Source organism: Eretmochelys imbricata, chromosome 14 (genome assembly GCF_965152235.1).
Source record: "Eretmochelys imbricata isolate rEreImb1 chromosome 14, rEreImb1.hap1, whole genome shotgun sequence".
Lineage (NCBI taxonomy): Eukaryota > Metazoa > Chordata > Testudines > Cheloniidae > Eretmochelys > Eretmochelys imbricata.
Window position 1 is genome coordinate 39101606 of NC_135585.1, and position 137112 is coordinate 39238717.

Consider the following 137112-nt stretch of genomic DNA (forward strand, 5'->3'; position numbering starts at 1 on the left):
CCCAAGAAGTCACGGAATCCGTGACTGCCGTGACCCCCATGACTAAATCGTAGCCTTAGCCATGAATACATGATAGTGGCCTTCAAATATGTGAAAGGCTGACATAAAAGAGATGGAGAAAAGTTGTTTGTCCACAAAGGGCAGAACAAGAAGCAATGGGATCAAACTCCAGCATAACAGATTTAGAGTAAAACTCAGGAAAAACTTCCTATCCATAAGAACAGGAAGCCAATGGGACAGACACCTCTGGAAGTTGTGGAAGCTCCTTCACTGGACATTTTCAAAAGGAAACTGGACAGCCATCTGTCTAACATCTCACAGCAAAATGATTGACCAAATATTATTATTTTATCAGTTACAATTGGCTAATAACATAGTAAAAGCATCCTGGTTGATTAATAACTTAGATTGGTTAATAATTCAATCACACAGTGTTTTAATATCATGCTGCAAAGAGCAGGAGGGGACACATTAAACAGTCACTTGTGGCTCACGAGCCTCAGTTTGAGTATCACTGGTTCAGACACAACAAACTGCATCTTGGCAGCGGGTTAGACTCGATGACCCTTGCTGTCCCTTCTAACCCTGTGGTTTTATGATTCTATGAGGACCATAGCAGCAGCTCCTGCGGCTCCCGTCCCATGGGGCTGGCCGGTCTTGGCTTCCCACTCAAGGCATTGTGATATCCGGGGTTGGAACATGGCTCAGAGGTGGGTAGGCCCAACCTGAGCAGCGCAGCAACCCCCCTGTACCATTTTGCAAGGCCTGGATTGGGGAACTGAGACCAGTCAGCACAGCGGGATGGGAGCTGCAGGAGCTGCTGCTGTGGGGTCAGTGCAGATTGGGCTCACCCTGCAGCTCCCCATGTTACCCTTTGACATGTTCTGGCAAGCCAGTTTTGGGTGATGAGCCACATGGTTGAGAAACTCTGCAGAATCTGTCCTTGGACACTGCAACCTTCTCCTACTGTCCAGTCACTTTGCTGCCCTCATGCGGTCCCTTCACCTAAATCCTTCAAAATCAGGTTTCTCCAAACCTGCGATAACACAGACGTCTCCAGAGAAGCGCTGTCCCGTGGACTTGTTAGTCTTCCATTTGTGATGCTGTCCGCGGTGGGGGAGTGTGGAGAGGTGATATGTCAAACATAGTGAAAGATCTCCAAAGTTTCACGATGGATCTGTGCCCTGCCATGCAGCAATGCCAATGGACCATTCTATTCCCCCCCTTCCCCATCGTCAGATGTTCAGCTGCATGTGTGTGTGTGTTCTCTCTGTGTGCCGTCCCAGCTCTGCACAGGCAGCTGGCACAGCAGACCTCGAGTGAACCACTCAATGACCACAAGAGCCGTTAAGGTATGAAGGCACCCTGCCAAGTTTATTGTTGACGAAGCATGGTATAAATATCCTGCAGACTCTACGAGGATACTAAGACATGTATGCCTGTGACTATGGATGCAGCTCAGTGAATGACAGGACTTTCCATTGCCTCCTTGGCTGGCCAAAGACACTCTCTCTGAGACCCCTCTTTTTACACTGATACAAACAAGTTACATATTGCTCCTCTGACGTGGCTAGGTGCCACCCTCGGACATATTTAGGTGACCCCCATTACTTTGTACATGTTCATTCGATCATATCATTTCTATCAATCACACTATCATCCTGACCTTATCTTTAGGATGGGTCAGCATGCTCCTTTTCTCTTTGGGGAATGTGTTGGTTTTGAGGGCTTCTAGCATCACCCTTCTGGAAGGTGTTTGCATCTGTGTTTTGTGCCTAGCACCTCTTAGGAGTGTGTGTTTCTGCAATATCAGCCCTGTTCTTGACAGATTCTGTGAGTAGGGCCTGCCTCTTGCTCACAACCTGGCTTTGCTTTATATCTGCAAAGCTTGGACCACTACTTTAGCCCGGGCCTCAGGCCTCATACCATGCCTCTGATACAAGGGCTTATGTTTGAGGCCCTCTTCCTACTACACCCACTCCTCTTAGATCTCTGGATACAGCCGAGAGACACTTGGTGCAGGACCTGAGAAGGTGCATTGGTGGGGGGTTCGCATTACTCATAGATGCATAGCTTCCAAAGCCAGAAGGGACCACTTTGATTGCCTGGTCCAGTGATTCTCAAACTTTTAAATAGGCAACTCCCCAGCTGCATTTTCTCTTTTTGGGGGATCCACCCTTACCCCTGCTCCACCCTCTACAGCCCCTTATTTTCCCCTCCCCTCCCCAGCCTCCTGCTTCCCCCGGCTCAGCCCCCAAGCGCTTTGCTTTCACTCTCCCATATCTGCCCCTTCTTCCAGCACTGGCCTGTTCCTCTCCCCTATGGCCAGGCTGCGATCTTTACCAGTCTGCCAACCATCCACGGGGCTGGCTCCAGCCATTTCCTCTGCACTGCTCCAGCTGCCCAAATTCCTCTCCCCACTCCAGTGCCTGATGCCCAGGGGAGGTGTGAATGGGATCCAAGGAAGCCAGAGCCAGTGAGCGGACAATTAGCAGATTGTCCCCTGGTGGTGCTTCCCAGGGAAACTGAGAGAGCTGGGGAACAGGGACTGCCCCAGGGGCATGCGTGACCCACCTAGCCCCTTCCCATGGAACATTGATCTAGTCGGTGTAGAACACAGGCCAGAGAACTTCCCCCAAATAATTCCCAGAGCAGATCTTTCAGAAAAACAAGCCATCTTGATTTTAAAAAGCCCACCTTGATTATCATGCACATTGTAGGGAGAGTGATCACTTTGGATGAGCTATTACCAGCAGGAGAGTGAGTTTGTGTGTGTATGGAGGTTGGGGGGTGAGAAAACCTGGATTTGTGCTGGAAATGGCCCACCTTGATTATCATGCACATTGTAGGGAGAGTGGTCACTTTGGATGAGCTATTACCAGCAGGAGAGTGAGTTTGTGTGTGGGGGGGTGGAGGGTGAGAAAACCTGCATTTGTGCTGGAAATGGCCCAACTTGATGATCACTTTAGATAAGCTATTACCAGCAGGACAGTGGGGTGGGAGGAGGTATTGTTTCATGATCTCTGTGTGTATATAATGTCTGCTGCAGTTTCCATGGTATGCATCCGATGAAGTGAGCTGTAGCTCACGAAAGCTCATGCTCAAATAAATTGGTTAGTCTCTAAGACTAGTACTCCTTTTCTTTTTGCCACAACAAGTACTCCTTTTCTTTTTGCGAATACAGACTAACACGGCTGTTACTCTGAAACTTGATTTTAAAATTGCCTCTTTTAACCCTTGCCTTTTGTTATTAGTTCAGCATCTTCCTGACAACTCTGGCTAGGCTGTCCCTGAGTAGATTAACTCCCCTTCTACTATTTATCCTGCCTTTGTGCTTCACCATCCCAGAGGCATAAATTAAAATAAGAACATAAGAATGGCCATATTGGGTCAGACCAAAGGTCCTTCCAGCCCCATAGCCTGTCTTCCGACAGTGGCCAATGCCAGGTGCTTCAGAGGGAATGAACAGAACAGGCAATCCTTCAGTGATCCATCCCCTGTCACCCAATCCCAGCTTCTGGCAAACAGAGGCTAGCACCACCATCCCTTCCCATCCTGGCTAATAGCTATTGATGGACCTATCCTCCATGACATCCATCTGTTCTTTATCTCTCTGTGTATGAGAAGGGCCCAGCCCAGTGTGCCTTTAGGTGTTACAATAATCCATATAATAAATGGTAATCAGACAATACTCTTGAGTGGGTGTCTTAATTTAATTTCATCTTTCAACTCTTTCTCCTCTCCCACCTTTTGTCTGATCTGCTTATTAAACTGTAGTTTCCCAACACAGGGAATCTGTTCAGCATCAGCATCATCTGGGTTTGTACAGTGCCTTTTACAATGGGGACTTGCTGTAGATTAAGAATCCTGTTCCACCATCTCTTTGTGCCTCAGTTTCCCCCATCTGTAAAATGTGGATAATAATCCTTACCCAGCAGGGAATGGTGAGGATAAACACATTAATATGTTTTGAGAAGTGGGTTGCAGATAAGTAACTTTTTACACTTCATATATTTTCAACTAATAAGTTTGTTTTAATTGAATGGCTGGAGTACAAAACCCCTGAGACACCTGAAAAATAACACCTTGTTTTTGCCTTTGCTGAGTTTATTAAAAAACAAACACAAGAAAGCCCTGGGATTTAAAGCCACCTTTGAAATATCTCAAACCTTTTTGCAGTCAACCCTTGTGTCCTTTAGGTTTATTCAAAGAGCAGTGGACTTGAGAAGTGAATGAATCACTCTTAACGCTTTGTCTTTTAGTTGATTGATCTTCTCCCCACAATGTTATATGGACATTTTTATTATTTTAGCCTTTGCTTATGTCCAGTGTATTGTTGTTAGGATATAGATATTCAGGCCTGTCGGTAAAGGCCTATACTCTAAGAATTTAGGTGTATTCTTATCGCTTGGCTAGTTCTAGAGGCACTGTCTGCCGGTGTCAGGGCCTTCTCTTACTGTGACAGATTGAGGCCCTGTTCTTAGGCTAAGGCCTTTGGCTAAGCAGCAGAGGCAGCCATAAGCTGGTTAGCGAACAGTCACATCCTCACATTCCAAACTAGTCACACTGAAATAAGGTGCTATTCGGCTGTTAGGAATACAATCCTGTCCTGATAGTTCCTATCACCTCCAGAGAAAGGGAAGTGCCTAGAAAATGTAAAAGGAAACTTAGTTTGATAGCATCCTGTCTGGCAAGAACTCACTTATCAATAGCTGGGATGTGAAATCCTCGCTTCTGTGTTGTCTTGTCATTGTAGTTCCCACTTTGCTATTGTTTGTCTGTATAATCTCTGTCTGGTTCTGTGATTGTTCCTGTCTGCTGTATAATTAATTTTGCTGGGTGTAAACTAAATAAGGTGGTGGGATATAATTGGTTACATAATCATGTTACAATATGTTAGGATTGGTTAGTTAAATTTCAGGAAAATGATTGGTTAAGGTATAGCTAAGCGGAACTCAGGTTTTACTATATAATCTGGAGTCAATGAGGAAGTGAGGGGGTGTGGGTGCGGGGGGGAGTGGGGGTGGGTGTGGGAGATGGGAACAGGGAATGGGGGTAAGGAAATTGCAATCATGTTTTGCTAAAGGGGGAAATAGGAACAGGGAATGGGGGTAAGGAAGTTGGAATCATGTTTTGCTAAAGGGGGAAATGGGAACAGGGAATGGGGGTAAGAAAATTGGAATCATGTTTTGCTAAAGGGGGAAATGGGAACAGGGAATGGGAGTAAGGAAGTTGGAATCATGTTTGGCTAAGGGTAGGAATGGGAACAGGGACACAGGTGTAAGGCTCTGTGGTGTCAGAGCTGGGAAGGAGGATACTAAGGAAGGAAACTGGAATCATGCTTGCTGGAAGTTCACCCCAATAAACATCGAATTGTTTGCACCTTTGGACTTCGGGTATTGTTGCTCTCTGTTCATGCGAGAAGGACCAGGGAAGTAAGTGGATATGAAGGAATAAGCCCCCTAACAATTGTGTTTGCCTTTTTGAATCCAGGACAGTGAATCAGATTCACAGCACGGGACAAACAGCAAATAGTCTGTAATCTGCTGAAGAAAAATAAATTAATGGCAGTGATAATTACTACGCACGCACACACGACCAAAACTGTGGTTCACAAAAACTCCAGCTCATTTATAGTCTAACCTAATGAAAATCTGTAACAAAGCAGCATTGTAAATTCATGCCTCCTGTATCATATCAGTTTCAGTTCTGTTAGAAACACATTTTCATTAAATTTATCATACACTGGCAAACTATTTAATTTATCTTTGTTTTATTAGTTTTTCTTTCCACACCTGGAGCCAGTGAGAGGTACACAAAAGTCTTCCACAATGCATGGCACTGTTCTGCAGCTTTGCCTGAGGAATTAGCTTAAGTGATCCTTTTGATTAATAAATCCAGATTCTGTACTTTTACAACTGAAGACACTATGCTGTTCTCTCACAAACGAAGTAAGTGAATTTTATAATGAAATGTTGTGGTAATGAAAACACCAGACTGAGGAATTTGTATATATATTGGTGAGAAGTAATAACCAAATAATTGGAAAGGATATAAACTCTCAAACTTTGGAGCCTAAACTAACTTCTAAGTATTGGGGTTTAGGAGGGAAACTTTCCTTGTGGGCTGGTAATTGCATAATTAACCACTAGGGGGCTTCTTACACTTTCCTTTAATTCAGCTGATACTGGCCACAGCTGTAGATAGGTAATTGAAGGAGATGTACAAGTAGTCTGATATAGTCTGGAAATGCCTATGTTCCTAGAAATAAGAATTAAGAGACTGGAATAAATGGACTACTGGTTAAATCCAGAATGAGAGGAGGACTAGAGAAGGTTTTGTGGCTAAGACACTGGACAGAGATTCAGGTGCGGTGGAAAAAAACATGCATAGATGCAGCCCCTACCCCAAGAGCTGAAATGGGCATATCGGTGCCCCACAAACCCACACTTTTGGATTGTTTGGGAATCTATATAAAATCCTACAGAATATCAGGGGGAAACTGATGTTCTTCTTTCGCAATCACTGTTTAAATTGGCAATTGTGTCAGATTTAGACTGAGATTTAATTCTGAGCTGTGCCATTCTTCTCTGCTCCATCGTGTGCCGTATTAATAACTTCCTCTCCCCAGTATGTCCCTAGTCAAATAAAAGAGCAGCGTGCACCAGAATCACTGGTACGCTAGGGGTGTTTTACAGCACTCTGCAGCAAAACAGGGAAAGCGGCCAAGAAAGCCATACAGCTCGTTCACCTGTCTGTTTATGCCAGGTTGATGGCTGCTTTGCACGACTGGAGCAATGCAGCTCTGAATCCCAGAGCGTAACAGTGATCTGGGGAGGTGATTGTTCCACTCCCCTCAGAGCTAGTGGGGCCTTGCCTGGAGTATCGCAGCCAGTTTGGGCACCACAGTTAAAGAATTTGTGGGCAAATTGGAGACAGTCCAGAGGAGAGAGATGAAAATAATGGGATGTTTAGCAAACATGAGCTGTGAGAAAAGGTTGAAAGAGCTGGGCATGTGTAGTCTAGAGAATAGAAGTCTGAGGCGGGGGCGGGGGGGGCATACATAATAATGGCCTTCAAATATGTAAAAGGCTGTTACAAAAAGGACAGTGATCAGTTGTTCTCCGCATCCACCCAGGACAGGGGAGATTTAGGTTGGGTATTAGGAAAAGCTTTCTGAGACTATGGCTACACTAGAGAGCCTACAGGGGGTAACAGCAGGCAGCCAATGACAGCAGAGATAGCAGTGGTGCCGAGTGCCGCCAGACTACAGGATCAGCAGCATTGGTCAATGTCCTCCCCCTCTCGTTTTCAGGGATGAGAGGTGAACACACCTCCGGATCTTTGCTGACTAAGGACAGCCAACCATGAGCGGGCTGCAGCGGAGGGAAAGGGAGTGGTGTGTTAAAGGGACTTTTGTTCATCAGATTTTCACTCCAGACAGCGGGAAACTGAGGCAGAGGACGCTACCCAATGTACTGTGAGGTGGGTGTTTGCTTAGGGTTACATGCTTTGGAATCGTGGTTGTGGGTGTTTCCCAAAATTAATGCCGGGTTCCCTTTCCCTTGTAATAAAAGTTATCTTTTGTTACGCAGAGACTTATTGCTTGCTAGTGGGGCAGTTATTGCCTTTTAGAAGTGCCCAGGGTGGTGTTTAGTTTTCTCAGATTACTGGGTGGGGGCTGGAGCCAGCTCTGTTTTGTATTTTTAAGAGGCATCCCTAGATATTGCTGCCAACTCCACCTGGTAGAAGGGTTACATGTATGAACAGAACCTAGCATGATGCTGCCCTGATGTTGGCTGGTTAAAGAAAGGATGTCCTCGAGTAAATGACTTAATCTATCTTTTGCCTCAGTTTCCCCAACTGTAAAATGGAGATAGTGTCTGCTTCCTTCATGCACAGGGGTGTCATGAGGCTAAAATCTATTGCTGACTGTGAGGTGCTCAGATACTACTGTGATGAAGACCGCATATGTGTGGAGATAGATGGAACCTATGAACCTTCTGTGCTTTATCTCCCTTGAAGGTGGCTTTTATCATTTGTTTCTCCCCAACCCTGTTTTTTCCCCCTGTCATGTAAGACACAATGAGAAATCTTACATGGCAGAACAGAAGCTCCGTGTCAGAGTTCATCCTGCTGGGATTTTTCAGCCAGCCCGGGATGCAGCTGCTGCTCTTTGCGGTCTTCCTGGCCATCTACTTAGCCATCCTTTTCGGGAACAGCCTCATCTTCGCCCTTATCAGGATTGACTCCCATCTCCACATGCCCATGTACTATTTCCTGGCCAACCTCTCTTTCCTGGACATCAGCTACACCACCACCACTGTGCCGCAGATGCTGCTCCACCTCCTCTCCAGAAAGAAGAGCATCTCTTATACTGGCTGCATCATCCAGATGTACATCTTCCTCTCCCTGGGGATAACTGAGTGCATCCTCTATACTGTAATGGCCTACGACCGGTACATGGCCATTTGCCACCCGCTGCACTACACACTCATCATGAGCAGGTCGGTCTGTGTCAAGATGGCCGCCAGCTCTTGGGTGGGTGGTTTCTTCTTTGCCATGGTGCACACCAGTGTCACCATGAGGCTGCCCTACCGTGGCCCAAATGAGATCAACCACTTCTTCTGTGAGGTGCCGGCCATTTTGAAGCTGGCTTGTGCGGACACCCGGGTCACCGAGGTGGTGGTCTTCGTGATGGGGTTGATACTGCTCACGATTCCGGTCTTCTTGATCCTGGTTTCTTACGTGTTCATCCTAATGGCCATCTTGAGGATCTCCTCAGCGGCGGGGAGGTTCAAGGCCTTCTCCACTTGCACTGCGCACATCACCATGGTGACACTCTCTTATGGTGCTGCCATGTTCATGTACATGCGTCCTGCCTACAGCTACGCACCCGAGAGGGACAAATACTTCTCTTTCTTTTACAGTGTGGTGTCTTCCCTCCTGAATCTACAGCCTGAGAAACAAGGATGTGAAAGGAGCGCTGGTCAAATTGATGGGTAAAAAATAACCTTTGCATCAAGGGGGAAGAAGAATTGTCATGTGGTTCAGGACTCCTGGGTTCTGGTCCCAGTTCTAGGACAGGAGTGGAGGATAATGGTTACAGCCAGTAGGAGTAGAAGTCAGGACTCCTGGGTTCTTTCCCCAGCTTTAGGAGGGGAGAAGTGTCCAATGGCTGGAGCAGGGAGGGGCTGGAACTCAGGACTCCTGGGTTCTATTCACCATTCTGGGAGGGAAGTGGGATCTAGTGAGTTAGAGCAGTGGGCACTAGGTATCACAACTCCTGATTTCTACGCCTCGCTGTGGCCCAGAATAACCATGTGACACTGGGAAAGTAAGGCACAGAGAAAGGGAATGAGCTGTATTCAAAACCCAGGACACCTTCTGACTGCCTGCCATACTGCCTCTCAATTCTGAGTTGTTTAAGTTAATAGAGCTGCCCTGTTATATGTCAGAGAGATAATGACAAGACATTTTAAGTGAAGGCTCCTTAACTATAGAAATCACTGCTCTATCCATTGCCTTTGGACTGACATCCTTAGATGGTTTAAGGCAATACAAGGTGTATCTATTCCCTAAGGTGAAATTCACTCCTGTGTAAAGATCCAGCAGAAGACCTATGTACCACGAAAGGATAGAATTTGTATTGTTTTAAAACTGGTGCAAACGCCTATGTGGACACATTTATGTTGGTTTATAAGGCAGGTGTATACTAGTAGAATGGTGTCAATACACAAAGTTGCAGAAGTAAATGCTTCATTAAATTGTGTGCCAATCAGAGCTTAATTGAACTTAAACTCTCAAAATAGGACGTAAATGGTGCATAGGTATTTTCCTGGTCCTTTGCTTGGCTGTGAGTTTCAGCCCAAATCTTTGGGAAGAGGTTGATATTTGGGGGGATAAGTGGGCCAGTTATTAGTAGCGCTGGATTGCATGGGCAGGGACACATTCATTAATGATGGACCAATCCAGTTTATGTTTGTTGGTTTGTACATTTTTGTTAAATATGCATATAGAGACAGAGACACTTTATATTAATAAAATTAATTAATATCAATGCCTAGCTCCAATAAGGATTTTTTCACCCCTACATGTCAAAGCAGGTAATTATTATTAGCCGCCTTTTACAGATGGGGAAACTGAAGCACAGGGCCCTGCAGTGTCTAGCTCTAGGTAAATTCATCAACCAGGAATAGAACCCATGGCTGTTAAGACTCAGTTCAGTGCTCAATCCATTAGGTGACTCTGCAAGTATTTATCAGTGATTGAATAGTTTTGATTTTATCTCCACGCTTACCAAATAATTCCATTTAACTTTTCTTCAAAATTGCTGATCTCCCTTCAAATCTCTCCCCAGGCATATCTGTGCTGCAAAGTTAACTTAAGTGATTGGCACCTGGGTCTGAGCACAATTTGAAAAGTAAAATACAATTAAAAAAAATTAAATCTGACCCATTTTTTTTCTTTTTCACAATTTACCACTTGGAACAAAGAAAAGACGTGTGAAAGAGTCTGTTTGACCTACTTTCTTATATACTTTATTCATTCTACTTTTTGAAGAAGTAAAAAAGGCAAGGTAGGAGCTTGGGGTAAATGGAAATTCAAAATCTGAAAACAGAGAACAAAAATTTGGCAGATTCCAAAAGCCAAAATGAAATGATATTTTTAATTCCAAATTTGGAATGTAGGACATTATTCAAAATTCACAATTCATGGCTGAGCACATATTCTCTTTCAGGAATATGAGAGCTAACAATAAAATAAAAAACGTCAAATGTTTAGAAACTCAGGAAATGCAGTTTTAAAGTTGTGTTTCTCAAACCAGGCACCCAAACTGCCTAAATTCTGACCCACTAGAAATGCCAGCTGATTACATTCTCTTCTTTGTAGAATGTAAAATGTATGTATAACAGAAAATTGGCTTCGCTACTTAATATAAACTTGTCTCATGCTGAATGTTCACTGCACTAATGTTTGTTATTTACATGCATTTGCTCCACTTTCATGATCTGAATTATAGGCAGTATATGGAGCCAGTCTAGCTTTTCCTCATATGACATTTAGACAATCGGAGGCGTAGCCCCAGAAGGTGTGATGCAATGAGGTACTTTGTGACAGGAGCACCTTGCAGGACAGATACTTTAATAAGGACTGGGTAGTGTGTGCCTTTGTTATGCCGCTCGCCTAAGCAATCACTTGTATGCTGTGTACTGTCAATGTCTGTGGGTTTGTCTACACTTACAGCACTGCACCAGTTCAGCTGCATTTCTGTAACGCTTAGTGAAGATGCTAACTATGTTGACAGGAGAGCTTCTCCCATACGCCACCTCCCTAGATTGACCAATTTAGATTGGACTTGTTCCTGGAGGTTTCATCACATGACAGAATCTTTAATTAAAGATTTACCTTTAAATCCTGGAGACTCCAGGACAGACCTGGAGGTTTGGCAGCCCTACACATCCCCGAGAGGCAGTGTTGAGGGGAGAAGCCCTCCCATAGACCTAGTGCAGTCTGCAACAGGAGTTTGGTAGGTATAACTGCATCCACACCCCTGAGCAATGTGGTTATACCGAGATAAATCCGTAGTGTAGACTAGGGCTAAGAAAAAGTCTGTAAAGCACCATGACCATTATTCAATTCAGCAGAAATGGTGTAAAAGATAGAGGGCATGAGGAAATGGTAGGGCAAGTGAATGCTTTTCAAGGAAGAATAGGGGGTGGCCAGATTCGGAGGTGTCTGGTGGCAGATGAAGGGGGAAGGGCCTCCCAACATCCTGTCACAGCTGCACCAGGTCTCCCTCTGTGTCTCTTTACGGCAAGTCCAGTCAAGTCAGAAAGAGGTTTCTGATTATTCTGGTCTCCAATCGGCTGTCCAAATTTGTCCCCTCCCTTTGCACTCAGTGCATAGCTGTACAAAGCACTGAAGGAAACTGAGGCACATGACTCACAAAAATATTGCTAAAATTTCCACATTCATCACACACCCATACTTCCTTTGTTCCCGAGTCCCTAGTGTCTGGAAGTTGTTGACTCCACCCAGAGCGAGCCCGGGACTGTGCTCAGCACATCTTAAGATAATGCCAATGATTCAACGTGTCAGCCAATTCCCCATATTTCGTCAGACACAAAACTAGGACTTCCTTGTCAGAACACCCACATTATGTTTTCTCCCAAATCGCATGAATGCTGCACCTGGCCTCTGTTATATTAATGACGATGGACTAAATGGGTCCGAAGAACCAAAGGTGTCAACATGACCCTAAAACTGTCCAACATTAAATGGCTTTAAACAAGGTCTGGGGTTTGCTATATACAGACCTCCGTTTGCTTAGCACCATGACAAAAACACACCATTAAACATCCTTTTAACTCTTTATTAAAGATACAAAAAGGGGGGGGGGGCAGGGAACAGTTAAAACATTTGAAATGTAAAGTATTAAATAAATCTTTTATTTTAATCATAACCTTAGTACCCTTTTCCTTTCGTCGTAGGGAGATTTTGTAAAGAACCCCTCTTTGTTTGATAGTCTTTCGGGTGGTATTAAAGATGCTGATGTCTGTGCTTTTGGGGAGAAAGAGGAAAAGTTAATTGAGATGGGCTGGAGCAGTTGTTAAAGTCTGATCCCATTTCCTAGAAGACAAACCAGGACAAATGCATGCAAAAGGGGAAAGAAAAAACCATCAAAGATAAAACATACAACTACTGACTCTGGTGTTGACTTTCACTTGCAATCTGACTGCTGGAAAAAAACCACAGGCCTGGCACATGGTTCTATCAGTCACTCCAAGGTCTGGCAACCTTTGACCAATGTTGGGTTGTGTTGCCAACCCTCCAGGATTGTCTGGCAGTCTCCAGGAATTAAAGATTAATATTTCATTAAAGATAATGTCATGTGATGAAACCTCCAGGAATTCAAAGTTGGAAACCCTATCATTGGGCTCCTTAGGTAATAAGCTTACCGCAGTATTGCAAAATATATTGTCTCAGCCAGCTAAGCCAGACTTTTTATAAACAAAAAGAAAAGGAAGACAAAAGATGGGTAGGAAAAAGAAGAAATGAGGTGGAGAAGGAAAAGGGCACACGGGAGTGAGGGTGGTCATGGATCCACAGGACTGGTGCTACACCCCCAGCTTTGGAATAGTCTCTAGGAGGAACCCCTTCAATATGCCAAACCCCAAAAGCGTCTCACTCCTCCCGCACAGGGTAGGACATGCAGCCTCACTGCCTCCTTGATGGAACCTCTGATCTTCAGCCCTCCTGCTTCCCACTGTGAGCTCTGTAGAGTGAGTCCAACTGAGACAGACTCCTCATCAAGACCTGTCCACTCTTTGGGAGTTAATGCACCTCACCCAACGTTTGCAGTGACACTCACACAGTGGTGTCAAAATAGTTTGGTTTATTAATGAACTGGAACACAGCCTAGGAAGTCCTTAGGTTAATTAAGCCAGCACTTAATTTGTGCCAGGGCTGAACGTAAGAAGAACATAAGAACGGCCAGACTGGGTCAGATCAAAGGTCCATCTAGCCCAGTATCCTGTCTTCCAACAGTGGCCAATGCCAGGTGCTTCAGGGGGAATGAACAGAACAGAGCAGTTATCAAGTGATCCATCCCCTGTCGCCCCTTCCCACCTTCCGGCAAACAGAGGCTAGAGACATCATTCCTGCTCATCCTGGCTAATAGCCCTTGATGGACCCACCCTGCTGAGCCCCGGCACCTCTAGGCTTGGCAGTTCATATTCCCAGCTCCTCTGGCATTGCTGCATCAGTTATGAATGTAAAAAAATTGCTTGAGTCCTGCACCTCTTTTCTTACAAATGAAGCACTGGTTAAAGCCTAGTCCATTCTGGTTACCCCAGAGCCCAGCCAAGCTGTAGAGAACCCCATTGTTCAAACTCTGTCTGTCTCTTCGTCTGACCTTCTTGGTCAGATCCCAGGTGAGAGCCCCGACTCGTTCCAGCAGCCAACTCATCCTCTCAGCTCACATTTTCCTAGCTCTTGAGCTGAGGGATGTTGCTCAATTTCCCTTTTGAGAGGTGGAAAAATCCATCTCCTTCTGGATCCTTGGTTGGAAAGTGTCAATGTCCTGGTGATTGGATTTGCCACTGTCTTCTCAGATTCTCCATTGACAAGGGGTTGGCCTTGGCCAGTCCTTTGCAATGATTCTTGCAGTCTCAGACAAATAGGCCTCATTTGCTCCAACCCCTCAGACAGAGACAAACACCTACAAGATCTCTGTCAAGCTTTCTTACAACTACAATACCCACCTGCAGAAGTAAAGAAACAGATTGATAGAGCCAGAAGAGTTCCCAGAAGTTACCTACTACAGGACAGGCCTAACAAAGAAAATAACAGAACGCCACTAGCCGTCACCTTCAGCCCCCAACTAAAACCCCTCCAACGCATTATTAAGGATCTACAACCTATCCTAAAGGATGACCCAACGCTCTCACAAATCTTGGGAGACAGGCCAGTCCTTGCCTACAGACAGCCCTGCAACCTGAAGCAAATACTCACCAACAACCACATACCACACAACAGAACCACTAACCCAGGAACTTATCCTTGCAACAAAGCCCGTTGCCAATTGTGCCCACATATCTATTCAGGGGACACCATCACAGGGCCTAATAACATCAGCCACACTATCAGAGGCTCGTTCACCTGCACATCCACCAATGTGATATATGCCATCATGTGCCAGCAATGCCCCTCTGCCATGTACATTGGTCAAACTGGACAGTCTCTACGTAAAAGAATAAATGGACACAAATCAGATGTCAAGAATTATAACATTCATAAACCAGTCGGAGAACACTTCAATCTCTCTGGTCACGCAATCACAGACATGAAGGTTGCTATCTTAAAACAAAAAAACTTCAAATCCAGACTCCAGCGAGAAACTGCTGAATTGGAATTCATTTGCAAATTGGATACTATTAATTTAGGCTTAAATAGAGACTGGGAGTGGCTAAGTCATTATGCAAGGTAGCCTATTTCCTCTTGTTTTTTCCTACCCCCCCCCCCAGATGTTCTGGTTTAACTTGGATTTAAACTTGGAGAGTGGTCAGTTTGGATGAGCTATTACCAGCAGGAGAGTGAGTTTGTGTGTGTATGGGGGTGGGTTTTTGGAGGGGGGTGAGGGAGTGAGAGAACCTGGATTTGTGCAGGAAATGGCCCAACTTGATTATCATGCACATTGTGTAAAGAGTTGTCACTTTGGATGGGCTATCACCAGCAGGAGAGTGAATTTGTGTGGGGGGGTGGAGGGTGAGAAAACCTGGATTTGTGCTGGAAATGGTCTAACCTGATGATCACTTTAGATAAGCTATTACCAGCAGGACAGTGGGGTGGGAGGAGGTATTGTTTCATATTCTCTGTGTATATATAAAGTCTGCTGCAGTTTCCACGGTATGCATCCGATGAAGTGAGCTGTAGCTCACGAAAGCTCATGCTCAAATAAATTGGTTAGTCTCTAAGGTGCCACAAGTACTCCTTTTCTTTTTGCGAATACAGACTAACACGGCTGTTACTCTGAAACCATTCATACCTATGTCTTTTAGTCTGCCCTGAGAGCAAACCATCACTCCCCTACCCCACAGGGTAACAATGCAAAACACAGGGGAAACTGAGGCATGTCTAGGATTCATAAAAAATATTAAAGAAAATTCCCACTTCATCGCTGGGGGAAACATAGGCTCATCTCACAGATGGTTTTCAGGATTTAGCCAGAGCCAGTGGAGGTGATGGTGTCTTCTGGGTCCCTCTCCTTAATCTGGTCTGGTCTGGTCAGGACATCTCACAGAATCAGAATGACAATGGCCCAGTGGTGTTACATCTTTCAATTAGCCAGTATCCCTGACCCCATCTTCTAAATTTCCTCCCAATGTCTCTTTTTCTAAGGACCCCAAAAGCGAGGGATGGATGGAATAGCTCATCCCTGTCCTTATTTTGTCTGTCAATTGGGCTTCATTTCCGACACACCAATTTTGGTTCATTGATTTCCTGTCCCAAATTTGTTGTTTACCAGAAATGATATTAAGACAGGCCTTGAGCTGTATCAGTATACCTTTTCACTTGGACTAGTTCAGTCATTCCATCTCCCTTTTTGAACTGTTTCCCATCTACATATATGTGATTGGAACATTTTGTGAACTTATATCGACTTTTCCACGGTTGAGCTCACAATCACGGTAAATGTGAAGGCACATTTATTACAACCCATCCCCATGTCAGTCTTGGTATATTACGTACAAAGGTTTGCAAGATGATTTAGATAATTAGAGAGTAAGTAGAAGGCAGTAATTGTCAAGAGCATCAAAGCCTTTAGTTCAATTGCTTGGGGTTCTCACAGTGTCACTGAATATACATAACATATGTTCATCATTGTGTCCAGTTGCCTGCAGTAGCTGCAGCATGGACAGAAATACTGGTATGGGACTCAAGCTGAGATGGAGCAGCAAATTAAAACCGGGATGGTCAAAATGTGTTAACCCTCTGGGAAAAGAAGGGCTTGGTGAAAATGAACTTTATCATTTTTTACTAAATATTTCAACTTTTTATTGGAAAAATTAAAAATGGAATAAAACAAAAATATCTTTTCATTTCCAATTGGCATTTTAAACATTTCAACATTTTTAATATTTAAAGGATTCAGATTAAATTCTCAGTTTGTTTTGGCTTTTGTAAACTAAAATTTTCCATTTTCCATCTTTGTTTTGATTTGATTTTAAATTTCTTGCTTGCTTGCTTGCTTCCCCCTCCCTCCAGGGAAAAGTGGTGGGAAAAATACAAACATGAGAGAAGGGTAAAACCTAAATGTATGGAAAATATTTTTAAAAAATATATAAGAAAGTGGTGGAAATACATTTAGCATTTTCTTTTTTATTAATTGGAAAAATGAAAAAGTTTTTTTTAAATAATAAGTTAAAAAAGGTTTAAAAGACGACAAATTAAAAAAATACTGTTTTCACATCTTTTCACTTGGAAAATAGTAAAGATGTAGATGTATTTTGACCTTTTTTTAAAAAAAAACAAAACATTTCCTTCCTTTTGAAAAAGTGGAAAAAAAGAGAGAAGGGGGATTTTTCTTTGGTCAGTTTCCAAAATCCAAAACAAAATGATATTTAATCAAAAATGTGGTACATTATTCAAAATTCACCATTCATGGTTCTTGCATATTACCTTTCAAGAACATTAGAGTGCAACATCAAAAAACCCCCAAAAAACCCTTACCCTGTGCCTTTGTTATGCTGTTTGTCTGAGCAGGAATTTGTATGGTGTGTACCGTGAATGTCTACAAAGAAGGCTGTAAAACACCACAACCACTATTCAGTTAAGTGGGTATGACTTGCAGGACATAGAGGCTATGAGTGTAGGAAGAGAAGGCAGGAAATGTGAGTGATTTCCAGGGAAGAATCATAGAATTATAGCATTTAAGGCCAGACGGGCCCACAAGATCAGCTAGTCTGACCTCCTGTATATCTCAGGCCACCAACACTACCCCGCTGCTGCACATTAAACCCCAACAACCAAAATGACACCAAAGTATTACAGCCCTCAGGAGCAGGGGTGGCAGGTTTGTAGAAATTTTGGTGGTGCCCAGAATGCCCAGAGCCACCCCCACAAACTCCGCCCACCCCCAAACTCCACCCCCAACCTGCCTAAGGCTCTGGGAGGGAGTTTGCATGGGTGGAGGAGCCTGGAGGTCTGAGGTGCAGGCCCTGGGCTGGGGCAGGGGATTGGAGTGCAGGAGAGATGTAGGGTGCAGCTTCTGGGAGGGAGTTTGGGTGCAGAAGGGGTGAGAGTTTGAGCTCTGGGAGGGAGTTTGGGTAGGGGAGGGGGGTCTAGTGTGCAGGCTCTGGGATGGAGTTTGGGTGCTGGGTGCAGGCTCCTGGCTGGGGCAGGGGTGCAGGAGGGGGTGAGGGGTGCAGGCTCTGAGATGGAGTTTGGGTGTAGTGTCACAGTATGAACTACACCCCCCACCCCGACCCTTGGGGTCCCCTGGGTAAGCACCAGCACCATACATTGCTAACACTTTTATATATGTAGTGGATTGGCAGTAGGGAAAGGTTAAAGGTGTAAGTAAGTGGGGAATGGAAGGTTCCTTTGCAGGTTGCAAAAGGCCGAGGGGGAGGGGAATGGGTTAATTTAAAAATTCAGTCCAAAAATTAAAAAAAAGCTGTTCAGTGCTCAAGGTAAAAAAACTAACAGAGACACACTCTCTGCATGCCAAGCAGCAAAAAACTGCTTCTCAGCCCCCAAAATGGCTGTAAAAAATGAAAACAAAACCAAATAGAGCTGAAAAAGTTGCAGGACTGCCAGATTACACATTTGTGAAGGTTGGCCCGGTGAGACTCAACAGTCTGCCTCACGACCCTGGAGCCGGTGTGTTATGGAAAGTTAGGGGAGCTGCAAAAAGCCAGTTCAAACTGTTGCAAAGAGCAAAAAGCATGGGGAATGGGGTGGGGTGGGGGTGCTCCCCTGGTCAAGACTCCCCACAAAACACCCAGGGCTTAAAATCTTCCCAAGAGTGGAAGCAAGTTGGAGATGTGGTGGAAAAATTAACTACACATTTTGTTTGGATCAGAACAAAGCCTGAGGTCCTCTTTATTTAAGCATGCACATACAGAGAGAGTCAGCCGGAGCTGCTCTGCAGTTAACAGAAAATACAGGAGCTTGTATAGCTGAAAACCACAATCTGTTAAGCACACTTCCTTCAACAGCATTTTCGTTATTTGGCATATAGTGCAAGCTTCAACGGTAGCTTTGCCTTATTTGGAATATAGCAAACAAAGCTTTACCTGTTATTGACAGGTGCTTCCTTTGTGGTTAACGGTCTTTTCTAACTTTTAGCGTTTGGGGTTACATTTTTAAGCTGAGCTGTTGCTATCTGCCTCTGAATGGAATTTTCCTCACCCTCTTCTTATGCTTTATACACACAGCTAGCTTGACCAAAGTTTTAGGCCTATTAGTTTAGGCCTACTAGATTTTTTCTTCCACAGAGATCTACAGCGGACCCCGGATGACCTGTGCACAGGGCAGAACTCTCGTCCATCCTTCCCCCTCTTCTTGTGTTACACCCAGGCTTGGCCAGCCTTGGGTTGTGCATGTGTGAGTATTTAAGTGGGTTAGGGCTCGGGCACTAACTCTTTCTTCCTTACTCTGAGTGACGTGGGGTGTACCCAGGCACTCACTGCTGTTGTTTGGTTAATAAAGCTTTAAAATTTAGTCACTTGGTGTGCTCCTTCATCTCCGACCCTAACGATCCTGTAGCCTCAGACTAATCACCTGAGGTTCTAGGCAGATTGACAAAAAAATCTGTCACAGTAGGCTCTGGTCTGGGGCAAGGGGTGGGGGTGCAAGAGGGGGTGAGGGGTGCAGGCTCTGGGAGGGAGTTTGGCAGTGGGAGGGGTGTGTGGGAAAGGGGTGGGGGTGCAGGCTCTGGGAGCTGGTGGGGGGGTGCTGCGCTTACCTGGGGCTCCTAGGCAAGGCGGGCCGGGGGGCCTCCATGTGCTGCTACCCCCAGGCACTGCCCCGCAGCTTCCTATTGGCCTCAGAGGCACTTGGAGTGGGACACAGACCCACTCCACCCAGGGGCCACAGGGAGGGGCCGGCAGCCATGTGGAGCAAGCAGGCAGGAAGCCGCTCAGCTCCTCTGTGCTGCTGGTGGTGAGTCGGGGCCCCGGGACATTTTAAATCACCCGGGGGATGAGCGGGATGGGGTGGTAGTGGGAGCGTCAGGGGGCGGAAAGCGGGGCCAAGGGAGAGACTCGGCTTCACACATTGTTGGAGCTGGGCCCCAGGGGCCAGGAATATTCCTGGTGCCCAGGCACCACGGGCCCATAGAACTCGCTGCCCCTGCTCAGGAGACTAGACTATTATGTGCCACAGGCAAAGAATAAAGGGACTAAGGCACACCAATGCAAAGGCAGAGAAATGGTTAAGTGAGATACACTCAGGTAATTCTGGTTTATGACCCACACCCACAAGCTATTGAGGAAGGTGAAAAAAACCCCAAGATCACTGCCAATCTGACCTGGGGGAAAATTCCTTCCCAACCCCACATATGGTGATCGGTTAGACCTTGAGCCTGTTCACAAGAACCAACAAGCCAAGCATTTGAGAGAGAGACAATGCTCAGTGCCAACTCAGATCCCTGGCCCAATCCACTCAAGGCCCCATCTCCAGCCATGGCCATCTCTGATTCTTCAGAGGAAGGAGATTTTTAAAAGTCCTTTCCTGACCCCTGCCAGTGGCCATCTGAAACCCTGAACCATGAGCTTTGGGAACAGAAGACATAAACCAGAAGTGAGTCCCGGGTTTGCTGAGCCCTGCCTCCCACCATTACACGCAACCCCATCATACAACTGCACTCTTAAATTTGGTCAGATCTGACTTAAAACCAATTACATTGTTTGCCCTCACAACTCCTATTGGTAGGCTGTTCCAGAACCTCACCCCTTTGATGGTTAGAAACCTTCTTATATTACAAGTCTGCATTTCTTCATGATGAATTGATACACATTTGTTATTCATCCTTTAGCTTAAATAACTCTTCACCCTCCCTGATATTTACCCTCCCCGCCCATATATATATAGAGAGAGCAATCATGCCCTCTCAGCCCTCTTTTTGCTAGACTAAACAAGCCAAACTCTTCCAGTGCCATCTCATAAGATAGGCCCGCCATTCCCCTGATCATCCTAGTAAATCTTCTCTGCACCTGTTCTAGTTTAAGTTGAACACGGATGAGCAGACCTGTACACTGTATTCCAAATGAGGTCTTGCCAATGTTTTGTACAATGGCATTAATACTTCTCTCTATCTACTTGAAATGCCTCCCCTAATGCATCCTAGGACCGCATTTGCCTTTTCACAGCCACCTCATTGGTGACTCACAGTCATCCTGTGATCAGCCCATGCACCCAGTCTCTCTCCTCCACTGTCAATTCCAACGGATGATGATCTTATTATTAGGCCTAAGTGATTGAGCTCACACTTTGTCCTCTTGAATTTCAGCCCACTTCTGTCACTTCAGTCTTCAGGGTCATCCAAATCTTCCTGTATAATAGTCCGTTTCTCCTCTGTATTGACGATGCCTCCCAATATGTATCATCAGCAAATTTCATTAGCACACTCCTACTTTTTGTGGCAAGGTCAATAACAAAAATTTGGGATAAGATTGGTCCCAAGACAGATCCTTGAAGAACTCCACTAGTAACCTCCCTCCAGTCCAATAATTCACGTTTCAGCACAAGCCGTTGATTTCTCCCCTTTAATCAATTCCTTATCCGACCGACAATTCTTATACTAATCCCCATTTCCCCCAACTAATAATTTCCCATGTAGTACAGTGTCAAATGCTTTACTGATGTCCATGTATGTTAGATCTACTGCACTTCCCTGTCTAAAAAATCAGTTATTTTCTCAAAGAAAGAAATTAGGTTAGTCTACCTTTCATTAAACTATGTTGAGTTACATCCTTTACCTCTATGAATGTAATTATTCTTTCCTTCACAGTTGGTCCTTCAAATTGCATACTACTGAGCTCAGACTAACAGGTTTGCAATTGTCTAGATCTTTTTTCCCCCTTTTCTTAAATATAGGCACAGTGTTAGCTATTGTCCAGTCATAAGATACGACCCCCAAATAGATAGATTTTTTAAAAATCCCTGCTACCAGACTCATGTGCCAGTTCTCTCAGTATTCCAACATGGAAATTATCCATTGCCCTCAATTTGAGCACATTAAGCTCTTTGAGTTTTTCTTGCATCTCAGATGTGGTTATTACCACCAATACTGCCTTCATGCACATTTTCCATATTATTGAAAACCAAGGCAAAGTATTCATTTGGTTTTTGGGCCCTTCCTAGATTATCTTTAATCTCCTTCCCATCCATACTGCATAGCACCCCATCCTTCATCCTTCCTTATTCTTTTTTTATTTACATAACTAAATAACTTCTTATTATTCAGTTTAATTTCCTTGGCAAGAGCAAATTCAGCATGACTTTTAGCAATTCTCACTTTATACCTACATTTTATAACATCCATGATGCAGCTTTCTTTGCTGGTCATTCCTTTTTCCAGTCCCTTGAGGCTCTCTACTTACTCCTAATAATTTTTTTGAGATGGTTATTCATCCGTATGGGTCTGGGGCCTTTCCCTACAAGTTTTTTCCCCTTGTTTGGGATGCAAATTTTAGTTGGTTTTTGCACAGTAGCTAATTTAAAGAAATTCCAAGCCTCCTCCACAGTTAAGTCCTTGAGCTCTTCTGGCTAGCTGGCTTTCTTGACTAATTCCTTCAATTTCCCAAAATCTGCCCTTTTAAAATAAAAAACCATAGTTGATGACCTGGGTTTGATTATCCTTCCATTTAATTTAAACTGAATCAACCTGTGAGCACTCTATCCAAGGTTATTTCCAATGGCCAGCTCTTCTGTGATGTACTCACTACTTACCAAAATGACGTCTAAAATTGCATCATGTCTTGTTGGTTCAGTGACTATTTGATGAAGAGAGCTGTCCTCTGTCACAACCAGGAATAATTGAGCCTTACCTTTATTAGTTGGATGAATTTTCCAGTCTATATCCAGGAAGTTAAAGTTTCCCATTATGACACAATTCCCAGAAGTGTTTATTGTTCTAATTATATTAAAGAGATTGGAATCTGACCCATGAGTTCTATAAGGGAGACAAGAGACTGAAGGCGAGCGAGGTAATATCTTGTATTGGACCAACTTCTGTTGGTGAAAGATACACGCTTGAGGGCTACACAGTATTTTTCTTCAGGCCTGGGCTTCTATAGCAGACCCATAATGCTATCCCAACAGAACCTCTTTTACAGTTCTTCAGCAAAAAGGTTTTGATCCAAACAGTTTCTGTTTTGTCCACACTATCACTTCGTATTTCTTTACAGTTTACCATTTCATGGATGTACGTCATCCCATCAACTTTGCATTTATTGCTATTTTTCCAAAGCAGCACACACCCTTCAATGCCTGTATTCCAGTCCTGATTGCTATTACACTATGTTCCTATGATCCCTGTAATATCTACTCTGATCTCCTGCACCAGTAATTCCAGTTCTTCCAATGTGGGGGAAGCTACCAGATTCAGAGGGCAGTAGCAAAAAATTGTGGAGGCAGAACCTTCCAATAACAATGTATCTTTTTTTCCTGAGGTCAATGTGCTGATGCAATCCAGAGTAACCCACCCATGCTGAGCAACTCATAGGAACAGGCCCTATGAGTCCATATGACAGCAATCTCAGTGTCATTAGGTTCACAGCCAACAGTTCCTGCCAGGGACTAGCGGGAGTGTATAAAGTGACAGGGCTCATTGATAACTTGAGCTGCCAGCTGAAACATGGACAGGTTCTGTGAGTGAAATTTCTCGTCTTAGAACTTTTGCAGCGGGATGGGATGGGTTGCAATTCTGGGCACAGAAGGATGGGACAGTTTGCCCTTTTGGGCCCATCTTACTTTATCAGTTAGCTGATGATATTCAATTAGCTTTATTATTTCACATCTTTCTCTCTCTCTTGTTACCATCTTTATCTTTTTTTTCTTCTCCTTCTTTTCAAGTTGATTTTCTCCCAGAATCCTTTACTCCTTTTCAAGCGTGGAATTTGGGGAAAACAACACCAATGGTGTGTTTTTGTTTGTACTTGGCTTCAGCTACACATTAAGATCAATTTTATTGTCCAATGCTCCAGTACAGAGAATGTGTTGGGGACAAATTAGGATTTCAGGAGATGGAGGAAGTTACTTGTGGGGCAGCTGTTTTAGATTTGATTCAGACTAATAGAGAGGAACTGGTTAAGAATCTGAAGATGGAAATCTAAGTTAATTTAATTTTACAGCTGCTGGAAATGTATCATATGAAAAATGATTCATGGAAAAATTGATTTTAATGGAATATTTTTATTTCTATAAAAATCACTTTTAATGAAAATCTGAGTACTGATTTTTTCCCCCAAAACTGAAATATTTTGGAAATAGCAGAAAAATGATTAGTTGTGGGGCTTCTTTTTTGTTTTTGTTAGTTTTTGCTTGCCTTTTAGTCAATACAATGGAAAGTTTCAATGAGAATTTTTGGAAAAAATGAAATCTGTGCATTTTAAAAAAATCAAAGAAAAATGCCATTTTGTATCCAGTATTAGTTCATTTTATTTCTGCACTGCAGAATTTTTATCTTGCAAAGCCTTCACTTATGTTAGATGGAAGATTCTAGCAGTCAAATGACTTTTTCTGTTACTCTTCCATAGTCCAAAATACTTGACTTGGTGGCATGGAATTTGGATGGGACTGATGCCAAACCCACACTGCATGGATTTAGTGGGAGGGGCTGGTTAATGAGAGACTCACGGTGTATGGTTATGAAGAAGACTGGAGAGGGAGAATATAGGGAGACTGCGAGAGCTGCAATGTATTTAGTGTGCTGGTATCTTGTTCTTTGTCAAAATTTTGATTTGTCCCTCGCAATGTCGTAGAACTGAACATCCGATGCTTGCTGGAGATCAGGGCATTTATGAGGATTAGCTGCTTGAGGTTCACTTCAGATGAGCAAAATAATGTTGGTAGTTTGGAGAAAGCAATTTTAAGAATTACTGAGCTGTACATCAGCCCCCACAACTGGGTGGAGCTGAGCATGATTTGAAACAAATGTTAGGGGTTTTGATTGATCAAAGATTACTGCTGGGTGCGCAGGGGGAAGCCATCACCATGATACAAATTTCTTTCCATCTTTGGTGAGCATTCCCACTTGCCTGCAAATTAATTTCAAATCCATCAGTAAAGCCCAAATGAATGTATAACATACGTCCCAAGTACATTAAAGGTTGTTATAACGGAGAGGGAGAAAAATTGTTCTCTTTAACCGCTGAGGATAGAACAAATAGCAATGGTCTTAAATTGCAGCAAGGGCCGTTTAGGTGGGATGTTAGGAAAAACTTCCTAACCGTCAAGGTGGTTAAGCACTGGAATAAATGGCCTAGGGAGGTTGCAAAATCTCCATCACTGGAGATTTTTAAGAGCAGGTTAGACAAACATCTGTCAGGGATGGTCTAGATAATACTTAGGCTATGTCTACACTACAAAATTAGGTCGAATTTATAGAAGTCGAGTTTTTAGAAATCGATTTTATACAGACGATTGTGTGTGTCCCCACTTAAGACCATTAAGTCGGTGGAGTGCGTCCACAGTACCGAGGCTAGAGTTGACTTCCGGAGCGTTGCACTGTGGGTAGCTATCCCAAAACATTGTCACGGGTGGTTCTGGGTACATGTCGACAGGCCCCCACTCCCTCCCTCCCTCCATGAAAGCAACAGCCGACAATCGTTTTGCGCCTTTTTCCGTGTGGGCACCATATTGCTGTCAGCATCGTCATCCACCCGCTGCTTCTGCTGCCACTCTGCTCTCCTGCTCACGCCGTACCACGGCAAGCATGGAGCCCGCTCAGATCACCATGGCAGTTATGACCGTAATGCTGCTCATTATCCAGCAGTATATGCAGAACCAGAGCCAGAACCTGCAAAAGCAGGCAAGTAGGCAACGGCAGCGCGGTGAGGAGAGTGATGAGGACATGGACACAGACTTCTCTCACAGTACGGGCCCCAGCAATGTGGACATCATGGTGCTAATGGGGCAGGTTCATGCTGTGGAACGCCGATTCTGGGCCCAGGAAACAAGCACAGACTGGTGGGACGGCATAGTGTTGCGGGTCTGGGACAATTCCCAATGGCTGTGAAACTTTTGCATGCATAAGGGCACTTTCATGGAACTTTGTGACTTGCTTTCCCCTGCCCTGAAGAGCCAGAATAACAAGATGAGAGCAGCCTTCAAGTTCACAAGCCAGTGGTGATAGCCCTGTGGAAGCTTGCAACGCCAGAGAGCTACTGGTCAGTCAGGAATCAATTTGGAGTGGGCAAATCTACTGTGGGGGCTGCTGTGGTGCAAGTAGCCAACACGATCACTGAGCTCCTGCTATCAAGGGTAGTGACTCTGGGAAATGTGCAGGTCATAGTGGATGGCTTTGCTGCAATGGGATTCCCTAACTGTGGTGGGGCAATAGACGGAACCCATATCTCTATCTTGGCACCGGAGCACCAAGGCAGTGAGTACATAAACCGAAAGGGGTACTTTTCAGTGGGTCTTCAGGAACTCTGGTCTGTTTCAACAGCTGCAGCAAGGGACTTTCTTCCCAGACCAGAAAATAACGGTTGGGGATATTGAAATGCCTATAGTTAGCTGTGGGGACCCAGCCTACCCCTTAATGTCATGGCTCATGAAGCCATACACAGGCAGCCTGGACAGTAGTCAGGAGCTGTTCAACTACAGGCTGAGCAAGTGCAGAATGGTGGTAGAATGTGCATTTGGGCGTTTAAAAGCACGCTGGTGCAGTTTACTGACTCGGTTAGACCTCAACAAAACCAATATTCCCACTGTTATTACTGCTTGCTGTGCGCTCCACTATATCTGTGAGAGTAAGGGGGAGACGTTTGTGGTGGGGTGGGAGATTGAGGCAAATTGCCTGGCTGCTGGTTACGTGCAGCCAGACACCAGGGCAGTTAGAAGAGCACAGGAGGGCGCGGTGCGCATCAGAGAAGCTTTGACAACCAGTTTCATGACTGGCCAGGCTACGGTGTGAAAGTTCTGTTTGTTTCTCCTTGATGAAAACCTCTGCTCCTTGGTTCACTCTACTTCCGTGTAAGCTAACCACCCTTCCCTCCTCCCTTCAATCACCGCTTGCAGAGGCAATGAAGTCATTGTTGCTTCAAATTCATGCATTCTTTATTAATTCATCACACAAATAGGGGGATAACTGCCAAGGTAACCTGGGAGGGGTGGGGGAGGAGGAAAGGACAAGGCCACACTGCACTTTAAAACTTATTGAATGCCAGCTTTCTGTTGCTTGGGCAGTCCTCTGGGATGGAGTGGTTGGGTGCCTGGAGGGCCCCCCCCCGGCATTCTTGGGCATCTGGGTGAGGAGGCTATGGAACTTGGGGAGGAGGGCGGTTGGTTACACAGGGGCTGTAGCGGCGGTCTGTGCTCATGCTGCCTCAACCATATGCCGGAGCGTATCAGTTTGATCCTTCAGTAGCCTCAGCATTGACTCCTGCCTTCTGTCAGCAAGCTGACACCACCTATCATCTTCAACCCATCACTTATTATCTTCATCCCGCCACCTGTCCTCGTGTTCATACTGTGCTTTCCTGGACTCTAACATTGTCTGCCTCCAAGCATTCTGCTGGGCTCTTTCAGTGTGGGAGGACTGCATGAGTTTAGAGAGCATTTCATCGCAAGTGCGTTTTTTTCGCCTTCTAATCTTCACTAGACTCTGGGAAGGAGATGATAACGTAAGCGTTGAAACATTTGCAGCTGCAGGAGGAAAAAAGAGGGAGAGTAGTAGTTAAAAAGACACATTTTAAAGAACAATGGGTCTACTCTTTCAGGGTGAACCTTGCTATTAACATTACATAGCACATGTGCATTCAGTACAAGGTCGCATTTTGCCTCTTGTATTGAGGGTCTGACAGTTTGGTGTGAGAGATCACACATGCAGGGCTGGCGGGCAACAGAATTCGGCTTGCAGGCAGCCATGGTAAGCCATAGTCTTTTGTCTTCTTTAAACTTCATAACATGTGGGAATGGTTTCAAACAGCAGCACCCTCATTTTCCATACCAAACAGCTGTTGGGTTGGCCATTTAAAATGGGCTGGCAATTTAAAAGGAGGGGCTGTGGTTTTTGGGTTAATGTGCAGCACAATCCCAACTAACTACCCCCCCCCCCCCAAAAAAAATTCTCTGGGATGATCGCTTCACCCCTCCCCCCACCACGTGGCTAACAGTGGGGAAGATTTCTGTTCAGCCACAGGCAAACAGCCCAGCGGGAACGGCCACCTCTGAATGTCCCCTTAATAAAATTACCCTATTTCAACCAGATGACCATGAATGATATCTCTCTCCAGAGGATAACACAAAGAGATAAAGAACGGATGTTGCTTGAATGCCAGCAAAGACCGGGACCATACACTCCCATGCTTTGTTATGCAATAACTCCAGACTACGTGCTACTGGCCTGGCATGGTAAAGTGTCCTACCATGGAGGACGGAATAAGGCTGCCCTCCCCAGAAACCTTGTGCAAAGGCTTTGGGAGTACATCCAGGAGAGCTTTATGGAGATGTCCCTGGAGGATTTCCGCTCCATTCCCAGACATGTTAACAGACTTTTCCAGTAGCTGTACTGGCTGCAAATTAATCATTAAACATGCTTGCTTTTAACATGTATTATATTTACAAAGGTACACTAACCAGAGGTCCCTTCTCCACCTGGTGGGTCTGGGAGCCCGCCTTGGGTGGGTTCGGGGGATACTGGCTCCAGGTCCAGGGTGAGAAACAGTTCCTGGCTCTCGGGGAAAATGGTTTCTCCACTTGCTTGCTTCAACCTCCTCCTCCTCATCATCATCTTCCTCTTCCCCAAAATGAGCATCCCTGTTGTGTGATAATCCATTGACAGAGTCAAAGCACAGGGATGGGGTAGTGGTGGCTGCACCCCTAGAACGGCATGCAGCTCATCATAGAAGCGGCATGTCTGGGGCTCTGACCCCGAGCAGCCATTTGCCTCTCTGTTTTCTTGGTAGGCTTGCCTGAGCTCCTTAAGTTTCACGTGGCACGGCTGTGGGTTCCTGTTATAGCCTCTGTGCTTCACAGTGGAGCACTCTGGGATAGCTCCTGGAGGCCAATACCATAGAATTGCGACTACACTACCCCAAATTCGACCCGGAAAGGTCAATTTCAGCGCTAATCCCCTCATCAGGGGAGGAGTACAGAAATCGATTTTAAGAGCCCTTTAAGTCAAAGTAAATGGCTTCATTGTATGGATGGGTGCAGGATTAAATCGATCTAATGCTGCTAAATTCGACCTAAACTTGTAGTGTAGACCAGGGCTCCGTCCTGCCTTGAGTGCAGGGGACTGGACTAAAAGACCTCTCACGGTCCCTTCCAATCCTACACGTCTATGATTCCTCCAGGAGCTCTGTGCAGTGTAGAGAGTTCCACACCCTTCTCAACACAGCTGTAGTTTTCAGGAACTGACCCTGGAGCATGGAACTCATGTGTTGCGTAGGACCTTTTCTGACCCAGGATGAATTCCACCCTAAATTGTTCTCATGCCCCCAGATGAGCTTTGGAAGTGATTATCCTTCCTAACCTGTTGCTAGATCTACCCTTTGCAAATTAATCTCTGTTTGGCATGTAGCGCCATGGAAATTAACCTACAGAGAGTATTTCCCGTTCTGTAGTTTAATTGCAAAAACAGCGGGTGTGGCACTCCTATCTCCAACCCACGCATCCCTTTGGAAATCTTAGCGTATCATCTACAGAACATGCAAAAGATGTAGATAATTACAGAGGAAGAAGAACATAGTAATTATTGAGAGCATCAATGCCTTCAATTTACACCTTCCTGGTTTCTCCTATGAAAATGCATTACATAAACATGTTTCTGGTTGTGGTGATCAAAAGCAATTTCTGATTTCAAAAGATGGGATGGGTGTTGTACTCAGGTTACTTTCAGAGATTCTGAAATATATGGCTTTGGCCTCAGATAGAGTTGGGAATTTAAAGGGCAGACAATACTGGATTTTAGGGGAAAAATAGTGTCTTATTCTTCCATACCAGGAAAAATTACACTTTGTACTTTAAAATTATTTTTCATTTCTCCAGAAAGGTTCTTGGAATTTGGATTTCTCCCCCCAACCTACAAGGCTTTGTTTACAGTACAGTTACTACCATGTTGGGAACAAAGTTAGAATACGTTTGTTCCCAGATCTGTTTGTACACAGGTTCATTTTGTACTAGAAATGGGACCCAAACTATGTCCCCAAACTTGAAACATAGGCCTCCATATCATTAGAGGCTTAGTTTTTGGGCTGAGTCAAAGCTTGGATTGAGTGTAGCTTGGTCAGGTGTGTGAGAAAAAGTAGCTTTTTGCCTCCATGATCTGGGGGCTCTCTGTCTGCCAGACCGGTCACTGGTGAAAATTAAAGGAGGCTCAGAGATGCTCTACTTTGTCAAAGAAAACATAGAACAGTAGGGCTGAAGGGGATCTCAAGAGGTTATCTAGTCCATCCTCCTGTGCTGAGGCAAGAACAAATAAACCTAGACCATCCCTGACAGGTGTTTGTCTAACTTGTTCTTAAAAACCTCCAATGATGGAGATTCCACATAGATAACCTGTTCCAGTGCTTAACTATCCCTACAGTTACACATTTTCCCCAAATATCTAAGCTAAATCTCAGTTGCTGCAAATTAAGCTAATTACTTCTTGTCCTTCCCTTGGTGGAGGTGGAGAACAATGGCCATCATCCCCTTGATAACAATCTTTTACATATTTGAAGATGGTTATCATGTCCCCCTTCAGCCTTCTGTTCTCCAGACTAAAGATGCCCAATTCCTTCAACCTTTCCTCTTAGCTAGTCAACCAGTGGAATTCCTTGCCAGAGGATGTTGTGAAGGCCAAGACTATAACAGGGTTCAAAAAAGAACTAGATAAGTTCATGGAGGATAGGTCCATCAATGGCTATTAGCCAGGATGGACAGGGATGATGTCCCTAGCCTCTATTTGCCAGGATCTGGGAATGGGCGACAAGGGATGGATCACTTGATGATTGCCCTGTTCTGTTCATTCCCTCTGGGGCACCTGGCATTGGCCACTGTCGGAAGACAGGATACTGGGCTAGATGTACCTTTGGTCTGACCCAGTCTGACCATTCTTATGTTCTTAGCTCATGTTTCCTAAACCTCTTATCATTGTTATTGCTCTCCTTTGGACTGTAGTACCTCAGATTGGACACAGTATTCCAGATGAGGCCACAGAGCCAAGTAGAGCAGAGGAGTTGCCTCCCTTGTCACACATATAACACTCCAGTTAATGACATTTTCCTTTTTATAACAGCATCACATTCTTAAAGTTAACCCCCTTTTTACCAAGCAATGCTACCTACATTAGCATGGGAAGGAAGTGTGGTGTGGGTGCTGCTAAGGTTGCTCTGAACCATACAATAGAATTTAGATGATTAAACTGATCTTTTAAAACTCTAAATGGATTGCGAATTGATTATGTGATGAACCATGTGGTTCTCCTTCTGACACTTCCAGAGTTGTGCTCAACAGAAGAGGCAGCACTTTCACATTCAATGAGGGGAGAATCATGGAAAAAACAAAAATTTATCTTGACTAATGGAAAGAAACAACATAACTGAGTTTTTGAATGACATAAAGCAGACTCTGGTTAGGTCTGTCAATTCAGCTCATGAGTCCAAATCTTGAAGACCTCATTCAGAGTCACATTTTCCACAATAAGAAAAGGAGTACTTGTGGCACCTTAGAGACTAACCAATTTATTTGAGCATAAGCTTTCGTGAGCTACAGCTCACCTCATCAGATGCATACTGTGGAAAGTGTAGAAGATCTTTTTATACATACGAAGCATGAAAAAATACCTCCCCGCACCCCACTCTCCTGCTGGTAATAGCTTATTTAAAGTGATCACTCTCCTTACAATGTGTATGATAATCAAGTTGGGACATTTCCAGCACAAATCCAGGTTTTCTCACACCCCCACCCCCACCCCCACCCACAAACCCACTCTCCTGTTGGTAATGCTTATCTAAAGTGACCACTCTCCTTACAATGTGTATGATAATCAAGGTGGGCCATTTCCAGCACAAATCCAGGGTTTAACAAGAACGTCGGGGGGGGGGGTAGGAAAAAACAAGGGGAAATAGGTTACCTTGCATAATGACTTAGCCACTCCCAGCCTCTATTCAAGCCTAAGTTAATTGTATCCAATTTGCAAATGAATTCCAATTCAGCAGTCTCTCGCTGGAGTCTGGATTTGAAGTTTTTCTGTTGTAACATCACAACTTTCATGTCTGTAATTGCGTGACCAGAGAGATTGAAGTGTTCTCCGACTGGTTTATGAATGTTATAATTTTTGACATCTGATTTGTATCCATTTATTCTTTTACGTAGAGACTGTTAGTCTCTAAGGTGCCACAAGTACTCCTTTTCTTTTTGCAAATACAGACTAACATGGCTGTTACTCTGAAAATTGTCCACAATACAAGATTTTCTCCTGCACCATTCCCTTGGAGAATGGCCAGCCCCCAGATTGTTATATCCCTGTGGTACACACAGATCTAAGTGTATCTGAGAGGGTGGGGCCAGGACCCTTAATGGTAGATTGTGGTTTGAATAGTCCATGTGATATTTTACAGTTTACAAGACAACTGTGAGGATCTGAGTATTCTCTTCGCTGCTTTCAGTTTATTTGCGCACTACATTTGATCATAATAAAATTCCTTGTTTGTTAATATAGCTGAGCTCCACAGCTGAGACTCTTAGCCTCTCCCTAGAGCTCAGATGGATCATATCAGTGACATTACTGAGCTCTGTGGTCTAAGAGAATGAGTTTGCTTCACCATTTGTATCATCTGTTTTCTTTCCATCTCTTTCTCTCTAGTACTCCTCCAGACCTTCCTCCTGGTGCTAGTCCCAAGTTTACAGATTCTCCCTGGCATAGAGACGAAGTGGGAAGAATGCTTCATTGACCCAGACTATGAAGAACTGGTGGCTATTGCCAGAAATGGACTGGAAAACGGGTGTCGTTCAAAGAAGGTGGTGATTGTTGGGGCAGGAATCAGTGGACTCACAGCTGCCAAACTGTTGAAAGATGCTGGTTGTAAGGTAATTCCACGGGCGGCATGTAATGGAGGCTGTGGGAGGCTAAGACTCCCCAAACCTCGCATCACTGGGCAGGGGGGACGGGACGGGATGGGCAGTTGTAGATTCCCACACGGGTCCACAGGGCCCATGCCCAGGGGCCCCCAAACAATTTAGGGCCCCTGGAAAAATTTCCCCCACCACGACCCCAGGGCTGGAGAGGCTCTTGCTCCCCGCTGCGGCACAAGTTTTTTTGGTCTCAGGGTCACAGTGGGGGTGGGGGGGAAAGGAACGAGTGACTGTGGGCCCTTGGGGGGAAGATGCAGAGTGGGGGTGGGGCTGCAGGGGAAGGCGCAGTCCTGTCTGGGGCTGAGAGCTTGACCCTGGCTGGGGCCGAGCTCTCAGCTGCCCCCTGGCTGTTGGTGGGAGAGGCTGAGCTTTCAGCCCCCTGCCCTGGCCAGGGCCACAGGGGCAAGGGGGTTGGGGCTGAAAGCAGTGACTGGGGGAGTGGCCTCAACCAGAAAAGGTGGGGCAGGGGGCCAGCCTCCCCAAGGGGAAGCTTCACCCACTGCTCACAGGTAATTCTATTAACTGAGAGGAGCCAGAGACAGGCCAGGGAGTCAGTGCTCCCTTGAAATGGTCTTATTACTTCTTTTTCATAGAATAGACAATGCTGAAGAATAAAACAAGGTGAACTTAAGTAAACTAACTGTGAAAGGAAGGAAGCAAGAAAGCATAGTGCAGTATATTATTATTGCCATTTCCAGGAAAACAAAGTTAATTAACTTAAAGTTAAGGCTGCCACAGTATTAATAATATTACCATAAGAAAACTTAAATACCAAAAATGTTGCAGTTAAAAAAATCCCAATCGCTACATTTAATGGAAGTGGTGATTAGTTAAGGGAATATTCTCAAAGGTTCATGTCTTTCTAACAAAATTCTATACATGTGAAAATTCATATTAACTATCTCACAACAACCTTAACTTTGACCTTTGCTCTTTTTCTTTGTTTTGTTTTATATTGTTTTTCCATTGAAGGTGCTACTCTCTTGGCTTGCCTGTGGGCCTTGAGAAAGACTGGAATCCATTATCCCTACCCATAGCCCATATATCCGCTACTCCCCCCTCTCAGTATCACCCAAGAAATACAGCCCCCAGAGCTGCAAAGTCAACAGAGATCGCTTGGGCACTTATATTAGAAGGGCTTAGTTGTTGCATTAAAGACTCTCTCACTGAAAACCGGTTTTCTGTTATACATGGGAAAGGATAACATCTTCCATATTAGAATCTGTTTCTTGAGATTCCCAATTCAGGAATATATCTCTATTCAGGAAGAATGCTTGAGTACATTCTTAACCTTAAGCACATCCTTCAGTCCCATGGAGTTCAGATTCATCTTAAGGACATGTTTACATGGGTTCCCGAATCAAGGACAGAGCGCGTCCATAAATTGACCAAAATTACTTTTATAAAATAAGCGTGTTCCTTGTGTGGTGACCGTTTGCAATAGAAATGACAAACAAACAAATAAATCTATCATTATCGTTCAAGAGAGAAATATACAGTAGAGGTTTTCAAACTTTTCGTATTTGTGACCCCTTTCACACATCAAGACTCTGAGTGTGAGCTCCCCCTTATAAATAAAAAATGGGGGGTTAATTTAATTTAATGGGACTTGGGGCTGTCGGCCCCACAGCTTGCAACCTCCATGTAACCATCTTGCGACCCCCTGAGGCAGCTAGTGACCTGGCCATTGGGGGAGGCTACCCCCAGCCCCTCCCCTTCTGTCCAAGGCCCTGCCCCTCTCCTTTTGTGCTGCTCCCCAGCAGGAGCCCAGAGCACCCCCACCGCAGCCCCGGGGCGGCCAGGTGATGCAGCAGCACCCTCAGCCCCAAAGCATTGGACAGCGCAGTCTGAGCAACGGGCAGCCAGGTCAGCCCCAGCACCAGCTGCTCCAAGCCCCCGTGGCAGGCCAGAGAACCTCAGTCCCAGTCAGCGTGGGCTGGGGCAGAGCACTGGGAACTGCAAGAGGGGGACTGGAGGTGGATGGTGGGTGGGACCACACCAAGCTGTTTGGGGAGGCACAGCCTTCCCCAGCCTATGATACCCGCTGCCAGTATGTATGACCCCCAGTTTGAGAACCACTGATACAGTCACCAGGTACCGGCAAGGGATTGAAAATCATAATTTGTGTTTTGTTCCCAGGTTCTCATTCTGGAAGCCAGTCACCGCTTGGGAGGACGCATCGTGACTCACAGAGAACAAGATTGGTATGTGGAGTTGGGAGCCATGCGGTTGCCAGCACATCACAGGTAGTATTCTGTTATCCCTCCTCAGCCACCAATCTTGTTCAGAATAGGGGAAGCCCTATTTTTAAAACTTTTTATGATAATTCCTGAGGGTGGCGGGACTCATTAAAGGCTCAAATTTGAATAGGTTAAAATGCCCCTTTACTCTATGACATCAAGTTGTCAGTCCGTGTGCAGAGGGGAAAGAAATCTCCATGGAGTTGTCACTTTTCCTGCATAGGTGGGCTGAGAGTAGGTGGTCAGAAGTCGCTCAACCAGCCTAAAAGACACAGGGTTTAGGGCTGGCCCAGATTAATTCCCCACCCCATCCCCGCAGCAAATGGGGAACTGGATATTAGAGTCATAATTAGGTCCCAGGTACGTTCTTGGACTATGCAACTACACCACAATGGAGAGGTAAAGTGAAGTTACGACTGGGAGCATGTATCAGTAAATGAAGGGCAAAACTCCACCTAGAACACTTCAGTCAGCAAAACAACACCAGTTTATAATCCAGGAAATCAACAGTTAAGGTTGAGCTTACAAACCCCCCCACATATTGAAAGGTTTGGACCTTATCATATAAAATAGCAAGCTGCCACTGCTCTGGCCCCATGGAAAGCCCAGAATTGCCACCTTCCAGCCATGATTCCTTTCATACCTTCTTTGTAAAATGTGCTATTTTTGTATTATGGATTTTTTCAAAGGGCTTTCTGAATATTTATTAGTTGGAGCTAGTCAGGGTTTCAGACTGTCGGGGACTCAAGACCGACCAGCTGGTAACCACGTAGGTCCAATTTTCTGGGCCCATATTGCTTATTGAAAGAAATGGGACTCAGGATAAGTTTTATAATTAAACAGCAAAAAACTTGTGAACACAGCATTGACGTTGCCCTGTGATTGCTCTGGCCCTCCCAAAACATTGCGTTCTGCCAAACTCAAACCATCTGGAAACCAGAAAAAATTCAAAGTAAATGCCCATGGAAATGTAACTCAGCCCTGATAGAGCTGGCAATACTTACTGGGCAGTACCTACACACACGCCAGCTGCATTCACTGTGTTAGGTGGAGCTGTATTGTAATGGTGGAGGAATATGTTGGAGCAGGTTGGAAAAGCAGTGATTGCAACCTGAGGAGCAGGGCCATCCTTAGGTAGATGCAGAATAAGCAGCTGCGTAGGGCACCACAAAATTTGGGGCACCAAATTGCCTCAAATTTTATGGACCCCTTCCTCCAAACCCCCTCCCCCAAGTGACATGGCTGAGGCAGGGGGAGGGGAGCAGGCTGGGCCCAGGTTGTTCCGCTTCCTGCTCCCAGTGCCAGGCCCCCCGCTAATCCCCTGGGCCGCTCTCGGCTTGTGAGGCCCCACAAAGCGGCCCCCCACAGCTCCTGCCTCTGCGGCCCCACTGGCCTTGAGTGCAGCCCAGACCCTCTGCCGGGGTGGCGGTGGGGGGCAGGGTGGGGAAACAGGTGCTCGGGCTTCTTTGGGCACCATAATTGGTAGGGACGGCCCTGCTGAGGAGGCCTGGGGATTCGTTTCAGGAGCATCATAGAGCTGTGGTTGTGATACGAGGAGATCTGGTTCTGCATCCGCCCATGTGTATTATCAGAGGAAAGAGGTGTATATGCACCTTGAAGTTCCAGACCACCTTTGAATGTTTCAAAAGGTCACGTAGCAGCTCCTGTCCCATGGGGCTGGCTGGGCTCACCTCCCTGCTCCAGACACTGCAACCTCTGGGATCCCAGTGCCACTCAGGTTTGGCCCATCTGTCATGATGACGGGAGTCTGGTTAGGCCAAATCTGAGTGAATGGCCCTGAAGCCCCATGAGACAGGTCACAACTCCACTTACACAAACATGTTTTGACATTTCCGAAGAGACATGGTTCGGCATTTTTCATCCCAGTTTGGGATGGAAATAATGTCAAAATCTGTTATTTTGACATTTCCCACAGAATAAAATGTCCATTTGTCCAATCAGCTCTCTATATGAGTCTACTACTACCTTTAGACAGCTCCATCTGGTTCTTTAGCTCAAGTACTAGTGGGGTTTTGTTTTAAATCCACAGGACCCTAAATTCAATCTGTGCATCTATACTAACCAGGAGCATTATTATAGGTGCATCTGTATCACCAGCCTGTTTGTTTGTTTGTTTCCTGTTACGAATGTTAGGAATGGGCAGCTTTTGCTATCATGTCTCTCGTAATAATCAAGGAAAAGTCTGATTTTACAATTAGTAGAAGTAATGCTTGCTCATCGGTTTTCCTGGAAGTCGATGGTACTGTTCAGGGAGCAGACAATGCTGGGAGAGATGGTCTAAATTTCTCAAGCAAAATGTAGTTTTCATTGGAAAAAAATGGCATTTTTCCAAATGTAAACTGTCTTGCAAATTTTCAACATTTTTTTAGTTTTGAGCAAAATTTTTCATTTCACTAAAATTTGTATTGTAAACTTATTTACAATCGTTACTGAAATGGTTACCAACGTGTTTCATTTTCTGCAAAACAGGGTTTGCAGTAAATACACTTTTTGATATTTTATATTAAAAAACTTATGAAAATGAGCCTGATGCGAATGATGCCAAATTGAAATAACTTCCGTATTTCAAAAGTTTTCACAATTAAAAAAAGCGACCAGCACTAGCTGCATGATTGACTTTTGGTAAAGTGTGGGTCTGGAGTCATTACACACAAATTATTTCAGTTACATAGGTAGGATCATGGCATTTATGTTAGAGGATCATACGCAATCATATAACTTTCTTTCACATTTTTGAAATTTTCTCTTTTTTCCCCCCTCTTTCCCTTTTCTTTAGGCTTGTGCGTGAATTTATTAAAAAACTGAAACTGAAACTGAACCCATTCTATAATAGTAATGACAAGGGCTGGTATTTCGTTAACAACATCAGGGCAAGAGCTGGAGAGGTAGACCAAAACCCTGATATATTGCAATACCCCGTGCTTCCCACAGAAAGAGGAAAATCTGCCAGAGAACTTTATAATCAGACACTGGATAAGGTATGTGTGTTGTGGAAAGGATTCGTGAACTGTGGGTATGTTCTCACTAAAGAGTTAACCTGGATTCTCACTTGGGTGTTGGCCCTCAAACTTAGTGGTCTTTTCAGCCCAGACTCATTGCACATTGGACCCTGGACTTTGCTTTCACTTGCACTAGTAACCCCCCTCTGTGCAGTGAAGATGGAGGATAAAACCCATGAGTGCTGATAGGCCTCCAGTGCCTTCCCACAGTTCCCCCTGGGTGGCGATGCTCAGGAGGACAAACAAGTTCCAGGGATGAAATATAAAGTGGCTTTGCCTACTGCACCACAAAGAACCATGGAACGTGCCTTTGGAAGTCCTAGCAATACACATGGGTGAATGTAGCACCATTAAGGGGACAGCCTCTTGTCTTCGCAATGTGGCAGCTCATGCCCGTGGTAGGCTAACTAGGTGCCGATTTGTTTGGTTGTTGAAAATTTGAAGTTAACTACTGTTAGAGATTTGTTCATTTGAATAGGTGGCAGCTTCTCGCTTCTGAGAGTTTCCCTAGTTTTCTTTGTCGATTTACACACACACACAAAATTGCTAAATTACAGTTGAATGCATGAGACTTAGGGTGTGTCTACACTGCAATAAAACACCAGTGTCTGCTCACTTGGGCTCATGGGTATATAAAATTGCAGTGTAAACATTTGGGCTTGGGCTGCCCAAAATCTACACTGCAATTTTATAGCCCTGCAGCCTGAACTCCATGAGCCCAAGTCAACTGAGACGGGCCAGTTGCCGGTGTTTTATAGCAGTGTAGAAATACTCTTAAATGACAGATTTTCAAAGGTATTTACTGTCTAAAGAATGCAGAGAGGCACCTGGGGCTAGATTCACAAAGGGACATAGATGCCACCAGAGTGATACAGTGAGAATGACTCTGTAGTCTAGTGCAGTGGTCCTCAACCAGAGGTATGTGGAGGGTGACCAGATGTCTCTATTTTATAGAAACAGCCCTGATATTTGGGGCTTCGTCTTATACAGGTGCCTGTTACCCCCACCCCCGTCCCAATTTTTCACACTTGCTATCTGGTCACCCTAGGTACATGTACCCATGGGGGTAAGCAGAGGTGTTCCAGAGGGTACATCAACTCATCTAGATATTTGCCTAGTTTTACAACAGGCTACATAAAAAGCACTAGTGAAGACAGAACAAACTAAAAGAGGGGGGGGCTTAAGACACATCACTCTCCTTGGTGTCTCCCATTGGCTGGCTTAGGTGGCTCCGCGTGCTGGCTTTTGTGGATTCCATTCTTCAGCGTTTAGACCGCGGTATTCGGTGTAGAGAGCTTGAGCGCATGACTCAGGCATTGTGATCCCAGCAGTTTTCCAGACAGCAGAAAGTTAGGCATTGTGATGCTGAGTATTGCAATACATAAGTCCCATTGTGAATCTAGCCCATAATATTCAATGAGATTTAGGCACTTAGGTGCTTTGGAAATCCATGTAGCTGCCTACCTGCATCTTTAGATGTCTAAATACCTTTGAAAATCTGGCCCTTAAGTACCTAAGTCACTTCTGGAAAGGAGAGTTAGGCCCTGTCATAAATATAAAGGGAAGGGTAAACCCCTTTGAAATCCCTCCTGGCCAGGGGAAAGCTCCTCTCACCTGTAAAGGGTTAAGAAGCTAAAGGTAACCTCGCTGGCACCTGAACAAAATGACCAATGAGGAGACAAGATACTTTCAAAAGCTGGGAGGAGGGAGAGAAATAAAGGGTCTCTGTCTGTCTATATGCTGTTTCTGCCAGGGATAGACCAGGAATGGAGTCTTAGAACTTTTAGTAAGTAATCTAGCTAGGTATGTGTTAGATTATGATTTCTTTAAATGGCTGAGAAAAGAATTGTGCTGAATAGAATAACTATTTCTGTCTGTGTATCTTTTCTGTAACTTAAGTTTTTGCCTAGAGGAATTCTCTGTGTTTTGAATCTAATTACCCTATAAGGTATCTACCATCCTGATTTTACAGAGGTGATTTCTTTACTTCTATTTACTTCTATTTCTATTAAAAGTCTTCTTGTAAGAAAACTGAATGCTTTTTCATTGTTCTCAGATCCAAGGGTTTGGGTCTGTGGTCACCTATGCAAATTGGTGAGGCTTTTTATCCAACATTTTCCAGGAAAGGGGGGGTGCAAGTGTTGGGAGGATTGTTCATTGTTCTTAAGATCCAAGGATCTGGGTCTGTAGTCACCTAGGCAAATTGGTGAGGCTTTTTACCAAACCTTGTCCAGGAAGTGGGGTGCAAGGTTTTGGGAAGTATTTTGGGGGGAAAGACGTTTCCAAACAGCTCTTCCCCAGTAACCAGCTCTCCCCAGTAACCAGTATTTGTTTGGTGGTGGTAGCGGCCAATCCAAGCACAAAGGGTGGAATATTTTGTACCTTGGGGAAGTTTTGACCTAAACTGGTAAATATAAGCTTAGGAGGTTTTTCATGCAGGTCCCCACATCTGTACCCTAGCGTTCAGAGTGGGGAAGGAACCTTGACAGGCCCTATAGTCACTTTTGAAAATTTTACATTTAGTCTATATATTTTTGTTGTTTAGACTGTCTCAGTGAAAGCAGTTCAGTCAGCTGGGGAACTGTAGGAGCCGAAAACAAGAGCACTATTAAAAAGATTTTGTTAACAGCTCTTTCACCTGGACAGTCATGTCATGTCCTGCCCCCTTTGTGCCTATGCCCTAGGATACGGCCTATAAGTACATTGTCACATACAGGGAAAATAATAAACTTTAAAGGTAAAGCCATCAGCATGAAACAAATGACTGTTTTCTTGTTTGCTCCCCAGGTGACCACAGACTGCAGTGCTCTGAAAGAGAAATATGACTCCTTTTCCACCAAGGTAATTGAAGCTGGCATTCCAGTATCTTTAAATCTAAAGGTGCCAATTTTCTAAATCTTTAATCACGTTAGCCAATGTAACTCCTCGTGGGATAGATCTTGCCAGGTGCACACAGTCCATGGTAGGAGATAATGCATCAGAACCCTCCTAAAGATCCTGGCCCGGCAGAGTTGACACGCTCACTTCATGGGCCTTCCTGGGACACCTCCTATTTCCCCCTTGGGTCTTCCTGGCTCTGCTTTCTGGCAGGAGGAGGGCAGAGATGTGGACCCATGTTATCTCTGCTTCTCCCTAACCAAAACTCCAACCCATAGAAAGTGAGCAGTCTCGGTGCTCCCATACTCCCAGTGTGTGTGTCATGAAGACACGACCCTATTCCAGTCCTGTGCAACCAACTTGGCATCTCTTCTTCCCACCCCAACTCACTGTGTGATGTCCAGCTATGAGGACTTGGCTATCCTTGCAAGTTACAGCACAATAAAGGAGCCCTGGGCACACTAGCTCACTACCCGTCCACACTGGCAAGGCATGTAGAGCACTCTGACTCTGTGGCTACAGCGCTGCTGGTACTCCAAGATATTTGCTGCACCCTCGCTGGAGTACCGCAGCACCAGTGTGAATGAGGTGTTGCTTTACTGCGCTCTGATCAGGCTCTGGAAACATCCCATAATCCCCTTAAGTCAAGTGGCCACTCTTGTCATTGTTTGGAATCAGCAGTAGGAATGCGGAAATGCCCTTTGAAAGCTCCATTTCTGGCAGCCGGCTGCTCCAAGACAAAGCAACCATTACTGTGAAATGCTGTGTGTGAGAGAGAGAGGTGTGGGGGGAGGGGGGTCTACTGCTGTCTGAACTTACAAGACAGCATGCTGACATGCTCTCCGACTGCCCCAAACCCACTCTCTCTCCCCCCACATACACACAACACACTCCCTGTCACACTCTCCCCTCCCACCCCCCCATTTGAAAAGCACGTTGGAGCCACTTGCATGCAGGGATAGCTGCCCACAATGCACTGCTCCCAATGCCGCTGCAAGTGCCACAAATGTGGCCATACCAGTGAGCTTGAAGCTGTCAGTGTGGACAGACTGCAGCGCTTTCCCTACTGCGCTTTCTGAAGGCTGATTTAACTCAAAGTGCTCTACATCTGCAAGTGTAGCTATGGCTTGAATCTTCGTCCACAGTTATTTCAATGATATAACCTTCCTCTGTGGCCCTGCCCATCATTATTTTCACCCCACAGGAGATTTGGTCTGGACCATGGTTCTTTAATCAAATACAATCATATCTTGGTAGGGACACTTTGGGTGAAATCCTGGCCCCATTGAAATCAATGGCAAAGCTCTGATTGACTTCACTCGGGTCAGGCTTTAGCCCAGTGACTCAAAAGGGATGAGGGATCGGGTCTTGAATGTGAGCATCAGCCTTACTTCCAATGATTGGTAATGAGGAAGAAGACAAATCACACTGGAGGGTAGTGAATGGGTCTGACACCTCCCCTGCCTCATGGATGTTGAATAATTCCTGTGTTCATTTGAAATGAAATATCCCTTTGACTGTCATTTCTCAATGGGGATATAATATGCATGTGCCTTCCACCATCTCTGCTCTTCCCCACCCAGGAGTATTTGATTAAAGAAGGAAATTTAAGTAGAGGAGCCATTGATATGATTGGTGACGTGATGAATGAAGATGGTCTATTCCACTTGTCATTTCTTTACTCTGTTATGGTCTTTTCCACCTTCTCTGAGAAGAGGTGAGTAGAAAAGTATCTTTATTTACTTGCTTTGTAAGAGGAAGCACAATATGTCTATGGTAGGACCTGTCTAGGTATCCATCCATTATTCAATACATCCATTTGTCTGTCAACCTCCTACTATCTCATCCATTTGTCATCCTGTCTAGCAGTACAGCTGGCTGCCTTCTCTGAAGTAGGCACTAATGGTCTGAATTGTCATAGAGGGTAGGTGTTCATTACTATAGAGCTATAGCCATGAAAGGCTGGGGACACTTTCACAGGAGATGAGCTGGGGGTTACTGAAAGTGTCCACAGCTACTAACTGTGTGAGTTCTGATGGAATTCAATAATTAACTCCATAGTGCGAGTATGGTTTATAGGCATATTGGACCGTAGCTGTGTCGTATTTCAGGAAGCCCTTGGTCAAATGATCCCAAATCATGGTTCACTAATTCCACCCAGCACCCCCATGAGGCACACCTAATTCCAAGGCAGTCTGAGAACCATGAGGATTTTAGAGTGTTTAGAAGAGTCAAGCTTTAAACTGAGAGTTGGCCTTAAGCTTAATTACTGCAGACCTACCATTCCGCTCTAATAAAACACTTGTACAGTCACTGGGGACTTGATTCTCTCTCCCATTATGCAAGCTCTGCTTATTACTCCTGTGACATTCTCTCAGATAACTGTGGTCAGAGGGTGTAACTGTTTGACTATCATCTTTTCCCCACCTTTCTTTCAGTTTCGATGAGATCACAGGGGGATTCGATCAGCTTCCGCAGGCTTTCTACCAGGATATTCACGGGGGCGTTATATTTAACTCCCCGGTAGTGAAGATACTACAAGATGATGACCAAGTGAAAGTGTTTTACCGCAGGCCACACACCTCATTCCCCTTATCTGTGACGGCCGACTATGTCCTTGTCACGGCCACAGCAAAAGCCACGCGGCTCATTAAATTTTCTCCACCTCTTTCTGCTGAAAAGACCCATGCCCTGCGCGCTATTCACTACGCAAGAGCCACTAAGATTTTTTTGATCTGTTCTGAAAAATTTTGGGAGAAGGATGGAATCTATAACGGGAGGTCAATCACTGATCGCCCCTCCAGAGTCATCTACTACCCCGGCCACAATTTCCCCAGTGGGGCGGGGGCGATCCTGGCTTCCTACACCTGGGTGGATGATGCTGAATTCTTCGTTCCCCTCGATGACGAAAAGTGTGTTGATGTGGTGATGGAGGACCTGGCAGAAATCCACCAGGTGCCCAAGAATTATATCCGGAAGGTTTGCAATAAACACGTGATCAAGAAATGGGGCCTGGACAAATATTCAATGGGAGGATATGTTTCATTCACCCCGTACCAGTTTGTCGACTACTCCAAGGTTTTGTTTCAGAATGAAGGGAGGGTCCATTTTTCAGGAGAACACACAGCCCAGCCTCACGCCTGGATCGAAACTTCTATGAAATCTGCTGTGAGAGCAGCCAGGAACATCCATGGTGCTATCAATGCATTGCCTGGGCGACAGCAGAAGAAGCTGAAAGACAATGAATTGTAATTAATAGTAATAATAATTATAATAAGGGTGATTGGGGACGCATCAGTACTGACTGAGGAATTAGAAATTGCACCGCAAATCACCAGGCATCACTGGATTGTGACTTTATGTGCAGCCCTGAAGTGGGGGTGCATAAGATTCCTGCACCAGGAATAGACTGCTACACTCACACTGCTGTACTGCTTCAGTCATTGTGCTCGGCCACCAGAGGGTGAAACCCAGGTTGTGCCCAGTCCCCTAACTCCCCCATGCTCCAGAAAGGCAGTTTGTGAGCAAGTAGCCTCAGTTACTCCTAGGTGTTCTACTCCAAGGTCTGGGTAGCCCATGTAGGAGTGTAAAGGGGGTTTCTACTCCCTCCGATTTCCCTGATCAGGCACATAATCTGAATCACATTCTAACCTCCTGTCTAGGTTGCATGGAAACTGTGGTTGTTCTGCCTCCCGCTTCTGGAGCCAGCCGCAATTCCAGCACCCTTGCAGATCCTATCAACCACTCTGGCACTCCCCAAGGTGCAGAAGTGAATGGCTGCACAGAACAGTCTTCATCTCCAAATGGGTGGAGGGCGTTGAAGATCTCTGAGAAAAAAATTGTCTTGTAAGGCTCCTCCTGAGGTGGGATAGATAGGTCTGCCTCAAAGACACAGGTCTTCAGGTCTGTGCCTCAAAGACACAATCTGTCCATCGGTGATATGAGGTGCATAGCAGGAAGCCATTTAGCTCATCCTGAGCCTTGATTACAGTTGTGGTCATTCCATGGTCTACTTGGATGGAAGCTGGTGTGATGTATATAGATGTTGACTATTCCTTGGATAGATTGTTAATAACTACATGCCATTGTAGTTTGCAAGGGTAAAATCCAAATCCATTTTCCTCTCAATGCCACAGGAAATTTTGCACATACCTCTGTTTACCCCAAAATCATGCCTCGCCACTTCTAACTCTAGCTAGAAAATTAAAACTATAGGAGAATATCAATCCACATCCCAAGGTATGAATCGCATTGTCTAAGGAATCCCCCAAATTTGAAATTGCTAGCTGAAGCATCCTCCTGGAAGATTGAAAAATAAGGGTAAAACCCTTATTTCCTAAACAGATTGGCCCGTTGCATCCACTGATTGAATCAAGTCCCAGAGTGGAAACTGCATGACTGAACTAACTAGAGAAAACAAAACAAAAAACAAAAACCCTTGCTGTTTATCCCCAAGAAACCGAAGGATGAAGGTCTTGATACCCCCAGAATATGAACCACCTGCCTTTCACCACAAATTAAACCCAAAAAACTTGTACTCATGTCTGCCTTATGAATCTGATATACCATCTCTCTACATGTGCCTAACCTGTTTTATTCCTCCAATAGTATGTCTCTTATTTTGTTGTAAACCCCAAGAGAAGGTGAAATGAAACGTATCAAATATAATCAAAGAATGTAAAAAACTTGTCTATGAATTGTATGGAAGAAAAAAAGCAAACAGTGAAAGCTGTAAATACTTAATATGTATAGCTTTCGACTATTAAGAGGAATTACTTAAAAGGGGAAATTCTAATTAATAATGGGGGCTAATAGAGAAATACAATCTCTGAAATGAGTAAAACCTAAAAAAATTATCTGACAAGAAAAAAATCCAATAAGTGCCATGAATGCTTTCTTCTGGCTATGGAAGGAAGTAGCAGAGAAACTGGAGGAGCAGGAATGTGAGAGAACAATGGTAAGTTTAATATAAAAATAAGACGATAACCATTCTCCAAAGACTGCAGGAAAGGGTATGAAACATGAGACCATTGAGTGGAACGTCTGAGTTCCTGAATACACCAAAGAGCTGCTCATCCCCAAAAATGTGACTGGATAATTCAGACAAGCAAGTGTGAACAACCTCTCTCCTCGTCTCACAGTTACCAGGACTAAGAGGAAGTGGCAAGAGACTGTATTTCTCTTTGCTTTATTAAATATAAGTACCTGTAAAGTTAGCTGCACTGAGTCTGTGCTCGCGAACTACCCCAAGAAGAACTGAATTTTAGGATTTTGACTGAATAATGCTAGATGCTGGTTTATTCTTTACATGTCCAAACTGGTGGGCTGAATGGAAATCTCAAAGAATAACTTTTAGGTAGGGTAGGTCAGCACAGAGTTCTATCAGAAAATGCTGGTTCAAAGGAACCAAGATGTTCTGTAGCATAAGCGCTGGCTTCCTCATTTGCCTGGGGGTGCTTGACCTCCATTCTCCAGACTCCACCCTTGCCCCACCTCTTTCCACCCCATTCTACCCCCTCCCCTGAGCGTGCCATGCCCTTGCTCCTCCACCTCCCCCCAGTGCTTTCTGCATGCTGCTGAACACCTGATCACAGCAGAAGGGAGGTGGTGGGAGGGAGGGGGAGGAGCTGATTGGTTGGGTTGTCTGTGGGCAGGAGGCACTAGGGGGAGGGGGAGGAGCTGATCGGCAGGGCTGACGTTGGGTGCTGAGCCCCAGAGCACCCACAGAGTCAGTGCCAATGTTCTGCAGGAATGTATTAATTCCATTACCATTTTCTATGACAGCAGACACATAGGTTAAAAGCTAGCTCACCAGGCAGCTAAATGGTAGGTGAGCTGTCAGGGTCTCAGGGACTCCTGGTTCTGAAGCAGCCTGTATGGCTGGCTGCGTGGGAGCCCCCTGGGCAGCCAGGAAGACCACCTATCTTTTCTGAACTCTTACAAGATTTATTATGAAATGGAAAATTCCATTCCCATGTAGGTCTACTTTTATATGATTTCTTCTGATGTTTTAAACTAGTCCCTCTCAAACTAATTAGCAGCAATTAAGCACATTCATCAAAAGCAGGAGATAAAGTGCAACTTTAATTCCCTTAGGAGTTATATTATATACATTAACTGTATTCGAAGTCCTAAAGAATTGATAACTGATCATTATAAAGTAACTGTTGTGAGAAAGAACTGTAGACAATTTGATTGTTCTGTGCTTGGCCCCAGCATTAGCCTATGTCAATTGCTTTCGCAACTGTATGTTTTATTCATTACGTGCCTGGAACTGCTAGCATCCAAACTTAATCTACAAGGCTTCTTTAAACTGTTGACTGTATACACATAGACTTGATGGTGAATTAATAAAACTGTTTGCTTGCTTAAGGATAGCAAAATGTCCTGATTTGAGAAAAACTGTCCAAGGTTAAAGTTGACCTGAGGTGATCCTATCATTACAATTAGTAAGGTAACCATCCCTGGAGTTGGGGTGGCTTTATTAAATTTCATACACATACGAACTATAATATTTACCAAAAATAGGCAAATGTTATTTGTTAATTTTGGGCTTTAAAATCGAACTGGTACCTGGCAAATTTATAAAAGTTGACCCCTATTTATGCTTACACCAGTAGAGACTCTTGCAAAAGGCCCCTTGGCAAATAGATAGAGGGACCTTGTCATGGGCAGCACATAATGGGGGCCAGGGGAGGCTAAGCTTTTCCAAACCCCATGCCACCAGAGGGCAGGGAGGGGCAATGGCGAATTTGGAGCCTCCTGAAAAATTTCCCCCACCATAGCCCTGGGGCTGGAGGAGATCTCACTCGCTGCCATGGCTTCAGAGCCACGGCGGGGGCACAGAGCTTTTTTGCTCTGGGGGCCACAGCAGACGGGTAGCGGGGAAGGAGCATGCAGGGGAGGGGCCTTGAGTGGGAGAGGCAGAGTGGGGGCAGAACCATGGCGGGGCTGCAGGGGAAGGGGCAGAATGAGGTAGGGCCATGGACAGGGCCGTGGGCAAAATGGGGGAGCCCCAGCCAGGGCAGAGAGCTCTGCCATGGTCCTAGCTGAGGCTGAGAGCTTGACCCCAGCTGAAGCCCAGCTCTCATGCCCCCTGCTCCGAGCGCTAGGGGAAAGGGGGGGCTAAGAGTAGTGAGATGGGGCAGGGCCTCAGCCAGAAGAGATGAGTCAGGGGGGCTAGCCTCCCCAAAGGGAAGCATCACCCACCACCCATGGACCTCGTCAATAGGTTCTTGCAAATGCCCACCCCACCTATTCTGGGGAGTACAAAAAAAAGGAGTTCAGCCAGAGACATTCATCCCCTGTCCTGGAGTTCCCAGACAAGCGAAACTTAGCTGCAGGGACAATATGGATTTATCTGATTATCCCGTTGAAGGCTAAGTATGGCTTTCCATGTCCTTCTGCATGGCCATATAGACCCTGCCCGGAGGCCAGCTCCAAGTGCAGAAGCTCCATGTCAGATTTTAGCCTTCTGGGATTCTCTCCATCTATAGGAGGATGGAGCTGCTGCTGTTTGTGGACTTCCAGGCCATCAACCTGGAGAACTTCAGGAAAGAATTTTCTGTAGTATGTGGCTGGAGAATCTTGCCCATATGCTCAGGGTTTAGCTGATCGCCATATTTGGGGTCAGGAAAGAATTTTCCTCCAGGGCAGATTGGAAGAGGCCCTGGAGGTTTTTCGCCTTCCTCTGTAGCATGGGGCACAGGTCACTTGCTGGAGGATTCTCTGCTCTTGAAGTCTTTAAACCACGATTTGAGAACTTCAATAGCTCAGACATAGGTGACGTTTTTCAGGAGTGGGTGGGTGAGATTCTGTGGCCTGCACTGTGCAGGAGGTCAGACTAGATGATCATAATGGTCCCTTCTGACCTTAGTATCTATGAACTTCCTTGGGACTCGCCTCAGTATGTGACTCCCATCTCCACATACTTCTTCCTAGCTAACCAGTCATTCCTGAACATCAGCTACATCATTACCACTGTGCTCCAGATACTACGCTACCTCCTCTCCAGGAGGAAGAGTATCTCCTATGCTGGCTGCATCAGCCAGATGTACATCTTCCTCTTCCTGGGGATAACCGAGTCTGCCCTCCATGCCATGATGGCCTACAGCTGGTACTCAGCTAATTGCCACTCTCTGTGCTGCACCCTTATTAAGAGCAGGCTGATCTAAGCCAGGATGGCAACTGGCTCATGGACATGAGGCTTCTTCTTTGCCACAAGGTACATCAGTTTCACACCATGGGTCTAGTCTATTGCAGCCTGAACAAGATCAACTACTTCTTCTTTGAGGAGCTGGCCATTTTGATGCTGGCCTGCATAGACACATGGGTTAGTGAGGTGGCAAATTTCACTGAGGGGTTGATACTGCTCCTGACTCAGTTCTCCTTGATCTTGGTCTCTTAAGCATTCATCCTAATGGCCATCTTGTGGATCTGTCCAGCTGAGGGGAGCTCCTAGGCCTTCTCCAGATGCACCTCACACATCACCATGGTGATGGTCTTCTATGGTTCTGACATGTCCGTGCCCTTGGACTCCAGCTATTCTCATGGAGGTATTAAAATCCATCCATAAACTTCTGTTAAGTTCACCCTAAATCGTTTTCCTGTTCCCAGCTGGGAGATGAAGTTAAGTATTCCTGCCTGTGTGTTGCTGGACATAATTTCTGCAATGAATCCATGCTCGGTGTTCAGATCCATGGAAGTTAATCTACAGAGAATGTTTTCAGATTTGCAGTGTAATTACAAAAATAGCTGTGGTGGCAATTCCTCTCTTCAGCCAAATCATCCTTGTGTCTCTCTTAGCATATCACTTACAAACATTTGCAAGTAGATGAAAATAATTGCAGAGTAATTATCAAGAATGTCAATGTTTTTAACCCAGCCCTTCCTGTAATGCTAGGAGTTCCCACACTACCACTAAAATTCATTACATTACATACATACATACATGAACAGCCACCTTGTAGAGCTAGAATATCAGAATATAGCTCCAGCCTGGCCAAAAATATTAGCTCAGACTGAGTCGGGGAAGGAAACTATACTTAGAGCTGGTCAAAATGTGTCAACCAAACTCTTTTCCCACTGAAAACAGTGCTTATGTTGACTATGCAATGTTTAATGGGAAAATCTCTTTGTTTTTTACTAAATAATTTCCATTGTCTCATGGAAAATTTACAAAATGGAATGATGAAAAAGTTTAATGTGAAATGGAGATTTTCAATATTTTTTATATTTCAAGGATTTGACTTCAAATGTCAGGGTTTATTTCTGGTTTTGGAAATTGAATTATGTCAGTATCCTCTCTTTGTTTTATTGCACTATTGGTACTTTCCCAACTTTTCTCTGCCTTTTTTTTTCTTTTCTCTCTCCTTTCCAATGGAAAAATTGTAGGAAAGGTACAAAAGTGAAAGAAAGTAGAGAAAAACCCAAATTTGTTGGGGTTGGAGGAGGAGTTTTAGAAAGTAATGGAAAATAGGGGGAATAACATTTCTTACATATTTATTACCAACTGGAAAAGGGTGAAAAACCAAAATATGTCAAATATTTTTTTTCACAAACAAATCTTGAAGAAATGTTTTCACAGTTTTTAACTTGGAATACAGTAAAGGCATAATACAAGGAGTAATTGTCACCCTACTTTCTCATACATTTTATCTTTCCTCCCTTTTGAAAGGGTATAAAAGGGAGAGATCAGGAAAATAGTGAAAACGAAAGAGGAAACTTTTTTTTTCTCAGTTTCCAAAATCCAAGCCAAAATGATGCTTTAATTCAAAATGTGAGACATGAGGCAAAATTCACTATTCATTGTTGAGTGCATATTACCTTTCAAGACCATTAGAGCTAAAAATGAAATAAAATTTCAAATATTTTGAAAAGGATGGCCAAGCATCTCAAACAGGTGATTAAGAGAAAGCAGAAAGCCTACAAGGAATGGAAGAAGCAATGGATCAACAAGGAAAGCTACCTGGTGGAGATCAGAAATTGGATGGATAAAGTGAGAACTGCCAAAAGCCAAGCAGAGGTGGACCTTGCAAAGGAAATTAAAACAAATAAGAAAGGTTATTTAGCTAGCTAAGTAAAAAGAAAGCAGGAAGGAAGAAGTGGGACTGCTAAACATTGAAGACATGGTGGAGATTAAAGATAATTTAGGTATGGCCCACACCTAAATGCTTTGCCTAAGTTTTTAATAAGGGTAATGAGAAGCTTGGGGGCAGTGCCGGAGTGACACCTGAGAACAAGAATATGGAAATAGAAATGACCGCATATGAGGTGGAACCCAGACTCAAACAGCCTGTTTGGACCAAACTAGGGGCCCCAGATAATTTCTGGTTTCAGAGTAGCAGCTATGTTAGTCTGTATCTGTAAAAAGAAAAGGAGTACTTGTGGCACCTTAGAGACTAACCAATTTATTAGCGCATAAGCTGTCATGAGCTACAGCTCACTTCATCGGATGCATACAGTGGAAAATATAGTGGGGAGATTTTATATACACAGAGAACATGAAACAATGGTGTTACCATACAGACTGTAACAAGAGTGACCAGGAAAGGTGAACTATTACCGGCAGGAGAGCAGGGTTGGGGGGGCAGGGGGGAACCTTTTGTAGTGATAATCAAGGTGGGCCTTTTCCAGCACTTTACAAGAACAGTAGGAGGGGAAATAAACAAGGGGAAATAGTTTTACTTTGTGTAATGACACATCCACTCCCAGTCTTTATTCAAGCCTAAGTTAATTGTATCCAGTTTGTATCCGGCAACTAACGGAAGTTACTAGATCACAGGCCCTGGTTCTCATGGGAGACTTCAATCACCCTGATATCTGCTGGGAGAGCAATACAGTGGTGCACAGACAATCCAGGAAGTTTTTGGAAAGCATAGGGGACAATTTCCTGGTGCAAGTGCTGGAGAAACCAACTAGGGGCACAGCTCTTCTTGACCTGCTGCTCACAAACGGGGAAGAATTAGTAGGGGAAGCAAAAGTGGATGGGAACCTGGGAGGCAGTGACCATGAGATGGTCGAATTCAGGATCCTGACACAAGGAAGAAAGGAGAGCAGCAGAATACAGACCCTGGACTTCAGAAAAGCAGACTTTGACTCCCTCAGGGAACTGATGGGCAGGATCCCCTGGGAGAATAACATGAGGGGAAAGGAGTCCAGGAGAGCTGGCTGTATTGTAAAGAATCCTTATTCTGGTCACAGGGACAAACCATCCCAATGTGTAGAAAGAATAGTAAATATGGCAGGTGACCAGCTTGACTTAACAGTGAAATCCTTGCTGATCCTAAACATAAAAAAGAAGTTTACAAGAAGTGGAAGATTGGAGAAATGACCAGGGAAGAGTATAAAAATATTGCTCAGGCATGCAAGAGTGAAATCAGGAAGGCCAAATCACACTTGAAGTTGTAGCTAGCAAGAGATGTTAAGAGTAACAAGAAGGGTTTCTTCAGGTATGTTAGCAACAAGAAGAAAGTCAAGGAAAATGTGGGCCCCTTACTGAATGAGGGAGGCAACCTAGTGACAGAGAATGTGGAAAAAGCTAATGTACTCAATGCTTTTTTTGCCTCTGTCTTCACGAACAAGGTCAGACCACTGCACTGGGCAGCACAGCATGGGGAGGAGGTGACCAGCCCTCTGTGGAGAAAGAAGTGGTTCAGGACTATTTAGAAAAGCTGGACGTGCACAAGTCCATGGGGCCGGATGCGCTGCATCCAAAAGTGCTAAAGGAATTGGCGGATGTGATTGCAGAGCCATTGGCCATTATCTTTGAAAACTCATGGTGATCGAGGGAGGTCCCAGACAACTGGAAAAAGGCTAATGTAGTGCCCATCTTTAAAAAAGGGAAGAAGGAGGATCTGGGGAACTACAGGCCAGTCAGCCTCACCTCAGTCCCTGGAAAAATCATGGAGCAGGTCTTTAAGGAATCAATTCTGAAGCACTTAGAGGAGAGGAAAGTGTTCAGGAACAGTCAGCATGGATTCACCAAGGGCAAGTCATGCCTGACTAATCTAATTGCCTTCTGTGATGAGATAACTGGCTCTGTGGATGAGGGGAAAGCAGTGGACGTGTTATTCCTTGACTTTAGCAAAGCTTTTGACACGGTTTCCCACAGTATTCTTGTCAGCAAGTTAAAGAAGTATGGGCTGGATGAATGGACTATACGGTGGATAGAAAGCTGGCTAGATTGTCGGGCTCAATGGGTAGTGATCAATGGCTCCATGTCTAGTTGGCAGCAGGTATCAAGTGGAGTGCCCCAAGGGTTGGTCCTGGGGCTGGTTTTGTTCAATATCTTCATTAATGATCTGGAGGATGGCATGGATTGCACCCTCAGCAAGTTTGCAGATGACACTAAACTGGGAGGAGAGGTAGATACGCTGGAGGGAAGGGATAGGATGCAGAGGAACGTAGACAAATTAGAGGATTGGGCCAAAAGAAATTTGATGAGGTTCAACAAGGACAAATGCAGAGTCCTGAACTTAGGACAGAAGAATCCCATGCACCGCTACAGACTAGGGACCGAATGGCTCGACAGCAGTTCTGCAGAAAAGGACCTAGGGGTTACAGTGGATGAGAAGCTGGATATGAGTCAGCAGTGTGCACTTGTTGCCAAGAAGATCCAATGGCATTTTGGGATGTATAAGTAAGAGAATTGCCAGCAGATCGAGGGACGTGATCGTTACCCTCTATTTGACATTGGTGAGGCCTCATCTGGAGTACTGTGTCCAGTTTTGGGTTTCACACTACAAGAAGGACGTGGAAAAATTGGAAAACGTCCAGCGGAGGGCAACAAAAATGATTAGGGGGCTGGAACACATGACTTATAAGGAGAGGCTGAGGGAACTGGGATTGTTTAGTCTGCAGAAGAGAAGAATGAGGAGGATTTGATAGCTGCTTTCAACTACCTGAAAGGGGGTTCCAAAGAGGATTGATCTAGACTGTTCTCAGTGGTAGTGGATGACAGAACGAGGAATAATGGTCTCAAGTTGCAGTGGGGGAGGTTTAGGTTGGATATTAGGAAAAAAATTTCACTAGGAGGGTGATGAAGCACTGGAATGTGTTACCTAGGGAGGTGATGGAATCTCCTTCCTTAGAAGTTTTTAAGGTCAGGCTTGACAAAGCCCTGGCTGGGATGCTTTAGTTGGGGATTGGTCCTGCTTTGAGCAGGGAGTTGGACTAGATGACCTCCTGAGGTCCCTTCCAACTCTGATATTCTATGATTCTATGATTCTATGAAGCAATATATCCGAAAATGGGGTCATGCAGGGAAAATGTTTGGGAACAACCATCCTAGAATAAATTTTGAAAGAGAGAGTAATTAAAGGCTTAAAAGATAAATGGCAATAGGGATAAAATACAACATGGTTTTACATGGTTTTACAAAAGGCAGATCATGCTAGACCAAACCTGAATTCTTCCTTTGAGAAGATAGTTATTTTCTAGACAAAGGAAATGCAGTAGATATAATGTAACTTGATTTCAATAAAGCATTTGATACAGTTACACTTGGGGAAATTTTCATTAATTTGAAGAAGCTGGTGATTAATACAAGAATTGAAAGGTGAGTAACGGTCTGGATAAAGGGAAGACTACAACGGGGCATACTGAAAGGTGAACTGTCAGGCTGAAGCAAGGTTACAAATGGAGTTCCTCAAGGATCGGTCTTGGAACCAATCTTATTTAACCTTACCTCAATGACGTTGGCATAAAAAGTGGGAATGTGTTAATAAAATTTGCAAATTACACCAAGTTGGGAGGTATTGCCATTGTGGATGAAGACAGGAATATTGTACAAGAAGATCTGGATTACCTTGAAAACTTGAGTAATAGAAATGGGATGAAATGTAGTAGTTCAAAGTGTAAGGTCATGCACTTTGGGACCAACAATAAGAATTTTTTCTGTAAACTGGAGACTTACCAGTTGGAAGTGACAGAGGAGGAGAAAGACCTGGGTCTGCTGGTTGATCATAAAATGACTATGAGCTACCCATGTGATGCGGTTGTGTAAAAAGGCTAATGCAGTCCTAGGATGCATCAGCAAGGTATTTCCAGTAGAGACAGGAGAGTGTTATTTCCATTGTACAACATGCTGGTGAGACCTCATCTGGAATACTGTGGGCCATTCTGGTCTCCCATGTTTAAGAAAGATGAATTCACATTAGAACAGGTGCAGAGATAGGCTACTAGGATGATCAGAGGAATGGAGAACCTGCCTTATGAGAGAAGACTTAAGAAGCTTGGCTTGTTTAACTTAACAAAATGAAAGTTGAGGGGAGATATGATTGCTCTCTATAAATACATCAGAGGGACAAACACCAGGGATGGAGAGGAGTTCTTTAAGTTAAGGGCCAATGTCGGCACAAGAACAAATGGATATAAACTGCCTATCAGCAAGTTAAGGCCTGAAATTAGATAATCATATGAATGAAGTTCAGGAACAGCCTTCTAAGGGAAGTAGTCAGGTGCGGGGGGGGAGGGAGGGGAAAATGACTTGTTTCAAGACTGAACTTGATATGTTTATCGAGGGGATGGTATGATAAGGTGTCCTACAGTGGCATATGGCCCATCTGCGACTGCTATTAGTGAATATCTCCAATAGCTGAAGATGGGATGCTGAAGAGGGAGGGCTCTTTGTTAGTATAAAGAATTCTTTCCCAGCTTAGCCCACATACTTAGGGTCTAACTGAACACCATACTTGGGGTCAGGAAGAAATTTTGCTCCAGGTCAGAGTGGCAGAGATCCTGGGGGGGTTTTGCCTTACTGTTCAACATGAGGCATGGCTCACTTGCTGGTTTGAATTAGAATCAATGGTGGATTCTCTGTAATTTCAAGTCTTAAAATCAAAATTTGAGGACTTCAGTAACTCAGCCAGAGGTTAGGGGTCTATTACAGAAGTGGGTGGGCGAGGTTCTGTGTCCTGTGATGTGCAGGAGGTCAAACTAGATGATCACGACAGGCCCTTCTGGCATTAACATCTATGAGTCTATGACACTGAGGAAATAAAGATTTAAAGTTGTGCTTTTGAAACAAGGCACCAAAATGTCTTTAGCTCTGCCTGAATAGAAATGCCATCCAAACATCTTCCTTTCTCTGTAGGATATAACAACTATGTGTCACAGACAATTGGCTTTGCTCCTTGTGTCATGTATAACTGTCTCTGATACCAAGTGCACTGTATATTCCTTGTACTAATCTTAGTTATTTACATGGATTTTCTCCAATTCCATGATCTGGGTGTATGGTAAAATTGGAATATGGAAACACCCGAGCCGTTTGAAATTCAGAGAACTGGGTGCTACACAGAACCATAAGGTCTGATCCAGTGAGGTTCTGAGTGCCCTGAGCAACTTGCAGGACTGGACCCTAAATAAAGACTGGGGAGTTTTTGCCTTTTTTATGTGTCTAGTCAAAGCCATAATTTGCACGGTGATTAAAGTATATGACTATGAAAAAGGGTATAAAGTATCACAACCACTATTGGGTTCAGTAGAGCACAGAGGATCAAGGGGGGAAGAAAGAGATGAAGGGAAAAGCAGGTGCTTTCCAGGTAAGAATGGAGGGCTATCAGATTCAGAGGGGCTTGAGGAAAGGGCAGAGCCTCTCAACACCCACACGTTCTTTGATCCTAGTCCCATGTACCTGGAACGTGCTGACTCAACCCACAAGCTGTGCTGAATACATCATAGGAGGAAGCCCTTTGATCTCCAAGCTTTATTATACATGGAGCTAGCAGTTCCCTAGAGGCTATTTATCAGCCAGGCTAGTTGTATGTATAAAGCGAGAGGGCTTCCCTGATGACTTGAGCTTCCACTTGAGACATGGACAAGTTCTGTGAGTGAAACTTCTCTTAAAACTTTTGCAGAGGGATGGGGATAGGTCGTTTTGGGAACATCTTACTCTACCGATGATATTCAATTAACTTTCCTGTTTCACACCTTTCTCCTTCTCTTGTTATGGTGTCTCTCATTTTGTCTTTTTCTTTCTCTCTCTCTCTTTTAGTCACTTTTCTCCCATTATCCTTTACTTCTCTTTAAGTGTGGCAGACAACAGCACTAATGGCATATTTTTGGTCACACTTGGCCTCAATTACACAGGAAAATCATTTGTGGTTTTTGCATTTTTAATACAATGAAAATCATTACTACTTATTGTGGTACACTGGAGTAATAACTCTGCTCTGTCCAAACTGGGAACCATTTTTTGTTTCAGAAGGTGGAGGAATTATCTGAGGTGGGGGAAGTTATTCTAGGCCTTGTCTACACTTCAGGGGAAATTTGATCTAAGCTACGCAATTTGAGTTATGTGAATAGCGTAATTCAAATCGATGTACCTTAGACCTACTTACCATAGGGTTCACACTATGTGATGTTGACAGGAGACACTCTCCCGTCGACTCCCCCTACTCGTCTCAATCTGGTGGAGTACAGGAGTCGACGGGAGAGTGATCTGTGGTCGATGCATCAATTGCCACTTGTCGATCAACTGGTAAGTGTAGACAAGCCCTTAGATTTGATTTTGACCAAGGAAGGGGAATGAGTTGTGAATGCAAATGTGGAAATGTAAATTAATTTTACAGCTGATGAAAATGTATCATATGAAGAATTACTCAGCGGAAAATTGATTTGCTTTTCAAATAAAAAATGTTCATGGATTTTTAAAATTTGTTTAGAAAGTCATTTTTAATAAAGTGAATAGTGAATTGTTGTGGGGGTTTTTCTGTTTGTTTTCAAAAATGAAAATATTTTGGAAAAACTGAAAAATGATTATTTTCCAGGGTTTTTGGCTTGCTTTTTGGTCAGTAAAACAGAACATTTCCATGAGTATTTCTGAGAAAAAAATGAAACCAGTCTATTACAAACAAATAATAAAAAACAAGGAAAATACAATTGTCTGTCTAGCCCTAATTCACTTTATTTCTGCATTGGGGAATTTTTATTTGCAAAGCCTTCACATTGTATCAGCGGGAAGGTTCTATCAGTCAACTGACTTTTTCTGTTACTCCTCCATAGTGCAAGATACCTGACTTGGTGGCATGTAACTTGGGAAGGGTCGATGCCAGATCCACACTTTGAGTGAGACTACTTGTATAGACTTAGATGGAGGGGATGATTAGCCTGTGACAATGAGAGACTCATGGTGTACGGTTATAGAGGAGAGGGAGAACATACAGCACTTGTAAGGACTGGCTGATGATAATGTGTTGATGTTAATCACCCTCTCATTTGACCCTTGACAATGCGGTGAACCTGATGATCCAATGCTTGCAGGAGATCAGGGCATTTATGAGGATTAGCTGCTTGAGGTTCATTTCAGATAAGAGAGAAATAGCTTTGGTAGGTTGGGGGAAACAAACATAGGAATTGTTCAGCTGTATATCACTGCCCACAATGGAATTGAGTTGGACATGACTGGAAAAAAATAATAAAAGAAATTGCAGGTGTTTGCTTAGATCAAAGATTGCTGCTAGATGCTTAGCGGTCCAACATAGCCACTATATTTGTTTTCCTTTCCTCTTCCACTTACTTCACTTGCCTACAAACTAATTTCATATCCATCAATAAAGCAAAAATGAAATTATGGTGATCATTCCAACCCATGCATCCTTATGTCCCTTCCTCCAGGAATACCTTATGGTGTTAGAGGGCTCCATACCATCCCCAAGATGGCTGTTCCTTTCAGGAGCAAGTGAACACGGAACTCATGTGGTGTGTAGGACTTTATTCTCCACCAGGATGAATTCCATCCACATTGTTTTTATGTTCCCAGCTGAGCTCTGAAGGCAAGCACTCCTGCTTGCCTGTTGATGGATATAACCTCTGCCAAATAATCTCTGGTTGGTGTTTAGCTCTGGCGGACATCTCTAGTTCTGCAGTGTAATAGCGAATATATCGCTGGCATCAGAACTTTTCTCTCCAGTCCAATCATCTCCATGTCAGTCCTATCGCATACAAAAGATAAGGAAAAGGATGCTGATAACTGCAGAGTAAGAAGAGCCTAGGTGTGACTAATATAGCAATCTCCTGCAATATCCTGGACAAACCTTATGGAATTAAGCATCAATATTGTAGGAGTTCATTGTATTAAAATGCAAATGTTTATATATTGTTGTGGGATTGTAGGGGACATTTCTAGGGAGGAGACATGGTGAATGAAACCTTGATAAGTGTTATGATCTTCAAAGGACTATTTGAAACAATGTGAATGTTTAATGTTAAGGGAGTTTCCCAGGAAATCCACAGGGGAAAGGGTATGCAAATATAGCACTTCCAGTTGTTCAAGTTTGCAGCCCTTTGAAGCTAAACCCTGAGGAGAAAAGCATTGCCTACAAATTATCTATTCCCAGATCAAAGACCCTAGATTTATAAAGGCAGGACTAAACTTTTAATGAGGGTGCTTGTCCTGAGGAACAGCTGTTATGAACTTGTGATCACAGAAACCTGCCTTGGTGGGGTTTGTAGGGCTGTTCACCTGCCCTTGCTGGAGTTAGGGTGGTCTTTGGTAAGCTTACTGGCATGCATGTCTAAGTTCTTTTATTGTTTTTAGTAGGTTTTCTCTGGTTATGTCTACACTGGCAATTGCATGACAAAACTTTTGCCTTTCAGAGGTGTTAAAAAAAACAACACTGAAAGACAAAAGTTTTGCCAGTGACAAGCACCAGTGTGAGCAGTGCTTTGTCAGCAGGAGTGCTCTCTTGCCAACAACACAAATGCCGCTCCTTGGAGTGGGGGGAAGATTTTTGTCTGCAGGAGAGCCAACAAGCAGCAGCTACACCGCACAACTTTTAGCAGCATGGCTGTAGAGACACAGCCATGTCACTAAAAGCTGTGTAGTGTAGATGTAGCCTCTGTAATGCTTTCACCTTAAGAATAAATGTACTTGTTTAGAACGAGCTTTGTGGTGACAAGTGGACAATTATGCTGTTTATGACATCTGAGGAGAAAGCAAAGTAGGCCTGCTGGGCAGTCTGACTTGCTAGGGAATTCGCAGTGTAGGCAGGCAACTGTGTAGCCTGGAAATACCCCAGTCAGGAAGGAGGGAGATGCAGGTCTCCACCCAAGAGAGGTGAAGGCTGGGGAGCTGTAAGCCTAAGGGTGGGGAAGGGGAAAACACAGGTGCAGTTGCCCTGAATTGTGACACACAATGTTCAAGTATCAGGGGGTAACCATGTTAGTCTGTATCCACAGAAACAACAAGGAGTCCAGTGGCACCTTAAAGACTAACAGATTTATTTGGGTATAAGCTTTTGTGGGTAAAAAAACCCACTTCTTCAGATGCAGCAATGTTTAGTGCCTTCAACCCAGATCTTCCTGGAGTTCTCCGACTGCTGCAGGAAATACATTACATAAGTGTGTTTCTACCTGTGGAGACCCTAAATAATTCCTGGTCTCAAAGGGTTGGATATGTTTTGTGCTCAGTTACTTTCAGTCACTCTGAAATATATGGCTCCGTCCTCACCCAGAGTCATGGATTTAATGGGCAGACAATACTGGTTTTTAAGGAAAATTTAAGAGTGCCTTATTCTTTCAATACCACAAAACAAATATTAAACTTTCCATTTTTAAAATTATATTTCAGTTCTGAAGAAAGGTTCTAGGAAACTGAATTTCTCCTCCTGACCTTCAAAGCTGTGTCTACAGGACGGTTCCTACCATGTTGGAAATTAAGTTATAACAGATTTGTTCCCAGACCTGTTTGTAACCTGGATCCGTTTGGTACTCTAAATGAGGCACTATCTATGTCTCCAGACATGGAAGATACTCCCCCTCCATCTTTTCAGTGACTCAGTTCTTGGGCTGAATTGAAGCTTGGACCAAACGTAGCTTTTTACCTCCCTGATCTGGGGAATCTCTGTCTGCCAGTGGTGTAAACTAAAGGAGGTTCGGAGTTGCTCCACTTTATACCAACGGCCAAAGAAAAACTAGAGGAGGCTCAGACATCTTCTACTTCACCACAGAAATTACAGAATTGTAGGGTTGGAAGAGACCTCAAGAGTTCTTCTAGTCCATCATCTCTGTGCTGAGGCAGCACGAAGTATACTTCAACTATCCCTTACAGATGTTTGTGCAGCCTGTTCTTAATAACCTACAATGGTGAGGATTCCATGACCTCCCTAGGTAACCTATTTCAAAGCTTGGCTATCCTTACAGTCAGGAATTTTTCTTACTATCTAACCTAAATCTCTGTTGTGACAATTCAAGCTGATTATTTCTTGTCCTTTTCTCAGTGGACATGAGAACAATTGATCATCACCTCCTTCAAAGCAATCTTTTACATGTTTGAAGACTGTTATCATGCTCCCCTCAGCCTTCTCTCCTCTAGAACAAACATGCCCTGTTCTTTCAACCTTTCCCCATAGCTCATGTTTTCTTACCCTCTTATCATTCTTGTTGCTCTGCCCTGGACTCTCTCCCATTTGTCCAAATCTTTCTTAAGTGTGGTGCCTCAAACTGGTCACAATACTCCAGCGGAGGCCTCACCAGTGCCAAGCACAGCAGAACAATTGCCTCCCATGTCATACATCCAACATGCCTGTTAATACAGAATGACATTTGCCTTTTCACATTGTTGACTCATATTCAGTTTGTGATCCACTATAACCCCTCAGATCCTGTTCTGCATTATTGCTACCTAGCCAGTTCCCCCCAATTTTGTATGTGTACGTTTGATTTTTCCTTCCTAAGCATCGTACTTTGCACTTGTCTTTATTGAATTCTTTCTGTTGATTCAGACTAGTTCTCCAATTTACCAAGATCATTTTCAATTTTCCAAACCCATCCTCCAAAGTGTTTTCAACCCCTTCCAGTTTGGTGTCACCTGTCAATTTCATAAGCATAATCTCTACTCCATCGTCCAAATCATTGATGAAAATATTATATAATACAGTACCAAACAAAGACCTCTACAGGACTCCACTTGATACATCCTCTCAGTTTGACAGCAAACTATTGATAACTACACTTTAAGTACAGTTTTTCAACCCGTTCTGCACTGACCTTATATCCATTTCACCTAGACCATATTTCCCTAGGTGTTTTTTAATGAGAATGTCATGTGGGATTGTGTCAAAAGCCTGACAAAAGTCAAGATATATTATGCCTTGCAAGAGACATTTATTTCAGTGGCCAGTGGCCCATAGGTACTGTCAGAGAGCTCTGGGGTATAAAGTTCACCTCTTTTTTGTTCAACAATGCTGCCTACACTAGCATGGGAAGAAAGTGTGGTGTGGGTGCTGTAAAGGTTGCTCTGAACTATACAATAGAATTTAGATTGTTGATTTGATCTTTTAAAGCTCTAAGTGGATTGGGAATTGGATATGTGATGAACCACATTGTTCACTGTCTGATGCTTAAACAGCTGTGCTCAGCAGGAGTGGGAACTCCTTTGTGCTCTGTGAGAGGGGGAATCTGGGATTTATATGTTGGAAAACCAGAAGAAAAAGTTGTTCTGCATCATGGAAAGGGAAAGCAGAACTGAGTTTTTAAATGCTGTGAAGAAGACTCTGGTTTGGTTCCTCAATTCAGCCCATGAGGCCAAATCTTGAAGACCTTATTATCAATCGCAGCATATGAATTTGTCCTGCACCATTCCCTCACAGGACAGCCAGCCCCCATATCATCAGTCCTCTGTGGGATGCACAGATTTAAATGTATGGGGGGCCAGGACCCTCAATGTAGAAAATGGTTTGAATGGGCCATGTGATATTTTAGTTTAGAAGAGTGCACCAACTGTTAGAGGATTTGAGTATTAACTTCCCTTCCTTTGCCTTATACGCTCACTGCATTTTATCATAATAACTCTCCAAGTTTGTTAATATAACTGAGCTCCACATTTGAGGGTGTTAGCCTCTTTCTAAAACTGAGGCGCATCATGTCAGTGACATTACTAAGCTCCCTGTTCTCAGAGAAAGAGTTGCCTTCACCTTTTGTGTCATCTGTTTTTTTGTATATCTGTCTCTAGTATTTCTTCAGCTCTTCCTCCTTGTGGCATTCCCAAGCTTGGAGAGCCTGCCTGGCAAACCGAAGAAGTGGGAACAATGCTTCGATGACCCTGACTATGACGAACTGGTGGATATTGTCAAAAACGGATTGGAAAAAAAGTGTAATTCAAAGAAGGTGGTGATTGTTGGGGCAGGAATCAGTGGACTCACAGCTGCCAAATTGTTGAGAGATGCTGGTTGCAAGGTAATTCTATCGACTGAGAGGAGCCAGAGAAAGGCCAGGGAGTCAGTGCTCCCTTGAAATAGTCTTATTGTTTCTTTTTCATAGCATTAACAATGCAGAAGAACCAAAGGAGGTGAACTTAAGTAAGCTGGGTGAACAAAGAAAGAAGAAAGATGGCAGAATATATATGTTTTTCATTTCCAGACAAAAAGTTAATTGACTTAAACTTAAGGTTGTTAGAGGAATAATAACATTACCAAAAGCAAAAATAATAATGTTATAACAAATAAGCCCTGCAATCACTATATTTTATGAAGATGGTGATTAGTTAAGGAAATGTTCCAAAAGACTCAAATACTTCACTATAACCCCTTTATAGTCCACATGTTTTTAACAAAATTTTCTGTATGTGAAAGTGGATATTAGCCATCCCATAACAACCTTAATTTGCAACCTTGTCTTTTTTGTTTGTTTTGTTTTTCCAAGGAGCTACTCTCTTGGCCCTCCTGTAGGTCTTGGGAAAGACTGAAATCCACTATCCTATCCACTGCCTACACATTCACAACTCTCCCTCTAGAGAGCACTCAAGAACTACAGCCCCCCAAGGCTGGAAAAATCAACAGAGATCAGTTGTGCACTTATACTTTAAGTGCTTAGTTGTTGTACTAAACACTCTCTCATTGAAAATATAGTATTTACAATACATTGGAAAGGCTACTATTAGTGTAAAAACTACCATTTTAGAATCTGATCCTTGAGATCTCAGTTCAGGAATACATCTATTTAGAAAAGCTGCTTGCGCACATACTTACTTTAAGCACATGCTTACTTTGAGCACATGCTTAAATCTAGGGAGTTCAAATTCAAGTTTAGCGTATGCTTACTTGCTTTCCTGAATCAAAGCCTGAGTGCTTACATACTGTCCAAAATTTATTTTCTAAAATATTAATTTTATTTCCGTGATGACCAAATCAACCTTTACCATACAAGAGAGAAATTTATTGGCAAGGGATTGAAAATGATAACCCTGTGTTCCATGTTCCTAGGTTCTGATTCTGGAAGCCAGTGGCCGCTTGGGAGGACGCATCGAGACCTACCGAGAACGAGATTGGTACATGGACCTGGGACCCATGCGTTTGCCAAAACATCACAGGTAATATACGGTTCGCCCTGCTCAGCCACAAACCTTGTTCAGAATAGTGGAAATACCATTTTAAAGATTTTTATGATAATTTCTAGGGGAAAAAATCTTTGGAGGTGCAGATTTGAATAGTTAAAATGCCCCTGTACTCTCTTGTGTGGACTACAAACACTACGTTGAATCATCAGCCTATCTACAGGAAGGAGAAAAATTGGAGCTGTTACTCTTTTTTGCACAAAGGGGCTGGGAGTGGATGGGCAGAAGCAGAGAATTGGTCTCTACTGAGAGTAATGGCTTGCTACTGCACCAGCCAGTGCAGCTAAACCACCATAGAGATCCCAGGGCCCAAGACTGCTCCAAATTAATTCCCCCTGAAGCAAAAGGGGAACCAAAGATTCCTTTGGCTGTGGCAGTCACAGACAAACATTTCATTGCAAGTAAGCCAACCAAAATGAAACATTTTGATTTGGGAAAGTCTAGATGTTTTAACATTTATGTTCAGAACCTTTCATCACACTCTGGGATAAAAACAAACATGAAAATACCAGTATTTCCCTCGGAATAGAATGTGAGTTTTCACAAACAGCTCTGCTTATGAGTCTGCTACTGTCTTACCCTGTAGCTCAACCACAGCAGGGTTTTGTTTTAAATCCTTAGGTCCCAGGTTCAATCCCTGCAGATACAGCCCCTGGTAGTGTTATTACAAATACATCTATATATCTGATATTTTTTTGCTCTGAAGAATTTTAGGAACGGTCCGCTTTTGCTGTCATGTGTCTTGTAATGAGTGAGAAAGAGTCTGATTTTACAATTAGTAGATGTAATACTTGATCATCATGTGTAATCATTGAAGTCAATGGGACTGTTCCAGGAGTGGACGTGATGGGAAGTGATGGTCAAAATTTCTCAAGCAAAAAGTATTTTTCATTGAAAAATGGCATCTGCTGTTTTTACCAATGCTTTTCATGACACATTTACCTACATTTTTTATTGGAAACATAAATCATTATTTAAATACTTATCAATGTTGCTCATTTACTGAAAACTTGGGTTTGCAGTACATTCCCCCCCCCCCATTTTTTTAATTAAAGAGTTGTGAAAGTGAGTCTGATGTGAGCCCTGCACAACTGAAATAACATCAATATTTCAAAAATTTTCACAATTGACAAAAGTTAACAGCACTAGTTGCATGATTGTCTTCAGGTGAAATATATCTTTAGGGTCATACACCCACAAATAATTTCAGTTACATAAGTAGGAGCCAGCTGATTTTTGTTAGAGGATCATATATGAGCACATAACATTCTTTCACATTTTTAAAAAGAAAAGGAGGACTTGTGGCACCTTAGAGACTAACACATTTATTTGAGCATGAGCTTTCGTGAGCTACAGCTCACTTCATCGGATGCATACTGTGGAAACTGCAGCAGACTTTATATATACACAGAGAATATGAAACAATACCTCCTCCCACCCCACTGGCCTGCTGGTAATAGCTTATCTAAAGTGATCATCAGGTTAGGCCATTTCCAGCACAAATGCAGGTTTTCTCACCCTCCACCCCCCCACACAAATTCACTCTCCTGCTGGTGATAGCCCATCCAAAGTGACAACTCTTTACACAATTGGGCTATCACCAGCAGGAGAGTGAATTTGTGTGCGGGGGTGGAGGGTGAGAAAACCTGGATTTGTGCTGGAAATGGCCTAACCTGATGATCACTTTAGATAAGCTATTTCCAGCAGGACAGTGGGGTGGGAGGAGGTATTGTTTCATATTCTCTGTGTATATATAAAGTCTGCTGCAGTTTCCACAGTATGCATCCGATGAAGTGAGCTGTAGCTCACGAAAGCTCATGCTCAAATAAATTGGTTAGTCTCTAAGGTGCCACAAGTCCTCCTTTTCTTTTTGCGAATACAGACTAACACGGCTGTTACTCTGAAACCTTTCACATTTTTGACATTTTCTTTTTTTCTCCTCTGTCCTTTATCTCTAGGATTGTGCGTGAATTTATTAAACAATTTAAACTTAAACTGAATGCATTCTATAATACTGATGCGAATGCCTGGTATTTGGTTAACAATGTCAGGGTGAGATATAAAGATGCAGAAAAAAACCCTGATATTTTGCGGTACCCCGTGCACCCTGCAGAGAAGGGAAAATCTGCCACTCAGCTTTATGAGCAGACACTGGATAAGGTATGTGTGTTGTGGAATGGACTCATGTACTGTAGGTAGGTCTTCATTTCAAAGTTAGCATGGGCTGTTCATCAGATTTTAGCCCTCAGCCTGTTTCATCCAGACACACAAAACTATCTTGCTCAAGTTGAAGAGTTCTTTCAACTCAGGCTAGCTGGCAGAGCATGGGTTTTAGGTGCTGAACTGCCTGAGAGACAGTGCTCAATTTGTGCCAGGGCTTGCCAGGACTGAGCCCCGGCACCTCTAGTTTCGGTAGTTCATAACCCCGGCATCTCAGGGCTTGCTGCCTCAGTTATGAATGTAAAAAAAAATTGCTTGAACATTTCACTAAAAATTAAGCCCTGCTGATAGGAGTGGAGCTTAGGACACACCCCTCTCCTTGGCATCTCACATTGGCTCATTTAGGTGACTTGGCATGCTAGCTTTTGTGGTTCCCATTCTTCAGTGTTATCTCCTGCCATTCATCAGGTAGGAACCTGAGCATCTAATTCAGACTTTGTGAATCCCAGTACATTTCTAGGCATCTACTTGTTAGGTACTGTGCATGCAATGCCTTAAGCCCCTGTGGGAATCTAGGCCCAGATGTTTAAAGATAACTGACTAAGGAGCCTACATCTCATATTCAAAAAGGATTTAGGCACTTAGGATTCCCAGAGACAGTCAATGGGATTGAGATGATTAAGTGTGGGATTCACAAAGATATTTAGGTTCCTAACTACAATCGATTACAAAGGGAGTTAGGCACTTAAATTGCTTTGTCAATTGCACCTTTTCAAAATAAGACTTAGTCTCCTAAATCACCTTTGAAAATCTGCCCTCCCCCCAGTAGCTAAGTCACTTATGAAAATGAGAGTTAAGGTCCCAAATTCATTTAGGCGCTACTGAACGGTTTCCCTTTGGTCTTTTTATTTTTATATTTTAGAAAGTCTGAGTGAAAGCAGTTCAGTTAGCTAGAGAACTGTAGAAGTGGAAAAGAAAAAGCTACCTTACCCTTATTAAAAAGATCTTGTTAACAGCTCTTTCACCTGAGCATTCATTTCATGTCCCACCCCCTTGTTCATATGCACTAGGATACTGGCTTTAATAGGGCCCTACCAAATTCATGGTCCATTCTGGTCAATTTCATGGCCATAAGATTTGAAAATTAGTCAATTTCAAGTTTTCAGATGTTTACACCTGAAATTTCATGGAGTAGTAACCCTGGGGGTCCTGATCCAAAAGGAGGTGGGGGGGGCGGCAGGTGGAGTGTGTTGCAAAGCTGTTGTAGAGCGGTTGTGGGATTGCCACCCTCACTTCTGTGCTGCTTTCACACCAGCACCCCACAGAGCTTTTTGCAGCTGCAGGAGGTTTCTGGAGGTGGAAGTGGGTCTGATCTCCCCCGTGCTGCTGGGAGTGCGCCAGCTTGAGGGCTCCTGCTAGTCCCAGCAGGGCTGGGAGGGAGATCCTGGGGTAGATATACAGAGGTGGGTCTAATCTCTCCACCAGAGTGGCTGCACAGGGGAAGGGTAAGTCACGTTCCTCCCCAGCCCAGAGGAGACTAGCAGCTGGACCCGGGGCTCTGGTAAGAGCCCTGCCCCTCCCTCTGATTTTACTGTCTGTGACACGTTTTTCATGTCCGTGAATTTGGTAGAGCCCTAGTCTTTAAGTACATAATCATGGGGGGGGGGGGAGGGGAACCTTTAAAGGCAGAGCCATGAGCATGAAACAAATGACTGTTTTCTTGGTTGTTCCCCAGGTGACAACAGACTGCAGTGCTCTGAAAGAGAAATATGACTCCTTTTCCACCAAGGTAATTGAAGTTGGCATTCCAGTATCTTTAAATCTAAATGTTTCTAGTTTCCTAAACCTTTTGTTACATTAGCCAATAGAACTCCTTGTGGGATAGATCTTGCCACATGCACACAGTCATGGTAGAAGATAATGCCTACTTCTCCTAAAGATCCTGGCTGGGCAGAGGTGGTTCTACTCATAGGTCTTCAGAGGGCACCACATACTTCCCCCTGGGATCTTCCTGGCTCTGCTTTCTGGCAGGGGAAGGGCAGGAACATGGATCCACATTATCTCTGCCAAAACACCAGCACATAGAAAGCAAGCTGTCTCGGTGCTCCCATATACCCAGTGCCTGAGTTTGTGAAAACAGGATTCTCCTCCACTCCTGTGTAATAGATTTAGCATCTCTTTTTCCCATCCCAGCTGACATCCAGTTTTGTATCCTCATCCACATTTATTTGAATGAGACAACCTTCCTCTGTTTCCCTCACACTGTTACTTTTACCCTCTAAGGTAAAAGGTGTTGTCTGGACCATGGTTCTGTAATCCAAGGCAATTAAACTGTGGTATGGACACTATGGATGAAATCCTGTGCTCATTGAAGTCAATGGCAAAGCTCCCGTTGACTTCTCAGAAACCAGGATTTCATCATGTGAATGGAAAGGAGTGAGGGATTGTGTCTTGAAAATGAGCAGCAGCCTTACTTCAGTGATTGGTTATGAGGAAACACACAAATCACACCAGACGGTAGTGCATGGGTTCAGAGGTGTGGACTGGATCATGAATCTTTAATCAAAGACAATGAAATCTTGGTATGGACACTCGGAGTGAAATCCTGGCCCCATTGAAATCAATGGCAAAGCTCCCATTGACTATATTGGCTGGGGGGGGGGGAGGGGCAGGATTGCACCCAGTGAATCAAAACTGGGTGAGGGATTGTGTCTTGAAAGTGAGCATCAGCCTTAATTCAGTGATTGCTTATGAGGAAGCAGACAAATCACCGAGTAGGATAGTGGATGGGTTTGACTTCTGCCCATCCCTTATGGATATTGAATGATTCCTATGTTCAACTGCAATGAAATATCTCTTCAGCTGTCATTTCTAAATGAGGATATAATATGCATGCACCTTCCACCGTCTCCACTCTTCCCCACCCAGGAGTATTTGATTAAAGAAGGAAATTTAAGTAGAGGAGCCATCGACATGATCGGTGACTTGCTGAATGAAGATGGTAGATTTTACATGTCATTTCTTCACTCAGTCATGGCTCATGTTACCTTCTCCGACACCAGGTGAGAAGAAATGAATCTATTTACTTCCTTTATATTTGAAAGAACATGTGCCTATGGTAGGATCTGTCTATCTAACCATCCATTTTTAAATACCTCTGCAACCTCATTCTATCTCATCCATCTATCATCCCTTCTATCAGTGCAGCTGGTCGCCTTCTTTCACAAAGGCACTGTTGATCTCAGTAGTCACAGAGGGTATGTGTATAATTCACTAGCCATGAAATGCAAATGACCCTTCACACAGGCTGAGCAGGACATTACTGAAAGAGTGCATGGCTTCTAGCTGGGTGGGTTCCTATGGAATTCAATAATTAACTCGAGAGCGTATGTGCTATGGGAATATCGGAGCAGAGATCTGTTGTATCTCACAAACCCTTTTGTCAAATGATCCCAAATTAGGCTCACTAATTCTACCCACAATTCCATGAGACATACCTAATTCCAAGGCAATGTGAGTAACCATGAGGTTTCTAGAGCATTTGGAAGAGTGAATCTTTAATCATAGAACTGGTCTTCACCTTCACTGCAGCAGATCTGGCACTCTGCTAGAAGCTGGAGTTGGCAAATCAGTGGAGGGTAGCTTGTATCTTCAGCTATGCAGCTCCTTACAGCTCTTCTCATAATTATTCTTCTTGTGAAATTCATTCAGATAAGTTGTCAGAGGCTGTCATTGTTTTACCATAATCTCTTTTCCCTCTTTCTTTCAGTTTCGATGAGATCACGGGGGGATTCGATCAGCTTTCTGATGCTTTCTACCAGCATATTCGTGGGGGTATTCAGTTTCACTCTGCAGTAGTGAAGATATTAACTAAGGGTGACCAAGTGAGAGTGTTCTACCGTAGGGCAAACACATCGGTCCCCTTATCTGTGACGGCCGACTATGTCCTTGTCACAGCCACGGCAAAAGCTGCACGGCTCATTAAATTTTCTCCACCTCTTTCTCCTCTCAAGACCCATGCCCTGCGCTCCATGCACTACACAAAGGATGTTAAGATTGCTTTGGCCTGTACTAAAAAGTTTTGGGAGAAGGATGGAATCCATGGCGGGAGGTCAATCACGGATCGCCCCTCCAGATTCGTCTACTACCCCAACCACAATTTCTCCAGTGGCCTGGGCGTGATCCTGGCTTCCTACACCTGGGGCGATGATACTGAATTCTTTATTCCCCTCAGTGATGAAAAGTGTGTTGATGTGGTTCTGGGGGACCTGGCAGAAATCCACCAGGTGCCCAAAGATTATATCCGGAGTGTCTGCAATAAGTATGTGATCAAGAAATGGGGCCTGGACAGATATTCCATGGGCTCATATGTTTCCTTCACCCAGTACCAATATGTCGACTACGCCAAGGCTCTGTTTCAGAATGAAGGGAGGATCCATTTTTCAGGAGAACTCACAGCCCAGCCTCACGCCTGGATCGACACCGCTATGAAATCTGCTGTGAGAGCAGCAAGGAACATCCATGCTGTTATTAACGCCTCACCGAAGCAGCAGCAACATGAGCTGAAGGAAAATGAACTTTAATCGATTCAAGAACTGTAATAGTGAGGGGTTTGGGGAAGGGACAAATGAACCAGCTAGCACTTGGGGAATTAGAAATTGCACCACTAATCACCATGCACTACTCACTTGTCACTTGTGGTTCAGCCCTGAAGGGGTGGTGCATAAATTGCCTGCACCAGCATTAGACTGTTACTCACATTGCTGAGCTGCCTCAGTCACTCTGCTTAGCTCCCAGAGGGTGAAGGTTGTGCCCAGTCCCTGCCCAGTCCCCTTGCACCCACATGCCCTAGGAAGATGATAAGTGAGCAAGTAGCTTCACTTAGTCCTGGGTCCAGGTGTCCCATGTAGGAGTGGGAAGGGGGTTCTTACTCCTCCTGACTTAACCAGTCATATAATCTGAACCAAAGACTACACTGAACCAAAGACTACATAATCTGCACTTCTGGAGCCAGCCACAAGTCCAGCCCTTGCTGATCCCATCAGCCACCTCAGCACTCCCCAAAGGAATAGCTGCACAGAACAGCATATGTCCTGGTCTCCAAACCAGTCTCCGCACTCCCTTGGAGATCCTTGCAGAAAAAATGTTTCTTGGGGTCCCTCCTGGGATGGGATAAGTAGCTCTGCATCCCACCCCATTCAGGTCTCTGTCTAACTGACCCAATCTGTCCAACGGTGAAAAGTGGTGTGTAGTAGGAAGCCATTTAGCTCATATTCACTCCTGATTATGGTCCTGGTCTTTCCATGATCTACCTGTATGGAAGACTGTGTGATGCATATAGATGTTGACTATCTCTTGAATATATTGTTAATAACTACATGCCCTTGTGGTTTGTGAGGTTGAAATCTGAATCTGTTTTCCTCTCAGTGCCAAAGCAAACATTTGCACTGTCCCATTTTACCCGAAATCATGCTTAGCCTCTTCTAACTCTAGCTAGAAAATTAAACAACAGGTGAACACCACTTCACACCCCAGGGCATGAAACATATTGCCTAAGGAATCCCAGAAAAAATGAAATTGGACTGAATCATCCCCTACTCCATACCCAAAGATTAAAAGCTGGGATATTTAATTAATATTGTCAAACTACTGTTAGTTACTGGGACAAAAGAGTCTCAGAAATTTACATATGGATGAGATTCCTTTTTCTGCCCAGTAGTTAGTTGAAACACCCTCCCTGAAGATTGACAATTAAGCGTAAAATTCTTTTTTCCTAAATATTGGCCCACTGGGTCCTCTGAATCAAAGATATATGAATGGCAACTGTAAAAGAAACTTGCTGTTTAACCCCAAGAAACAGGAAGAAGATGAATAGATCAAATGTCCCAATACCCCAGAATATAACCCCCTGTTTTTTACCACGAATTAAAAAACAAAGCAAAATAAACAAAACTCTACTCTCGTCTTCCTTGTGAGTCTGATATGACAACTCTACATGTGGCTAATTTCCCTTGTTCCTCCAACAGGCTGTCTCTTATTCTGTTCTAAACACCAAAAGAACGTGAAATGAAATGTATCTGATATCATCTTTGCTGTACTGGATTTTTGGCACTTCCCCTCCCTTTCTCTGCCTCCCCCACCCTTTCTTCTCTGCTTTCTAATTAAAAGATCTATGCGAAAGGTACAAAAGTGAGTACAGAAAAAAACAAATTCTGGGGGGGGGGGGGGAATATTTAGAAAGTAGAGGAAAATGGGCAAAATAATATTCTTTAACTTTTTATTACACCTTCTCTATCAGATGACTCAAGGATAGCTAATGTGACATCATTGAAAAAAAAAAAAACTCCAGAGGCAATCCTGGCAATTACAGTCTGGTAAGCAAAAGGAAAAGGAGTACTTGTGGCACCTTAGAGACTAACCAATTTATTTGAGCATAAGCTTTCATGAGCTACAGAAGCTATTACCAACAGGAGAGTGGGTTTGTGGGGGGCGGGGGGGGGGGGGGAGAAAACCTGGATTTGTGCTGGAAATGGCCCAACTTGATTATCATACACATTGTAAGGAGAGTCATCACTTTAGATAAACTATTACCAGCAGGAGAGTGGGGTGGGGGAGAGAAAACCTTTTGTAGTGGTAAACACCCATTTTTTCATGGTTTGTGTGTATAAAAAGATCTTCTGTACTTTCCACAGTATGCATCCGATGAAGTGAACTGTAGCTCACGAAAGCTTATGCTCAAATAAATTGGTTAGTCTCTAAGGTGCCACAAGTACTCCTTTTCTTTTTGCGAATACAGACTAACATGGCTGTTACTCTGAAGTCTGGTAAGCCTAACTTCAGTACTGGGCAAACTGGTTGAAACTATAGTAAAGAACAGAATTTTCAGACACATAGAAGAACACAACTCGTTGGGGAAGACTCAGCATGGTTTTTGTAAAGGGAAATCATGCCTCACCAATCTACTAGAATTCTTTGAGGGGGTCAACAAGCATGTGGACACGGGGGATCCAGTGAATATAATGTATTTAGATCTTCAGAAAGCCTTTGAAAAAGTCCCTCAACAAAGGCTCTTAAGCAAAGTAATCTGTCATGGGCTAAAAGGGAAGGTCCTCTTCTGGATCAGTAACTGGTTAAAAGATAGGAAACAAAGGGAAAGAACAAATGATCAGTTTTCAGAATGGAGAGAGGTAAATAATGGTGTTCCCCAGGGACCAGTCCTATTCAACAGAGTCATAAATGATTTGGGGAAAGGGGTAAACAGTGAGGTGGCAACATTTGCAGATGTTACAAAACTACTCAAGATAAGTTAAATCCAGAGCAGACTGCAAAGAGTTAAAAAGGGACCTCACACAACTGGGTGGCTGGGCAACAAAATAGCAGATGAAATTCAATGTTGATAAATGCAAAGTAGTGCACATTGGAAATCATGATCTGAATTACACATATAAAATGATGGAGTCTAAATTAGCTGTTACCACTCAAGAAAGAGATCTTGGAGACATTGTGGATAGTTCTCTGAAAAGATCCACTCAATGTGCAACTGCAGACAAAAAAGTGAACAGAACGTTGGGAATCATTAAGAAAGGGGTAGATAATAAGACAGAAAATATTATAATGCCTCTATATAAATCCATGGTACACCCACATCTTGAACACGGAGTTCAGATGTGGTTGCCCCATCTCAAAAAAAGATATATTGGAATTGGAAAAGGTCCAGAAAAGGGTAACAAAAATGATTAGGAGTGTGGAACAGCTTCTATATGCAGATAGATTAATAAGACTGGGGCTTTTCAGCTTGGAAAAGAGACAATTAAGGGGGGATAGAGGTCTATAAAATCATAACTGGTGTGGAGAAAGTAAATAAGGAAGTGTTATTTACGTCTTCTCATAACACAAGAACTAAGGGTCACCCAATGAAATTATTAGGCAGCAGGTTTAAAACAAACAAAAGGAAGTATTTCTTCATGCAACGCACAGTCAAACTATGGAACTCTTTGTTAAAGGATATTGTGAAGACCAAGACTATAACCGGGTTCAAAAACAAACTAGATAAATTCATGGAGGATAGGTCCATCAATGGCTATTAGCCAGGATGGACAAGGATGGTGTCCTTCTGGCCGCTGTTTGCCAGAAGCTGGGAATGGGTGACAGAGGATGGATCACTTGATGATTACCTGTTCTGTTCATTCCCTCTGAAGCACTGGCCACTATTAGAACACAGGATCATGGGCTAGATGGACCTTTGGTCAGACCCAGTCTGGCTGTTCTTATGTACCAACTGGAAAAGTGTGAAAAATTTATTTTCCCACCCCAAACCTAATCATGTGTTTTTAAAAGATGTTTTCACAATGTACCATTTGGAAAAACGTAAAGACATGTAATACAAAGAATAATTTTCTACCTATAGTCTTATCCTCTTTTCCTTTTTTCCCTTTCGAAAGACTATAAAAGGAAGAAAGAGCAGGAAAATAACATTAAAAAAAAAAAAGAAAAAGGAAAACATTTTGTCTTGGTTTCCAAAATCCAAACCAAAATGATATTTTAATCCAAAATGTGGAAATGAGACATTTAAAATTAATCATTTATTGTTGAGAGCATATTATCTTTCAAGAATGATAAAGCTAAAAATAGAATATCAAATGTTTAGAAACCCAAGAAAGATTTAAAGTTGTGCTTTTCAAACAAGGCACCCAAACTACTCGAGTTCTTTCCTAATAGAAATGGCAGTCCTACATCCTGGGACTGACATGGTTACAACTAAACTGCCTACAGCCACACATCCGCTCTTCTTTGTAGCATGTAACACCTGTGCATCACAGAAAATTGGCTTTGCTACTTGTTTCATACATAATCGTCTCTGATACTGAGCGTACTGCTGTGACTGGGTGCCTGGATGGGCCACACTGAGAATACTATATTCAGGGCAGACTGCAGGGCAGACAATCCCCAAAATTGGTTTTGATGCTCATTAAAAAAATAATGTGTGAATTAAATTTGTGACTGAACTCCGTGGGGGAGAATTGTATGTCTCCTGCTCCATGGTTTTACTTGCATTCTGCCATATATTTCATGTTATGGCAGTCTCGGATGACGACCCAGCACATCTTGTTCGGTTTAAGAATGCTTTCACTGCAGATGTGACAAAACACAAAGAAGGTACCAATGTGAGATTTCTAAAGATAGCTATGGGACTCGACCCAAGTTTTAAGAATCTAAAGTGCCTTCCAAAATCACAGAGGGATGGGCTGTGGAATGTGCTGTCAGACGTCTTAAAAGAGCAACACTCTGGTGCATAAACTACAGAACCCGAACCACCAAAAGAGAAAATCAACCTTGTGCTGGTGGCATTTGACTCAGCTGTTGAAAATTAATGTGCATCAGTCCACACTGCTTTGGCTCATTGTCGAGCAGAACACGTCATCAGCATGGAAGCGTGTACTCTGGAATCATGGTCGAAGCATGAAAAGGCATACAAACGTTCAGCATATCTGGCACGTAAATACCTTGCAATACCAGCTACAAAACTGCCATGTGAACACCTGTTCTCACTTTCAGGTGATATTGTAAATAAGAAGCAGGCAATATTATCTCCCCTAAATGTAAAAAAACTTGCTTGTCTTAGCCAGTGGCTGAACAAGAAGTAGAACTGAGTGGACTTGTGAGCTTTAAAGTTTTACATTGTTTTATTTTTGAGTGTTGTTATGTAAAAAAAATAATTCTACATTTGTAAGTTGCACTGTCACAATAGAGATTGCACTAGAGTACTTGTACGAGGTGAACTGAAAAATCTATTTCTTTTGTTTACCTTTTTTACAGTGCAAATATTTGTAATAGAAAATAATAATGTAAAGTGAGCACTGTACACTTTGCGTTCTGTGTTGTAACTGAAATCAATTCTTACCAGCAAGTTAAAGAAGTATGGGCTAGATGAATGGACTATAAGGTGGATAGAAATTTGGCTAGATTGTTGGGCTCAATGGGTAGTGATCAATGGCTCCATGTCTAGTTGGCAGCCGGTATCAAGTGGAGTGCCCCAAGGGTCGGTCCTCAGGCCAGTTTTGTTCAATATCTTAATTAATGATCTGGAGGATGGAGTGGATTACACCCTCAGCAAGTTTGCAGATGACACTAAACTGGGAGGAGTGGTAGATATGCTGGAGGGTAGGGATAGGATACAGAGGGACCTAGACAAATTAGAGGATTGGGACAAAAGAAATCTGATGAGGTTCAACAAGGACAAGTGCAGAGTCCTGCACTTAGGATGGAAGAATCCCATGTACCGCTACAGACTAGGGACCGAATGGCTAGGCAGCAGTTCTGTAGAAAAGGACCTAGGGGTTACAGTGGATCAGAAGCTGGATATGAGTCAACAGTGTGCCCTTGTTGCCAAGAAGGCTAACGGCATTTTGGGCTGTATAAGTAGGAGCATTACCAGCGGATCGAGGGACATGATCATTCCCCTCTTGTCAAGGTTCCTTCCCCACTCTGAACTCTAGGGTACAGATGTGGGGACTTGCATGAAAACCTCCTAAGCTTATTTTTACCATCTTAGGTTAAAACCTCCCCAAGGTACAAACTATTTTCCTTTTTCCCTTGGACTTTATTGCTGCCACCACCAAGTGTCTAACAGATATATAACCGGGAAAGAGCCCGCTCGGAAATGTCTTTCCCCCCTAAATCCTCCCAAACCCTACACCCCATTTCCTGGGGAAGGTTTGATAAAAATCCTCACCAATTTGCATAGGTGAACACAGACCCAAACCCTTGGATCTTAAGAACAATGAAAAAGCAATCAGGTTCTTAAAAGAAGAATTTTAATAGAAGAAAAAGTAAAAGAATCACCTCTGTAAAATCAGGATGGTAAATGACTTACAGGGTAATTAGATTCAAAACATAGAGATTCTTTCTGGGCAATACCTTAAATTACAAAAAGACACAAAAACAGGAATGTACATTCCATTCAGCACAGCTATTTTATCAGCTATTTAAACAAAACAGAATCTAACGCGTATCTAGCTAGATTACTTACTAAGTTATAAGACTCCATTCCTGTTCTGTTCCCAGCAAAAGCATCACACAGACAGACAGAGCCTTTATTTCTCCCCCCCTCCAGCTTTGAAAGTATCTTGTCTCCTCATTGGTCATTTTGGTCAGGTGCCAGCGAGGTTATCCTAGCTTCTTAACCCTTTACAGGTGAAAGGGTTTTTCCTCTGGCCAGGAGGGATTTTAAAGGGGTTTACCCTTCCCTTTATATTTATGACACCTCTATTCGACATTGGTGAGGCCTCATCTGGAGTATTGTGCGCAGTTTTGGGCCCCACACTACAAGAAGGATGTGGAAAAATTGGAAAACGTCCAGTGGAGGGCAACAAAAATTATTAGGGGGCTGGAACACATGACTTATGAGGAGAGGCTGAGGGAACTGGGATTGTTTAGTCTGCGAAGAGAAGAATGAGGGGGGATTTGATAGCTGCTTTCAACTACTTGAATGGGGGTTCCAAAAAAGGATGGATCTAGACTGTTCTCAGTAGTAGCAGATGACAGAACGAGGAGTAATGGTCTCAAGTTGCAGTGGGGGAGATTTAGGTTGGATATTAGGGAAAACTTTTTCACTAGGAGGGTGATGAAGCACTGGAATGCGTTACCTAGGGAGGTGATGGAATCTCCTTCCTTAGAAGTTTTTAAGGTCAGGCTTGACAAAGCCCTGGCTGGGATGATTTAGTTGGGGATTGGTCCTGCTTTGAGCAGGGGGCTGGACTAGATGACCTCCTGAGGTCCCTTCCAACCCTGATATTCTATGATTCTATGAATATATTTGACAATATAGAAAACATCTAAAATATTTAAATAAATGGTATTCTATTATTGTTTAACAATGCGATTAAAACTGTCATTAACTGCGATTTTTTTAACCTCATGATTAATTGCGATTATTTTTCTTAATCAGTTGACAGCCCTCGTACACACACATACTTCTTTTGAAAATTTTCAAGGACAATACCATTTTCTGAATAGCTTTACTTCATTTTATTTCTGCACCAGGAAATTTTCTCTTTAAAAGTCTTCACTAGGGTCAGCAGAAAAATGCCACCACTCCACTGACTTCTTCTGTTACTCCTCCATCGTCTAGGATTCCTAAGCTTAATGGTATGAAGTTTTCACTGCAGAACTGGAAAGATTCCCTGTGGTTTCATTTCCATGGATCTGAATGACAAGCAGAGATTAATTGGCAGAGTGAGACTCTACCTGTATGGATTTACTTGGAGGGGAGAACGAGACTCACATGGTGTGATTGTTATGGCTTTCCCTTGCCCCCTCACTTGGTTCTTGTCACGCAGACAGAAATCCAGAATCTGAAGTGCAGGCAATGTGATGTTTATTTGGTTTAATCAAGTAAGCAGATCCATAGCTCTGTATGCCACAGAGCTTTTCCCTGTCCCCCTCCCCTTTCCTAGCAGGCATAATTATACCTGTAGTGCATGCCCCTGGTCCCACACTTACCATTTATGGTCATGTTCTGTTTTGGAGAGTTGTGAGTCCTGAGGCTTTGGTACCACCTCTTTTATACCCCACGGGAGGGATAGGGAGTAAGGTTATGTACTGGCCAGGGTCACCTTTTCTCTGGCTTCTTAGTGTTTCTTATGTCTCCCCCCAATCCCAATTCCCCCCCTCCCCCCACAACTGATTGCTTGACCTTGCCTTGAGATAGGAGTCAAGGCAGTCTTCAATTGTACACTTATATATTAAACTCTCACCATACCCAGCAACACTTTAGCTCTCTTCCTTATCTTTTCTGACAAACCCATCTGGCTGGGCAGAAGCAACACACAGCATCTTTGTTCTTTGTTCACACATGTTAATAAGAATATAAGACTATCAAATCGGCCAACAAAATCCAAAATTCTATCTCAGACAAATATACAGGCCCAAATGCTATATTACCATCACTAATAGTGATTATGGAGGAGAGGGAGAACACAGTGAGAATGTAAGGGCTGATGACACGTGACTGATGCTGGTTGTGATCATAGAATATCAGGATTGGAAGGGACCTCAGGAGGTCATCTAGTTCAACCCCCAGATCAAAGCAGCGCCAATCCCCAATTTTTGCCCCAGATCCCTAAATGGCCCCATCAAGGATTGAACTCACAACCCTAGGTTTAGCAGGCCAATGCTCAAACCACTGAGCTATCCCTCCTTCCAAAAGTGTTCCTTTGTATCTGCAGCCACAGAATTGTCAGGGACTGCAGGTCTTGAACCTTCATCTACAGGGATCTTTGGAGCAAGTAAGCACCAACCTGCCACCCTGTGACTTAAGGACAATGCCAGGCCCCAGCAAGACTTGAACTGACAACCCCTGGTTTACAAGACCAGTGTTTTAACTCCTGAGCTATGGAGCCTGTAGCTATTAATGGTGTATGATTAGGGCCCTACCAAATTTATGATCCATTTTGGTAAATTTCACGGTTTCAGATATTTAAATCTTAAATTTCACAGTGTTATAACCATGGGGGTCCAAACCAGAAGAGAGTAGTGTGGGGGGTTGCAACACTAATGTAAGAGGATTGCAGTATTGCTGCCCTTACTTCTGCACTGGCTTCAGAGCTGGATGGCTGGAAAATGACGGCTGCTGGCCAGATGCCCATCTCTGAAGGCAGCACTGCCACCAGCAGCAAAGGAGAAGGAAGGGTGGCAATACCATACCATGCCACCCTTACTTCTGTGCTGCTGCTGGTGGCAGGCTACGGGCTACGTTTGGGACAGTAACTTTCCATGCATGTGGCAGAGGATATAAAAGACACCAGAGACATCTCCATGCCTAATTCCTGGTCCAATTCTCTGGACAGTGGATTTGCAACTAAAAGGAGTATTTTGAACTGTGAACTGAGGACCTTCCAATCTTCTGTCACCAGAGAGACTTTTGCAAGCCGGCAGTCTATTCCATCACTGCTATGATCCTGATCTATGAACGCTGACTGTCACTTGTATGTAAATGATTCTTTAACCATTCAGTAAATCTCTTCTTTTCTTTTATTAATAAATCTTTAGCTAGTTTACTAAGGATTGGCTGACAGTAACAGTGTGATATATATAGTGACAGGGTCGGGCCAGATGGTTACAGGACAGTGATAGAAGGCAGATATATTAGCCCCAGATTAATCAGGTCCCTTTTCCCTGGGTAAGGTAACAGGGGCAGTTCCAGAACAATCAGGAACTTTCTGGAGCCAATTAAGGAAGGAAGCTAATTAGGACACCTGAGCCAATTAAGAAGCTGCTAGAATCAATTAAGACAGACAGGCTAATCAGGGCACCTGGTTTAAAAAGGACCTCACTTCAGTCAGTGAGGGATGTGCAAGGACCTGAGAGTGAGAGGGCATGCTGCTGGAGGTCTGAAGAGTACAAATGCTATCTGGCATCAGTAGGAAGGTCCTGTGGTGAGGATAAAGAAGGTGTTGGGAGGAGGCCATGGGGAAGTAGCCCAAAGAGTTGTAGCTCTCACACAGCTGTTACAAGAAACACAGTAAACAGCGGTGATCCACAGGGCCCTGGGCTGGAACCTGGAGTAGAGCGTGCGCCCGGGTTCCCCCCTTCTCCCTCCCTCCATTGGATATAAAAGGAGTTGGTCTGGACTGTAGGTCCCACCAGAGGGGAAGGTCCCTGGCCTGTCCCCCGACCCACTAGGTGCATCAGCAGAGACTGCGGGGATTGTTCTCCTTCCTTTTCCCCATGCTGGCCAGTGACGAGATTAGCTTAGTGAGTGGCAGGTTTGAGCCACTAGCAAAAGTGGCGAAACTGAGGGCTGCCATGAACCTCTGAGGTGAGCAAATCTGCCAATAAGTGCAGGACCCACCAAGGCAGAGGAGGAACTTTGTCACACTATATAGACCTGGGAGTAAGTCTCTGATCCTCTGGGATTGGTAGAACCTCAGATATGGTGAAATGGGTTTTCAGGAACCTCTGTCCGTATTAGACCAATTTGTCTGGATGGGAACCAAAGGCTGGAATGCTTAAAGGGGACTGTGTTTTGCTTCTTGTTAACCAGTGTGGTGTTACAGGAGAACTTTTGGTTTGGTAAATCTAACTATAGCATAAAGCACCAGTTTTGGGAGGTTGTCTTCCTTGTTTCTTCCAGTCTGCCCTGAGTGAGGCATTTTCAGTGTGGTCCATCCAGGCACCCGATCACACCAGTCATAGGGCTAAACACCTAGCTCTATCTCTCTATCTGCTGTTGTATTTCAGTATTTGTGGAATTATCTGTGTAGTGGTTTTGTTAATAAAGAGACTTGTGATAAATTGCAATTGTTTCTCATGTGCTCCTTGAATGTCTCATTCTGATTATGCCGGTAATAATTTTCATGATGCTGTAGATGCTCAGGTTTCAGAGTAACAGCCGTGTTAGTCTGTATTCGCAAAAAGAAAAGGAGTACTTGTGGCACCTTAGAGACTAACCAATTTATTTGAGCATGAGCTTTCGTGAGCTACAGCTCACTTCATCGGATGCATACCGTGGAAACTGCAGCAGACTTTATATATACACAGAGAATATGAAACAATACCTCCTCCCACCCCACTGTCCTGCTGGTAATAGCTTATCTAAAGTAATCAGCAGGTTAGGCCATTTCCAGCACAAATCCAGGTTTTCTCACCCTCCACCCCCCCACACAAATTCACTCTCCTGCTGGTGATAGCCCATCCAAAGTGACAACTCTTTACACAATGTGCATGATAATCAAGTTAGGCCATTTCCTGCACAAATCCAGGTTCTCTCACTCCCTCACCCCCCTCCAAAAACCCACCCCCATACACACACAAACTCACTCTCCTGCTGGTAATAGCTCATCCAAACTGACCACTCTCCAAGTTTAAATCCAAGTTAAACCAGAACATCTGGGGGGGGGGGTGTAGGAAAAAACAAGAGGAAATAGGCTACCTTGCATAATGACTTAGCCACTCCCAGTCTCTATTTAAGCCTAAATTAATAGTATCCAATTTGCAAATGAATTCCAATTCAGCAGTTTCTCGCTGGAGTCTGGATTTGAAGTTTTTTTGTTTTAAGATAGCGACCTTCATGTCTGTGATTGCGTGACCAGAGAGATTGAAGTGTTCTCCGACTGGTTTATGAATGTTATAATTCTTGACATCTGATTTGTGTCCATTTATGTAGATGCTCAGTAGTCCTAACCCTTATTGACCACTGTGGTCCAAGAAATTAATCAATACAGCAATCCATCAAGACGATGAATCTACAGGGCATATTTTGAGTTCTGCAGTGAAACTAAACTAGTGGCCAACAACTCCTACCTACATCCTACCCATCCCTGTGCCAGTCTTGGCATATCACATGCAAAAATATGTAAGAAAATATAGACAATTGCAGAGTATTAAGAATGTACTAATTTGTCAGGAGAACCAATGCCTTTCAGGCCCCTTCCCTAACTGTTGCACTCAGTGTATTTAACAAATACAGTTTTTGAACAATCTTTAACTTTCATAGCCTTCCCCAGCTCGATTTGAGTTCTAAGCATGCCTGGCATAAGATTGAAAGGGCAGAGCCTCCCGTCACCCACCCCTCCTTTGTTTCTGAGTCCCACATGCCTGGAAAACACTGACTTACCCAGAATAAGCCAGAGGCAGTGCTGATCAGCTCCTAGGATGTGGTCCTGTGATTCCTTGTGACAGCCAGTTCTCCCAGTTTCACTTGACACAGAGCTAGCCGGTTGCCCTAGGATATTTATCAACCAGCCTAGTTCGGTGTACAAAAGGACATGGCTGACTTGATGACTTGAGCTGCCAGTTGGAACATGGACAGGTTCTGTGAGTGAAATTTCTTCTTTTGAAACTTTTGTGGAGGAATGGGGTATTTTGCCTTTTTGGGCACATCTTACTTTGCAATTGCTTAATATTTAACTAGTTTCTTATTTCATAACTTTTTCCTCTCTCTTTCTCACTTTTGTATTTCTGTTTTTTCTCTCTCTCTCTCTGTCTCTTTCAGTTGATTTTCTCCCAGAAACCTTTACTACTTGTTAAGTGTTGCAATGTACAGTTGGGGAAAACAGCACCAATGGTGTATTTTTGGTTGCACTGTGCTTCAAAGTTACACAGAAAGACCAATTTTATCATGGGTATAATAGTCCTCTTCTGACCAAGGCTTGAACATGGTTCTTGGACTCAGTTGAAATGTATTTTCAACATATCAACGGACAACAATGTTGTAAATCAGTCCTATAATAAGGAATAGGAAAGCCCTGTAGGTTTTAAATACATTTACTCAAAACCAAGGTCCTGATCCTGCAAAACTCTTGCTAAGTGTTCTTAATAAGAGCTCCTTTGAGTTACCATTGAGGGGTGCATTTCTGGAAAGCTAAGTTAATGTTAAAGCTGTTCAAAATGTACAGTTTGAAAAAAATGGGCACAAAATTGAATTGATTATTAACAAAAATGTATATTGAACAAATCATTCGTAAAGAAAAATTCAATATTGTTGATTGGTTTTTCCTTCAGAAACTGAATCACTTTGGAAACAGCTCGAAAAAAAATTTTTTGTAAAAAAAAAAACAAAACAAAAGCCCACAACATTTCCATGAGACTTTAAAAGAAAATTGTATACTTCTTTTGAAATATTTTCAAGGAACATATCGCTTGTTTAGTTCTGGCTCATTTTATTTCTGGATTGGGGAAAAATATTGTAAAAAGATAGATAATGTTATCACACAACTGACTTCTTCTGTAGTAGTACATTCCCTCTCTGCTAATATAGCTAAACTCCAGAATCTGAGGTTATTAACCTCTTCCTGGACCTGGGGTATCGCATCAGTGACGTTACTGAGCTCCGTGAATGAGTTTCCTTCTTCATTTGCGTCATCTGTTTTCTTTGTATATCTGTCTCTAGTACTTCTTCAGTTCTTACTCCTTGTGGTAGCACCAAGCTTGGAGAGTATCTCTAGAAAACTGAAGGAGTGGGAAAAATGCTTTACTGACCCCGACTATGAAGAACTGGTGGATATTGCCAAAAGTGGCTTGGAAAAAGGGTGTCATTCAAAGAAGGTGGTGATCGTAGGGGCAGGAATAAGTGGACTCACTGCTGCCAAACTGCTGCAAGATGCTGGTTGCAAGGTAATTATAATGACTGAGAGGAGCCAGAGACAGGCCAGGCAATCAGTGCTTCTCTGAAATGGTCTGATTGTTTTGATAGAGTAAACAATGCTGAAGAACAGAACAAGGTGAATTTCATTGAGTTGGGTGCTCTTTGCACGCAAGCAGTATATTACTCTCTTTTCCAGACTCAAAGTTCATTGAAAAAAGAAAAGGAGGACTTGTGGCACCTTAGAAACTAACCAATTTATTTGAGCATAAGCTTTCGTGAGCTACAGCTCACTTCATCGGAATGCATCATAAAGTTAAGGGGCTGGATTCACAAAAGGATTTGGGAGCCTAACTTCAACTTTAGGTGCCTAAATCCCAGAATCAGGCCCCAGTGAGATTCGCAAAACTCCTGCTCAGTTGTCCCTGAATCTTCTAGATGCCTAAACTCACTTAATGCCTAAGTTTTGGGGCTCCTATGTTTTTGTCTATGAGCATGCACACTGCAGCCTACCTCTAGGCACCTGGCCCCCTTCTCCCAGTGGGATACATGAACTGGGGGAAGGTCACCATTCCTCCCCCAGGGATCCGATCCGGTAAGCATGCTCAGAGCTCAGGCTTCACAGATGAGTTCACACAAAAAAGCCAGAGATGGGAGGAAGAGGAAGACTTCCCTCATCACTTCCAGCCCAGTGATTAGGATACTCATCTGGGAGGTGGGAAACTCTGATTCAATTCTCCCCTGTGCCTGGCTGGGAGAGGAGATTTGAACAGGGATCTGCCACACAGGGTTGGCTTTCGGGAAAAGGGCAACCTGGGCTAACCTGTATTTTGGTACCCATGGCTTCAGCTGCCTCCCTGGGCTCCCCATTCATCGCCCCTGGCTCCTGCTGCCTCCCCATCCCCTTCTATTGCCCCCAGGTCCTGCTGCCTCCTGCTGCATTGCCCCAAGCTCCTTTCTGTGGCTTCATAACCCAGGGCCACCCCGCTGTGTGCCTCTTGACCATGGTGCCCCCCCGACCACGGCATCCTGAGAGGTAGGCTGCATCACCGATCTGTAACGCCGGCCCTGCTGCCACCTCTCAGAAACATGCCCTGACTACTGGGCAATGGGACAGTCTGATGTTGGTGTCCCTCTCTCTGAGCTCGGTGATTGGGTTGGGCCCTGCTGATGAGCTGTCTAGAAGTACACCTATCTTCCCTCAGTTCATAGATGGCTCTGTGGCACAGGTGTTCAGACACCTAGAGGGAGGCAGCATTCCATCACATCTCCCCCTTTAAGTTTTGCATTCCTACTCATCCCCAGAGTAGAATCTTAGGTACTTAGGGAACTTTTACAGTGAAAATGTAGGCACTGAGTGAGTTTAGATGCTTGCAAGATTCCGTGGCAGATGAGCCGGGAAGGGGGAGGTGGGGGGGAGGGTTGTGAATGCCAGTGGCATCTACATTTGGGATTTATGCACCTAAGTCCCTTTGTGAATCTAGCCATTAGAAACCAGCAAGTGATAGAAGTGATAGAAAACCATGGCCTGTGTTTTGTTTTTAGGTTCTGATTCTGGAAGCCAGTGATCGTGTGGGAGGACGCATCATGACCTATCATGATAAGGACAAAGGCTGGTATGTGGACCTCGGACCCATGCGTTTGCCCAGACACCACAGGTAATACATTTACCCCTTCTCAGCCACCGATACTGTTCATAAAAGGAAAAGCCTCAGTTTTAAGATTTTTATTATAATTCCTAGAAAAAAATAATGAAGGGCTTGTATCTGATGAGCTTAAGGTGCCCCCTTCCTGCCTTGTGTGGACCACCTGCATTGCTTCACATTGTCAGTTTGTGTGCAGGGGAGAGAGACATCTTTGAGCGCTGTTACTCTTCCAGAACAGGTGGGCTGCAAATGGGTGGGGAGAAGCAGGGAGCAGATTGGATATGGCTCTCTACTCTGCCAGCCAGTGCAACCAAACCAGCCTCATGGGGCAGTGCCTAGGATTGGCCCAGATAAATTCCCTCTGAAGCAAAGGGTAAACCAGAGATTAATTCCCCCTTAGGCAAAGGGGTAACCAGAAATCACAACCAGAGTCACAATTTGCTTCCTGGTGTGCTCTTGGAGTACACAGCTGTCAGATACCGCCTATGGACTGGTTACAGAGGTCCCACCCCAGAGAGATCCAAGAGATGTGGACCCTTTATGACAGTGATACTCAGATGTCAGTGGTTCAGAAGCCAAACTAGCGTTCAACATTACCCAAAAGAGCCACAATAGTGTGATTTCATTGTTTCATTTACTATAGTACTAGTCATATTTAAACAATATGATGGGAAATATTTAGTATATTTATATAAATTTTCTGTGAGAATTATATATATAATCTTAATTGTTATCAACTTGCATTAAATTATTAACTTATTTTTGGAGAGTATTTTATATATATAGATATATAGATATATACACTTAATTCATGGAAAATACAGTAGGACGATTTTATATACACAGAGAACATGAAACAATGGGTGTTACCATATACACTATAACGAGAGTGATCAGTTAAGGTGAGCTATTACCACCTTAACTGATCACTCTCGTTATAGTATGTATGGTAACACCCATTGTTTCATGATCTCTGTGTATATAAAATCATCCTACTGTATTTTCCACTGCATGCATCCAATGAAGTGGGCTGCAGCCCACGAAAGCTTATGCTCAAATAAATTTATTAGTCTCTAAGGTGCCACAAGTACTCCTTTTCTTTTTGTGGATACAGACTAACACGGCTGCCGCTCTGAAACTTTCTCAGGCAAACAGTTTTGGGTTTTTTGCCTTTTTTCCAAAAGTGAATTGTTTTGTGAATTTAATTTTTTTCAGTTTTGACATTTTTCTCTGTTTCCCCCCACCCCTTTCCTTTCTCTTTAGGATTGTGCGTGAATTTGTTACCAAATTTAAACTTAAACTGAACCCATTCTATAATACTGATGACAACGCTTGGTATTTAGTTAACAACATTAGGGCAAGAGCTGGAGAGGTAGAAAGAAACCCTGATATCTTGCAATACCCCTTGCACCCTACAGAGAGAGGAAAATCAGCTAGTGAGCTTTATCGTCAGACACTGGATAAGGTATGTGTGTTGTGGAAAGGACTCATGCACCGTGGGTTTCTCTTCATTAAAGAGTTAGCCTGGACTTTTACTTGTTGGTCCTAAGCCCCCTTCATATCCACACACACACAGCTTTCTCATTCAAGTTTAGTGGTCCTTTCAACCCAGGCTAGCTGGCATGACTGGTAGTATGTGTTATAGCCTGGGCTCTGCTTTCACTTGAGCTATTATCCTGCCCACTTGGCAGTGAAAATACAAGCTAAAAATCACTCAAGTGATGATATTCCTCCAGTGCCATCCCACAATCCCCTCTGCCCCCTCCCCCCCCATGTGCCAAGAAGGACAAACAAGGGAAAATCTCATAAAGTAGCTCAGTTTACTGCATCACACAGAACCATGGAACCCGGCTCCAGAAGTCCTAGAGAAATCCGTGGGAGCATGCAATGCCATTAAGGACACAGTACTTTGGGTTTGGCTTCGCAGTGTGGCTGCTCACACCCGTGGTAGGCTAACCCAGAGACTGGTCAACCGAGTTAGCTCTCCAGTGAGGACATATCCTGGGAAGCTGATTCTGCAAGGTGCTGAGCACATCTGGGAGGTGCTGAGCACCCTCAAGTTCCACTGGTTTCAAAGGGTGCTCGGTATGTATCCTTAGTAAATGTTTAGGAAAGCAAACCTCAGAGCGACATGATTCTCCGACACATATTAGCTAGGATAGTAAATCTATATTAACTTGGTATGTATATTTCCAAATTAAGCCCAAATTTACTCCCATATAGCGCTGGCCCCTAGGAGACATTTGTTGTTGTTGAAAACTTGAGGTTAAGCAGTGTTCAAGATATAGTAATTTGAATAAGCCGTAGCTTCTCACTTTGGAGTTTTGCTAGACTTTTTTGTCTATTACACACACACACACACACACACACACACACACAGAAGTGCAGTGTTACAGCTGAACTCATGAGATTTAGGCTCTTAAAGGCCAGATTTTCAAAGGTGTTTCGGTGCTCACATACATAGGCACTGACTCGGGGGTGCTCAGGGGCTGAAGCACCCACAGAAAAAAAAATAGTGGGTGCTCAGCACCCATGTGGGGGGGATAGCTCAGTGGTTTGAGCATTGGCCTGCTAAACCCAGGGTTGTGAGTTCAATCCTTGAGAGGGCCATTTAGGGATATTGGGCAAAAATTGGGGATGGGTCCTGCTTTGAGCAGGGGGTGGGACTAGATGACCTCCTGAGGTCCCTTCCAACCCTGATATTCTATGATGAGCCACAGCTCTTTGTGGGTGCCACCCATCAGCTGTTTGGCGCTGGCAGAGGTGCTTCGGGGAGGGCAGAGAGCAGCAAGCAGCGGGTGGGCGGAAGTCTCAGGGTTGGAGTCGGAGCGGAGACGGGAGGAGGTGGAGCAAAGGCAGGGCCTTGGGGGAGGGGGCGGAGCGGGGAAGGGACCTCAGGACAGAGCCAGGGTTGAGCATCCCTGGAGAAAAATAAAACTCAGCACCTATGCTCGTGGATGCAGAGGCATCTGGGGCTGGATGTTTTTAAAAAAGAGACAAAGTAGGGAGCAAATGAGCATGACTGTGTAATCCAGTGGTTAAAACACTCACCTGGGACACCCTGGATCCAGTTCCTCTGCTCCAATGACTATTTGTTCATCCAAAATGGAACAGCTTCAGCAAGAGAGATTGGGACTAGCCCAGCAGTTAGGGCATTTATGGAAGAGGTGGGGAGACTCCTGTTCAAATCCCTCCCCCTCAGCAGGTAGAGAGGGGACTTGAACTGGTGGTCTCCCACATTAGCGTACTCATACCAGCAGTGGTGGAGCCTTCCCAAAAATGGGGGGCCAAGGGCCCTGCCCCCTCTGTGGCCCCGCCGTGCCCTGCTCCTTCTGCTCAAGGCCCCGCCCCTGGCCGAAGGATGGGGCCTTGAAGCCTCAGCCTGTCCCTGGTAAGAGCTGAGTGGCTGGGCAGCTGTGGGGAGCCGCGACATGGACCCTCCACCTGCACTGGGCAGGGGGCCCCAGGGGAAGGGACATGGGCGGGGGGCAGCTCTCGCCCACACCCCCCCCCGACTCACTCTAATTACTGCCACCAAAAGCTAGAAAGCGGCTGCTGCTGCTACTGCTTGCAACAGACACCTGAGGTGACCGATTCCAGGAGAAGGCTCGCAGCTGAGAATCCCAAGAAGACACAGGTGCCGAACTTCCTGAGAGGGATGGGATTTAGGATTGTGGTGGAAAATTAACCATGGGTTGTGTTTGGATCAGAACAAGCCTGAGGCTCCTTTATTGATTACAAGCGCAGGGGGTAACAGCTCTAAGTAGCTGTTCCTGTCGTATACAGAAAATACAGGAGCTTATATAGCTGAAAACCACAATTTGTTAAGCAAATTTCCTTTAACGGCATTTTCCCATATTTGGCATATAGTGCAAGTTTTAACTGCAGCTTTCCTTATTTGGAATATAGCAAAACAAGCTTTTCCTGTTATTGACAAATCTGTTCTTTTGTGGTTAATGGTCTTTCCTAATTTCTAGCTGTTATGGTTACATTTCTTAAGATGTGCTGTTGTAACTGCCCCACAATGGAATTTTCCTCATCCTCTTCTTATGCTCTATATACACAGTTAGCTTGACCAAAGTTTTAGGCCTATAAGTTTAGGCCTACTAGATTTTTTCCTCCACAGTATACACCCCTCTCCTTGGCCTCTCCCATTGACTAATTTAGTCTGTGTGCTGGCTTTTGTGGATCTAATTCTTAAAGGCCTGTCTACCTCCACTCACTGTGCAGGGAGCCTGAGGGTAAGTCTGCACTGCAAAGAAAAACCCATGGTGCCAAGTGTCAAAGCCCAGGAGCAGGGGCCTTGGGCTGCAAGCCTAATAATATTGGTGTACACATTCTTGCTTGGGCTGGAGCACATGCTCCAAAACTCTCTCCCCTCACTGGGTTTCAGAGCCAGGACTCCAGAGGGAACATCTACACTGCTATTTTTATCCCTGCGGCCTCAGCCCTGCATTCCCAAGTCATGACTGGGCTCTGAGACTTGGAGGTGTGGGTTTTGGGGTTGTTGTTTTTTTTCCGGTATAGACATAACCCTGAATGCCAAATTCAACCTTTGTGAATCCCACTGATTTTCTAGGCATCTAGAAGTTAGGAATTGCGTTGCTGAGCATAAGTTCTTTTGTGAATCTAGCCACTAGTGGTATTTCCAAAGACTTAGGTGCCATACTCCCATGGATTTCAATGGGATTTAGGCACTTTGGTGCTTTTGAAAATCCCAGTGCTATCTGCATGTTTAGATGCCTAAATACCTTTGAAAATGCGCCCCCTAAAGTACCTAAGTCACTTCTAAGGTGGGAGCTAGATCCCAGATTCACTTTGCCACATTTAAACATTTTACCTTTAGTCTATTTGTTTGTATTGTTTAGAAAGCTTGAGTGAAAGCAGTTCAGTCATTTGGAGAACTGCAGGAGTGGAAAACAAAAGCTGTCCCTTGTATCTCCATTTAAAAGATATTCTTAACAGCTTTTACACCAGAGCAGTCATTTCATGTCCTGCCCCCTTGTGCATATGTAATAGGATACCATATATAAGTACATGATCACAAACAGGGAAAATAACACCCTTTAAAGGTGGAACTGTGATCATGAAACAAACAACTGTTTTCTTCGTTGCTACCCAGGTGACCACAGACTGCAGTGTTCTGAAAGAGAAATATGACTCCTTTTCCACCAAGGTAATTGAAGTTAGCATTCCAGTATCTTTAAGTCTAAAGGTGCCTGATTTTCTAAGCCCTGGTCTACAGTGGGGGTGGGGGTGGGGGGGAAGAGGGATCGAACTAAGATATGCAACTTCAGCTACGAGAATAGCCTAGCTGAAGTCAACGTATCTTAGATCGACTCACCTCACGTCCTCATGGTGCGGGGTTGACTGCCGCCACTCCCCCGTCAACTCTGCTTCCGCCTCTCGCAGTACCAGAGTCGACGGCAGAGCGATCGGGGATCGACTTTGTCGCATCTATACTAGATGCGATAAATTGACCGCCGATAGATGGATCACTACTCACCGATCCGGCGGGTAGTGTAGACATACTTTCCTCACTTTGCCAATGTAACTCCTTGTGGGATAGTTCTTGCCATGTGCACAAAGTCCATGGTAGGAGACAATGCATCCGAATCCTCCGAAAGCTACTGGTTGGGTGGAGGCAACACATTTGCCTCATGAGTCTTCACGGAGCGCAGCCTTCTTCCCTCGGTGGTCCTCTGGATTCCCCTTAGTGGCAGGGGGAGGGCAAGGCCATGGATCTTCTCTGTCTCTCCCTATCCAAAACACCAGTCTCTGTGCTCCCACCTGCCTAGTGTTTGTGTAGCGCCCTCCTCCACTCTGGTGTGACTGATTTGACATCTCTTCTTCCCACCCCAGCACTTTATGTGACATCCACCTATGTATCCCCATCCAAAATTATTTCAGTGAGAGAACCTGTCTCCGTATACCCACCCACAATTACTTTTTACCCCGCAGGAGGTGTGGACTGGATCATGAATCTTTAATCAAAGACAGTGAAATCTTGGTATGGACACTAGGAATAAAATTCTGGCCCCATTGAAATCAATGGCAAAGCTCCCATTGACTTTATTGGGGGGGTCAGGACTGCACCCCGTGCATCAAAACTGGGTGAGGGATTGTGTCTTGAAAGTGAGCATCAGCCTTACTTCAGTGATTGTTTATGAGGAAGCAGACAAATCATGGAGTAGGATAGTGGATGGGTTTGACTTCTGCCCATCCCTTATGGATATTGAAAAATTCCTATGTTCAACTGAAATGAAATATCTCTTCTCTATGGGGATATAATATGCATGCTCCTTCCACCCTCTCCACTCTTCCCCACCCAGGAGTTTTTGATTAAAGAAGGAAATTTAAGTAGAGGAGCCATCAACATGATCGGTGACTTGCTGAATGAAGATAGTGAATTCCAGGTGTCATTTCTTCACTCTTTCATGGACCATATTACATTCTCTGAGAAGCGGTAAGGAAAAAGGAATCTTTATTCAGTTGCTTTGTATGTGGAAGGGACATGTAGCTCTGGTAGGATCTGTCTGGCAATCCATCCATCTTTCAATACATTTAACTGTCCATCAACCTCATCTTATCAATGCAGCCGGTTGCCTTCTTTGAAGTAGGCACTGGTGGTTGGACTTGTTATAAAGGATAAGTGTTCATTACTATAGTTCACTAGCCATTAAAAACCAGGGTCACTTTCACAGTGTCCATCGCTTCTAACTGGGTCAGATCCTATGGAATTCAGTAATTAAGTCCAGAGTATATGTGTTATGGGCATACTGGGGCATCACTCTGCTGTATCTCAGAACCGCCTAGGTCAAATGACGCTAAAGTAGTATCATTAATGCTCCCCAGCGCTCCCATGAGGCAGAACTAATTCCAAGGGAATCTGAGTAATCACGCAGATTTTAGAGCATTTAGCAGAGTCAGGCTTTAAACAGATAGTTGATCTTAACCTTAACAGCAGCAGGCCTGCCACTCTACTATAATAAAAGAAGTTGGAGTTGGCACTCAGTGGGGGCTAGGTTCTATCTTCAACTATGCAGCTCCTTACATCTCTCCTTGTTGTTCTTGTGAAATTCTCTCAGATAACTGTTGTCCAATGATGTTGTTGCCTTACCATCCTCTTTTCTCCCCCTTTCTTTCAGTTATGATGAGATCACTGGGGGATTTGATCAGCTTCCTGATACTTTCTACCAGTATATTCACAGGGGCGTTCTATTTCACTCCACAGTAGTGAAGATACTAAACGAGGATGACCAAGTGAGAGTGTTTTACCAGGGGCCAGATGCATTGGTCCCCTTGGCTGTGACATCCGACTATGTTCTTGTCACTGCCACGGCAAAAGCCACACGGCTTATTAAATTTTCACCACCTCTTTCGACTAACAAGGCCCATGCCCTGCGCTCCATTCACTATTCAGAAGCCACTAAGATTGTTTTGGTCTGTACTGAAAGGTTTTGGGAGAAGGAGGGAATCCAGGGTGGGAGGTCAATCACGGATCGCCCCTCCAGATTTGTCTACTACCCCAGCCACAATTTCCCCAGTGGCCTGGGCGTGATCCTGGCTTCCTACACCTGGGGCGATGATGCTGAATTCTTCAGTCCCCTCAGTGATGAAAAGTGTGTTGATGTGGTTCTGGGGGACCTGGCAGAAATCCACCAAGTGCCCAAGAATTATATCCAGAGTGTCTGCGATAAGCACATGATCAAGAAATGGGGCCTGGACAGATATTCCATGGGATCCTTTGTTTCATTCACTCCGTACCAGTTTGTTGACTACTCCAAGGCTCTGTTTCAGAATGAAGGGAGGGTCCATTTTGCAGGAGAACTCACAGCCCAGCCTCACGCCTGGATCGAAACCGCTATGAAATCTGCAGTGAGAGCGGCCAGGAACATCCATGGCGCTATCAATGCATCACCCAGGCAGTAGCAGCAAGAGCTGAAGAAAAATAAAACATAATTGATGATATTATAATAATAATAATAAGGGTGCTTGGGGAAGGTACAAATGCATCAGCTACTGACTGGGGAATTTAGAAATTGCACCGCTTATCAGCGGGCATTACAAGATTGTTACTTTAGGTTTAGCCCTGATGGGGGGGATGCATAAACTGTATGCATTGGCATTAGACTGTTACCCTTACACTCAGAGAGAGAAGGGGGTGAGGTAATTATCTTTTATTGGACCAACTTCTGCTGGTGAGAGAGGCAAGATTTCAAGCTTACACAGAGCTCTTCTTCAGCTCTCTTTCACCCACAGAAGTTGGTCCAATCACAGGGTCTGGCTTCCTCTGGGCCCTGGGGGTGCTCAACATCCCATGCTCCACACCAGGCCCTGCCCCCACCCCACCCCTTCTCCCAAGTCCCCACTCCTGTCCCGCCTCTTCCCACCCCTACCCTCCTCTTCCCGCCCAGTTCCGCCCCCTACTCTGAGTGCGCCCAGTCCCTGCTCTTCCCCATTCCCCCCAGTGCCTCCTGCACATGGCAGAACAGCTGATCCTGGTGGGCAGGAGGTGCTGGGGGGGGAGGGCGAGGAGCTGATCGGCAGGGCATCCGGCAGATGGGAGGCGCTGCAGGGGAAGGGGAGAGCTGGCTACCGGTGGATGCTAAGCACCCACTAATTTTTTTCTGTGGTTACTCTAGCCCAGGAGCACTCATGGAGTCGGTGCCTATGGGTCCCATAAAAGATATTACCTCACCCACCTCATCTGTCTGGTATGCTGGGACCAACCTAGCTACAACAACTCTGCATGCCCTCATACTCAGCCACCCTGCTCAGCCACCAGAGGGTAAAGCCACAGCTGTGCCCAATCCACACACCTACTCCTAAGAAGGAAAGAAATGAATGAGTAGCTCCAGTAATGCCTAGCTGCCCTATCCTCAAGGTCTATGTAGCCCACGTCAGAGTCTGAAGGTGGTTCTTGCTTCCCTAATGAGGCAAATAATCTGCTTCCCAATCTAGCCTCATGCCTAGATGGCAGGCATACAATTACTATTCTGTCTCCTGGTTCCAGAGCCAACAAGTCCAGCCCTTGCAGATCCTATCAGCCACACCAGCATTCCCAAAATGGGAGGAGAGGCAGAACTGGAAGGCTGCAGTCAGCAGTATATGTCTTGATCTCCAATCTGGCAGCAATGCTTCTGCACTTCCTCAGAGCTCCCCAAAGCAAATTTCACAGGAGGCATCTCCTGGGATGGGATAAGTCACTCTGCATCCCACCCTGTTCAGGGTTTTGCCTCCATTGCAGTCTGTCCACCAGTGAAATGCAATGTGTAGCAGGAAACCAATGACCTCATCTTTGACTCTGATTATGGTCATTCCATGGTCAACATGGATGGAATCAGGTGTGATGTGTATAGATATCAGCTATCCCTTGAGTATATTGTTAATTACGAGAGTCATTTCTAATGTGCAAGGTTAAAATCTGAATCAGACATGGCAAACCCATGACAAAAATGCAGAAATTGGGCTTGTTTTTGGTTTAATTGGCTTCTGGGTTGCTTGTTGACTAGCTTTTGGCATGTAGCTTGTTGCTTGTTGCTTCTTTTTTTTGATCGGCTCCTGGCAAACAGGGGCAAGGGGCAAGCAGGGGCAAGGGGGAAAAAGAGTCAGGGGTGCACAGCAGGCCCACCACAGTCTCAGATTGCACACTGGGGGGATCTAGTTACATAGAGTGTTGGGGTTCTTAGGGACTGGCTTGTTTTGGCCTTGTTTTGATATGGAATTACCTTGATTTTGGCTTATTGTGAAAGTCAGGGTGCTTATTTACTGCGTGAAAGTTGGCAACTGTGATCTGAATCTGTTCTCTTCTCAGTGACACAGCAAGAAACTCGCACCCATCTCTGTTTACCCAAAATAGTGCCTATGTCCTCCCCGCTCATCCCCGCCTGAGGAATAAAACCTGGAATGTTTAAATAAGATCATCAAACTACTGCTAGTTACTGAGGCAAGACTCTCTCAGAAATTTAGGGGAATCCTTTTTCTCTTCTGCAGTTACTGAAGCACCCTCCTGGACGATTGACAAATAAGGGTAAAAACCTTATTTCCTGATCAGATTGGCTCATTGCCTCCTCTGCGTTTACGAAATCCCCGATAAGTGCTTGGAAGATGTCGGATTGAATAGACTAGAAATAACCCAAAGAAACTGAAGGATGAATAGATCAAATGTTCTGATACTCCCCAGAATTTGAACTACCTTTCTTTCACCACAAATTCAAAATCAAGCCAAAAGTAAACAAAGAAATAAAATTGTACTCTTGTCTGCCTTATGAATCTGATATACTATCTCTCTATGTGTGGATAACGTATCTTGTTCCACCAATAGGATGTCTCTTATTCTGTTAATCCCAAGAGAATGTGAAATGAAATGTCTCAGAATAATCAAAGAAAGTATGACATGCCTATCAAATTTAGAGGAACTGTAACTTTTTTTTCTTTTTGAATGGTTGTTGCACTCTGAAATAATTATATTTATATAATGGAATTGCAGACCAGAAAAAAGATTTGGTGGAAGGAATAAGCACTTAGTGTGTATAGTTTTGAATATTAAGAGGAAGTGATTAAATGGGAAATTGTAATGACTAGTGTGGGTTAATATGCAAATATAGTCTCTGAAATGAGTCAAACTGAAAAAAAAGCCCTTCTGACCTGAAAAGAACAATAAATACATTAAAAAGAACAGGAGTACTTGTGGCACCTTAGAGACTAACAAATTGATTTGAGCATAAGCTTTTGTGGGCTAAGCTTTTCTGTAGCCCACAAAAGCTTATGCTCAAATCAAATTTTTGGTCTCTAAGGCGCCACAAGTACTCCTGTTCTTTCTGCGGATTCAGACTAACACAGCTGCTACTCTGAAACCTGAAATAAATATATTGTACATCAATGCCTTCTACTGGATATCGATGGAAGCAGAAGAGAAACTGCAGGAACTGGAATACGAGAGACTGTTGACAAATGTGCAATGGAAACTAAGAAGAGACCCTTTTCCTGGGGTTGTCGGAGAATGGTTATTATACACAAGGTCACTGAATGGAACCTCAGAGTCACTGTTTCCATTGAAAAGTTGATGGAGCCAAAAAGTGAAATCTGACACTTTGGAGCAGCCAATGGGGGCAGCCTCTCCCCTCCTCCAAAGGTTACCAGAACTAAGAGGCAATGGTGAGCCTCCATTTCAGAGGCTGTATTTCTCTTTGTTTTATTTAATAGAAGTAGCTGTAAGTTAGCGGCATTAGTCTGTGCTCTCTAGCTACACCTTAAAGAACTGAATTTTAGGATATTACTAAGTAATGCTATATGCTGGTTGTGATGCACTCTATATGATTTTATGAAAGTATGCTGATGAGTGTGAATATAATGTAACTACAATATTTTTCATGCAAAAGGTCTCTTGTAAGGTATCATTATAAAGCTTATAATCTACTGAGTGTACTCATCCTATTTGTATAAATATATCACTCTTGTATCTGAAACTAGAAATATGAAATATAACTCTGAGGGCCTATTGTAATTATGCAAAGTGTGGGCCATTGATGGTGGTTTGGAATCTTGATGGCTCCCATCAACCAGGACAATTGACTGCGGATGGCTGTTTGCAGGCAGACCTTCCTGTGAGTCAGGCTGGGAGGAATGAAGGCTTGGGGTCTCACGGGAAATGTGACCATGTCACCTGGTACTGAAATCCATCTTAAACCTGGTGCTTTTCCATTTGGGGGTGAGGGGGGAGGACCCAGAGAGACAAAGGATTCCCGTCTTGTGCCAAAGCCATATAAGGGGGTGGAACAGAACAAAGGGGGAGCCATCATGAGGAATTCCTTAGCTATCACCTGAGCTGGAACCAGAGGAAAGGATTGTGCCCAGACTAGGAAGGTGTCCAGTCTGTGAAAGAAACTTATTGAAACACCTCTAAGGATGAGATTAAATCTGTATTCAGTTTTTATTATGTACTAGACTTAGACTTGCGTGTTTTATTTTGTTTTTCTTGGTAATTCACTTTGTTCTGTCTGTTACTACTTGGAATGACTTAAATCCTACTTTCTGTACTTAATAAAATAACTTTTTACTTATTAATTAACCCAGTGTATGTATTAATACTTCTGTTCCACCCCCTTATATGGCTGGGGGGGCAAACATGTCTCTCTATCAGTGTTATAGAGGGCGAACAATTTATGAGTTTACCCTGTATAAGCTTTATACAGGGTAAAATGGATTTATTCAGGGTTTGGACCCCATTGGGAGTTGGGCATCTGAGTGTCAAGGACAGGAACACTTCTGTAAGTTGCTTTCAGTTAAGCCTATAGCTGTTAGGGGACGTGGTTCAGACCTGGGTCTGGGTTTGCAGCAGGCTAGCGGGTCTGGCTCAAACCAGGCAGGGCACTGAAGTCCTAAGCTGACTGGGCAGGAAAGCAGGATCAGAAGTAGTCTTGGCACATCAAGTGGCACCTCCCAGGGGGTTTCTGTGATCCAACCCATCACAGTTTCTCCTTTAAAGCTCCATGTTGGTTGGCCTAAAGGAAATCTCAAAGAATAAATTTAAGAAGAGTAGGCTGAAAATTTTCTGACAGCACAGAGTTCCATTGAATAATGCCGGTTTGATGGAACTGAAATGTTCTGTGGGAATGTTATTTCCAACAAATTTCAGAGTAACAGCCGTGTTAGTCTGTATTCGCAAAAAGAAAAGGAGTACTTGTGGCACCTTAGAGACTAACCAATTTATTTGAGCATGAGCTTTCGTGAGCTACAGCTCACTTCATCAGATGCATACCGTGGAAACTGCAGCAGACTTTATATATACACAGAGAATATGAAACAATACCTCCTCCCACCCCACTGTCCTGCTGGTAATAGCTTATCTAAAGTGAGCATCAGGTTAGGCCATTTCCAGCACAAATCCAGGTTTTCTCACCCTCCACCCCCCCACACAAATTCACTCTCCTGCTGGTGATAGTCCATCCAAAGTGACAACTCTTTACACAATGTGCATGATAATCAAGTTAGGCCATTTCCTGCACAAATCCAGGTTCTCTCACTCCCTCACCCCCCTCCAAAAACCCACCCCCATACACACACAAACTCACTCTCCTGCTGGTAATAGCTCATCCAAACTGGCCACTCTCCAAGTTTAAATCCAAGTTAAACCAGAACATCTGGGGGGGGGGGTGGTAGGAAAAAACAAGAGGAAATAGGCTACCTTGCATAATGACTTAGCCAAATGTTCTTTGACACCAGGTAGACAGGCTGCCAGCCTGCCCACCCTCCTGCCAGCTTGCTGCTAGGCAAGCTTACAGGATCCCCAGAGCTCCTGGATGTGAGGCAGCTTGCATGGGTGGCTGCCTGGGAGCTGAGTCTCCGTGGGAACGCATGGGTCACAGGCAGCCTGCATGGCATCTTGAGTTGACAGGCTCCCTGTTTGTGCAGCCAGGTAGACCTTCTTCCTTCTGTGAAATCTTCCGAGATTTGTCACTGAATGGAAATTCCATTCCCACACAGCTCTACTTTTAAGCGATTGCTTTTGCTACTTGAAACTAGTCCCTCTCAAACTAAGCAGCAGGAATTAAGCTAGGAGCACATTCACAGAATCAATGAGACAAAGTGCAACTTTTATTCGCTTGAGAGTTTTTTGATGTGTTGTGTCAATTGTATTAGAAGTCCTAAAGAACTGATAACTGATGATAAAAGTAAAGAGGATGGATCTAGACTGTTCTCAGTGGTAGCAGAACGAGGAGTAATGGTCTCAAGTTGCAGTGGGGGAGGTTTAGGTTGGATATTAGGAAAAACTTTTTCACTAGGAGGGTGGAGGGTGGTGAAGCACTGGAATGCGTTACCTAGGGAAGTGGTGGCATTTCCTTCCTTAGAAGTTATTAAGGTCAGGCTTGACTAAGCCCTGGCTGGGATGCTTTAGTTGGGGATTGGTCCTGCTTTGGGCAGGGGATTGGACTAGATAACCTCCTGAGGTCCCTTCCAACTCTGATATTCTATGATTCTATGTAGTGCAAAATCTTGTCAATTTCATTGTGCTGTGCTTGCCCCCAACATCAGTCGATGACAATTGTTTGCAAGACTGTGTGTTGTGTTCTATACAAGTCCTGGAACATCTGGTATCCAAACCATCCAGAAACCTTCTTTAAACTGTTGATTGTACATACAGATGCTTCTTGGTGAATTAATAAAACTGCTTGATTGGTTAAGAATAAAAAAATGTCCTGATCTGAGAAGAAATGTCCATGGTAGACGTTTACCTGAGAAGATCTTATCATTAAAATTAGTAGGGTAACAGTCTCTGGACTAAACACAGGGGGTTGGCCTTATTAAATTTCATACACATATCAACTATAATAATTACCAAAATAGGCAAATCTTATGTGTTACATTTGGGCTTTAAAATCTAACTGGTCCCCTGACAAATTTCTAAAGTTGACTCGCATTTATGCTTATACCAGTAGACACCCTTGCAAAAGGCCCTTGGGCAAATAGATAGATGGACTTTGTCAATAGGTTCTTGGAAACGACCTCACCATCTACTCTGGGAAGCCCTAAAGAGAGGGGTTTGGCCAGAGAGGCCAGGAATGTGCTTATTGATCTGATCTCCTGGCAGTCTCACACAAGAGAAATTCAGCCTTAACAAGACCAATAGGTCCAGATTGTCCCTGCAGCTGAGTAATGCTTCCCATGCCCTCCTGCATGGCCACATAGACCCTGCCTGGATGATAGCTCCAGATGCAGAAGCTCAGTGTCAAGATTTCATCCTGCTGGGATTTCCCAGCTGACAGAGAATACAGCTGCTGCTCCTTGCAGACTTTCAGGCCATCATTCTGGAGGCCACCTTTCACAACAGCCTCTTCATTGCCCTTGCTGGGACTGCCTAACCTCTGCTTTCTGGACATCAGTTAAACCGACACCACCATGCCCCAGGTGCTGCTCCTTCTCCTCTCCAGGAAGAAGAGCATCTCCTATGTTGGCTGCATCACCCAGATGTACATTTTCCTCTTCCTGGGGATAACTGAGTGCGTCCTCCATGCCATGGTAGCCAATGACCAGTACGTAGCCAACTGCCACCTACTGTGCTACACCCTTATCATGAGCCGGCTGATCTGTGTCAGGATGACAATGGTCTCCTGGGCCTGCAACATTTCCTTTGCCACAATGCACACCAGCTTCACCATAACTCTGCCCTATCGCAGCCAGGATAAGATTAACCCCAGCTTTTGTGAGGTGCTGGCCATTTTGAAGTGGGGCCAGTGTGGACGCACATGGGTCAGTGAGGCAGTAGACTACTCCTGGCCCTGTTCTCCTTGATCTTGGTCTCTTATGCTTTCATCACAGTGGCTGTCTTGAGGATATGCCCGGCTGAAGAGAGGTTCAAGGCCTTCTCCAACTGCGCCTTACCCATCACTGCGGCGACACTCCTCTGTGGTGCTGCCATGTTTATGCTCCTCATCTCTGGCTACTCTCACCAGAAGTGGCTGAAGCTCCCTAGAAGTGGGGGGCCACTGGTGCTGGAACCATGGCCCCACCCCATTGCCGCCCCTTCCCCCGAGGACCCACACCCCATGCCGCCCCTTCTTCCTGAGCCACTGCTCTGGCCCTGCCAGTCCTCTGAGGCCCCACCCTCATACCACCTCTTCTCCCCAAGACGTGGCCCTGCGCACTCCTCTCCACCCACTCCTCCCATTGCTCACCCTTATGGCCAGTAAGAAGTGGAAGGGCATATCCCTCCCCCATTTAAAAGTGATGGGGCCATGGCCCCCTGACTCCCACTGTTCTGGCATGCCTGGCCTAGAGGGGGACGTAGCCATGGGGAACAGAGGAATCTCCCAGGTTAAACCAGAGATTGGCCAGGCAATAGAGAGGTAGGGTAGGAAGGACTCCAGGGAAATAGCAACACTATGTGAGATTGAGCAGATCTGGATTGTTCATTTTAGGGTCCCTGAGCTGGAATCCAGAGTAGTGGGTGGGCCTGGGCTCCGCTACCACCTGCTGGAAAGTGGCACAGGACCTGGAGAGTTGGAATGGAAAACTGTCTAAGACAGTGTTTGCAAAGCTAGTACGGTGGAACTTTGTTACCTTGGTAGGGGGAAACTTCACAGTGACCTGACCAGAGGGCTGAGTCACAAAGAGGGAGCACCCCAAGGCACACAGAAAGCATAGGGCCACATCATGAGCAACCAATGAAAGGGGGTGCCAGATGGGGCGAGAACTAATTCCCAGGCCCAGCCACAAGGAGGCACACCTGCAGCGCGTGAAAGCCCTTTACACTGACTGACAGAGAATGTTTCCTGTTTTGCAGTGCAATTGCAAAAGATAGCTGGGTGTCAATTCCTCTCTCCAGACCATTCATCCCATGTCATTCTTGGCATATCAGTTATAAAGTTGTGCAAGAAGATCTATAATTGCAGAATAAGCAGAATGAGTAACTGCTGGTAATAGCAATAGCTTTGACTCATCCCTTCTTGGCTAATTAAGGAGTTCCCACGCTGTCTCTGAAAGCACATTCCATACAGTTAGAACCCTTTTGTGTATCTGGACTAGTCTGATAATGGCCCCAGTATGGCCAAAAATATTAGCTTAGAATCTGAACTGCGTTGGGGAAGCAAATTATAACTAGAGCTGGTCAGAAGTGTCAAACAAACTTCTTCTATTGAAAAAATACTTTTGTTGAACATTTAAATTTTTCATTGGAAAAATATGTTTCTCTGAACGTTTCTTTTTCAGGGAAAATTTTCAAAATAGAATGATGAAGTAGAAAATTATTTAATTTCAAATAGACTTTTTCACCAATGCTGAGATTTCAAGGATTTGAACTGAAACTGTCAGGATTTCTCCCTCCCCGACCTGCTTTTAGAAATGGCATGTCAGTGCTTGCACTTTCTTACACTGAATTTTTGGTATTTCCCCACCTGTTCTTTGCCTTTTTTCCCCTTCTGGTCTCTTTTCCAATGGAAAAACTGTGGGAAAGACTCTAAAGTGAGAGAAAGTAGGGAAAACCACAAATGTTAGGAAAGAAAGGTTTTATTAAAGTGTGAGAAAATGGCGGGGGACACACACACATTTTTATTACTAGCTCAAAAAGTGTGAAAAAAAGAATTTTAAAATGTAAAATAAATTTTTTAAGTTTTCATCTTGACAAAGCTTTAAAAATGGCTTCACACTTTGTCATTTGGGGAAAAAAAGAAAGGCATGTAATACAGAGAATATTTTTAACCTACTTTCTTATTTGCCTTTTCTCTCTTTTGGAAAAGTTTTTTTTTTAAAAAAAAGCGGTAGAGCAAGAAAATAATGAAAATTAAAAAACTGAAAATCCAAAATCCAAATTGAAATGATCATGTGATTCAAAATGTGGAAATGTGAGACATTATTCAAAATTGACCTTTTGTGACTGAACTCATATTACCTTACAAGAACATAGAACTACAGATTAAATAAAATTTCAAATGTTTTGAAATCCAGGAAATACAGATTTTAACTTGCGCCTCTGAAACAAAGCACCCATTGTGGCTAACTAGTGAAAGAACACATTGGTCCAGAGAAAGAAAACAAGCCAGAGAATGACTCCGTTGCCTAGTGGTTAAAGCGTTGACGTGGGAGACCCAGCATCCAGTCCCTCTGTGCCAATGACTTTTTTTCCACACACGGGAACAGCTTCAGCAGGAGAGAGGATATCGGCTCATGAGGATATGGAAGGAAATGTGGAGTGGTTTCCAGGAAAGAATAGGAGGCTGCCAGATTCAGCAGAGTGTGGAGGAAGATAGATGGGACAGAGTCTACTACCACAATTCCTTTGTTCCCAAGTCCTATGTGCCTGAATGGAGCTGACTCAACTCAGAGTAACCTGCAGGCTATGAGCTTGTCACAGGAGGAGGTCCTATAAGACCATGTGACAGCCATCTCCCAGTTTCACCAGACACAGAGTCAGCAGTTCCTGCTGGGATATTCATCAGTCTGCCTATATAAAAGGTGGGTATAAAATAAGAGGGCAAGTGGATGACTCCACCCACCATCTGAAATGGACAGGTTCTGTGAGTGAAACTTCTCTTTGAGCTTTTTCAGAGCGATGGGATACATTATTCTTTTGGGCACATCTTACTGTATCAATGGGCTTTCGTGTTTCACATCTTTCTCTCTTATCGTCTTTCTCTTTTTGTCTTTTTCTTCCTCACTTTCAGTTGAGCTTCTCCCAGAATCCTCAACTCCTCTTTAAGTGTGAATTTAGGAGGAAACAAACACCAGTGTGGTATTTTCGGTTGCACTTGGCCTCAGTGACACTGTGGGATGCAGGTATAGCTGATCTGCACTTTCCATGGCTGTGGCTCGGTGATTAGATTCAGTTAAAACATTAAGAGAGCAAATTATATGTTCACCAAGGGAAGGGACAACAGTGTTGTAAGTCAGTGCTGAACGTATTTATTTTTATACAACAGAAAAGCCTTTGAGATTTTAAATACATTTACTCAAAAATCAAAGTACTGATGATGCTGTTGACGTTCTTGTGGGGGTTCTAAGGAATTGTTCCCTTGAGTTAACATGGCAAGGGTGCTCCCAATTGCAAGCTGTTTTTCCTCACAGTATATGTTAGACGCCCTGTTTATTTCTTGTCCAATGTCCATTTGGAAATGTGGATGGAAGAGAAATGCAAATATTATTATTATTACGGTTATTATTTTATTTTTATTTTATTTATTATTTATTATACCTTGGCTGACTGTTTTCACCTGCAACTCTTACAGTTAAATTGTACGGTGTATTTCACAGTCCTGAATTAATCTGCATTTAAAACTCTAGAAAACATGACCTCTGAAGGAAGATTGGAAAAAAATGGGTTTGTTTAGTCTGGAGAAGAGGAGACTGAGAGGGGACATGACAGAACAGTTTTCAAGTACATAAAAGGCTGTTACAAGGAGGAAGGAGAAAAATTGTTCTTCTTAACTGGCAAGAAGCAATGGGCTAAATTGCAGCAAGGGAGGTTTAGGTTGGACATTAGGAAAATGTTCCTAACTGTCAGGGTGGTTAAGCACTGGAATAAATTGCCTAGGGAGGTTGTGGAATCTCCATCAGTGAAGACTTTTAAGAGCAGGTTAGACAAACACCTGTCAGGGGTGGTCTAGATAATACTTAGTCCTGCCTTGAGTGTGGGGGACGGGACTAGATGACCTCTCGAGGTTCCTTCCAGTCCTACACTTCTTAGATTCTATGATTGCTATCATGTCCTTTTATGGTTGGAAGGGCTCCATGAATAGGACATGGTCTGTTCATTCTTTGAAGATAGCTGAGTCAAAGCATGTTTCTGGAAAACTAAGTTAATTTTAATGCTGGTCAAAATATGTCATTTGAAGAATATTTTTTTTAGGAAAATTTACCTTAGTTCTAAACAAAAAAGTTGATGGGAAATTTTTAATTGTCTTTTAAAAATACATTTTAATTAAAAACGGAGGATTGGATACATTCTGCTTTTCAGCAGCTGAAGCTGATTTGTAACATCTGAAACAAGTAAAGAAAAATGCATGTCTTGTGACCATTTCCAACCCGCATGAGCGTCCTTACACCTCTCCCACCAGGAAATCCCTGCGGTTCCATGACTGAGGTCAGCTGGGGAAGGAGACCTAGGAGGGAGGATGTAGTGAGTTCCCTCTCTCTGCGACTGATAGAAGGTTTAAGGGACTAAGAAGCAAACAGGAAACCTCTAAGGTGAGCCTGATGCTTGAGTGGCTGTCAGGAGCCATTGAGGGATGACAGCCTTCCTGCAAAACCCTGGGAAGGTGGGGAGAATTGAGCCAGGTATAGACTTTAGGGTGGAGTGAAGCAGAGGAGACTGAGGACAGATGTGCATGGTAGCTGGGTCCCACCTGCAAAGGAGAGGGGTAGCCAGCTGAGGCCAAAGATGTAGTTATTTCTATGTTTCTGTTGGACTTGGGCCACAAGCAGGTTTCAGGGGTCTGCCAAGCAGGACTGGTATTAGATTCACTGGGGCCCAGGGTAGAAAGCTGAAGGCCAAGTCCCGCCACTCAGGCCCAAAACCCAAGCTCAGACGAAAGTCGAAGTCCAAGTAACTTAGCTATGCAGGGCACCTGTGGCATGGGGCTCTGGGCAATTGCCCTGCTTGCTACCCCCTAACGCTGACCCTGCCTTTTATATGCAGGAAAACAGTTGTTGAGGCATAGGTGGGTCGTGGTGTTTTTATAGCCTGTCAGGGGGGCCTCAGAAAAAAAAAAGGTTGAGGAGCCTTGTGTTAAAGGGTGCCGTGGTCCTGGATGGGGTCAGACATTTGAAGGTGTCGTGGACAGAAGTTCAGGCCACTCCTACAGACAAAATAGGTCAAAGGAGACAGGAGGAAAACTGAAGCATAGTTGCCTCAATGTCTCATACGGCCACAACTGAGCGTGGTGCACTGGTGTCAGAAACAGGAGGGCCAGGAGTCCATGCCCCCCCTCCACATACACACATTTTAACAAAAGAAACATTATGCGCTGTGGGAATAACATGATTATGCTGCTAAAGGTCAAGATGCACTATCCCCTTCAGTGTCACTGCAAATAAACAGGCGTGGTAGCAATCCTCCAGCCCGTGTTTCAGCCTATCACATCGGAAGATATGGATAATTGCAGAGTAAGAAGAACATAATAATTATCAAGAGTATTGATGGCTTTAACCCAGTCCTTCCTGGTTTTGCTTTTTGCTAACAGTTTCAACACTGTAATTAAAAACACATTACATGGGTGTTTATGGCTGTGGTGACCTTGTACCATTTTTGGTTTCATGGGTTAGTTATTTAGAATATAAAAACATAAGAACAGCCATACTGGGTCAGACCAATGTTCCATCTAGCCCAGTGTCTTTTTTTCCGACAGTGGCCAGTGCCAGGTGCCCCAGAAGGAATGAACATAACAAGTAATCATCTAATGATCTGTTCCCTGTCGCTCATTACCAGCTTCTGGCAAACAGAGGCTAAGGACACCATCCCTGCCCATCCTGGCTAATAGCCATTAATGGACCTAACCTCCATGAATTTATCTAGTTCTTTTTTGAACCCCTTAGCCTTCACAACATCCTTAGTCTTAGCCTTCACAACATCCTCTGGCAAAGAGTTCCACAGGTTGACTGTGCGTTGTATGAAGAAATACTTCCTTTTGTTTCTTTTAAACCTGCTGTCCATTAATTTCACTTGGTGACCCCTAGTTCTTGTGTTATGAGAAGGAGTAACAGGATTTGTGGCAGGATGTAGCCCTGTATCCACACCCTCCATATTATTATGGTAATAATCTTTGTACCAAGTATGTCTTTTAAGGTATCAATTGAAAACTCATAATTTGATGATTAATATTGTCCTGATAACTTACGTGTGGCAACATTTTCATGCAGTTATAAGATTCCACTGTATGATGTTTTTAACTCATGTCCCAGACTGAGGTTGGCAAACAGCTCTGTCTCAAACAGAGGATTGTGTGCTCTGCTTAATTTGCATTGAAGCAGTGAACAGAGTCATCAAGCAGGAAAGGGAGATAAAGGAAGCTCAAAAAGGTGAGGAAAAAGCAGCAGAGTCACCAATGCTGTGAAATGTGGGACCTCCATGCCTTTGTCACCTTCAGTTTAGACCAGTCAAAAACTGATAAGAGTGGAAAATGTGAGTGTTCACTAGGAAGGAGCTTTCCATTGAGAACATCATAATAATCTTGCTTTGAAAACTGCGCTGACAGCCTGTGAACTTCCAGACAGAGTTCCGAGTGTTGATTTGATTTTAAAGCTGTAACGGGTTAGGGGACTGGTGACCTCATGCACCACGTATTTCTTTGTGTGATCCTTCTGTAACTGCACTCCACAGGACACAGAGCTCCTTCATGGTCATCGAGAGGGGGAATCACAGCTTTCCATTTTGAAAAAACAAAAAACTTATCTTGAATTGTGGAAAGCAAAAGCAGAACTGAGGGGATTTTTTTAATGGCATAAGGCAGAGACTCTGGTTAGGTTCCTCAATTCACCTCATGAAGTTAAGTCTTGAAGACCTTGTTCAGTCACATTGTCCACCATGGATGAATTTCTCCTGCATCCATTCGCACAGATCATGGCTGGCCCCCAAAATCATCACATCCCTGTGGTATGCACAGATCTAAGTGAATCTGTGGGGCCCAGGACCCTCAGTGGTAGACTGGGTGGTGGGCCATGTGTGGTACCAGCCACTAACAGAAAACAGGATACTGGGCTAGAGGGACTATTGGTCTGACCCAGTATGGCCTTTCTTATATTTTCCAGTTTATAAGAATGCATGAACTGTGAGAGGATTTGAGAACTGACTTCCCTTCTCTGGGCTTATATGCTGATTGTATTGGATTGTAATAACATTCCTGGTTTGTTAATATAACAGAGCTCTGCATTTGAGGTTGTTAGCCTCTTCCTAGAGATGAGGAGTAGCATGTCAGTGATGTTACTGAGCTGCATGGTCTCAGAGAGTGAGTTTACTTCAACATGGGTGTTTTCTTTGCATCTCTGTTTCTAGTATTTCTTCAGCTCTTCCTCCTTGTAGCAGTCCTGAGCTCAGACGGTATCCCTCACAAACTGAAGGAGTGGGAAAAATGCTTTATTGACTCTGACTATGAAGAACTGGTGGATATTGCCAAAAATGGGTTGGAAAAAGCATGTTGTTCAAAGAAGGTGGTGATTGTCGGGGCAGGAATCAGTGGACTCACTGCTGCCAAACTGCTGAAAGATGCTGGTTGCAAGGTAATTATAATGACCAAGAGGAGCCAGAGACAGGCCAGGGAGGCAGTGCTCCTCTGAAATAGTCTTATCATTCCTTTTTGATAGCGTAAACAATGCTGAAGAACAAAACGATGTGAACTGAAGTAAACTGGGTGACTTGTGAAGGAAAGAGAGAGAAAAATCTATTATTTTGATTTCCAGACAACATGTTCATTGTCTTGAAGTTAAGGTTATTAGCGAAATAATAGCATAGCTGTATGAAAAATAACACTGCAGCTAAAAAAACCCTAATCCGTACCTTTTATGGAAATGGTGATTAGTTAAGTAAATGTTCCAAAAGATTCAAATGCCCTAACAGTTCGCATATTTCTGACAAAATTCTCTACCTGTGAAACCTGATATTAACTATCTCATAACAACTTTAACTTTCACTCTTGTTTGTTTGTTTGTTTGTTTGCTTTGTTTTGTTTTTCCATAGAAAAAGCTACTGTCTTGGGCCATGGGAAGGACCCAAATCCATTATCCCTATAGATTGCCTAAACATCCTCTACTCCCCCTTCTCAAAACCACCCAAGAACTACAGCCCCTGAGTCTGGAAAAGTCAACAGAGATAGCTTGTGTATTTATATTTGAAGTGCTTAGTTGATGTTGTTGGTTTAAAACCTCCCTCACTGAAAATCTGCATTAATAATGAATGGAAAAATCACTATTACTGTGAAAACTTCCATACTGGAATGCGTTCCTTGAGTACCCAATGCAGGAATACAGCCTGATTCTGGAAGCATGGTTGAGCACATGCTTAACTTTAAGCCTATGCTTAAGTCCTATGAAGTTGAAATTCAAGTTGAGTATATGTGTACCTGCTTTTCTGAATCAAGGCCTGTATGCTTACATATCATCTGAAATTACTTTGATAAAACATTAATGTTCTTTCTTTGATGGCCGTTTACAAACGAAAGGATGTGGGATAAATCAAGCCCTACCTACAGCCACTAGGTACCAGCAAAGGACTGAAAATCATGACCTGTGTTTTGCCCCTAGGTCCTGATTCTGGAAGCCAGTAACCGCGTGGGAGGACGTATCTTGACCTATCGAGAAAAAGATTGGTATGCGGAGCTGGGAGCCATGCGTTTGCCAAGAGACCATAGGTAATACACAGTTGCCCTCCTCACCCGCCAGCCTTGTTCAGAACAGTGGAAGCCCCATTTTAAAGACTTTTATGATAATTCCAAGAAAAAAAATCTTTGAAGGCTCAAATTTGGGTAGGTTAAAATCTCCCCTTGTGTGGACTAATTGCATTGCATCAAATAGTCAGTCTGTGTGCACGGACTGAAATCTCTATGGAGCTGTAACTCTTCCTGCATAGATGGGATGGGACTGGGTGGGCAGAAGTGCAGAGTGGGTTGAATTATGACAATCTACTCCACCAGCCAAAATGCCAAGTGGCATTTTTTCAAAAGTAAATTGTTTAGTGCATTGTTTTGTTTCAGTTTTAGCAAAATGTTTCATGACATATTTAACTACAATTTTTATTATGAACATATTTATCATCATTATTGAACTAGTTATCCACATTTTTCATCTACTGCACAACAGGGTTGAATGTGAATTTAGCAAAATATAGATTTGGGGTCATATGACACACAAATAATGTCATTTACCTAGGTAGGACTGGACCATTCATGCTCGGGACCATATATGAACATATAAAATTCTTTCTCATTTTGGAATTTTTCTCTTTTTACTCCTTTTCTTTTCTTTAGGGTTGTGCGTGAATTTATTACCAAATTCAAACTTAAACTGAACCCATTCTATAATACTAATGACAATGCCTGGTATTTGGCTAACAACATCAGGGCAAGATCTGGAGATGTTGACCGAAACCCTGATATCTTGCAATACCCTCTGCTTCCCACAGAGAGAGGGAAATCTGCCAGTGAACTTTATGACCAGACACTGGATACGGTATGTGTGTTGTGGAATGGACTTTTGTACTGTAGGTCTTCACTTCAAAGTTAGATTTTGGTCCTAAACCCCATCTCATCCACACACAAAACCATCTTGCTCAACTTAAGTGGTCCTTTCAACCCAGGCTAGCTGGCATTGCTTCAGGGCACAGGTGCTGGCTTCCTCCTTTCCCTGGGGGTGCTCAAACCCAGATCAACCCCACACCCTGCCCCCACTGCACCCCTTCCCCCCTTCCCCCATGCTCCCACCACTGCCCCACCCCTGCTCCACCACAGGCCTCACCTCCACTGCACCCCTTTCCACCAAGGCCCCACCCCCACCCCACCTCTTTCTGTGCCCACTCTGCCTCCGCCCCACCTCTTCTGCACCTCTTCCCACCCAGTTCCGGCCCCTCTCCCAAGCGCACCCTCTCCCCCAGTGCCTCCTGCACACCATGGAGCAGCTGACCACAGCAGGCCAGAGGCACGGGGAGGGATGGGGAGGAGTTGATCAGCGGGCCGGAGGTGCTGGGGTGTAGGGGGTGGCAGCTGACTGCCAGTGGGTGCTAAGCACCCGCTATTTTTTTTCCATGGATGCTCCAGCCATGGATAAGGTATGCTCCAGCCCTGGAGCACCCACAGAGTCAGTACCTATGGCTGAGGGTATGAGTTAGAGCTAAGGGTCTGTGTTCACTTGAGCTAGTAGGCAACTCAGTGTGTGCAGTGAAGGTGCAAGCTAAAACCCTTGAGTTCTGATAGTCCTCCAATGCCTTCCCACAATCCCCACCCCCGGGTGCCCAGAAATATAAACTAGTTCTGGGAAAGAATCATAGAGTGGCTCAGCTTACTACGGCACAGAGAACCACGGAAAATGGCCCCAGAAGTCCTAGCAGTATACACATGGGTGAATGCGTCACCAGAGAGGGTGCAGTATCTCAACTGAGAGGAACAGACCCCTATTCAAATCCCCACTGCTGATCAGATAGAGGGAAGACTTGCACAAGAGGTTTCCCACATGCTTGGTGAGTACCCAAATCCCTGGGAAAAGCTATGAGGCTGGTGCTATTTCAAGACACACCTTAGGCTCCTGACTCTAGGAGAGGCTTCACAGTTGAGATCCCCAAGCAGAGATAGGCGTTGAACGCCCTGGGAGGGGTAGGGATTAGGACACACCCCTTTTTTGGCATCTCTCGTTGGCCAGTTTAGCTAGCTCAGCCTGCTTGAGCCTTTTGTGGATCCCATTCTTAGGTGCCTAACCTTTCTTCCACCCTTCATTGTGTAGGGAGCCTGAGAATGTGACTGTGTGAATCCCAGTGATTTTCTAGACACCTAAAAGTTAGGTGTTGAGACACGTAGCACTGCAATGTCTATATCCATTAGTGAATCTAGCCTCTTGCGATATTTCCAAAAGATCAGTGTGATTTCAATAGGATTAAAGACACATAGGTGCTTTTGAAAATGCCAGTAGATGCCTATCTGCCTCTTTAAACAATAAAATACATTTGAAAATCTGGTTCTCTTTTTACCTTTAGGCTCTGTCTACCGGATAGATCTTACAGCGGCACATCGCAGCTGTGCCACTGTAAGGTCTCCTGTGTAGCTGCTCTACGCCGGCAGGAGAGAGCTCTCCTACCGGCATAATTAAACCACCCCCAATGAGCTCTCCCGCCGACATAGCGCTGTCCACACCAGTGCTTTTGTTGGTGAAACTTTTATCGGTCAGGAGGGGTGTTTTTTCAGACCACGGATGGACAAAAGGTTGACCAACAAAAGTGCTACTGTAGACATTGCCTTAAACTATTAATTTTATTGTTCAAAAAGTCTGAGCGAAAGCAGTTGAGACAGCTGGAAAACTGCAGGAAAGGAAAACAAAAATTACCGCTCCTTATCCCCATTCATAGGCACTGACTCAGTGGGTGCTCCAGGGCTGGAACACCCAAGTTAAAAAATTAGCGGGTGCTTAGCACAGCGCCAGCAGCCAGATCCCCCCTCCCCCAGTGCCTCCTGTCCACCGGCGGCACCACTGATCAACTCCTCCCACTCCCTCCCATCGCCTCCCACCTGCCTTGAACAATTGTTCTGCGGCATGCAGGAGGCTCCTAGAGGGAGGGGGAGGAGTGGCGATGGGGCACACTCAGAGGAGGGGGCAGAAAGAGGTGGGGCAGGGGTGGGAAGAGGCGGGACAGTGGTGGGGGCTTGCGGGAAGGGGCGGAGTGGGGGTGAGGCCTGGGGGGGGGGTGTCGAGCACCCACCAGCTAGAGGAGAAGTCCATGCCTACGTCCCCATTAAAAAGATCTTGTTAACAGCTCTTCCACCTGAGCAGTCATTTCATGTCCTGCTCCATGGGCATATGCACTAGGATACCACCTGTAAGTACGTGATTGCAAACAGGGAAAATAACCAATTTGCAAAGGTAGAGCTGTGATTGTGAGACTAGCAACTGTTTGCCTTGTTGCTCCCCAGGTGACAACAGACTGCAGAGCTTTGAAAGAGAAATATGACTCCTTTTCCATCAAGGTAATTGAATATGGCATTCCAGTATCCTGTGCCTGATTTCCTAAAGCTTTCCTCACACCAGCTAATGCAACACCTTGTGGGATAGATTGTGCCATGTTCACACAGTCCATGGTAGGAGGTATTACATCTGAATCCTCCTACACCTCCTGGCTATGCGGAGGAAACACGCTTGCCTCATGGGGCCTTGCATACTTTCCCCTGTGGTCCTCCGGGTTCTGCATTGCGGAACGGGGAGGGCAGGGCCACGGACCCATATCTTCTTTGCCTACATTGGTCAGTAGAAAGCAAACGGTCTCTGTGCTCCCATCGGCCCTGTGTTTGTGTAGTGAAGACAGGACCCTCCTCCATACCTATGTAACCGACGTGGCATCTCTTCTTCTCACCCTGGGTCTCTGAGTGGCATCCAGCTATGTGTCCTCATCCATGGTTATTTCAATGAGGCACCCTTCCTCTGTGTACCTGCCCATCATTATTTTTAATCCATACGAAAGTGGCTCTCAACCTTTCCAGATGACTGTACCCCTTTCACCTGATTTTCATGCATACCCCAAGTTTCAGCTCACTTAAAAACCACTTGCTTACAAAATCAGACCTAAAAATACAAAAGTATCACAGCACATTATTACTGGAAAATTGCTGACTTTCTCAATTTTACCATATGATTATAAAACGAATCAATTGGAATATAAATATTATACTTACATGGCAGTGTGTAGTATATAGAGCAATATAAAGAAGTCATTGTCTGCCTGAAATTTTAGTTTGCACTGACTTAGCTAGTGCTTTTTTGTAGCTTGTTGTAAAACTAGACAAATATCTACATGAGTTGATGTACCCCCTTGGAGATCTCTGTGTTCCCCTAGGGATACGTGTACCCCTGGTTGAGAACCACTGCTGTAGGAAGTGTGACCTGGACCATGGCTGTTTAATCAAAGGCAATAAAATCTTGCTATGGACACTCTGAATGAAATCCTGCCCCCACTGAAATCAATGACAAAGCTCCCGTTGATTTCACTGGGGTCAGGATTTCACCCAGTGAATCAAAAGGGATGGGGGATTGTGTCCTGAATGGGATCATCCTCCTTACTCCAGTGATTGGTTATGAGGAAGCTGACAACTCACACAGGAGGGTAGTTGATGTTTGGGATGGTATTCAAGTCACCTGGGCCTCTAAGGCCTTGTCTACACTAACACTGGAAGTTGATCTAAGTTACGCTAGTTAAGTTCCGTAACTCAAGTTCACGTAAATGACATTGACTTCTGTTGGGTCTGTGCCGTGCTATGTTGACAGGAGACACTATCCCATCAACATAGCTTCCGCCTCTCGTTGAGGTGGGGTACTGAAGTCGACAGAAGAGCTCTCTCCCGTCGACTTATCGCATCGTCACCAGGCCCGCTAAATCGACACCGCTGCATCAATGGCAGCAGCACCAATTTAGCGTGGTAGTGAAGACAAGGCCTAAGTCACTTTGTTTCTCCCTGCCTCCAGCTCGAGGAAGTCTTTGTTGTGGTAGCTGAGTGGCAGCTCCCTGACACCACCAGCCTTTCAGTCACACAAGCTCTCTCCTCTGGGCCGGGCCAGTCGTAGCTTTGCCTTGCGGGTGGTTAACAGTATGTGAACCCCAATCCCCGAGACTCATTCCCCTGTGATATCCAGTCCCAGCCGCGGGCTACTCACAGAAATCCCCGCTCCCCCGCAGTGTACCTCAGTTTACCAGTTTTACTTTAAACCACAACTCCTGTAAACCACATAGCCCTGGTGAGCACTTATAATAGAATGAAAGAAGGTTTGTTTGAGAAAGAATAAGTATTTAACTAGAATTGAGAGAAAGTGATAGAAGCAAATGGCTAGAATATAAAACACAAAGCTGGGTGTACCCTTCTCAATAGTTACTTTTCCAATACACTAAAGTAGGCTTCCCCTGCAAAGCTCAGTCTGTTGCAAAGTTGGCTGGGTTCACCAGAACCAGCATCAAAATGTTCATGAAAGGACCCTGCTCCTTAAGGTAGGGGTCCCCAAACTTTTTATGTCATGCTCCCCCTTACCCATAATGTAATCTGTCTGCACCCCTTTGGGGGCCAGAGGCTGGGAGCCGGGGATCGGGGCCAGAGCTGTGACTGGGGTTGGGGCCAGGAGCAGAGCCACTGCCAGATCTGGAACCGTGGCTGGGAACTGAGCTGGAGCCGAGAGCCGGAAGCCGGGCTATGGTCCCTGGCTGAGGCCAGGGCCGGGCCATGGTCGGGGGCCGGAAGCCAAAGCCAGGGCCTCAGCTGGGATTGGGGTTGGGCTGGAGCAGAGATGGGGGCAGAGTGGGGCTGGATGGTGCTCCTTCCCTGCCCCCAGTGGGGGCTGGCCTGGGCCCCATCAAGCCCCCCGCACGTTCCTCCATGCCCCGCTAGGGGGAGCATGCCCCACAGTTTGGGGACGACTGCCTTGAGGGGTTTTCTCAGTGAATGAATCCAGAATACCTTCCCTGACACTCTGTTTATACTGAAACAGTCTTTTGCCTTGATTCATAGCCAGGGCCATCTCCTGCCTGTTATAATGTTTTTTTTTTTTTTTTGATAATTTGTTCTGGGATGTGGCCAGGGTAGTAAAAAGAACCTTGCATTACTTACTGGCTGACTGAGGGAGGGGAACAAGTCCCTCTGGTTTGAATGAGTTGTCACCTAGACACAGTACCCCGGTGACTATTTTTTACCCCAAGTCCATCAAGCATACTTTCAGTATAAATACTTTATTCCTTAAATATTACCCATACATACATCTCGCCACGATTATGAATCTTGACAAGTTGTGAGCTTTCTGGAGATACCTTACATGTTACTATTCATATATAAATAGCTTGTAAGGTGTGTTTGGTGTAGTCAGTTTGTCAGGTCTGAGCTGAGAGATGTTTGCAAAGAACAGGGGACTGTTTGCCAAGGGGTCTCTGTATCTCTATGGGTGTGACCTTTGGCTAACCCTTACGGGTACTGATTAAGTCCTATGTTCATCTCTTCAGCTGTCATGGTTCAATGTGGATATGATATGCATGCACTTTCTGCCCTTCCTCTCTTCCCCAACCAGGAATATTTGATTAAAGAAGGAAAGTTAAGTAGAGGAGCCATTGACATGATTGGTGACTTGCTGAATATAGATGGTAGTTTCCACATGTCTTTTCTGTACTCGGTCATGGACGATATTGCATTCAAAGAAGGGTAAGAAGAAGAGTATCTTTAATTACTTGCTTTATATGGAGAAGAACATGTATCTATGGTAGGATCTGTCTATCTATCCATCCATCTTCTGATATAATGAGGTTGATAAGAAGATAGATGTATCTCATCCATCTATCCATGCGGCCAGTTGCCTTCTTTCAAGTAGGCACTGATGGTCTGAACTGTCACAGAGGGCAGGTGTTCATTACTATGTTTCTCTAGCCATACAAGGCAGGGAACACTTTCACAAGGGATGAGATGGACATTACTGAAAATGTCTAATGGGGAGCGTTCCTATGGAATTCACTAATTAACTTCTGACTGAGGGTACCTGTAATAGTGATATCAGAGCATCACTCTGTTGTAACAAGGGAACCCTTTGGTCAAATGATCCCGAATTGGGATTACTAACCCTACCCCGTCCCCAGGAGGCACACCTAATTCTAAGGCAATCTCAGTAATCATGCAGAATTTAGATCACGTCGAAGAGTGAAGCTTTAAACAGAAAGCTTGTCTTAACCTTAACTACCGCAGACCTGGCAGTTGCCTGTAATAAAAGAAGCCGGAATTGAAGTAGTCACTGGGGGAGGAGGGGACGGAAGGGGTAAATTATATCTTCAGCTAAGCAGCTCCTTACAGATCCACTTATTATTTTTATGATATTCATTCAGAGAACTGTTAACAGAAGCTGTAATTTTTCTACCATCATCTCCCCCCTCCCCGCCCCCCGCCCCACTGCCTTTCTTTCAGTTTTGATGAGATCACGGGGGGATTTGATCAGCTTCCAGAGGCTTTCTACAAGACTATGCATTGGGATATTCTATTTCAGTCCACAGTGGTGAAGATACTACACAACAATGAAAAAGTGAGAGTGTTTTATCGCAGGCCACGCTCATCGCTCCCCTCCTCAGTGACGGCCGACTATGTCCTTGTCACAACCACTGCAAAAGCCGCACGGCTCATTAAATTTTCTCCACCTCTTTCCTCCAACAAGACCCATGCCCTGCGCTCCCTCCACTACTCAAAGGACGTGAAGATTTTTTTGGTCTGCAGGGAAAAGTTTTGGGAAAAGGATGGAATCTATAATGGGAGGTCAATCACTGATCGCCCCTCCAGATTCATCTACTACCCCAACCACAATTTCTCCAGTGGGGTGGGGGTGATCCTGGCTTCCTACACTTGGGATGATGATGCTGAATTCTTCGTTCCCCTCAGTGATGAAAAGTGTGTTGATGTGGTGCTGGAGGACCTGGCAGAAATCCACCAAATGCCCAAGAATTATATCCAGAACGTCTGCGATAAACATGTGATCAAGAAATGGGGCCTGGACAAATATTCGATGGGAGCATATGTTTCATTCACCCCGTACCAGTTTGTCGACTACTCCAAAGCTTTGTTTCAGAATGAAGGGAGGGTCTATTTTGCAGGAGAATACACCGCTCACCCTCACGCCTGGATCGAAACGGCTATGAAAGCTGCTGTGAGAGCAGCCAGAAACATCCATGGTGATATCAGTGCATCACCTAAGTGGCAACAGAAAGAGCTGAGGGAAAATGAACTGTAATGGATTTATGAATGTTTGGTGAAGGTACAAACACATGGGGATTGCGCTGCTAATCATTGAGTGTCCTTATTGTTGTGGTTGTGCTGATGGTAGCACCTAGGTGTCCGGCTGTGAGAGTCACTCGAAAAACGCAGAACAAAAAAGAAAGTGCCTGCCTATGATGGGGTGTACAAACTCCACACTGGGCAACAAGGAGCTAAAAGGATTATTTGGGGCTCAGCCAGCCCTGCCCTGCCATACCTGCAGCAAATGTTCCATCTGCTGGAGGCATTACAAGGCAAGGAATTAGCTCATTTGGGTGGCAGGACTGGAGGTGAGCAGACCTGTAGTCCACATCTCCAGCAGCACAGAGCAGAGGGAAGCCTAAGACTCTGACACAGCTGCCCAAAGCACGCTCCCATCGCCCCCCTCCCCCCCGAGGATAGGGAGGACCCGCCCCAGAGACAACCAGAGAGGGAAGTATCCTGTGGACCTTGCACTTTGGTAACCCCCTTTACTTATTGTGGTTTGGGTTTCCCCACCAGGGGAAGGTGTTGAACTAAGTTGACCCTGGGAGAGAGGGAACGAGAGGAAGAGGACAGCCTTAAGCAGCCTTGGTTGCCAGGCTGCTGGTATCCTAAATGGCCCTAGATCAGAGTTGACTAGCCCAGGCTCCCCTCCCCAAAACCCCCTTGGCAGTCTGGGGTTGTGACTATGACCAGTAGGCCACTCTCCCCAACCAGACTCTGAATGAGGACCATTACACTACCCCGCAGAGCTTACAATCTAATTACAAGACAAGCTTGACACAGACAGATGGGGGTGAGGGGAGGGAGCACAATGATACAATGAAACAATCCAGCCCTAGATTGTTACTTTAGGTGAAGTCCAGATGGGGCGGTGCAGAAACTGTCTAAACCAACAGCAGACTGCTATGCTCAGTTGCTCTGTGACCTCAGACTCTTCTGGCTGCTTCCCCAGTCTATTAACATTATCTTCGGCCTATCCACACCAGGACACTCAGGGAAGTTAAAACCAAGTTAATGCAGGTATGATGTTAAAGCCCATTAATATGCATTAAACAGCTGTGTGGACATTCTCATTCAGAAATAAAGTAGCGTTAGTTCACTGTAGCTTAATCTGCTTTTGTTTTAACATATTCTGGAAGGCTACTAGGTATCATTGAGCAACCTTTATTTTGCATTAACAGAGTTTTAGGGCATTTAATATCAGTCCAGGTTCTATATATATGGTAAATATAGAGAAAAATCAAGAAAGTTCAATAGCAATATGCTCAAAGAATGTGGGACAGCCCCATTTTATAAATCTAATTAAATTCATTAATAAATGTTAATACCTAGCTCTGATGATGTGGTTTTCATTCATATATCTCAAAGTTGGTAAGTATTATTAACCACATGTTACAGATGGGGATGCTGAGTTAGTGGGCTGTGATGTGAGAGAGCCAGGAATAGAATCTTCTTCCTCTCTCTCTCTACTTACCAAATAATTTAATTTAACTTTCTTTCAAAAGTCCTGCTCTCCATTCTCTGAGTCCTGTATTAATTGCTTTCTATGCTCCTGTTTCTGACTCACCTCTGAAATAGGTATAGCCTATTATTCTTCTTAGGATGTTCTCCCCTTTTCCCTGCATACTGAGGTCTACATTTTTCCCTCATTCAACTGACAACTTGCATGACATTGATCAGATACCATTTGTCATAAAAATAAAGGGAAGGGTAACCATCTTTCTGTATACAGTGCTATAAAATCCCTCCAGGCCAGAGGCGAAACCCTTTCACCTGTAAAGGGTTAAGAAGCTAAGATAACCTGGCTGGCACCTGACCAAAATGACCAATGAGGAGACAAGATACTTTCAAAGCTGGAGGGGGGGACAAAGGGTCTGTCTGTCTGGGTGATGCTTTTGCTGGGAACAGATCAGGAATGCAGACTCAGAACTTCTGTAAAGTCAGTAAGTAATCTAGCTAGAAATGTGTTAGATTTCCTTTTGTTTAATGGCTGGTAAAATACGCTGTGCTGAATGGAATGTATATTCCTGTTTTTGTGTCTTTTTGTAACTTAAGGTTTTGCCTGGAGGGATTCTCTATGTTTTGAATCTGATTACCCTCTAAGGTATTTACCATCCTGATTTTACAGAGGTGATTCTCTTACCTTTTCTTTAATTAAAATTCTTTTAAGAACCTGATTGATTTTTCATTGTTCTTAAGGTCCAAGGGTTTGCGTCTGTGTTCACCTGTACCAATTGGTGAGGATTTTTATCAAGCCTTCCCCAGGAAAGGGAGTGTAGGGCTTGGGGGGATATTTTGGGGGAAGATATCTCCAAGTGGGCTCTTTCCCTGTTCTTTGTTTAACATGTTTGGTGGTGGCAGCATATGTTTCAAGGACAAGGCAAAGTTTGTACCTTGGAGAAGTTTTTAACCTAAACTGGTAAAAGTAAGCTTAGTGGGTTTTTCACGCAGGTCCCCACATCTCTACCCTAGAGTTCAGAGTGGGGAAGGAACCTTGACACCATTCATGACATTAAAGAACTGGAATACACTTGAACTAATTAAGCCAGCTGAAATTCATTACCAGCTATCTGGGTGCCCCCTTGATCTCTGCCCTTGGGCTGAGTCTGAGGTCTGGTCTGCACTAGGAAATTGGGTCAGTATAACTACTTTGCTCCAGGGTGTGAAAAATCCACATCCCTGAGTGATGCAGTTAAACTAACCTAACCCCCAGTGTAGACACCCCTCAGTCAATTGAAGAATTCTCCCATTGACCTAGAGGTGGATTACTAACTCCGATGGGAAAACCCCATTCATCAGCGTAGGTAGCATCTTCACTTAAGCTCTGCAGCCACACAGCTGCATCGGTGTAGACAAGCCCTGAGTTTAGCTTGGAAGGGGAGTGGGACAAGTAGCTTTTTGTCTCCCTGATCTGGGGGACCTCTCTCTGCCAGGCCAGTTATGGAGTAAACTAGAGGAGGATCACACCTGCTATGCCTTCTCCCAGCTGGCAATGACACACAAGGGTATTCCAAGACCTCTGTGGTGTAGAGATCATCCCCTTTTTGCCCAGCCATGCTGCCCATGCCAGTCGGGGGAGAAAAGGTGCTGAAGATTGTGCTAGAGTGTCTCAGAACTATGAGAGGGTTTCCTATGCAGGGGATGATCCTGTGGCCAGATCCACTGAGTTTATAGCCATTTTGTAAAGCTGGACTGCCGAAACGTGGCTGCAGCATGGCCCTAAGTATTAACTTGGAACTCCAACAGAGCTTTCCATTGACATTTTGCATCAAGCAAAGTCGGGGCATCATATTATAACTAGAGTTTGTCAACCCACTTTTTTTTCCATTGAAAAATGGGGGTTTGCTTGAGCCAGGCCACAGCTTCATCTTGGATTAGATGAGTGAGGGGAAAACACAACATGTGCTGGAACCCCTATCATATTGCAACCCAAATACAAAAGAAGTATCAAGATAAAGTTATGGCCCCAATGATCCGAACACTTCTGAGCATGTGTATAAATTCAGCAGGACAAATTTATGTCTAAAGTTACTCACATTAGTAAGTGTTTGCCTAAAGTTGCCATCACGTATCCGTTATGTCAATACATTTTACCTTGCAGGGACATTAAAATTAAAAGAAAGAAACATGTATTGGAAACCCAGTTACTTTGGCATCTTACTAATAAAGCACTCACTTAGATAACAGCTATGGAAATATGCACACAAGGTGAAATTCACCCCAAGCAGAGGGACAGAACAAAGCCTTATGCCACACTTAAGTCATACTTAAGCCCTCGTAATAGTGGTTATTGAAAGGATCAGTCCTGTTGGTTTAGAACCTTATCCGGTGGAGAGACTTATGGAGACTTTAGTGGGTGATGAATTAAGCCCATTATTGACTAAAAGGGGTAGCCAGTTGTTTGACTACACTCATGTTTCTTTCCAGAGACCAAATAACTAAATTTAGCCAAATTTAATGTTTAAAGACAAAGCAGTATGAAAGGAGACGTACACACCCTGCTTCCAGGAAGCAAATTCTTCCAGGGTGTTCCCCTTACACAGAAGGCTTGCTTCAAAGAGAGGCATTTCAGCTAGCAGTCTGTATAGTGTAATTTTACAAGTCACAAAACTTTCTATGAGTCACCAAAATCTAGCCCTCCAGTTTGGCCCAGTTCCTAACTTATTGTTCTGTATCTTCCTTATCTCTGTTTTGGATACTAGGATTTCAAGGTACTGGAAGGTACCTACCTATATTTACCCATATCTTATTTTGATTACTAAATTCCAAGTGCTGATGAGCCATAAAACTACTCTCTCACAGTTCTTGGTACAAAGGATTCCTACATCTTTGCTTGGACAAGTTTCCTGTTTTCTAATATCAAAGTTGACTTCAGCTTTGCAAAGTGTTGTTGGGATTACTTAGCTTGATGAACAGAATTGTAGGAAGAGCATAATACATTTAGTTAACATAACTTCCCAACACTTTATATATATAAATGTTAATACCATGCACATAATACCTATTAGCATGGTGTACACTATGCCTAACATATAGGTATTGACTAATACAAGGCAGTTTTGGAGTATCTCAACTGCACATTAGTAAAGGCTTTCAAGAGGAAATATGGTCCAGTATTTAGGGCACCATCATATACGGTAGGATGTCTGAGTTCAAATCTCTGCTTTAGCCTTCCTGAGTGACCATATGCAAGTCACTTCGGTTTTCTGTACTTCAGTTCCCCAGATGTAAAATGAAAATAATAGTACTTCCCTTCCTCAGAGGGCTGCTATGAGGATCAATATATTAAACATGGTGAGCTGCTCAGATAATTGGGGACTTATCTGAACCTTAGACAGATTTTTTCCTGTGTAGAGGGACATCAAAAGTATGGTCTATAAGCCACTTAAATCCCACTTCAAACTCAAAATAGCCTGGTGCTGGGTCTCTGGAGAGGGGTGAATTTCACTCACAAGTGCCAACATTGACCATAAAAGTCTTTCCTGGAAGCTTTTGTATTTCTTTTTTACTGACTCTCCAGCCCTTTAACTTTACCCAGTGAAACTTCCTGGAGTGACGACTTACTACAGGTCTCAAAACCAATAACTAATGAAGCCCAGTGCAACTATTTTCCAGTTAGCAACAACCAACAATAGAACAGGGAATTAACAGAAGTCGGTGGACCTGTGCCTGCTTTGATCAGAGTTGAATTTAGTTCCTGAGGCTTTTGCCTTTCAAGTACTATATTTATTAAGTAAATGCCAAGATTAGTCACATTTACTTCGATGGGACTAGCCATGTGAGTATTGTTAAACAAGCATTAACATCACCTTGCTACAGGCCTAGGCACCGCTGGAATAGCACTCAGTTTTGCAAAACAGGGTTTAAGGGATTACATAACAGTCCGCCATGTGCAGGGGTGAATTTTCCAGTCTGCAGAGAATGGGTTCCACAGATGGGGCGGACTGGAGACTGGGATACAAAATGCTCAGTAGCACTGTCGCCTTCCAAAACCCTATTGGGATATTTTCTAAGACTGTAAGGGGGGAAGGGACAGAGAGGTTAGTGGGGGAACAGGCAATGTGGGAACTGGTGATAGCCCAATGGAGCCTGGCTTTCAAAATTGGAGTAAGTGGATAAAGCTGAGAAATATTCTGCAGTCAGGAGGTGTCTGAATGGATGACCCTGGCCTCTACAGAGAGCTAATGTCCAAGCAAGAAGCAGCTAACTCGATGCTCCTGAATTCCACCCATCTCCCAAGATCCATGTGAATCTCCAGAGATCTGTGAATTGGGTGTGTCTGTGTGTGGTTGGGTGAGAGCAGACCCCTCTACTGACTCTGAAAAGGAGGGCCAACCCCACTCCCCTTTTTTGCGGTCTCTGCCCGGTCTGATCTCATGGCAGAAAAATGCAAAGGACCACAAGCAGAAACTTGCCGAGTTGCAAAGCATGTGCATGGGGGGGGGGGGGTGGGAACAGCTGAGGACTACATTTCCTCCTGTAACTGTGTCTTAATTAAAGACTTGGTAGAGTATTCCCCAAAGCCTGGTAAAGTTTAGATACATATTTCCCCTTAGCTTGTTAATTTTGAGCTACTGGGGTGATGTAATGGTCCCAACCTTAACTCAGACTATTTAAATATTGTATGTTCTTCCACCAGTTATTGTTCCTTTTTCTTCAGTAAGGAATCGACTGGAGTAGCTTTAGACCTAGGTTAGAGAGTCAGATTTAAAGTGTCTCATGCAATATTTTTGGTTACCGATTACAGACTGCAGTTCTTACAGCCGGCGGGTTTCAACTTGACATTTTCTAACCTATTTTAAAAAAAAATCATTAAGGTTTTTTGTGAGAGCAGGTATAAATATTTATGGTATTATTTATTTTTTCAGTATAAACGGAATACATGTCTTAAAGATTTTAAACTAATTTTCTCCCTTAGAATAATATTATTGCCCTAGGCTGGAAGAATGCCATGTTAATTGGAGTGCTCATTACATATGCCTCTTATAAGACAGTATTTTGACATTTCTCCAACAGGAACTATAAAGGTGACAAAGAAGAGATTGATGTGGATTGCTTATTTATGTACTTGTTGCAACTATTTTCAGTTCATTTTCAGTTTTTAAGGTCAGGCTTGACAAAGCCCTGGCTCGGATGCTTTAGTTGGGGATTGGTCCTGCTTTGAGCAGGGGGTTGGACTAGATGACCTCCTGAGGTCCCTTCCAACCCTGCTATTCAATGATTCTATGATTCATAAATGTTTGTTGGTTATGAATGACCATATACCAGAATTATGGGGAGGCAAATGCATTCTAAGACTATAACACAATGTGGGACAATACAACAACAGTTTTCTTTAAAACAAATGGTGGCATTTTTCCAAAAGAGGTGAACTTTCTCTCCTTTCTAGATTACTCACTCGACAAGATGGGATATAGGGAGGTAAGCAGTTACTGTCTTCTTATGTTTCTAGGCTATGTGTTCAAACCTTCACAGCTTTGGCCGTTGCTTTGTTCTTTTGAAGAGCACTATTCTTACACAGAAAATTTCTCATACCAGACTAGCAGAGATGCAAGTATACAATTTTTTTATCAAAAGATATTTTCAAGTTATTATTCTCACCATGATGATGATGGAGCACACACATAACCTCGGAGAAAAGCCCGCTATGGTTTTGAACATTCAATATTTTAATTAAATCATTAAAATTAGAAATGCTACTTAGAATAAATTAATCATTATAATTATCATGAATTGTAGTAGCAACTGATTACATATAGGGCCTTAAAAGATATTAAATACATACTGACTACTTTTTATGATAGCATATGTTACATTTGAATTTCTCATTCATTTGAAATCTGGCTCTGATGAAGGGAACACCGTGGAATTTATATGCCTTACAGTTCTGCTTCTTATAGCCAGTCTGCGCTATTAGTATCTGCCTGTGGTGAAGGAGGGGCACATGGAATGCTGTTCCAGCTCCCAAAAAGTGCCGGAATGGCATTCCACATGAGTCGAGCGTTGTTTCATTACTGACTTGTCCGGAAACTCTCTCCTCATGTTTCTAATCCAAGTGGACTCCAGACCTCGCACCCCCATGTACTTTTTCCTCAGTCAATTGCCCTTCATGGGTATCTGACAAACCCTAGTCATTGTCCCTAAAATGGATAGGCTTCCAGTCTCTGGGGAACATTATTTCACTGTTTGGATGTGGGCCCAGATATTTCTCATGCTGACCATGGAGGGAGCAGAATTCCTCATTCTAACAGCCATGTCTTCTAAGTAAAGATAATGAATACAATTATTGCTATTGGTGGAAGTAGTCATTGTCATAGTTTATGATGTTTACATATAAGGTGTGACACCTTGATCTACTGAAGCCACTGAAAAATACCCCAATTGACATCAACAGGACAAGAATTTTTTTCAAGGCAATTTTAGTGCCATTAAAAATCCCAGATACATAGAGATTAATTTTTATATCATATCATACATTTTCATTTCTTGTGCTTCTGAAACCTTGTCCAGTTGAAGGATCCCGCCGTTTTGTTTTGGATGTTTTTTTAATGTACTGCACAATATGGTGTCTAACACTCAGTTTGGGATATCTGCTCTTCAAAGGAGGGACTTCCAAGTCTCTGATCAAGCAAAGGTTTACATTTATCCTTAACATTGCACACTGGGTGTTGTCCCATTGAACTAAACAGGTCTACTCACATCCCTAAAATTATTCATGTGCCTGGGGCTTTTCAGGACTAAGGCCACAATACAGAAAACTACATTTATTAGAAAGAAAAGGAGTACTTGTGGCACCTTAGAGACTAACCTATTTATTTGAGCATAAGCTTTCGTGAGCTACAGCTCACTTCATCGGATGCATACTGTGGAAAGTGTAGAAGATCTTTCATACACACAAAGCATGAAAAAATACCTCCCCCCACCCCACTCTCCTGCTGGCAATAGCTTATCTAAAGTGATCACTCTCCTTACAATAAACCTACATTTATTAACTACCTCAGAGTGGGTCTGTTGGGTATATTAAAGCATGTTTTTTAATGACTTTGACATTTGTGGATAGAAAGTGTTATAGGATTGCAAAATATTATGGGCCGAACTCCACCCTGACCTATACCCCATTCACAAACTCTTCAGGCCAAAGGATCACGTTTTCTTACATGTTTCTACAATGGGGCCCCAGTCCTGACTGGGGTCTTTTGGTGCTACAATAGTAAATAATAATAAAAAGTCCCCATTTGTTGTGCTGTCAGTTTGTGTATGGTTGAATCCTGGAAAGTATTTGTTGCTGAACTTCAGATAATCTTGGGTGGTTTTATGCTCTGCTGCTTGTGGGCACTGAGATGGAGGGTATTGGCCTGTGGAATTGATGGGGAGAACATTTCCATGTCATTCTTTCTGTATCTACTGCTAGTGCTGAGTAAATAATGGCTGTTTGAGCTCAGGGGCTTAACCAAAACATTTTTTGAAAAAAAAAAAAAATCTAATTCAATGCAAACCTAAATATGTTTTTCAATTTCAGACCTTCCAAAATGCATTTCTCAGTGAAGACATTTCATTAAAAAATCACCCAGCTCTCTCTACTGCAGGGTTTTATCAGGAATGACTGAGGTTAAATAAGTGGTTTGCTTGGCAGAAGGCTTTTGCTGCTCTGTCTGTTAACCCAGCAGGGACCTTTCCTAGTATGATACAAGCCAGTGAGCCTGCCATAATTTCTCCAGGAGGAAGAGAAAATTTCTTTGTGATTTAAAATATTTTCACATAAATGTTCATGTTTCTGTCCTGCTCCAGCCTTATATTTCGTAGTTTATTTATTTGTTTTCTTTATTTAATGGACCAAGCCTCACATTTGCAAATATCACCTCTGATTATAAGTGTCTCAGTTTTTGGGTGTCCAACATGATGAGCCTGGATTTTTTCGAATATGCTGAGCACCCAACTATCCAAAGTTCAGGTGCTTTTAAAGTGTCTCAATTTGAGCCCTTCTAAATTAAGACACTAAAAATTTGAGCTGGTGGAAAAAATTCTGTCAAAACTGTTTTTGACAGACAACTGGGTTTTCGACTAAACAAACTTTTAGTGAAAGAAGTTTTGATTTGTTGTCAAAAAACTAAATACTTCAAAACCAAATATTTCAAACAGAAAGCGAAGTAGTTCAGATAACACCAGTTTTCAATCAAATATTTCTGGTTTTGACTGAAAATTTTCGGTATTCATATTTTCAAAGAAAAATTGAAATGATTTGTGGAAAATTTAGATGATTTGTTTTCCAGTTTGCCCATAATTTGCTGCAGAACCCCCCCCCCCACACACACACATTTTTCAATCCGTTCTACTAACGTCACTGTCAGTTTTGAAAATCTTGGCGCTCATCAACTGGAAATGTTCATTGTGAGGATATTTTCACTGTATTCGCACCTGAAAATATATTTTGTCAGGGAAAATTCCCAGCAGTGAATATGCATTGGGAGCAAGATTTCCTGGTTTCAGAATTGATTTATAAAAGGAATTGTAAGATGTTTGGGGCAGGGACTGTTTCTTATCGTCAGTGGGCATGTCTACGCAGTATGAGGCAGGAAGGCTCGCAGCCTGGGTCAACAGACACAGTCTGCTGGGGATTGTGCTCTAAAAACAGCTGTTTAGACAGTGCTTTGAAGTGATGCATCCGATAAAGTGAGCTGTAGCTAACGAAAGCTTATGCTCAAATAAATTGGTTAGTCTCTAAGGTGCCACAAGTCCTCCTTTTCTTTTTGCGGATACAGACTAACACGGCTGCTACTCTGAAAACTACTTTGAAGTTGTGGCTCAGGCTGGAATTCAGACAAGGAAGCCCAGCCCCCCACCCAGGCTTCCGACCTCAAGCCCCAGCTGCAATGTCGTCACAGCTATAACTTGTAATTATTCTCATTATTATCTAATGTGACTCAGGTTGGGCTGCAGTCATTGGTCACTTTAGAAAAACTTTCCTCTGGGGCTAGTTCTCAGAGATTTTGAGCACCGGTATTTCCCAGTGACTTCAGTTGGACTTATCGATGCTTATAACATGGGAAAGTGAGGCTCAAAAGTGCCTCTGGCCTTATTTATAAATTGTACTGTTTGAAATTGAACTTGATTTAAAAGACGGTTTGGTGGAACTGGGACAAAAATGCCGTGTGGACTGCAGCTGGTCAGAAATGATTTGTTGAAACATTTTTTTTCCCAATGGAAGATGGCTTTTTGACTGAAGGAAAATTCCCATTTTCATCTAAAGTATGCTGTACCCAGAGAAATTTCAATGAAAATTTTCAAGAAAAATGGGAAAACAATCTTTGTCATCAATTTTTTATAGCAGAAAAAAAAATATTCCCAACAGCCTACAGTCTGGAGACTCTTTGTTCGATTTAAACCAAGCTTATATTGCTTTAGTTATAGTTGATACCTTGCAGATCAGAGTTAAATTGACATAAAATTGTTTTAAATCAAATAAAATTGTCCACACTGTGATTTACATCACTTTATCTAGATGATTATAAAATCACACTTTTAGTTCAACCACGGCAGCTCTAAATATAGAAAAGACCTGAAGCTAAATACCCAAATGCTGAGATTTGCAACATTGCATGTTATTTAAAAAAAAACCACCAAAAAACCACCAAAAAACCCCTTTAGCCTCAGGCCTGGTCTACACTGAAAAGTTAGGCTGACATAGCTATGGAACTCAGGGGTGTGAACAGTCCCCATCCCTGAGCAACATAATTATGCCAACCTCACCCATTGCACAGACACAGCTAGCTTGATGGAAGAATACTTCTGTCAACTTCGCTACTATTGATCAGAGAGGTGGTTTCCTATACCATTGGAAAAACTATTTCTGTAAGAGTAGACTGCATCAACACTACAAGACAATGTTGGCATAGCTATGTCTGCCTGTAGTGTAGACATACCCGAAAAAAATACAACTTCCTGGGAAGTGACAGAATTTGCATGTTAACCAAGATATTTGGCATTTCTTCCACCAAAGGGAGAAGCTAACTAGTGTATCAGACTCCGTCAGTGTTACCCCTACACACAATGTGTCCATATTCCACACATTTTTTGTTCTAATCTCTCTTCTTGTGCGTTTAGGCCAAATCAAATGAAGAGGAAGTAGAGAGGAATAATGCAACATTTCCAACAGAATTTATCCTGCTGGGGCTCTTTAACCAAATGGAGATGCACACCTTTCTCGTGGCCATGATTTTAATTGCCTTCATCACTGCCTTATCAGGGAATGGTCTCTTCATATTTCTAATCCAAACAGATTCCAGCCTTCACAGCCCCATGTATTTTTTCCTCAGTCAGTTGGCCTTCATGGATATCTGTCAGATCCTGATCGTTGTCCCCAAAATGGCAATGGACTCCCTGATCCCAGGGAACACCATTTCGATAGTTGGATGTGGGGCCCAGATATTTCTCACGATGACCACAGGAGGAGGAGTGTGCCTCCTTCTGGCGGTCATGTCTTATGACAGGTATGTGGCAATATGCAATCCCTTGCAATACCATATCCGCATGACGAAGAGAACCTGCCTAAGCATGGCAGCTGGTGTCTGGTTTGGAGCATCTTTAGATGCCTTGATTCACACAGTTTTTATTCTGCAACTGCCTTACTGCGGCTCAAAAGAGATCAACCACTTCTTCTGTGAGATCCCAGCCCTGCTGAAATTGTCATGCCCTGACACCTCCACTTATGAGACAGTCCTCTTTGTGTCCGGCATTGTACTGCTCCTCATCCCTTCCTCAATCATACTGTCTTCTTATATGCGCATCCTCTCTTCGGTCCTGAGGATGAGCTCAGTCAAAGGAAAGCAGAAGGCACTAGCCACTTGCTCCTCACATTTGACCGTGGTGGGGCTATTCTACGGAGCAGCCATCTTCATGTACATGAGACCCACTTCCTACCACTCACCTCAGCAAGACAAGATGGTGTCTGTGTTTTACACCGTTGTCACCCCAGTGCTGAATCCCCTCATCTACAGCCTAAGAAACAAGGATGTTTAGTATCCCTAAGAAAATTGGTTGGGAAATGCAGAGTCTGTCGGAAGCTTTGATATGAAATGTCATTGACTGTTGTGTCCTAGGTTTGATCACTTCCTACTTGACCACAGACAGGGTTTCCTAAAAGATTTAGTTGTAGGGTACATTTTTCAAAATTCCTTAGTGCTCAAGTTCCACTGTAAATCAATGTGTCTTAGGCTTTTAAGTTTCTTAAGCACTTTTGACATTTTCGCACGCGTCTAGATTCACAAGGGGCACCTAATTGGACATTAGCTGCCTGAGTCCGACATTTAGGCACAATTGAATTCACAAAACCACGGCTCAGCTGCTGCCAAACCCTGGAGGCACCTGAATTCCCTAAGCCCCAGATTTGTAACGGTGTTTGGTTATTGCTGCACTCAGCATTGCAACCCTTACCTGATGGAGGAGCTGAAATCCCATTTTCAAAAGGGAGAGTGCTTGGAAAATGAGATTGAGGCTGCAACTTTTGAATGCTTTTTTAAATCTCGGCAAAATTGATTTAGGAGCCTAAATTCTATCGACTGTTATAGGATTTTTGCTCTTAGGACCCAAAATCCTATTGACTGCTAAGATATGCCCTTAGGAGCCAAATCCCATGGACAGTTGATGGGATTTAGGTGCCATAAATCAGGTAGGCATTGTGACACTGAGCACAACAATGGTTAAATACCTTTAAAAATCCAGACCTACATACTTGAGTTTCTACTGATTTAGTCCTCTATATACCTAAGTTTCTGTACATGGGCCCTATATCCTACGGGCAGAGAGCGGCTCAGCACCTAGCTCACACCGAAGCCCCCATGGGATTCACAAACTTGGCATTCCCCCAGCGATCCTTCCTGCAAGGCCCAGCCGTGTAGGAGTTCTTTGAGCACACCTAACCAGCAAGGAGGAGGTTGTTCCCCAACTTATACCCAACAGTTTAGGGCACTCATCTGGGATGTGGGAGACCTGGATTCTAGCGCCTGCTCCATATGAAACAGAATAGGGATTTGTGCACGGGTCTCCTACATCCCCAGTGAGTGCTCTAACCACTGGGCTATTGAGATAATCGCCCCTCTGTTCCTCCTTGGTTTATTGTGAGAAAGGCTCAATCTGACCTAAGCGCCTAGCTCCAGGAGAGGGTTCATGGCTGTGAATCCCCAACAGAGATGGTGTGTCCCTCCGGCACAGAGTAAGGCATCTAAGTCCTCTTGAGAGGCAGGGCTTTGAGACATTTCTTAATGGCTCACTTAGGCAGCTCCCTTCTCAGAGTGCTATCCTCTGTGGGTCACTTTTTAGGCACCTTACTCATGTAGCTCAGAGTTGTGAATTCCGTTAGGTGGCAGGGCAGCTAGAAGTGAGGGGGTGTAATACTCATCATTGCAACATTTAAGCCCCCGTTGTGAATCTAGTCCATAATGTGTTCTACTTTGATAGTGCATTCACACCAGATTTTATGTGCATTGCTCAAAATAGAGCTGAAAAGGAACTATAAATGTGCATAGGCCTCATACCGGCCCGGCCCTCTGCAGAAGGCTGAATTTCTCCCACAGGAAGTAGGCCCAGTGCTAAGAAGGGGACATTGTTAATATTCACTCTTCAGAGTGTGAGACCACTTTGGGCCTGATTCTCCCCTCACATTGGTTTTAAATTGGTTTAGCTCCACTGAGTACAGAGGTGTTATCCTTGTTTTTTATTGGTGCAAAGTATGTTCTTTGCGTTCTCTCTTTAGCAGCCCTAGTTATGTAAAGTAGGAAGTAACTATAAATCCAGACTGCAGGTATCACAGAATCACAGGGTTGGAAGGGACCTCAGGAGATCATCTAGTCCAACCCCCGTAAATGTTGTGTAAAATAAATGAATATGATTTATATAGAGAATTGTGGAAATGTAGGGCTGGAAGGGACCTGGATAAGTCATCATCTAGTGCATCCTTCTGCCCTCAGGCAGGAACAAATTAACCTAGACAATCTCTGACAGGCATTTAACATAACTTAAAAACTTGGCAATGGAAGATCAAGATAAATGGGAAGTTTCCTTCATTTAAATTCAGATGACGACTGCACACGAGGAAGTAAAAAGGACATGGGGTTCAATAATTTATTTTGTTATGAATGGAAGAAATGGGGATTCAAGATTTCTGAATGGTAGAAAGCTTTTACTAACCCAAAATTAACTGGAAAAATGAAAAGATTATTCAATGAACAAATATGTTAAGCTAGAGATTGAAAATGAACTGGTGAATAATATAATCCTCTCATCCATCATATTTACAGTTTGTCAGTCACTGTAAATATTTAGGCATCAGTACTCAGTGAAAATGATGCAATGATTTTTCAAAGCCACAGCCTCTACCTTCAACTTCCCAGTAACCACAAAAATAAAGTAAAATACATGAGCCGGTTGGGAAGATTCATTCCACATGTAGCCTTAATCCATCTGTATTTGGGTGGTAATTTATGATATTTAATTTCTAGCCAGTGTCAATGCACTGGGCCACATATTATCATCACAATATACCAAACTGAAACCGTGGATGTTTTGGGTCATATTTTCCTTCATCAATCTTGTTGGTGCATCATGGGTCATATTCATTGCTGGCATAGCATAATCACTGATGTCAATGTGGTTATCTCAGGTTTGAATTTGCTCATAAGGGTGTATTGAATTTGCCCCACATGTGTTTGGTGGAGGCCTGACTATCTTCCCCCAATTTGTGGATTGCTAGATGAGAGAGGCACATCTACCTAGACTCAAGCACCTATGTTCATGAGAGGATCAGGGCTTAGCACACCCCTCTCCTTGGCATCTCCCATTGGCTTGCTAAGGCAGCTCTCTAGCTAGAGTGTTGCCTTTAATGGATTCCATTCTAAGGCACCTATCACTCCCCATTCACTGTACAGAGATCCTCGGTACCTAGCTCAGGCTTTGTGGATCCCAGTGTTGTTCCTGTGATTTTCTAGGTGCACTTGTGGATCTGGGCAGAAGTATAAACACATTACAGTTGTTTAGCTATCAGATACTATGGTAATGCGACAGCCTAATTTTGGCAATTAATTGATCTTTGACTATTAGTGGTAGATATGCCCAATGGCCTGTGATGGGATGTTAGATGGGGTGGGATCTGAGTTACTACGGAGAATTCTTTCCTGGGTGTCTGGCTGGTGAGTCTTGCCCACATGTTCAGGGTTTAGCTGATCGCCATATTTGGGGTCAGGAAGGAATTTTCCCCCAGGACAGATTGGCAGAGGCCCTGGTGGGTTTTCGCCTTCCTCTGCAGTGTGGGGCACGGGTCACTTGCTGGAGGATTCTCTGCACCTTGAAATCACGATTTGAGGACTTCAGTAGCTCAGACATAAGTTAGCGGTTTGTTACAGGAGTGGGTGGGTAAGATTCCGTGGCCTGTGTTGTGCAGGAGATCAGACTAGACAATCATAATGGTCCCTTCTGACCTTAAAGTCTATGATTCTATATAAGTACTACAGACAGGTGGATATGCCCCTGTCTAGATGGACATCACAATTATGGCTCTTAACCCACTTAAATCCCACTTCTAGCTCAAAACAGCCTTGTGCTGACTCTCTGCTTTCACTCTTAAGGGGCTCCATTGACCATCAAAAAAAATTTTGGAAGCTTTTTGATTTCTTCTCTTCTGTGTCTCAAGAGCTGTAACTTCACCCACCAAAACTTAACAGAGCAACCAGTTACTACAGGTCTCAAAAGCAATGCCCAGTGATGCCCAGTGTAACTTTCTTCCAGTTAGTAACAGTTAATGGTGAACGATGAAACATGGAACAAACTGAAGCTGATGGGATTGTGCTTTCATCAGCACTGAATTTAGTGGAAGACATTTTTGCCCCTAAACTGCTTTTCTTTATGGAGTAACTTTGGTCAAGGCTAGTCCCATTTATTTCAATAGGACTAGTCATGTGAGAAAAGATAAACAAGTGTGAACTTCACCTCTCTGCAGAGAGTCAAAGAAAAGGCTGTTCATCATGGCAAGAGCGCTCCTGCAAAACAGGGCTTAATGGGTACATAACAGTCGGCCTGGTGCGGAGGGAGGGTGAATTTCTGCTCTGCAGAGAATGGGTTCTACAAATGGGGAGGACTGGAGACTAGGATACAAAACGCTCAGTAGCATCACCCCTTTGCAAAACCCTGTTGGGATATTTTCTAAGACTGTAAGGGGGAAGGGACAGAAAGGTTAGTGGGTAATAGGTAATGTGGGAGCTGGTGTTAGCCCACAGGAGCTTGACTCCCATGCTTTCAAAGTGTGGGGTATGTGGATAAAGCTGAAAAGTATTCTGAAGTCAGGAGCCATCTACATGGATGACCCTGGCCTCTACAGAGAACTAATGTCCAAGCAAGAAACAGCTAAATGGATGCTCCTGGACTCCACCCATCTCTCAAGATCCAGGTGAATCTCCAGAGATCTGTGAATTGAGTGCGTGGGTGAGTGTGTGGTTGGGTGAGAGCATAATCCTCTACTGACTCTGGAAGGGAGGGCCAACTCCACTCCCCTCTTTTGGGATCTCTGAACCTCGCCTGATCTCATGACAGAAGAATGGAAAGACCCACAAGGAGAAACTTGCAGAGTTTCAAAGCATGTGCGCGGAGGGTGTGGGGGGGGGCATTGCTTAGGGCTACATTTCCTCCTATAACTGAACCTTAATTAAAGACTTAGGAGAGTATTCCCCAAAGTCTGGTAATATTTAGATACGTATGTCCCCTTAGAGTATTAATTTCGAGCTGATGTAATGGTCCCAACCTTGACTCAAACTATTGAAATATTATATTTTCTTCTACCAGTTATTGTTCCTTTTTCTTTAGTAAGCAATTGACTGGGGTAGCTTTAGACCTAGGTTAGAGAGTCAGATTTAAAGTGTCTCATGCAGCATTTTTGGTTACTAATTACAGACTATAGTTCTTATAGATTGGGGGTTTCCAAGTGGCATCTTTTATCCTGTTTTTTAAAAAATCATTAGATTCTTTTTCAGCCTTCAGGCATGAGTATTTATGCCTTAACACTTTTAAACTAAATGAATCCCTGAGAATAATACTACTGCCCTATACTAAATGAATGCAACCTTAATTAGACTGAGCACTCTATGTGCCTATTATTATGCATTATTTTGACTTTTTCCGCAGTAAATGTAAAAGCGGCAAAGAAGACTTACATAGGTTGCTTATTTATGTACTTGTTGAAATCATTTTCAGCTCATAAATGTGTGTTGGTTATGAATGACCATATACCACAGTGATGGGGAGACAGATAGATTATAAGAATATAATAGAACAGAATGATAAGACACACAGCTTGATTTCAAACAAACAGCAGCATTTTTCCAAAAAAGGTGAACAATTCTCTCTTTTCTAGATTGCTGACAGAACAAGATGGGATAGATGGAGGTAGGCAGTCACTGGCTTCTTGTGTTTCTAGGTTATGTCTTCAGTTTTTCAAGACTTTGGTTGCCTTTTTTTATTTTTAGGAGGATAATTACTCTGCATAAAATGTCTTACAACAAGAGAGCAGAGAAGCAGCTGCATAGATTTTTCGGCCAAAATATATTTTCAGTCCCTATTTTAAATAATAAGAACACTCATTAGTCAGAACAGATCACACAGATCACCTGACAGACTCAAATTTTCTTTTTAAACATTCATTTATAAAAATAATAAAAGCAGATCCCCAAATTAGAACAACTACATAGATTATAATTTTCATTTGTCATAATAGCAATTCTTTTACATATAAGGCATTTTTAGTGATGGATATCAGATACATAGATTACATTTTATAATATCAGATCATACATTTTAGCTTCTAATACACTTGAAATCACACTTTGATGGAGGGAACACAGTGGATTTTACGCACTTCACAATTTTGCATCTCGTAACCAGCTTGTACTGTTAGTATCAGCCTGTGTTGAAGGAGAGGTCGTGTAAAAGCCCGGATCCTGCAAAAGTGTGTACAGCTGCTGCATTTTACATGCTGTGAGGAGTCCCACTGACTTCAGTGAGTCTAATCACATGTGTAAAGTTTCTCTTCTTGTTTTCAACCATCTAAGGCCAACATTTGCAAATATTGCCTCAAGTTTTGCATGCCCAGCGTAATGTATCTGTTAGAGGCCTGATTTCAGAATGAGCTGAGCGCTTGCCTTTTGAAACACAAGTTTCTTTAGAAGAGTCTCAAATCTGGCACCGGTAAACTGAGGCACTTAAAGTCACAAGTCCCTTTTGAAAGCCTTGGCCAACTGGCCATTGACACTGTGCAAATCCTTTTTGCATGAAGGGTGCATGACCTGCCCGTTCAGGGAGGCTAACCCCCAGCCCTGCCCCTTCTGCAAGAGGCCCTGCCCCTCCCCCGCCTCTTACACACACACACACCCGCTGGAGCCCAGAGGCCGCCCCCCGCCCCCTCCCCCGTGGTCACCGCCCTCCCCTCTCTCCAGCCTCAGGCCCCCGAGTGCCTCCAATCCCAGAGCACCAAGTGGGAGGTGCAGCCCCAGTGCCCC

General features: G+C 44.0%; 6 protein-coding genes across 6 annotated transcripts; all 6 read left to right on the top strand.

Moving 5' to 3' along the window:
• The first annotated feature begins 8085 nt into the window (after positions 1 to 8085).
• Positions 8086 to 9006, top strand: LOC144274791 (putative olfactory receptor 2B3). The gene has a single exon (XM_077833886.1). The coding sequence runs from the start codon at positions 8086 to 8088 to the stop codon at positions 9004 to 9006; it is 921 nt and encodes a 306-aa protein (XP_077690012.1).
• A 16579-nt stretch (positions 9007 to 25585) lies between these two features.
• On the top strand, positions 25586 to 44185 carry LOC144274003 (L-amino-acid oxidase-like). The gene is made up of 7 exons (XM_077832722.1): positions 25586 to 25607; positions 32528 to 32751; positions 34936 to 35042; positions 37834 to 38035; positions 40844 to 40897; positions 42517 to 42650; positions 43372 to 44185. Exons 1-7 carry the CDS (start codon positions 25586 to 25588, stop codon positions 44183 to 44185), a joined length of 1557 nt encoding a protein of 518 aa, XP_077688848.1.
• Positions 44186 to 56749: 12564 nt separating this feature from the next.
• On the top strand, positions 56750 to 71011 carry LOC144274427 (L-amino-acid oxidase-like). Its single transcript, XM_077833255.1, has 7 exons — positions 56750 to 56762; positions 62889 to 63112; positions 64138 to 64244; positions 66227 to 66428; positions 68164 to 68217; positions 69357 to 69490; positions 70198 to 71011. Exons 1-7 carry the CDS (start codon positions 56750 to 56752, stop codon positions 71009 to 71011), a joined length of 1548 nt encoding a protein of 515 aa, XP_077689381.1.
• A 12219-nt stretch (positions 71012 to 83230) lies between these two features.
• Positions 83231 to 94088, top strand: LOC144274413 (L-amino-acid oxidase-like). The gene is made up of 7 exons (XM_077833220.1): positions 83231 to 83243; positions 84319 to 84542; positions 86056 to 86168; positions 87420 to 87621; positions 91279 to 91332; positions 92489 to 92619; positions 93305 to 94088. Exons 1-7 carry the CDS (start codon positions 83231 to 83233, stop codon positions 94086 to 94088), a joined length of 1521 nt encoding a protein of 506 aa, XP_077689346.1.
• Positions 94089 to 104157: 10069 nt separating this feature from the next.
• LOC144274414 (L-amino-acid oxidase-like) lies at positions 104158 to 118070 on the top strand. The gene is made up of 7 exons (XM_077833221.1): positions 104158 to 104170; positions 108640 to 108863; positions 109884 to 109990; positions 110606 to 110807; positions 113252 to 113305; positions 116376 to 116506; positions 117257 to 118070. Exons 1-7 carry the CDS (start codon positions 104158 to 104160, stop codon positions 118068 to 118070), a joined length of 1545 nt encoding a protein of 514 aa, XP_077689347.1.
• An 11690-nt stretch (positions 118071 to 129760) lies between these two features.
• LOC144274672 (olfactory receptor 2T1-like) lies at positions 129761 to 130594 on the top strand. Its single transcript, XM_077833680.1, has one exon. The coding sequence runs from the start codon at positions 129761 to 129763 to the stop codon at positions 130592 to 130594; it is 834 nt and encodes a 277-aa protein (XP_077689806.1).
• Positions 130595 to 137112: the final 6518 nt, after the last annotated feature.

Excerpts from the sequence above, each read along its gene's own strand:
- LOC144274791 (XM_077833886.1), top strand. The coding sequence starts at position 8,086 with ATGAGAAATCTTACATGGCAGAACAGAAGCTCCGTGTCAGAGTTCATC.
- LOC144274003 (XM_077832722.1), top strand. The coding sequence starts at position 25,586 with ATGGACACAGACTTCTCTCACA. Across the intron at positions 32,752-34,935 it reads TGAAAGATGCTGGTTGTAAG|GTTCTCATTCTGGAAGCCAG; the intron begins GTAATTCCACGG and ends TTTTGTTCCCAG. Across the intron at positions 40,898-42,516 it reads ATGACTCCTTTTCCACCAAG|GAGTATTTGATTAAAGAAGG; the intron begins GTAATTGAAGCT and ends TTCCCCACCCAG.
- LOC144274427 (XM_077833255.1), top strand. Across the intron at positions 64,245-66,226 it reads CGTTTGCCAAAACATCACAG|GATTGTGCGTGAATTTATTA; the intron begins GTAATATACGGT and ends CTTTATCTCTAG. Across the intron at positions 66,429-68,163 it reads ATGAGCAGACACTGGATAAG|GTGACAACAGACTGCAGTGC; the intron begins GTATGTGTGTTG and ends GTTGTTCCCCAG.
- LOC144274413 (XM_077833220.1), top strand. Across the intron at positions 84,543-86,055 it reads TGCAAGATGCTGGTTGCAAG|GTTCTGATTCTGGAAGCCAG; the intron begins GTAATTATAATG and ends TTTTGTTTTTAG. Across the intron at positions 92,620-93,304 it reads CATATTACATTCTCTGAGAA|TTATGATGAGATCACTGGGG; the intron begins GCGGTAAGGAAA and ends CCTTTCTTTCAG.
- LOC144274414 (XM_077833221.1), top strand. Across the intron at positions 109,991-110,605 it reads CGTTTGCCAAGAGACCATAG|GGTTGTGCGTGAATTTATTA; the intron begins GTAATACACAGT and ends TCTTTTCTTTAG. Across the intron at positions 116,507-117,256 it reads GATATTGCATTCAAAGAAGG|TTTTGATGAGATCACGGGGG; the intron begins GTAAGAAGAAGA and ends CCTTTCTTTCAG.
- LOC144274672 (XM_077833680.1), top strand. The coding sequence starts at position 129,761 with ATGGAGATGCACACCTTTCTCGTGGCCATGATTTTAATTGCCTTCATC.